Source organism: Lactuca serriola, chromosome 2 (genome assembly GCF_051521515.1).
Source record: "Lactuca serriola cultivar US96UC23 chromosome 2, Lser_US96UC23_V15, whole genome shotgun sequence".
In the NCBI taxonomy this organism is placed as follows: domain Eukaryota; kingdom Viridiplantae; phylum Streptophyta; class Magnoliopsida; order Asterales; family Asteraceae; genus Lactuca; species Lactuca serriola.
This window is the reverse complement of record NC_136409.1, coordinates 206,772,583-206,916,761: the sequence shown is the minus strand read 5'-3', so window position 1 is coordinate 206,916,761 and position 144,179 is coordinate 206,772,583. Positions and strand designations below refer to the sequence as shown.

General features: G+C 38.4%; 6 protein-coding genes, 2 long non-coding RNA genes and 1 pseudogene across 11 annotated transcripts; 5 read left to right on the top strand and 4 right to left on the bottom strand.

Moving 5' to 3' along the window:
• Positions 1-50,412: 50,412 nt before the first annotated feature.
• LOC145088268 (ankyrin repeat-containing protein At5g02620-like) lies at positions 50,413-54,247 on the top strand. Its single transcript, XM_079026530.1, has 4 exons — positions 50,413-50,666; positions 51,225-51,603; positions 52,578-52,987; positions 53,203-54,247. The coding sequence occupies exons 2-4, from the start codon at positions 51,270-51,272 to the stop codon at positions 54,076-54,078; spliced, it is 1,620 nt and encodes a 539-aa protein (XP_078882656.1). The 5' UTR covers positions 50,413-50,666; positions 51,225-51,269; the 3' UTR covers positions 54,079-54,247.
• Positions 54,248-57,590: 3,343 nt separating this feature from the next.
• LOC145088266 (putative membrane-associated kinase regulator 3) lies at positions 57,591-59,035 on the bottom strand. The gene has a single exon (XM_079026529.1). The coding sequence runs from the start codon at positions 58,580-58,582 to the stop codon at positions 57,608-57,610; it is 975 nt and encodes a 324-aa protein (XP_078882655.1). The 5' UTR covers positions 58,583-59,035; the 3' UTR covers positions 57,591-57,607.
• Positions 59,036-59,959: 924 nt separating this feature from the next.
• LOC145090002 (uncharacterized) lies at positions 59,960-65,581 on the bottom strand. Its single transcript, XM_079028362.1, has 19 exons — positions 65,312-65,581; positions 64,514-64,735; positions 64,327-64,334; positions 64,191-64,207; positions 63,932-64,007; positions 63,673-63,769; positions 63,513-63,586; positions 63,098-63,212; positions 62,912-63,022; positions 62,568-62,644; positions 62,196-62,262; positions 62,065-62,130; positions 61,835-61,942; positions 61,584-61,714; positions 61,429-61,495; positions 61,275-61,330; positions 61,080-61,173; positions 60,917-60,987; positions 59,960-60,846 (listed from the first exon to the last, which is right to left on the bottom strand). The coding sequence occupies exons 1-19, from the start codon at positions 65,579-65,581 to the stop codon at positions 60,279-60,281; spliced, it is 2,295 nt and encodes a 764-aa protein (XP_078884488.1). The 3' UTR covers positions 59,960-60,278.
• Positions 65,582-68,501: 2,920 nt separating this feature from the next.
• Positions 68,502-69,663, bottom strand: LOC145090756 (uncharacterized). The gene is made up of 3 exons (XR_013701747.1): positions 69,362-69,663; positions 69,069-69,204; positions 68,502-68,642 (listed from the first exon to the last, which is right to left on the bottom strand). It is a non-coding gene; the product is annotated as an uncharacterized LOC145090756 (long non-coding RNA).
• Positions 69,664-72,637: 2,974 nt separating this feature from the next.
• On the bottom strand, positions 72,638-73,729 carry LOC145090755 (uncharacterized). Its single transcript, XR_013701746.1, has 3 exons — positions 73,184-73,729; positions 73,006-73,058; positions 72,638-72,873 (listed from the first exon to the last, which is right to left on the bottom strand). It is a non-coding gene; the product is annotated as an uncharacterized LOC145090755 (long non-coding RNA).
• Positions 73,730-74,809: 1,080 nt separating this feature from the next.
• Positions 74,810-76,222, top strand: LOC145090753 (protein CANDIDATE G-PROTEIN COUPLED RECEPTOR 7 pseudogene; annotated as a pseudogene).
• A 9,409-nt stretch (positions 76,223-85,631) lies between these two features.
• LOC145090752 (uncharacterized) lies at positions 85,632-86,997 on the top strand. The gene is made up of 2 exons (XM_079028843.1): positions 85,632-86,082; positions 86,192-86,997. The coding sequence occupies exons 1-2, from the start codon at positions 86,019-86,021 to the stop codon at positions 86,995-86,997; spliced, it is 870 nt and encodes a 289-aa protein (XP_078884969.1). The 5' UTR covers positions 85,632-86,018.
• Positions 86,998-95,780: 8,783 nt separating this feature from the next.
• Positions 95,781-97,674, top strand: LOC145090001 (protein FAR1-RELATED SEQUENCE 12-like). Its single transcript, XM_079028361.1, has 3 exons — positions 95,781-96,445; positions 96,532-96,781; positions 96,887-97,674. The coding sequence occupies exons 1-3, from the start codon at positions 95,993-95,995 to the stop codon at positions 97,672-97,674; spliced, it is 1,491 nt and encodes a 496-aa protein (XP_078884487.1). The 5' UTR covers positions 95,781-95,992.
• Positions 97,675-98,873: 1,199 nt separating this feature from the next.
• LOC145088265 (zinc/iron-chelating domain protein) lies at positions 98,874-100,524 on the top strand. 4 transcript variants are annotated; one of them, XR_013701048.1, is made up of 5 exons: positions 98,876-99,178; positions 99,417-99,495; positions 99,583-99,670; positions 99,857-100,078; positions 100,204-100,524. XR_013701048.1 is itself a non-coding variant. In XM_079026528.1 (4 exons), the coding sequence occupies exons 1-4, from the start codon at positions 98,924-98,926 to the stop codon at positions 99,936-99,938; spliced, it is 501 nt and encodes a 166-aa protein (XP_078882654.1). In that variant the 5' UTR covers positions 98,874-98,923; the 3' UTR covers positions 99,939-100,202. The 4 variants fall into 4 exon arrangements, 2 of the variants coding, with proteins under 2 accessions (XP_078882654.1, XP_078882653.1); XR_013701049.1 differs by having other exon boundaries at positions 99,857-100,083; XM_079026528.1 differs by lacking the exon at positions 100,204-100,524 and having other exon boundaries at positions 98,874-99,178; positions 99,860-100,202.
• The last annotated feature ends 43,655 nt before the right edge of the window (positions 100,525-144,179 follow it).

Here is a 144,179-nt window from a genome sequence, read left to right as displayed (position 1 = left end):
ATCTAATCTCGTGAAGCCTATGGAAATATATTTGTTGAAAACGATGGACATAAACATATGGTAAACATGTCTCATCAAGCAATGGCATAAGGCTAACGGAATACTCACTTTTTACTATGTCAATTTCTCATGCCAAATCAACGACATGTCATTTCTCTCGTCATTTCATGCCGAATCGAATTTGATAGCTTGTGGGGTCTTCATGGAGTCCATCTTTGTGTCTGTCTTGCGAGATGCTCACAAAGATGGTGTAACATTTATTTACAGTTTGTACGGATTTCTCTAGCATTTTGTCCGGTTGTGGTAAATATTTGGGGTGAATATTCTCTCCACAACTTCTGTGGCTTCATTTATTATTATTTTTTTCAGGGCTATAGCCTTAGTGTTTTGATGTTGTTATTATCATTGCATTTTGTTTTTTTTTTGGAATTTTTCGTAATGCTTTTTTTTTTGGGGGGGTGAGACCTAAAAAATTGGTCATTTTTTACAATATGGTATATACATAATTTTTTTTAATAGGAGGAAAATTTGTAAGATAAATTGGAAAATTTTGGATTCAAAATCTCTCTAACATGTACTTTGTTTTTTTTTTTTTTTTTTTTGCTAGCATATCGCTAGTATGTGTTCATCTCTTCCGTTCTGTAAAAAAAAACTTTGCACCCTTTTATTTTACATTTCAACTATTTCAACCTTTCATCAATTGTTATTATTTTTTAATACAAATAATATTTATCACTTTTAAAACATTTAATTAAAAATATAGCATTAATAATGTTTACGTTTTTCATTAAACTAAAAAATTAAAAATTATATAAAAATAACTTAAAAATATAATTAAAACGATATAACGTTAACTAAAAATTACATCCTATTATTATTTGACGAAGAACATTTTATATATTATTATTTTAGTTGTTTTGTTTTATATGGTTTTGTGTGGCCATTACAAACTCCTGTATATTTTGGGCTTCGTATATTTCTTGTAGGCCATTGTTTATTTCCAGCCACTCAAATTTTATGTGAAGAACATCTCGCACCCGACATTTTCTTGATATTTGACCTTCGAATGGTAATGAAATTCATTTCAAGAAATCAATTAATGATGTGAAAAGAGGAAAACTCTCCTTTCCATTCCATAACAATTTTTCTTTTCCTTTTGTAAAAATTAAAAGATAGTTATTGATCATTTTTAAATAAATATCTCAATCTCTACAAACAAAATAAGTATAAGCAATGTCTTAAACATATAAATTAGTGTTTTTATACGGATTATTACTTTTGTACATACTTAATAATTTTTTTACATAAATTATCAATAAATTTAGCCGAGTTGTTTTAAAATCTACCATTGTGAATGGGTATTGCAGATTATGTATTTTTTTTCGTATACTATGTTCCAGTCATGTTATCCGCCCAACATTATCGACTCCCACCATCATCGTCCTCCTCCCACTGGCACCATTTCTCACCGACAACAAACATCGTCTTCCATCGCCACCGTTCGCCACCACAATCACCCATCTCTATAATTCACCACCACCGCCAATAAACTAATCTAAAATCATTTTCAACCTACAACATATTGATTCTAAGCATCCGATCGATTCAAACTCATTCAAACCTAAAAATCAATTTAAATCGCCAATAGACTCAAACTTATATTACAACAATAAAACTGCATCCTTGAATGAAGGTGGTTACCTGGTGACACATGATTCGAGAATAAAGGGGAGGGCGGGGGGATTTGGCGTTTTCACCAGAGAGAAAAAAAAGGAGATTGTGCGTTTTGTAATGTTTTAAAAATGAACACATAAAATGATGTTTTGACTATTTTGTTTCCTTTTTGGAATTGTTTGACCCGAAAAGATAACTAAAACTATGATGATGGGCAAAAAAAAATTAAGAAAATGACTAATTGTTTACAAAAGTTGTTTTAATAGTAAATAGAGTACAAAAATGTTTTTACTTTGTTTTTTTGTTTCTTGAACATGTATGAGTTTAATGATATTTCTTGAAAACTTGAACAGATTACAAAATCAACCGGCTAGATCTACAATAGTCGGTTAAAAAACTCAAAATGATATTTTTTGTACAAGAAACGTGAGTTCTATAGTCAATCTTATACGAAAAATAAAATGAATATATATGGCTATGTTATAATGTGGATGGACAACTTTTGTGCGTACGTGTGGACAATGCTATTCTATGAGAATTACTAAAAGAATAACTTGTTTAATAATGTGAATACGTTCAACCTCACACAATTATTATCATTTTCATTCATTCTCACTAATTCTTATTCATTTTTGTTCTCACGCATCGTTTTTCACTCATTTTCATTTTTACAGAATACGTCTCAATAAACATCAAGACAACATTCTGACAGAATGTGAATGATAAAAAAAAAAGTCGATAATAACTTTATAGACGATTTAATTGGTAAGAATACGTGATAATGACAATATTTATGTAAGATTAAACGTATTCACATTATCACACAACATATTTTCTTTGTCATTCTCACAGAATAACATTGTTCACACGTCTGCATAATAGATATCAATCCACATTTGAACCTATATATATATATATATATATATATATATATATATATATATATATATATATATATATATATATATATATATATATATATATATATATCCTACAAAGTCAGTAAACTGTAAAATTGATTCTAATCAATTGTCGACGTTACAATAGGAAGTGACGGCATTTTTATGTCCATAAAACTTTGTGTTGATAAACGAGTATTTAAATATTTAATAAACAACCCAATATTTCCTTTAGATTATATATAAAATGTATAATTTGTTCAATAAAACATTGGAAATGCATCAATTTTCGTGGGGTGAATCAAGATTTTCAAGTTTACATTGTGACTTGTTCTTGCATGATATTAATTATTAAATTATTATATAACCAAAGTACCCACCGGACATGGATCAAAGCCAAGTCTTGGATGATATTAAATACCCACAGTACCCATAGAACATGGATCAAAGCTAAGTCGTGGAGATATGAACTAACAAAATTAAATAAATTGAAAATGATCGTTGAAATTTGAAGTCCATTAAATGAGTTTATTAGGTATTGGCCCATTGTCAATTTGTCATTTATGGTGAAACACAATAGTTCAAGTCCAGTCAACCAAAACTAACAATGATAATGTCTTCATCACTTCATGCATATGCGTAGTTTGTCAAATTATATATTTTAAACATAAAATCTTTAAGTTAATTTAATTACATTTTAATCATTTGAATATATCAACCTAGATTGAAAACGTTTTAAAACTTTATAAAATGTTGAAACAGATAGAATAATATGACGCGTAAAGCCGTAAAAACTAAAAAAAGGTCGAATGAGATAATCAACCTTTAGGACATCATAACATACACACCCCTTAATGATTGATTTTTTTTAACTAATTAAATTGGTGTTTTATTATATTTCGTTTGCCTTTTTTGTACAATTAGAACTCGCATAAAAAGAATTTCCATATTAATATGTGAATGTAGCCATACAGGAGCTATTTTCTTGAACTCTATCTTATGTAATTTCAAGTTTTTGCTCGCGCGGGAAAACTTCATCCAGATGGTATGTTCACGGCGGAGGCGGTAAGAAGTCTAGTCGACTCAAAGATTACTCTTGAGGGAGGGGAAAAAATTGATTGGATTCAAAGAGTCCCATCGAAAGTGTTATGCTTTAACTGGAGAGCAAAGCTTGATGAAATATCATATGCAACAACTCTTTCTAAACGAGGTGTTTGTATTTCATCGACACGTTGGTGAACTAATGAATTTTGGAATGAGATGGGGAAACTGTCCAAAGAACGCATGAGATTAATGACAATTCTATATGGTCTTTTATGGCGAATCTAGAAAGCTAGAAACAATAAGATTTACAGCAATGTGATTACATCTCCAACTATAATTGTTGATGATGTGATATGGATGATGTATTCTTGGCACAAACATAGAAAATCTCATAATTCGTGTAAATGGTTTGAGTGGTTTTGATCACAATTCCATTGCTGGAATTTGTAAGTTGTAACGCTCCTTTATCCCTCGGTTAGTTTCTTGCTCGTCGGATGGTTTTTTACTATTATTTGTCATTTAAAAAAAAAAAAAAAACTTATTTTACATTAACAATAATTGTTATTTATATTAAATCAAATCCTTATGTAGTTGATATATATTTGATTTAATACGTCACATTTCTATTAGCCGTCTTGTTAATATATTCTTATAATTAATTTGTTATATATTAAACGCAATGCAATTTTAGATTTCTTGTGGGATTTCAAAAAGGGCAAACGTTACAAACGAATTAGTATTAATATAAAATGCACATATACGTATCGTGGTATGATTAGTTAAGGAAACACCACAAAGATAAAACGAACATATAATTGGCTTTTAGTTTATTACGGCAAACGACATTATATATTTATTTATTCATTTGATTTTAAATTTGTTATTGTTTTTCTTTTCTTTTTTGTAAATTGAACATTATATTATCCAATATTGATCAATGTTCAATGTTGACCACTTAACTGGTCAACGGGATGACAATACCCTTCGTGTCTCCCTTTTTCTTATTAAACCTTCCATTACATGGATGTTATTAGGGCTGTTAATCAGGTTAACCTGATCGAGTTTCGGGTTAAACGGGTCGGGTTAGTCGGGTTTTTCTAGAAAAACTATTCACTCGAAACTCAACCCTAATAAGGTACGGGTTAGTCGGGTTCGGGTTAATCGGGTTCGGGTTTGTAGGGTCGGGTTAGTCGGGTTGAAGTTGAAATGTAAGATGAATTTATGTTGTGCCATTTTAATACATAATTCACACGTATAGGGACTTAAAATGTAAAGTTGTTATTAGATATGAATTTTTGGAGTTTCTTTTATCATATTAGTAACGTAAACAGTGAATAAAATTCGTAAAATTGTTACAACACAACCGTACTGCATTAAGAAGAGAGGAAAGTTATGTCATTTTAAACATCTCTATACATAGTAATTTTTACTATCTGGTTTGTTTAATTAAGAAATATGTATTAGGTGTAAAATCTCATGGGATCTTGAATTCATGTCATTCAACGCAGTAAAAAAAATTTGGTAATAAATTCTTAATCGGGTTATTCGGGTTGACCCGAAACCCGAATTGTTTTGAAAAAATCAACCCTAAACCCGACCCTAATAATAATTCGGGTTAGTCGGGTTAACCTGAATAACCCGATTAAGAGTTCTGACCCTATTAAACCCGACCCTAATTACCTTATTCGGGTTCGGGTCGAATCGGGTTAATCAGGTTTGGGATTTTTTGACACCCCTAGATGTTATCAATGCTATATGGAACATGAGTACATGACACCAAAACGGAAGTACCACCTTAGTCAAGAGGCTAATTAATTAGGTTTTCTCTAAAGAAAAAAGCTTACGTGAAGTTGAACTACCTAACAATGTTAACGCTATGTGTGTACGGTAAAAATCACTCCTTTATGTACTTCCTCTGTTAAAATTGAAGATTTGTTACCTTGAATTGAACGGTTGAAAGTATTCCATACGCACGCATTAGATTTAGGAGGGGGGGATTAAACTTCAAAACAAAACAGTATAACCAAGTTTAATTTGATTTAAAATGATTACATATCAAGATCAAAACAATGCCATTAATATGAAATATCTTACATTGTTTAGCACTCCTTGTTTATATTTTTGAATCTTGTATAATTGCCTCTAAGCTAATATTTCTGACAATTTCTGTTTCGAAATTCAAAATCATAATGATAACATATAAAGTTTTGATTATTGAATTTTTTTTCTTCTTTTCTTAATTATCTTATTTTGGCCCAAAAGTTCAACTATTTGTACGTCTATAATCTACTAAGGATTTAAATCGTACATTAAAGTTAAGTTTGTATATCTTATAAAGTTTTAAAAAGCTACATATAACTTTTGATGTTGTTTAAAGTTTGGTAGGCTAATATATAATTTTGGGTTAAAAGAGTTTGTTTGCCAGTGAACTTAATATTAAGGATATTCACAAATAGATTTATCTTATGTATAATTAGATATTATCACGTGTAATTGTATAGTCAAATTACCTAGTCTAGCTGCTACTTATTCTCATGTAAATATGGAACAGTCAAACATTTGTATTCAGCCTATATAAGGCAATCGTATTAATGAATATATTCAAGATTTTCACAGCAATCAATTACTCTCCATATGGTATCAGAGACCATCTTGCTCCTCTGAGCTATTCTCGATCCAAAAATTCCCAATACCTTTATCAGTCGCTAATGGCTATTATCGAAGTCACAACTCAATCTCACTTTCCAATCAAATTAACAGCCACTAATTTTCCTGTATGGCGAAAGCAGGTTATATCTACCCTAATCGGCTTAGGCCTTGATCATTTCATTGATGGGTCACAAGAAGCCCCATCCAAGACTCTTTCTACTGACGCTACTAAACCTAATCCGGAATACCGCCCGTGGTATCGACAAGACCAGATCTTGTTAGGTGCTCTGCTCAGCAGTTGTTCTGAAACTATCCAGCCAATTGTTTCCTCTGCCGACACTTCAAGACAAGTCTTCAAGCGACTCAATGACAACTATGCAAGTGTCTCTCGATCAAGAATAATCTCCCTTAAGTCCAGGTTAGCCAACAATCCAAAGGGGTCTCGTCCAATTGTTGATTTCCTCACTGAGATGAAGAGCATTGCCGACGAATTAGCCCTAGCACAGAGTCCAATCGATGAGAAGGACCTCATTGTGCACATTCTGAGTCAATTAGGTGAAGACTACACTCACATAGTTGCTACCCTCAAAATCAGAGACACAACTATCACCTTCCCTGATCTCTTTGATAAGCTCGTAGACCATAAAAGAGCCCTCAAAGACAATCAATCGACACCGACAATTGTTACTGTGAACAACACTCAGAAACAATTCTCTAGTCATATTTTCAGGCAATCGACAGACAACAAAAGCTCCAACAAGTTTAATCGCTTCAGTAATTCTGGTCCTCGCCAAAATCGATTCTCTGGGTCAACAAATGCCAACAATTTCACTCAGAGTGGTAATCAATCCTCTGCCTTTTGTCAATTTTGTAATATTCCAGGTCACGACACTAAAGACTGCAGGAAACTTGCCCGATTCTTGAAAGACAGCAACATCTCCATCTCATTGACAGCACCATCGCCTTCGGTTAATACCACTGCAGCTGGACCCACATCGTCCAACCCACCATGGATGTTTGACACAGGAGCTTCTCATCATGTGGCTTCAAATCCGGCTTCATTCCACACCCTCTCGGAATATGGAGGACCCGATGAAATTGTGTTAGGAAATGGTATGAGTCTTCCAATCTCTCACACTGGTCATACTATACTCCCCACTTCCTCAAAATCGTTACATCTGCATAATGTTTTTTGTGTTCCAAAATTGCGTAATAATCTTGTTTCTGTTGCCAAACTGTGTAAATCTAACCGTGTCTCTGTTGAATTCTTTCCACATTATTTTGCTGTCAAGGATCTTCGCACGGGGGTGTGTCTAATGCAGGGGGTGAACATTAATGACATCTATTACGCAGCCATTCAGTCTCTTCGTCAACTACCTCAACTAAACACTCTCACCACTTCAACCAGTTCTCTTCATTCATGGCATCACAAGCTGGGTCACCCGTCTATCAAAGTTCTCAAGTCTCTTTTTAGGCAGTTAAATTTAGAGTCAAGTTCAATGTATTTCAATAACTTTCATTGTGATGCATTCTCCATTAATAAAAGTCATAACCTACCATTTGGTAGCAATTCATTTGTTGCCTCTAAACCTCTTGAACTTGTCTACTCTGATGTTTGGGGACCAGTCAAACAATCTAATGATGGCTTCCTTTACTATGTCATCTTTGTTGATTTTTTCTCCAAGTATACCTGGCTTTATCCAATGAAGAAAAAATCTGATGTCTTAATATTATTTCCTCAATTCAGAACCCTGGCTGAAAAATACCATAAAACCCCTCTTATCTCTCTGTTTACAGACAATGGTGGTGAGTATATTGCTCTCACTCGATACTTACAAGAAAATGGTATCTCCCACTTCACAACACCTCCACACACACCTGAGCAAAATGGAGTTGCAGAAAGACGACATCGACACATTGTTGAAACCGGTCTCTCTCTCCTCCACCATGCCCACCTTCCTCTCACTTTTTGGTGTCATGCCTTTCAAACGGTTGTTCACCTAATTAATCGATTACCCACATCCATTCTTGACAATATCTCTCCCTACCAAAAACTTTACAACTCCCCACCCGTATATAACAATCTTAAACCCTTTGGTTGTCTCTGTTTCCCTTGGCTTCGGCCCTAAGCAGTCACCAAACTCCACCCTCGTTCCGCCAAATGCATTTTTCTTGGATATTCAGTATCCAAATCAGCATACAAATGCTATGACCCTATATCCCACAAACTCTATCACTCAAGACATGTTCAATTCATTGAACACACCTTTCCCTATGATTCTATCTCTAATGATGACAGCCCACTTCCCACTACAAATGACTTCCTATCAACCGAGCCAACTACCACTGCTACTGCCTCATCCCCTTGTGTTGTACCAGTCCTCCCAAACATTATCCTTACTGTTCCGCAGCCCACTCCAACAGCTAATCCAGTTGCTGATCCAACTTCAGCACCCACTACTCCCACTTCACCGATAAATCACTCAACTACAACCCCTCTAACATCTCCTTTCAACAGCCCACATCACAATCCTCTTTCGTCCAGCTCACAAAATACTCTCATTCAGCCCAGCTCCACACACACACCTGATCCGCCCAGCCCCTCTATCATCCCAATTGATACTGACAATACTCGTTCCAGCCCATACCCTCCTCCCAGAAATCGCACCCGCAACCTAAAATATTAAAACGAAAACCTTGTCAACACCACCACTATTCATCCGATACCACCCATTATTGAACCCACTACCCACCTTCAAGCCAACAAGGACACCCAATGGCGTCATGCCATGGAAGCTGAGTTTAATGCACTCATACACAATCAAACTTGGGAACTAGTACCTCCGGCATCTCATAAACCCATTGGTTGTAAATGGGTCTTTCGAATCAAACGTAAACCTGATGGCACAATTGATAAATACAAAGCTCGCTTAGTTGCCAAAGGCTTTCATCAACAGTATGGGAAAGATTACTTTGATACTTTTAGCCTAGTCACAAAACCGGTTACTATTCGAACTGTTCTCTCTATTGCTCTTTCCAATAATTGGCCTCTTAGACAACTGGATGTCAATAATGACTTTCTCCAAGGTACCCTTCATGAAGAAGTTTACATGGTACAACCTCCGGGCTATACTCACCCACAATTCCCCAATCACCTTTGTAAACTCAAGAAATCTATTTACGGCCTCAAACAGGCTCCTCGGGCATGGTACACTGAACTCACCAATTTCCTCACTCACTGTGGCTTCAAGAAGTCTCTGGCAGATCCTTCTCTATTCATCTATAATACCAATCACATTATTAGCTATTTTCTAGTCTATGTAGATGATATAGTACTCACAGGAAACAATTCTTCCTTTCTCTCTCAATTCATTTCCGCTCTCAGCAACAAATTTTCCTTGAAAGATCTTGGAATGCTTCATCACTTTCTCGGTGTTGAAGTCATTCCCACGCCATCTGGTCTATTTTTGTCTCAACATCATCACATTCAAGATGTTCTCACTCAGTTTCATATGGACGGTGCAAAGGAAGTCTCCACCCCTCTAAGCACCTCTGAACCCCTATCAGCTATTGACTTTACTCCTACTATAGATGCCACACCCTATCGCAAACTTGTAGGCTCACTTCAATACCTAGCTTTCACTCGTCCGGATATCTCTTATGCCATCAATAAACTTTCTCAATTCATGCATGCTCCTCGTCAGTCTCATTGGCAAGCTCTAAAACGTCTTCTTCGTTATCTTAAGGGTACCATTCACTATGGTTTGTTTCTCAATCGTACCTCTCCTCTCACACTCACGACTTTTTCAGATTCCGATTGGGGGGGTGTTAATGATGCAGGTAGATCCACAACAGCTTATTTACTTTATCTTGGTTCTAACATTGTTTCTTGGAAGTCTACAAGGCAAAAGTCAGTCTCCAGATCCTCCACTGAAGCAGAATATAAGGCGTTGGCAAATGCTTCGGCTGAATTAGCATGGCTAAAGAACTTGCTACTAGAACTCGGCATATCTATCACACACCCTCCTACTCTCTTTTGTGACAATACAGGTGCCACTTATGTCTGTGCGAATCCTATCTATCACTCGCGTATGAAGCATGTAGCTCTAGACTACCATTTTGTTCGTGAACAAGTCTCCACGGGTCTTCTCAAAGTTCATCATGTTCACTCCCACGACCAGCTTGCAGATATGCTCACCAAACCTCTATCCCGAGCTCCATTTCTTCGCAATCGTTCCAAGATTGGAGTCTCCGATGGATCCTCCATCTTGCGGGGGCATATTAAGGATATTCACAAATAGATTTATCTTATGTATAATTAGATATTATCACGTGTAATTGTATAGTCAATTGTATAGTCAAATTACCTAGTCTAGCTGCTACTTATTCTCCTGTAAATATGGAACAGTCAAACATTTGTATTTAGCCTATATAAGGCAATTGTATTAATGAATATATTCAAGATTTTCACAGCAATCAATTACTCTCCATACTTAATACAACATATATTATAGATTTAGAAGACTTCTTATAACCTATTATTCATAGAAAAATAACACATTTCAGTTTTAATTTTATCAAGACAGTATATATATTTTTTAATTTAGAAAGACAAAAAGTATTTTGTTTAGACAATATATATTTTTTATTTAGAAAGACAAAAGGTTTTAACCTTTGTTATTATAAATAATATATTCATCTTATGTAGAAAACAACAGTTTATTTTAAATGTCATCATTTAAAAAAAAACAGTGCCATTTAAAATAAAAAAAAATGACCAAACACATGCTATTAATATAAACCGCTATAAAAATAAGTTATTATTCTATATGTTTTATGTAGCTTTCAATTATAGATATATAAGAAAGATAATAATTAAAATGAGTGTGAGAGAATTAGAGGCGGATGAGAGTATTGACACTTTTATTTCTGTCATTGCTTATAGTGGTGGAAAAATATAATAAAAGTGTAGCATCTGAGTTCTAATTATGTTTTTTCTTTCTTTGATTAGGGGTTTTATAGTCCAAAAGAAAATAGAAGGATAGAATGAAGCAGGAAACCATTAATTTCACTTGTTGAAAAACTAAAAAATCTGTTGAATTTTACTGAGGGCGCGGAGCACCTCTTAAGAGGCGTGATGGTGCCTTCGGCCCATGGGTTGAATGTGTTTTTAAGGTTTTGAGGCTATTTAAGGTGCATTAACTCCAAGAGTTTGTTATTTCTCAGCCTTCGTTAACCCTAAACTGACCTTGAAGAAACGCTAACCTCCCTTTCATAGTTTTGAGCTCCTCCTCTCTCCTTTCTCCTTTCATCCGTATGGTTGTGTTTTTATGGCTTTATAGTGAAGTGTTCTTGAATGATTTGGCATGGAAGCTTTAGAGTGAAGTGTTTTTGAACGATTTTTTTTTTATGTATTAATGTGTTATTATAACTTCAAATTAATATATAATTAGAAAAAATAAATTTGAATTTTGAAGTGATTTACCTAGTATATCTTCATGATATGTGACATAATATTAATGATGATTTGTATTAGAGTGATATATTGTATTAGAGTGATATATGTCAAAAAAAAAAAGTTATTCTTTTATTAGAATATAAATTTTTAGTAGAACAGACATTTATATTTGTTTTTCTTTATATTTATGCGTTATATGTGATATACTAGTATATATGTTTGGATGAAACAATTGTTATTTATCTCGATTCTCGCATACTTGTATTTTGGGATAAAGTTGTAATGATTTTTTATTTAATATGATAAAAAAAATACAAATCCCATTCACTACCTCACACGCTTTTCAGTCAAACTAACAAAATATAAGTCCACAAAATGGTAATCGCTTAATTAAAATATTTATTGTTTAATATCTTTTCTCTATCTTCATGTAAAATTATTCTTTTTCTTATTTGTCATATAGTGGAAAATTGTTCTTTATGTTTAAAATATTGCCAAGTGATTGTAACAGTATCTATGACGTATAATTAAATTTTATAATAAATTTGATAGAAAAATCATAAAATGAACATACTTGCATCAAATCACGTTAGCTTTCAGGTCTTAATGACAACCATCTAAATGGTTCCATCAGCTCCGAATCATTCAACATTCAAATCCTTCTTATTAAGTCAATTTTTACCTCCGAAAACGAATAAAGAAAATAGCGCACATACGTAAGAATTGTCATGAGTTAATGCATTTATCATGTCAAACATATATAATAATAAAAAATTACTACACCATTGGTTTCCAAAACAGGTGTAGAAACTAGAAAAGACAACTATTAAAGCTCCTATGCACTTAGTCCACGTGGTTTGTTTTACTTGTATGGCTGGTCATTTTGCCATGAAATAAAATCACCACCGCCACGAACGATTAACACCATCACCACTAAATCAAAATCAAATTTAAAAATCAAAACTCAAAACCAAACATGAAATCAAGAGCATTCAAAATTAGGTCTTAAAAGAATAAAAGATTTAGGTCTTCCGATAAAAATTATTACCTCTGAAAAATCATACGATCACAAGGAGATTTAGGTGCTGTTTGTTTTTTCTGAGACAAAATGTCTGCAGTCTGCGGACCACATTTGTAGACCTTTGCAGTAGAAGAGGTGGACCAAACGTTTGCAGTCTGAAAAAAAAGACTGTTTATTTTTTTAACATCTGCGAGCTACTAAAATAAAATGAAATCTAAATAAACTGATTTTTTTAAACTTCAAAGTGATTTTTTTAATATTTTTATGATTTTGTTATAAATAATTAACGAATCTATATCAAATTTTATGTATTATTGTATAAAAAATAAAAATAAAAATGATATGAATTAACGTATATATTTGACAAAAACCAACAACTTTGGTTGCAAAATTATAACTAAACATTATAATTAGTGATCAAAGAATTTAATACATAAATTGATGGAAATAAACTTCGATTTTTCAATTAAATCCATTAAAAACGTACCATAAATATTTTCTCGAGAAATTGACGATACTGTATTAAATAATGTTTTACAAAATTTGGCAAAAAAAATATAAGAATATATTATGATTTTTTTCATATTTATATAAACAAGTTCAACGACTATTATTGTAATAAATCTTTATTTATAAATTTGTCAAAAATATCATGTTTGTATCGTCAAAAGTTTTTTTTTTAAGTTTTGTAATTTTTTTTTCAAATTGTTATCATTAATAAAGTTAGAAAAAATATAAATTAAAAAAAACTTGAAAAAAATAAATATATATATATATATATATATATATATATATATATATATATATATATATATGTGTTTATTTAGGCTAGAAGATGTCTGAAAATGTTAGAAGACTCTAGTCCACATCTGCGCCAAGAAGAGGGCGCGCAGACATTTTTAGGTCTGCAGTCTTCAAAAAAACAAACAGTCTGCGAAGGGTAATGTCTGCGCGTGGTCTGCGCGGCGCAGACAGAAGAGGCCACGCAGATCTGCAGACAAAAAAACAAACACTACCTTAGTTACATGTTTGCAGACTTTTGGATCTAGTAGGGTCAGGAAATAGACAAATAGTGAACAAGAAGAACACTTAAAATCAATAACCGAACAGAGCTCATCAGTAGAGTATTTGTATCTTGACGCATAATAAGTTGATTGGAAGTGCACATGGTGGTGTCTTGGGTATTCTCTGGCGATCGTTGTCCTATGAGCTTCGCTTCAAGCCAAAGACTTAATGGTGTTCTAAAGTTGACAACAGTAATATGCTTGTTGGAATTTAGAGACCTAAGAACGAAATTGGAAGTGGGTGAAGTTGCAAAATAGTAGGACATTAAGTGTTAGTTGCACCCATTTTAAACAAAAAGTTAGTTGCAAAATAGTAGGACATTAAGTGTTAGAAGAAAAGATGGCAATGTATTTTTTTTACAATTATGGACATAATAAACATTTTGAACGGTTAAATAGAGATTTCAACACTCCACGTAGACAGTTCATAGATGTTTTAACGAGGTACGAATTGCAATGGTGAATTTAATGAGAGAAGTTATAGTGTCGACATCTTGTGATGCACCTCAAATAACTTTGAGTGACATAAAAAGCTAAACGAAATATCCCAAAAGCAATATGTGCGTTTCCATGGTACTTTTGTATATGCATTTGCGTCCATTGATCAAACTATAGGTGAAGACGATATCAAAATGTAGGAATTTGTGGTTTTATATGATATTCATGTTGAATAATCCCCTATGATGGGAGCCTAACGGTTGATATGTGGAATTCCATATTGGAGATCCAAGGTTTAAATCTTAGCATGCCCAAAATATCGTTAGTGTTCCATGATTGACCTCTTACGTGGTACTTAGAGCAGATTGACGTTCACTAAGATGGTGTGGTTTACCATTTTTATAACATCCTGTTTCGAGAAGTTTCTTATTTTGGGATTATGGACAATAAATCGACCAAAAAGGCATTGGGCTTCAATGGAAGAGGGTTTAGACCCTATTGGATGTTGATCATATTGTTTATGTGATCTAAGCCCTTGTTTTGTGTTTTGGAGTTAATGGGTCAAATGGGAAAAGTGATGTTTTGGATTTCTTTCATGAATTAAGGATTTTAGTTCGGTATTTTTTTAAAATTTAAAATTAACTAGATAGAAGTGTGGGGCATGTCAATAACTTTCTATAGATATAAAGATCGTTGAAAACGGGCTTGAAATGAAGAAGTTATGGTTGTTTGAAGTTAGAATGGATTTGGGTGATAAACGGTTGCCACAAAGCGGGGATCAGAGCCCACGACGTGGACGGCCACAAAGTAGACATCAGAGCACACTGTGTGTCAATCTGTCAGGCCTAAGCCCATGATTTTAGGGTTTTCAACATATTTAATCATAAGGCTCCACATTTTTGGGCATTTTACCAGCCTCTACCACCTCTAGGACCCCTTGAGAGAAACCCTAGCTTCCACCTTCAAGATTTGAGCTTCTCATCTCTTCTCTTTCTCCTCTTTTATATGTTTTTATGGTATTTTGACGAAGTTTTAAGATCAAGAAGGCTCTTTTGGTTGCAAGGAAAGTTGTTTCAAGTTTAGATCCATCAAAGACACTACATTTCTAGACTATTGTAAGTATAAAGTTTCAATCTTGTTATCTAGTTCTTTAGATATTGTCATTGGGTTTTTGGAACTTTTTGTCCATTTTATGGGTGATCTTGGAGTTGAGTGGAATCCAACATCTTTTGATCAGTTTAGAATGCTTCATGGACTAGGAAAGTTATGATCTTTTTCCTTTCCTTTTAGCCATGCAAGTTATCTTGGTGCTTTAGGCCATTTTAGTGTATTAAAGCTTAGATCTTGAAAAATTGTGACATTATTATGGATAAAGTTGAAAATTTTATCCATTTAGACATCTTGTTGATTCGGATATGAAAGAAGGAGACTTGGACTTAATGGATTTAGTTGAGAAATATGTATTTTTAGGTCCCTTTGAGACTTAAAGTCTAGATCTTGGTGGTTTGGCCCTTTCTAATGGATAAAGTTAGAAACTTTATCCATTAAGACCTTGGAAAGGATCAGATCTAAGCTTTGGAGCTCTTGAAATCGGAAGAACCAACTTGGTTGTGTGTGGGATATTCATATCCCCCTAAACTTCTTGTGGGAAAAGGTGGCATGTTGAGTGGATATGTCACACCCTTGGACATCGGCAGAATCGTCGAGCTGTGCGACAAAACAAGATGTAAAAAATTCCACTTCCATTATAAAATATTACATCAGAATATGTTTTATTAGAATCTCTAAGACAAAAGTTGCCCCTACAATTAGGCATACACGATACTAAGCTTCCAATAGCGCCATCGATCAATCGTTACTTTTAGGAGTGCAATCTTCTGTCTCATAGTTTCCTAGGAATACATGATGGTTTTAGAAGGTCTACATAATGTTTGTTAATTCATAGGTTTTATAGTTTGAGAATACTTTTTACTAAATTTAGTTATGAGAGTATCTTTGGCCTCTATGGGTTTAGGGTAAGGTTTTAATGTTTGCTTGGGATAGGTTAACAAGGCTTCGTCCTATTCAACCTATATAAGTATCTACTGGAGGTGGGTTAACAGGATACCGTACTATTCTATAACTGTTTTCCTAAAACGTTCCTCTTTTTCGAATATCCGTAGTATTATTACATATAAATGTATGTACTACCTATCAATTTAAGGTTGATGGATAATGTTACAATTAGTTCCTTATAATCAATTTTCGGATTCTAACTAATTCCCTACGCAATACTTTACTGTGAAGATACACGATTATAGGTCGGGATATAGCTAAAAACTAATTAGCTTTTTAAGAAGAGTGAAGTGTCTCATTTAACCGTTGTTTAGTTTAGCCTTAATGTGTTGTCGTCATATCATGTATCTTACATTCCGTTGTTATCTTTAGTTGTATTTAATATATATATATATATATATATATATATATATATATATATATATATATATATATATATATATATATATATATATATGAGTTAGTTTAGCTTATTCGATTTTCGTATAGTCGTATCGTGGCTATTTCTGTTTAGCCGTATCGTGGCTTTGATTTTATTGTTGCGTTTGTGTTGTACTTAATCTCTCTCTCTCTCTCTCTCTCTATATATATATATATATATATATATATATATATATATATATATATATATATCATCCTATATAATTAAGTTGGTATAGTTTATGTTATGCTTAATGTCTCTCTCTCTCTCTCTCTCTATATATATATATATATATATATACACACACACAGAGAGAGAGAGAAGGAGCTAGGTTTAAATGTGGATTGACATCTATTGTGCGGACGTGTGGACAATGTTATTTTGTGAGAATGAAAAAGAAAATATGTTGTTTGACAATGTGAATACGTTCAATCTTACATAACTATTTTCAATGTCACGCATTCTCACTAATGAAATCGTCTATAAGGTTATTATAGATTTATTGTTATTATTATTATTCACATTCTGTCAGATTGTTTATTGATTCGTATTCTGTAAGAATGAAAATGAGTGAAAAACGATGCGTGAGAACAAAAATGAATAAGAATTAACGAGAATCCATAGAAATGATAGTAGTTGTGTGAGGTTGAACGTATTCACATTAGCTAAGGATTGGGTGGGTTCGGGAACCTAGGAAAGCCTAGGATATGCTGCAGTGGGATAGTAGTATGGTTCAATGAGTATTGGCATAATGGTTTGAAGAAGTGACTTAGAGGATTAAGGAGGATCATTGAGGAAAGTATGGATAGGTGTGTAATGTAGTATTGGTCCTGTACTACTGAAAGCACAGGATCCATACTCGAATCGGTGAGAGCATTGGAGAACCTAAGGAGCTTATGAGAGGTGGATTCTTGAGTGAATTCTGATTGTTGGCTTGATTGTATTTCATTTTGGAGATGAACTCTCAGGGAGATGGTTCATGTTCGAGTTTTGTTACAGGTGCAGGTGTTAGGTCGATCAGCTTGCAAATGTGGGAGATCCTCTCGTCGGAGATTACCCGCGGTATGATGGAGCAGACTCCTATGATCTTGGGGTTAGTCAAGGAAGGGATTTTGAAAGTATTGGATAATTGTCTTAGGGCCTTTCGGGTTAAGACTATAGCATCTGGAACCCAAAACTTGTGGATCCCTAGGATCCTTCGGGGAGGAGGATCCTCTTGTTAGCTTTTGTCACACCCCAAAACCAAGAACAGCGGAAACGTTCTGGGGCGGAGGACGTCATGTATAATATCAACAACAATGTAAAGTAGTAAACAAGCAACAACATCATCCATTGCATTAATAATATAATTATTATACAAATATGTTCTGTCAAATTTTGATAAACACTAAAGCATAAATCAAAATGAAAGATAAGTCTTGAACAAGCTCCGTCTTCCTTTCTCCTTGCATCGGTACCTGTCTATGATGACCTGAGGATACAAGTAATTTTGAAAGCGAGTATCAGCTTTGAAGCTGGTGAGATCATAAGTATTTAGTGTCTTAATTTGTATGTAAGAATTTGTAAGTCTATGTATTGTAAGTATTGAAAGTGTATATGAACTGTAAGTGTTTGAAAAACCCTAGAATCCCTATGATTCCTTCTAGTATATGAAGGTGTCTTCTACCAAGACCTAACTGTTCTGAATGGTCGTTTCTTGTAAGAGTGTGTAATTTTCCCAAGTGTAACTATTATTAACAAAATATAGTTTGTACATTAATTTTTAAGTGAGGTTATCACTAAAAATATGTAATGGGGAAAATTAATGTAGTACTAAAACGTAGCTCTAAAAGGACTACTACCGTACTAACTACCTTAAACCGGATTTTAGGCTAAGGCATTATGTGATAAATTGTACCATACTATCGACTGGTAACAACGACATAAGAATGGTCGTAATAAGGAATGACGTTTGGCACCCACAGATCTGCAGATCCCATTGTAGCTAGCAGTAAGGTGTAGGATAGTCAATCCAGTATAGATCTATACACAAACTCATACTATAGACTGGTTACATCGACATAAGAATGGTCGAAATTAATGTATGACGTTTGGCACCCGCAGACCTGCAGGTCCCGCTGTAGCTAGCAGCAAGGTGTAGGATAGTCAATCCATTATAGAATCTATACGCAAACTCACGCTCTCCCTTCAAGAGACTCTGGCTACAACTCGGGCCATGTCATTTAAGTCATGCTCCGATTTAAATCACAGTAATTAACGCATTCTAGTATATGTAATGTAATGAACTGTTCTAGTTGTAATGTACGTGCTCTCTACCTAGCAAGTATAGTAATGTAATCGTTCTAGTATTGTTGTATATGATCTCGTCCTAGTATAGTTGTATATGTTCTCGTCCTAGTATAGTTGTATATGTAATGTACAGTAATGTTCTAGAAAGTATTGACTCCTGAATGAACTGACTCATTGTATGATATCGCGTTCTAGTAATGGTTCTAGTATCTTCCTAAACTACCCATTTGGTAGTTCACTAGTAATCTATCTGGTACGTATGGTCATGGATGTATACCCTTGCTACCCAAGGGCATGGGATGAACTGGAAAGACCTTTTATGACTATATATGTACATATGATATATAACTAATATTTAAACGACCTTCGGACGAGTACCCGATATCCCACCAGACCACATCTCAAGCGCGAAAAGGAAATAGGGTGGATAGCCTTCCTAAGTCTTTTAAACATTTCTTATATAACTATACATATAGAGGCATGCAATTTATAATAATATAAAAGCATAACTGAGTTTTGTAAGACATTTGTAACATAAATATTATTTTAAGAAAAGATCGACTTGATGTCAATCTACAAAACAATTTGAAGGCATAAGTATGATAAAACAGTTTTGAGTATAAGGAAACATTTGTTTGAAACACAGTTGTAAATAAGTTTGAAAGGTAATGTACAGAGTAAGAGGTACAGTGTAATAAGTAGTTTAAAACATATAAAATGTTTATAAAAATCATTTGAAGGAAACCGTTTGGTAAAACGGCTAATGAGTAGCCAAATCTTTTGAATGTTGTATATTAATCACATGTGATTGATATAATAACTAGCGTAATTCTACTTATTAATTGCATGTGATTGATATAATAACTAGCATGATTCTACTTGTATCCCCCCCTCCCATAAAACATTTAAAAGTAGTTTAAAACATTAGTTAAGGGGTATGAACTCACCTGTAGTAAGTGACTGGAATTGAACGGACTGTTATCGTAAGGAAGGATCGGGCAAGTGCTTGGTGTCAAGTGAAGACTTAGACACACACAATGATCCTAATTACATATGAATACATATGTATATAAATAATTAGAGATTAAATCACTAATTATACAAGTATAAACATTTAAACGCGAGGAAAACACTTTTGGTCAAGTGCTAGGAGGCTAATGGGTTGCAACAAAGGAGTGCAATGCCCCTAATGTGAGTTTAAGGTCTAATGACCATAATCATTGGAGTTTACGGCCCAGGGGAGTAAACTCCTGGCCGTAAACTCTCAACCAAGGCTTGAAATGGTGCTTAGAATTATTACAACTCTAGTGGGGAATTGTTTCAAGGCTATACAAGTGTTAAGGGTACCATATTGACTCCTTTGGGGAGTTTACGGCCCATAGACCATATTCCCTTGGAGTTTACGGCCGTAAACTCCCTTGGGAGGGTTCTTATGGTGTTTTCAAGTCTCAAACAATTCTAGGAACTAAACTAGGCTTTGGTACTTGTCTTTAGAAGAGTTTATGGCCCATTTGGCACCATTTTTATGGAGTTTACGGCCCTAGAACCTTTTGGGCCATAAAATCCCTCACTCATGGGGTTCTAAGTGTTTTGACTAGTCCATAACTTATTTAGGTACATGCCCAAATTTTTTCTTGGATCAAGGAAGGTGTTAGGGTGTCCTTTGACCCCTTTATATGAGTTTACGGCCCAAGAACCACTCTTGGCCGTAAACTCTTCAACGCTTGTGTTTTCCTTATGTTTTCTAGGTACTAAACACTTTAGGGTATTAGTCTAAAATAGTGTCCAATCCTTAGGTAGTGTTTCAAAGCAATTTGGCACCTAAAACATGGAGTTTACGGCCTAAGAAGCTCCTTGGACGTAAACTCCCTTCTAACCATGATTCCTAATTGTTTTGTGGTATTAAGCATGAATTGGAGGCTCCTAGTTCGAGTTCTAAAGCTTTGAGGGTCATTTGAACCCTTAAGGACCTTAAAATGGAGTTTACTCCCCAAGAACGTTCTTGGGTGGTAAACTCTCGGGTCTCTTATATTTAACTTACAATCTATGTTAATAGGCATAAAACAAGCATTAAAACACAACTAGAGAAGTGTACTCACGATTTGGGATAAAAACCCGAAGATCCGTGAGAGAGAAAACGACTTTTCTCTAGTTGGAATTGTGAATAATGAATGAATTTAGTTCAGAAATCTATTTATAGTCCTGAGATTTTTGGCAGAAAATATTTCTATTCTCGGAATGGATTCTAATGTCCTAAAGTATTGGAATTATAGTGTTGCACAAAACCCTAGTGCATCCACTCTCTTAATATCTCCTTAAGTGTTAAATCCTGAAAACTGCCAAACTTATACTCAAAATCTGAGTTTACATTGTAACTGATCTATATCTATTGGCTTGATATGGTTTGTTCAGAATAGAAATTTCGGGTTGTCACAGATTTAGTCATTCGGGATCAGAGGAGATTTGCTCGTCGTGCCTTCGGGAGATTCAACTTTAGATTTGGATTGCCATAGAGGTTTCGCGGGCCCTCCGCGAGGAGTTACCTGACATCATTGGGCATGTCACCGATAAAGTGGTCGTTAGGATCGAGAGGCGGGCCTCATCTATTCAGGCGGTTGATGAGGTGGTTGGGGTGACCCGGGAGCAGGAGATTAGTTTAGGTAGTCATCTGAGGAAGAGGAAGCGGATTTCCGGTCTGGCTCGACAATATGGGCAGTGGGACATTGTCGTAGCTGGTGTCAGAGACCTGAGGGGTCGAGATGGTTACACAAGGGATAAGGGGACACGGGAGGATGTGAGTAGCATGTCTAAGTGCGGTAGGTACAGATGGAAGGGTCACAAACGCCAAGAATGCACATTAGAAGTAGAGTTATGCTATCATTTTCATCAGCCTGGTCATATCAGGGTGAATTGCCCCCGTTTAGCAGTTGGGGCTGCTCCGGTTTCATCACAGGCTTCAGAAGGAAGGGGGATTTGAGGTTTCTTCAGATAAGGTTCCCGATATGTATCTGTTGCTCTTTTCGGTTCTATCTGTATTTTGTGGTTGTGATCTTGCATCAATTGGGTAAGTGTATCTCTGGTTTATTTCTATGATTATGTCTGGGTCATATCTTCAAATATTGTTTTATGTCATCTGCATACCATGAATCTTAGAGTAGTAGTGTAAGGTCGTCTCCTTAAAAGAGGGTTCCCAGGTTGCGGTAGCTATAGCAAGTGTGATTGGAACTCATGAAGTATTCTGTTAGTATTCAAGAGTTGTACTGCTTTAGTATTGGTTAGTTTTGGAACACTAACAGTGATAAGTGTTAGTTGCCAGTGGATTAATCATTGGATGCTAAGAAGGATTGGGAATCCTTCCAGTCTTGTGTGATGTAAGATGCTAGTTGAATCAAAGTGGGGGAGAATCGTTCAGGTATCTTGGAATAGAAGTAGATGCAAAACTAGAATGAGTTCGCATTCCCGTTGGGGAGGAAGACGACCCAAGTAGTTGACTGGATTGAGGAGAGTGTGAGTTGGGCGTTTGGGAAACTTCCCAAATGTTGGGTTCGTGTCTTCTTGGTATTTGATAGTCGGTATTTCGGAATCAGATTGGGAATTCCCATCAGAACGCGAGGATCAGTCAAGATGTTAGCTCATGTGTGTGCTCGATTTTGGATATGTTCGGAATTGTAATCATCGGTAAGATCATGGTCAACGGTTGAATTAGTGTGGGAAGTGTTTTAAGACTGTGGGATAGTCGTAGCATTCACCAGCAGCCAGATAGCATGGAAAGTATAATATGATTGTGGGGTAGCCATAGCATTCTTCATGTGGTCGGATAGTGTGAGGAAGTGTTGTTAGACTACGGAATAAGACGTAGTATTCACATATTCAGTTAGATAAACTAGGCCCGGGTGGGTCAGATCGTAGGGTCGTGAAAGGCCACAAGAGGATTGGAATCAGGAAATGATAGGTCGATGGGATTCGAGGTGGGGCTTGGCCTGTGTAGCCCTAGATGGTAGGGATCCATGGGCAAGGCCGCTCTGTAATATGGTTCGGGTGGGACCCGTGGGCGAGGCCCATGTGCTTCTAGCTATGTAGGTGAGACCCGGCAGAGACCGTTGGGTCAAGGTACGGGGTCGAGGATGCCATCATTTTTAGAGCCAAGAGTGGCGATGTGGATAAGGAAGTTTCGATAGCCGAAAGTTTTCTTCAAAAGTCAAAGGGAGTGAATAAGAGGGTGTTCATTGGCTCAACAATCAGGTGGGAATCCGGTATTCCAGATAGCTGACATATAAGTTGGGACCTGGGAGGTTATAGCTCATTCGAACAGTGGATAAGAAGAAGCAAGAATTTTGGGTAAAAGTAGTGATGAGAGGATTCTTGTATGTGGAGTAGCTTGATGATCGAAGGTGCAAAGTTACTTATTGTTGGATTAAATAATCTCATAGTAATTAATTTGACCCTGTTGTGCAGCTCTCGTCTAAGTTTAACCGTTGCAGGGATGAATCTTTTACTCGAAGGATTATATGAGCCTTCTGTCAAGTATAATTGTCCTTCAGATGGTTATGCATGGGCAGTCTGTCAGGGAGACAGACCAGTATGGGATTCAGACTCTAGGGAGGCAGAAGTGGGTTGCAGAAGCTCGAGTTTCGCTTTCTTTGGGGTGGAAGTTCGGTTTGGTTGCGGTTGTCTTGAGAAGATTGTTTTACGCGTAAATCATCGGTTGTGTTCCTCAAATCATTGTTGGGTATAGGTATTAGTAAGGAGAGATTTCGAGGACGAAATCTAATTTAAGTGGGGGAGAGTTATAACGCCCTGTTCTGAATCACTTTCCTAATTCGGAACTGTGGCCTGAAGATAGGTTATCATAAGGCTTAGGGCCTTTAGAAAAGAGAGATCTAGGCCCATTTAGGTACAGATAATGTAATTGAGGTGATCCAGGAGTTGGGTTGTATCTTGGAGCCAAAGGGTATATCAGTAAAGTGGCAGTTCAAGCTCTTTATGAATTTTAGGTTTTATTCGCGAGGCTTTATGTAACATCCCAAAAATCGAGACCAATTTTTTTTGCTTTTAATTATAATATTTGTAAAACTGTTTGAGTAAAATATTATTGATATCACTTTAAACCTCAAAACCGTAGTTACATGTTTCAAAACCATAATGTCAGATAGTATAATGTCGGAGTACAATCCTAGGGTTCTCATATGCTGAATCATGTGTGTGCGATGTGCTGCTACCCTGCCAGCTCCTTCCCCTTAGATGAAGAGGTACCTGTAACCAAAACTGAAAATTGTAAGCACAAAGCTTAGTGAGTTCCCCCAACATACCACATACCATACAATCATACATACTGTCGGGCAATTCTGGGGTGCCCGACCTCCCCATGTCAAGCCATTCTAGGGTGCAGACCTACCCATGTCAAGCCATTCTGGGGTGCTGGCCTACCTGTGTCTGGCCGTTCTGGGGTTCCTGCCTACCCTCCGGTCTATCTTACCCGGTCACGGGGACTATTTCACCCCTACCACTACCACATAATAACATATCATAATCATGATGTCAGACATATCTGGGGTGTCCAACCTACCCTTCGGTCCTAACGACCGAATCATGGGACTATTCCCCTCCTACTACCACTAACACTAATAGCATATCATACTGGCATATAGAACACATCATGTAGTAGCAAACTAGACAATTATCACAAATACAATCATCTCAACTATAATCAACTACTAGTGGGTGTGCCTTGGTGCCTTAGACCCACTTCTACTAGAAGGCAACTCACCTCGATGTCATGTAGTGTCTGCACCGTTTTCGCTATGAAACCAACTCTCCTCGACTCCTCAATCCCTACATGATAACTTTTCTAAGTTATCAATTTATACTCATAACCCTTACAAGGGTCACTCAAGTCCAAGTCAAAGTCAACGTCAAAACCCTGGTCAAAGTCAACATCTGGTTGACTCGACTCACCGAGCTGGTCCACCAACTCGTCGAGACCCCACTTCCACGAAATGCTTCAACCTCGTCCCTACTCGTCGAGTCTAGCAAGAGCTCGACGATTTCTCCTTCCACAAAACATCGGGACCTTCTTCAACTGACTCGTCGAGTTCTTCCTTGAACTCGTCGAGCCCATCTTCATCCGTATGAAGGTGTTTAGTCTATGACTCGCCGAGTGCATCCTTGAACTCATAGAGTCTGTCTTCATGTGGTTGGGACATTGCTTTGAACTCGTCGAGTTCCTCCTTGAACTCGTTGAGTCCTTCAATCTTCAAGTCCATAACAAACCCCTAACAGGATGAGTGTTCCTTCCACTCAACCAAAGACCATTACCAGAAGACATTCGGGGGAAAATGTGACCCGACTCGCCGAGTCACCCAAGTGATTCGCCGAGTCCCTCTTTGTCCAAAACTATTAAGTCGATTATAATGGGTCTTAATGCATCAAAACCATAGATATGACCTCCTAAGGTCCATTTTATACGTAAAGTTCCAATCTTGCGTCCATGCATGGGGTTTTTGGCTCAAAAAGCCATAAAAAGAGGTATATAAGAAGCATGGGTCTCCCATGACCATAAAGTTGGCACCTTTATGCCATGAGAGCCCTCAATGGTTCTAGATCTGAAGTGTAACTCCAAACACACTCACAAAATCCAATTATAACTTCACAAACTCATAAAAATGGTAGAAAATAGACCCAAAACAAGATCTAAGAGATAGATGGTCAAGGTTCAAGCTTTTTACCTTAAATGAACTGAGAATGAAGCAAAACCTCTGGATCTACTAGCTTCCACTTGAACTCCCAATCTTCCTTATTCTCTTCCAACTTCAAATGCACACAAAAGTCACCAAAAAGCTCAAGAACACTCAAAAGAGGCTTAGGGTTTGAGTTAGGGCTTTCTCTAGGTTGGGAGGAACAATGGAGGCTGGGTTGGGGCATTATAAGTTGTTTAAATAAGGTGAAAACTCTAAATATTAGGGTTTCATCCGGATAACTTCTACTTGGCGAGTCGGTCTCCCGACTCGTCGAGTAGATCATTAAACTCTTGGTCAACAATCGAGTCTACTCGTCGAGTCACAGATCAAAACATGAACTTACTTGAATTTAAATACATACCAGGAATCGGGTGTTACACTTTAATGCTTGGGTGTGTTATTAGGAGCGTAGGGCTTCTCTCCACCTTTTCATGGATATAAGGTTCATCAGGAACGAACCTCGGATGAGGAAGATATGACACTTTGAAGTTATTGGCAATATTGGTCTGTAATGGAGAAAAGTGGCAAGAAGATACCATGCATGCAAGGTGCCCAACGCAAAAGTACGTCCGTCATAAGCCGGGGGTACGCCCAGTGTAGAAGAGTAAATGGACGCGGGTGTTGGAGGCGTACGCCCAACATACGAGAAGTACGTTCAGAGTCCCTAAACCCTAATTTGTAGGGTTAAGAACTATATAAGGAACATAATGACACAAACTCTAGCCTCTTTATCAACCTCTCAAACTCAGAAACCCTAGATAGCCTCTCATCCTCCATTCTCGTGTGTTTTTGGCTTTGAGAAGTTCTTGGTGGTGTTTAGAAGCTTGAAATAAGAAAGGAGAAGTTGGAGAAGAAGAACTTGTGTATCTTGAGCTCAAGGATCCGAGATTACATCACCATTTGGTACTCATTGGAGGTATAAAGCTTTCAACTTACCTCATAAATGCTTAGGTTTTTGTTAATGGAGTTTTGGACCTCTTTACGTCCCAAGAATGGATTTTTATGGTTCAACTTTGTTTCTAGGCTTAGGGTTGCCACTCTTAGTGCTAAATGAGTCCCAATAACAGTAAAGTTTCAATCTTTAAGGTCCTTTTGTGGTCATTCATGAGTTCTAGCCATTTCCATGGAAGTTTGTTGTCATATTTCAAGTTTGGGGCCATTTGGTGGGTTGCAAGCCACCAAGTAATCGACTTTATGGATTAAGACATTGAAGAGGACTTGGATATGTGATTATAGCCTTTAGAATAAGAGTATTAAGTGCTTAATGGGAAAAGTGGCTTAACAGAGTAGTATGCTGAGCGTACATGCAATGTACGTGCAGCGTATAAGACATACACGTGTACACTTAGCGTACAAAGAAGTACGCCCCCGCGTACTCAACAGATGTGGGCTTTGTGTGTTTTGGGCATCGGTTTGGGCCATACGTTGGACTTTGTTTCTTTGGGCCTTATTGGGCCACCAGAAGTCATATATTTTGGGCCAAGAATTAGTTGGCTTTAGGGCAAGGCCCATTAGAAGGGTTAGTAGGCCACTGTTGGGCTTAGGAAGTCTACCTATTATTGGTCCTTTCATATTATGATTTTCGGCTTTAGGTTGAGGCTCATGTGAAGGGATTGGTCCAATTGGAAATTGGGCCATATATTGGGCCTTGTGGAAGTGTTAATCTTTTGGGCCAAGGTTAGGGTAGAGTTCAATTTGGGACAAGAGTATGAGAGGGGTATAATGGTGTTTTACCCCCAATGAGGATTTATGGTTAAGTAATGAGAATCTTAGACTTATCTAATTGGTATGATGATTAGTAACTTGGGGAGTCGAGAGAGATTAGCAGTTCGGGGATCTGTCGACTAGCAGCCATAGGTTTATCAATGGGATTCTGCAGTCAGCTTGTGAGGTGAGTTTTCTATTGTAGAAACGGGTCGAAGGCACCAATGTCAGCCTGTTTATGTATAATTTTTATGCTTATGGACTTCGGTCCGATGTCGGGGAAATCCCAATGAATGTTTATATGTTTCCGGACTTCGGTACGATGTTGGGGAAAGCCCGAGGAATGTTTGTATGTTTCCAGATTTCGGTCCGATGTCGAGCGGGGCCCGAGGAATGTTTATATCCAGGTTTTCGAACTACGGTTTGATGTCGGGTGATACCCGATGAAGGAATGCATGTTTAGTTATACTTGTTGTCTTTGTGATACTTTTATGTGCGTAGGGAGGTGAGTGTGGGCAGGGTCCCGTATCTTATCACTAGCTGAGAGTGAATGGGGTTCCATATCTCATCATTTTCAGAATAGGGGCGGGGCCCGTGATAGTCGAGGACTTAGGACTAGAATATCTATTATTGTGTATGATTCTTTATGTACTAGCATGATTATATGTTTTTGTTGTATGTGTATAGCGGGTGGGGCCCAGAGAGAGGCGAGGCTTGGTAGAACAGATTTGTATACCGAGTGGGTCTCGATGTCAGGCGAGGCCTGATGTCGGACTCTATCCGATGCCGGGCGGGGCCCGAGGAAGGGGCGGGGGCCCAGTTTATGTGATTATGTGTATGGTATGTGGTAGTTTGAGGAGACTCACTAAGCTTCGTGCTTACAGTTTTCAGTTTTGGTTTCAGGTACTTCCAATTGCAAAGAGAAGAGCTCGGGATGAATGGATTATACACACCATGATGTTTGGCCTGGGATGTTTACTCTGATGTTTTGATTTGGAAACTCTGATAATAATGTTTTGAAATACTTTGACTCATGTTTTGATAGAATGGTTTGACAATTATGGTTTTATTAATAATTAAATATGAAAATTTTGGTCATGATTTTGGGGATGTTACAACGTTTTTCCCTCATTTCCCCACATCTTCTCATCCAATTCTCTCCCAAACACCCCAAACCCTATATTTCTTTCCCTGTCACCTCCTATGTATTAGAAGCGAGTCCCAAAGTCCCAAAAGTCCCCGAGAAGAAGAGATTTCGGCTCAGAAGTTTTGCACGCGTAAAACCCGGTTTCTCGTTAAATCCCCTTGTAAGTGAGTTATGCTTACCACACTTTAAGTATAACTTATGTTTAAGTTCATTATCGTTATTATGAACCTATAAAAAAGATTTATAAGTGATTCCAAGTTGTTATACTGATTGATATGCTTACGGGGATGATGTCTAGGCTGTGATTTAGTGAGGTGTTTAAAGTGGGATTTCCAAAGAGTATACTTTGTATACCAAACGGACCCTACCTCCAATATGATCCTACATGGTTGTTCCTTACTTGATAGATCATGAAAGTAGATTTTGAGTTAATGATGAATCTAGACTAATAATTAGTCGCAATAAATATTAGATTAAAACTTAGTGATAATAATACTAGGTTTCGTTAAAGGAAAAGACAATTGTTAGAAGTGAAGCGTTGCCCGAATTTCAAGTCATCACTTTAACAAGTGAGTGCATAGTTAATTTCATATTACACATGGATATAATGTATTTAATATTAATACATGATATATGTGCTTATTATCCGTGTTCCTGATATCTATGTTAGATGAACGATTTATACATGTTTTACGTGATTTAAACTGTATATGTATTTTTATACCTATCAATATATTGGGTAAAGATGGGTATATGAATGATGAGAGATGAAAGATGATATAGATGATGATACGTGAAAGATAATGAGAAACCTTGACTTTAACGATGATCCGGTCAACTAGCAGAGTATAGATGACGACCACAAACTATTCTATACAGCCTAATGGAACGTTAGCAGGATCACAACCTGTAGGTGTTTATGAACGACGTGTTCACTAGATGTACTCTAAAAACCCTTGCAGCTATGGACTTAGTGCCTTACAAATGAACATTGTGTCACACCCCCATACAAGGACGACGGAAACATCCGGGGGCGGATGACTTCATTGTATTGTATCATCACAATTGAATATAATTGAAAACATAGCAACCAACATCATACATTAAAAGATACCAACATACATTGTTAACAGATTGTATTTGTTCACAAATTTACACAAAAGTGACATAAAATACGATGTTCCAAAATGTAGTAAATATCCAAAATCCATAGCCTAAATACCTGCTCACTGAGTCCCTGAGAATACAATTCGTTTTGAAAAGCGTCAACTAAAAAGTTGGTTAGTTCATAAGCATATTTGTATAAAATCTTTGTAACATCTTTGATTTGTAATAATTTGTAAAACTCCAGAAAATCCGATATTTTATGTGAAAAATGGTTTGTAAGCCTCGTACCAAAATTATGAATAATTGCATGTGTATTCTTTGTTTTCTTTTGTTCGTAATTTAAAAGAGTGTGCGTTCCCATAAAATCTCATATTTTCTGTTTTATGAAAAATTGTAGTCTTAAAACCCTAAGACCGGAATGATGATAGTAATGTACAAAATGATGTGTAGTTTTATATTTTATAAAATCAGTGAAGTGTATAATTTTGTAAATCCAAAATAACATTGTTAATCCCTATGTGAGTCGTTACAACCATGCTTAATGTGACTGATATGCCTGTCATGACGTTCTTCAGGCGTCAGTTTCGGTAAGATATTTTTCACTCTAGACTGGCCCCGTCTAACTATAGCGAACAGCTCAGGTGTGGGGATGTCAACCTCGTATAGATCTATACATAATTATCTCGCTCTCCCTCCAGGAGACTCTGGTTGCAACTACAGGACTTACGGTGTACGCTAGGTAGGTACGGCGAACGAAAGTCTCACAGGTGCCTTAACAGATTTACGCGAACTTTGACTCCCATTATTGAATAATGAAAACATCATTACTAGTGTAAACTCATGACTGCAGTTTTATGACACACGTTTTACAGCTTTATGACATACAACTTATAACTTGTTCTTTTAATAGCTTTTTGATGGACAAATTATGACACACAAGTTTTTCTGTCGTAATAATTCTGTTTTGTATACCGATGCAGTTAAATTATTTATAACACTTTTTATAAATAATCGTCAATGGACATATCTACTTGTAATATATGTTGTGTAAATAGCATAATCCTTTAAGTTTTTAAACCATTAAAATGATGACAACATATTACGACTATTTTACTAATAAAAATAGTTTTTAGTAAAATAATCAAGTTTGTATTTTGTTTAACACACCAAAATTTAGTTTAGGAGTTTTGTAACACAAAATATACTATTTTGTTATGACTCTAGCACGATTTTTACAAGATACACATAAAATCTTGAAACTTGTTACATCAAAATATTTGTGTGAGTAATAGTGTGAAAAGATATATGTCCCAAAAGTTAACATGTTTGAGTATAAACCCATATTCTTGTCATTTTTAATGTACAACCCATATCCACAAGGTTTCATACAACACACATGTTAACAAACACATTTCTCATGATTTTTAGAAAGATGCATAAGATAAACTTCATGTTCATGCAAATACCTAAAGGTTAAACACATTACACATTGGTCCATGCAATTATCCAATGGTTAAACTAGGTTTGAGTTGTATTCCCCCCCCCCCCCCCCCCCAAAAAAAAAAAAAAAAGAGTATGAAAAAACATGAAAAATAGTGGGGTATGAAGCTCACCTTGGAGATTTCGAGTGGTAGAAGAAGAAGTAGAAGGAAATTTCATGCCTAGCTTGCCTTGGAGAGGTCACTCTAAAATGGTGTTCTAAAGGTTTAACACACCACAAAATGAGTGTGTAAATGGAATGTTCTTAGTATAAACATGTAATAAAACACTTTGAGTTTAACATGGACTTACCAAGAAGCCTAGGATCAATCTTTGATGATGATGATGCTCGAAATTTTTTGAGAGAATAAGGAGGATGTTCTTGAGAGCTAAGTGGGGAAAAATAAGATTTGTGAAGTGTGTGTGTGTGTGTGTGTTCGGCCGCATAAGAGAGGGAGGGGGAGAGAAAGTTTGTTTGACTTTGTGATAGAAGATGGGATGTGCATGTTTTTATGGGGGTCAATAGCTTAGTTGCATGATAGATAAGAATGAGGTGGCACCCTTATCATCCATCCATTTTTTTACTTAACCGAACCCTAGGGTTCTTGGCCCAAAATGAGTGGTGTTTGGTTTTGACTTGGCCCAATAGGAGTTTTCGGCTCAATAGGAGGGTCCAATAGAGGTTTTCGGCCTAATAAGGCCCATTGAAGTGTTTTTGGCCCAATAGTGGTTTTCGGCTCACTAATGCTCAATAAAAGATGTTCAGCGTAATAAGGCCCAAATAAAGAGTTTTGGTCCAATAAGGGTTTTGGGCCAAGAATTCTTGGGCTAAGGCCCAAAATTGATTGGACTTAACTACTGGATTGAGTTTTGGACTTGCATGAGGCTATTTCAACTTGGTTCACAATGTATGTACGTATGAACTTAAATGGCATTGTAGTTTGAATTTCACAATCTTGATGAAATAGGGTTACGTAGAAGGAATGGTTTCATACAAGAAGTCTAAATCTTAACCCTAAGTTGTTGGTTGTGACACATTGGAAGTTGTGCCTAATAGATAACATCGGTAACCATGGACTTAGTGCATGTTAAATAAACCCTGGCAGCGATGAACTTCGTGCAAGAATAAATAAATGAAAAATATATAATTCTTAGGGTAGATCCTTAAGAAATAAGAAGATAATGAGGATGAGAAATTGGGTTAATTCTTTGATGATTAAACATAATAATATATTATTGTGGGTTGAAAACCCTATGTACTCACCAGGTTTCCTAACCCGACCCACTCAGTTTATTGTATCATAGGTGGCTATATGAAAGATACATTCTACTGAGAGATTCAAGGAGTATTAGGCCACTAGTTTAATTATTGTAAGGCTTGTAATATTTCGTTATGCTTATGTTATTTTATTAACGATCACATCCCAATTTTTTAATATAAATAAAAATACATTCCTTCGGAAATGCTTTGATAACATCTTTAACATGTTTTCTGGGAACAAACTCCGCAATACTATTTTTCAAAAAGGATACTCTGATTTTCAAAATAAGCATAAAAAAATTGGTCTTTTTCTCACCGTGAAATTGGGGATGTTATAATATTATCCACGAGACTACTGAAAAGATAATGCAGATATGAGAGCGCGTGAAGGCAACACGTGACCGCCAGAAGAGCTATACCGATGTAAGGCATAAACCCCTAGAGTTCAAAGTCGAAGATAGGGCGATTCTCAAAGTATCTCCTTGGAAAGGAGTTATAAGGTCCGAAAAGTGGGGTAAACTTAATCTGATATACATAGGACCATTTGAAATCCTTGACATGATAAGTCCAGTTGCCTATCAACTTAGGTTACCCTAAGAGCTTAATAACGTGCATAACGTCTTCCATGTGTCTAATATTAAAAAGTGCCTTTCTGACGATATGCTTGTCATTCCACTTGATAAAATTCAGTTAAACCCTGAAATGAAATTTATCAAAGAGCCAGTCGAAATCATGGACAAAGAGGTCAAATGAATCAAGCAGAGTCGGATTCCCATTGTTAAGGTACGATGGAACTCTAAGTGAGGAACAAAGTCCTACATGTGAATGAGAGGACCAAATGAAGGACAAGTACCCTCACTTGTTTGAAGGAAGCTCGGCGACAAGATGGCGGAAAATGTGCCAGACCCCCAAACTGGATGGCGGAAACGTTCGGGGGTTGAATGAGAACACAATATCACAATAATTGTATACATTGAAACACAAGTACATAAACAACCATCATATCATATGATTATATCAATTACCTGACGCAAATGTTACATAGTATCAAAATACATTACAAGGTTTGTATGTTATCAAATAAAGTAGTTTCCTTAATGATATTCGGTGTCTTGTCTTCAAAAGTAGATCCACTGATCCAAGCTTAATTGTTTCCTGATATTACATGCCGTTTTAAAAGTCAACATAAAGTTGGTGAGTTCATAAGAGTTTAGTTGTTAAAAAATACGATATATTTCCGTAGATGAAAATCATATCTTCGTCTTGTAAAAAGTTTTGTATTTGTACGCCTTCATCATAAAAGAAGAATGTATGTGTGTAGTATGTATGCAATAGCATTTATAAAATAAAAGTTCAAATAACTTCTAAACTTATAAAAAGTGTGACTTGTCAATTGATTTTTATTATCCAAAATTCGAATGTATAAGTAAATAACCATACTTATAAATGCATTATATAAGTAAATAACCATACATATAAATGTAGTGTATAAGTAGAACCATAATTATATATGTAGTGTATAAGTAAATAACCATACTTATAAATATAGTGTATAAGTACATAACCATACTTATAAATGTGTTTAGCACTAGAATTTCACTATTTGATGTTATAGTGAGCCCTTATAATCAAACAATTGACTGTAATGCTTCCCGCCGCGATGCTTCTTCGGACGTCATGAAAATGTTAAGACAATTGTTACCCTTGACCCGTCGATCGTGGTTGTAGCTAGAAACCATAGGTGGGGGCTGTCAATCCCATATAGATCTAAACACAATTCTCCCACTCACTTAAGATTTAACGATTATAAAGTTCAGGACTTAGCGTAATGGTTGAAGAAATGTCTCACATAACCCGTCGAAAGTATGTTATTATAGGTTGTAAATGAAATCGAAGCTTTCCCATGTTCAAAGTGTTGTTCTACATGTATGTTGGTTACCTAGTGTGTAATAGTATTACCCAGTGGAAATGGTATTATCAAGGGGTAATGGTTTTATCCAATTGTAAACACAAAGTTTTAATCATTCAAAACTAGACTTTTGGTAAAAATGTTAGTTTTTGTTTATCCAATGTGTAATAATATTATCCAATGGATAAAGATATTATCCACCATACAATAGATCCAATATTAGAAGCTTGTGCATATGAAAGAATGTGAGTTGTGTCTTTTCTTTGAAAACATGAACGTATGTATATATTTCGCAAATAGAACATAAACATGCATGTAATAGTATTGCCCAAAGGTTAAAAGTTTTATCCATCATATATTAAATCTAGGACCTTTGTGCAAAGTTATTGTTCAAAATGAGTTTTGTTTGCATGAATTATAACCTCCCCCCGAAAGTGTAAGATGAGTGAAAACTAGTAGAAATGGGGGTATGAACTCACCTTCTGTGCTTTCCCTAGAAGATGGAAAGAAATGATGAGAAAGATGAGGTAGAAATCAAGCTTTAGGAGACAACACCTCCTTGAACTTCAAGATCTTGCCTAGGGCTTTCGATTCAAGATTATGAGTAAAATAACCAAAAGATGGTGATGAAAGGTGGTAAATCTCGAAAATCAAGAGGAAATACTTACCAAAAGACTTGGAAACAACTTGGAACTCTTGGAAGCATTTAGAGAGAATTTGTGAAAGTTTGAAAATGGAAAGGGGGTTGGAGAAGCGCCATTCGGCCGTAATTTATAGAGGAAGAGAGGGGGGGTAGGGTGATGAGTGCTCTTGCATAAGGAAGGGGCAAGGTAAGCCCTTTCCATAAAAATAATAAGACATGGTGTTGTGAATATTTTAATGAGGGTAGGGTTCTTTGATTAAAATAATCAAGGTTTAACACTTTAAATTTTCAAATAAAATTTTCATTTTCAAATCCCAAGAAACATAGTTTAACATTTCTCAAACCCAAGTTTATAAGTTTTTTAAAACACAAAACAATCAATTGTTTGATAAAATCCCATAATCCTCAAAACATAGTCTCTAACTGGTGTGTACAATCAGGTCGGCGCCTTCCCACGATCGTGAGATGTACCTGAAACACATTTCACACAACACTATAAGCACAAAGCTTAGTGAGTTCTCCAAAATACCACATACAAATAATTAGCCTCTCATGGATATATCTCGATAAGTACCCTCCGGTTATGTGTCTCAGTGAAGACCCTCCGATCTCACAAATCGGGTTGGACCCTCCAGTTCGGTATCTCAGTGAGGACCCTCCGGTCTCACAACTCGGTTTGGACCCTTCCGTCCTAACTCAATAAGGCACAGAATAATATACATCATATATCACAAACACAAAATGCATGATATCACATAACTCAGTATAAGCACATAAGACCCTACAGTCGCTTTGTAATTACCACTCAGGTATGTATAGTGATAAGACTCACCTCGTAAGTAAAGTAAGTAGGTCTCGTACTCAAGGGTTGGTCCAGACTCTGCCTACACGTATCATAATCATCTTGAATTAACCATTCATAATAGCAACTTCAAATATGTTAAGCTAACTCCTTCACTAACTCTCGGAAATGGGTGAAAGACCATTTTACCTCTCCATGGTCTCCTAAGTCCATAACTTGAGCAAACCCTAAAAGTCAACAGTCTATGTTGATGCAACTCATCGAGTGTATCAATGTGACTCGTCGAGTTCCTTCGTTTCTCTGAAAAATCGGGAAAATCCAACTCAACTCGCTGAGTTGTCTCACCAACTCGCCGAGTTTGTAACACGTCTAGAATATCGGGGGAAACCCTAACGAACTCATTGAGTTGGCTCAACAACTCGTCGAGTTCCGTCAGACTAATCACCCATTCATACGCTTTTAGGCAAGACTAAGGCCCCAAACTCTAGATCTAGTCTCTTAGGGCCGAAATATCACGTAAAGCTACAAGCTTTACGTCCATGCATGGCATTTAGGGGCTATGTTTGCCAAAACAAAGCTTAACAAAGGGTTCAAGGCATGGAAGTTGGCCAAAGCTTGATAAAGCTTGAATCTTTAGGCCTAAGGGGCCAAATAACGTCCAGATCTGAAGTCTCATCTTCATAGCATGCTCAAAAAACTAAATGACTCATAAAGAAGGTATAAATGGCCATAAACTCTCTAATGGAGAGATCTAACAAACAAGTGGTCAAGGTAATGGCTTTTTACCTCCAAATGGCCGTTAACACTGAGTGAATGCCGGATCCAAGGACTCATTATTCCAAACCTTTTTCTCCTCAAGCTCCTTTAAAGAATGAATCAAAAAACACACTCTTAGCCTATCTCTCTCTCTCTCTCTCTCCCTCTCAAAGATGATAATAGCTCGATTAGGGTTTGTCTTAGGGTGATAAGGTGATGAGGGAGGTGGAATAGAGGGCTTAAGGTCCTTTAAATAGGGCGCAAACCCTGAAAATTAGGGTTTTCACACTCAACTCCTACTCTTCGAGTTGGGTCTTCCACCTCGTCGAGTTGCCTCTAAAATCCACACGACTATCGAAATTTCTACTCGACGAGTTTTAGCCTCCAACTCGTCGAGTTGCTCTGTTAAAATGAATCAAAACAATTTAAATTTATACTTGGAGTCGAGATGTTACTGTTCTCCCCCACTAGAATTAGATTTCTCCCTCGAAGTCATTCTCCGGAAACAACTCTGGGTACTGCTCATGCATCTCGGACTTCGGCTCCCAAGTCCACTCGGATCCTTTCCGATTTTGCCACTGAACCTTCAGCAAGGGTACCTCCTTATTCCTCAAGACCTTCAAATTTTTATCCAAAATCACCACTGGCTTCTCAATGTAGTTCAAGCTATCATCAATCTGAATGTCCTCTAACGGTACCATTGCCATCTCGTCGGCTACACACTTCCTCAGCTGGGATACGTGGAAGGTGTTATGAATCTGGCTTAATTCTACAGGTGGCTCTAACCGATAAGCTACCTTGCCTACTCGAGCAATCACTCTGAAAGGACTAATGTATCTAGGGTCCAGCTTGCCCCGCTTCCTGAATCGGATCACCCATTTCCATGGGGATACTTTCAGGAGGACAAAATCACCGACTTGAAACTCTAGCTCGGAACGTCTCCGGTCTGTGTAACTCTTCTGAAGACTTTGGGCCGTCAGCAACATCTGTTTGACCTGTAGGATTTGCTATGTCGTCTTGAGCACTATCTCAGTGCTCGCCGTCACTCTCTGCCCTACCTCTCCCCAACAGATGGGAGTCCGACACCTCATCTCGTATAAAAGATCAAAGGGAGGCATACTGATACTGGAGTGATGGTTGTTGTTGTATGAAAACTTAGCCAAGGTCAAGTAGGTGTCCTAACTCCTACTGAAGTCCATAACACATGCGCGTAGCATGTCCTCGAGCGTTTGAATCATCCACTCGCTCTGCCCATCTGTCTGTGGGTGGTAGGCGGTGCTGAAATGCAGTCGGGTACCCAACTCCTCATGAAATTTCTTCCAGAATCTGAAAGTAAAACGCACATCACAATCTGACAGTATCGATGTTGGCACCTCATGTCGTGCCACCACCTGACGAATGTAGACCTCGACCAATTTCTCCGCAAAAGAGCTCTCACTTATAGCCAAGAAGTGAGCACTCTTCGTCAACCAATCTACAATCACCCATATCACATCGACACCCCCTCGTAGTCCTCAGTAACTTGGTAATAAAATCCATGGAGATCTGCTCCTACTTCCACAGTGGAATCTCCAAAGGCTGCAGCTGGCCATGGGGACGTTGGTGCTCTGCCTTGACCTAACGACAGGTCAAGCATCTCTCGAATACCCATGTCACATCTCTCTTCATACAGGGCCACCAATAATATTTTTTCAAATCTAAATACATTTTGGTGGCCTCAGGATGGATCGAGAATCTCGACCTATGGGCCTCCTCCATCAAAATCCATCGAGCTCCATCCGAATATGGCACCAATATCCGCCCACGGAAGGTCATAAGCCCCCGACTATAAGTCTCAAACTCAGAAATCCGCCCAATCACCTGCTCTCTCTTACGATTATCTGGTCTCATGGACACCTCTTGGGCCTCTCTAATGGTATCTAAGACTGGAGTCATCATCGTCATCCTCATACACACATCTCGGATCGGAACACTTGCTGGCCTACAATCCAGGGCATCGACGACCACATTAGCCTTGTCAGGGTGATTTAAAATCTCACAGTCATAGTCTTTCACTACATCTAGTCGCCTCCTCTATCTCATATATTCAGGTTGGGCTGATCTATAAGGTATTTCAGGCTCTTATGGTCCGTGTATATGGTACATCGGACACCATAAAGATAGTGGCACCAAATCTTGAGGGCGAATACCACCGTCCCCAACTCCAAATCATGGGTGGGATACCTCGTATCGTGAGGCTTTAGCTACCTCGACACATATACTATCACATGCCCCCTCTGCATCAAAACGACACCCATCCGCGATATGAATGCATCATAGTAGACTATAAATCCTCTACTCCCTCTGGAAGACCTAACACTGGAGCTTCGCACAATCTCTGGTGAAGAGTCTCGAATGATGCATGTTGCTCAAAAGTAAAGACAACACCCTTCCTGGTCAATTTGGTGAGTGGAACAACAATCTTGGAGAAATCTATGATAAACTTCTAATAGTAGCCTGTCAGGCCCAAAAAACTCCTGATCTCGGATGGGGATCTCGGCACCTCCCATCGCATAACTGCCTCAATCTTGGCCGGGTCGACCAAAATCTCATTCTGGTTAACGAGGTGTCCCAAAAACTGGACTTCTCGTAACCATAAATCACACTTGGAGAATTTGGCATAAAGCCTCTCCAACCTCAATACTCTAAGAACCTCCCGAAGATGCTCCTGGTGTTGTTACCTCGACCTCGAGTACACCAAAATGTCATCAATGAACATGATCACCGATCGATCTAACATGGGCCTGCACACTCGCTTTATAAGGTCCATGAACACTATTGGTGCATTGGTGAGCCCAAAAGACATCACCACAAACTCGTACTGCCCATAACGAGTTCGAAAGACTGTCTTCTGGATATCCTCCTTGCAAACTCTCATTTGATGATACCGAAATCTAAAATATATCCTGGAAAACCAAGACGCCCCCGTAGCTAATCACACAAATTATCGATCCTTGGTAGTGGATAACGGTTCTTGATAGTCAGCTTATTTAACTCCCGGTAGTCGATGCACATCCGGTGTGAACCATCCTTTTTCTTGACAAAAAGGATCGGCTCTCCCCACGATGAGCTACTCGATCTAATGAAACCCTTCCCCAAAAGCTCTTAGAGCTGCGAGGATAACTCCTGCATCTCGGGCGGCGCAAGGCGATACAGTGCCTTGGCAATAGGCGCTGCCCCCATAATCAAATCAATCCGGAACTCCACCTGTGTCTCAGGAGGCACACTCGGCAATTCCTCAGGGATAACATCCGGGAACTCACATACTACTGGAACATCGGAAACAGAACCCGACCTCTCAGTGGAAACTCACGTATCCGACACATACGCTAAAAAGCCCATGCATCCCTGTTGTAGACTCTGCCTTGCCCTATCGGCAGAGTAGAAAGCTGATCTCGGTCTAGTTCCCTCATTATAAATAGTAAGTACTCTCCCACTAGGGTCTCGTATGGTCACCATCTGACGCTCACAGTCTATCACGGCTCCAAACTGGATCAACCAATCCATGCCCACTATGATACATACATCACCCATTGCTATCAGCACCAGATCTATCGGGAACTCAACACCAAAAATCTCTAGAACATATCCTCGGAATACATCAGTGGCAAAAACCGCATGCTCATCGTCTATAGAATGCCTCAACGGTCGACTCAACGCCTCACGTTTAACACTAATGTGATGACCAAAGTATAAAGACACGAAAGATCAACTTGCACCCGAGTTAAATAACACCAAGGGCATGCACACAATTCACAAGAAAAGTATCTATATGAAAACAATATAAGCATAAACAAATCTCAAAATAGCATGGATAAGGAGATACGTACCAACAACAACGTCAGGTGCTGTGCGAACCTCTTCCGCAGTCAGCTGGAAAGCCCTCCCACGAGCTCTCAGAGCCTTGGTTTTCCCCAGTAGGCCATCAGTAACACGCAATGCAGCAGGAGCAGAGGCCTGAGCTGGTCCCTGAGTGAGTTGGGGACACTCGGCCTTCCGGTGGCCAGTTTGGTTGCAATGAAAGCAAACCGAAAATCCCTTGGGGCAGTCCTTTGCCATATACCCCTCCTTGCCACATTTTTAGCAAATCCCTGCTCGACAAGATCCCTCATGACTCTTGTCGCACTTGCCATAAGTGTAGCCCTTCTGGCCTCCTTCTCTCGTATCAGCGGGCTTAGCCCGCTTCGTCGCCGGCTGCGACTGCACTGGTCTCCTGTCTCTCCCATGAGGCTCTCCCTCCTCTCTAGTCTGAATCTCTAGCTCAATCTCTCTCCTCTTGGCATTGGTCTGTAACTCAGCGAATGTCTGATATGATGAGTTTGCCACTAACTCCCGAATATCTCTCCTCAAAATGCTCAAGTACCGGCTCACACGTGCCTACTCCATAGACACGTGCTCAGGGCAGAACAACGCCCTCTCATGAAACATCCTCATAATCTTTGTCACTGTTTCTGTCTTCTTCTTGAGAGACAGAAACTCATGGGGCAATCGTTCCCTCTCTACATGGGGAACATACTCATCTATGAAAAACTTGGTAAACCTCTCCCAAGTCATTGCAACATGGTCTGCAGGAGAAAAATCAGTCGTCACAAACTTCCACCAGTCCTTCGCTCCCAAGTGAAGCTGGTTCAGTGCAAACCAAACTCTCAAGTGCTCCGGGCATGAAAACGTATAGAAACATCCCTCGATTTCAGAGATCCATCTCATAGAAGCAATTGGATCCTGGGTCCCATCAAACTTTGGTGGCTTCGTGTTGCTGAACTCATGAAACAACAACGAGTCACCCCTTTGTGGCCTTGCAGTTGCCAGGGTTGCGGTAGCTGTGGTAACAGCAGCCTCAGTGACGGTAGGATATCGCTCATCAAAAGTCTCAATCAGCGTGCTCTTAATAGACTCGAACATCTCTGGAATGACCTCCCTAATAGCTGCGGTCACCTCCTCAGCAATGATCCTACGGATCTCCTCGTCACCAGTATCACTACCCCCGGGGTTGTTGCGGGTAACCACCATAGTCTCTCTGAAACACAAACACAAAATCATCAGGGACTGGCTAAAGCGCACACTCGATTACCCACCCCTACATGCTCCTTAGCATCCTAAGGTTCTTACTTAGGTTGTAAGAAGAAGATAGTTAAAGTAAACCCGCCTGGGAAAGATTCGTTTATGGTGTATGGGGACAAACGCAGAGTAAATTCTGGAATCATTTCTCTAATGAAAGCCAGAAAGTGTTTGACCAAGGGATGTACATCATACTTAGCATTCGTGATTGATGCTAAGAAGGAAAAGAAGGTGATGTAGAGTATTCCAGTGGTGTGTGATTATCCGGAAGTATTTCCCGAAGATCTTCCTGGATTACCACCTTATAGATAAGTGGAGTTCAAAATAGACATGTTACCAGGGACCACGCTAATAGCAAAAGCAACTTATCGATTAGCACCGACGGAGATGAAGGAGCTGATGATGCAACTTCAGGAGTTTTTGGACAAAGGTTTCATTAGACCTAGTTCATCACCCTGTGGAGCTCCGGTGTTATTTGTGAAGAAGAAAGATGGAAGTATGAGAATGTGCATCGATTACAGAGAGCTAAACAAGGCAACAATAAAGAATAGATATCTGTTGCCGAGGATTGATGACCTATTTGATCAATTGCAAGGTTCGAGCTATTTCTCGAAGATCGATCTAAGGTCAGGATATCATCAGCTAAAGGTAAGAGAGCAAGATATCGAGAAGACTGCATTCATAACTAGATATGGACACTACGAGTTCTTGGTTATGTCATTTGGACTAACCAATGCTCCGGCAGCATTTATGGATTTAATGAATAGGGTTTGTAATCCTTTCCTTGATAAATCTGTGATAGTGTTCATAGACGACATTCTGATTTACTCGAAAAGCCAGGAGGAGCATGGCAGACACTTGCGAGAAGTGTTGGAAGTCTTGAAGAAGGAGAAGCTGTATGCAAAGTTCTCCAAATGTGATTTTTGGATTCGTGAAGTCCAATTCTTGGGTCACGTGGTCAACCAAGAAGGGATAATGGTTGATCCAAAAAAGATTGAAGCCGTGATGAAGTGGGAACAACCGAAAAGTCCCACGGAGATTCGAAGCTTTTTAGGATTAGCCGGATATTACTGAAGGTTTATCCAAGGCTTTTCTTCGATTGCTACTCCATTAACAGCTTTGACCCACAAAGGAGCTACTTATGTTTGGAGTGATAAGCATAAATAAGCATTCAAGAAGCTAAAGAAGAAGCTATGCGAGGCACCGATACTTTCTTTACCCGATGGAGTTGAAGACTTCGCTGTTTATAGCGATGCGTCTGGGTTGGATTGGGTTGTGTTTTGACCCAAAGAGAAAAGGTGATAGCATATGCGTCTCGACAGCTGAAGGAGCATGAAAAGAATTACCCGACTCATGATTTGGAGTTGGCAGCGGTAGTTTTCGCTCTGAAAATATGGAGGCATTACCTCTATGGCACGAAGTGCAAACTTTTCACTGATCATAAGAGTCTCCAATATCTCTTTAATCAGAAAGAATTGAATATGAGGCAACGACGCTGGCTAGAATTACTTAAAGACTACGACTGCGAGATACTTTACCACCCCGGTAAAGCTAATGTTGTTGCTGATGCTCTCAGTCGGAAAGTCAATCTTGAAAGGAAAAGGCCAAGAGCGTTGAGAATAGAAGTTGTCTCGACCATTGTGGAAAGTATGAAGAAAGCTCAAAGCGAAGCTTCTGAAAAGAATGACCGAAAGGAGGAATGTTTGGGTAAAACGTTAGTGTTCGGTATAAACAGTCATGGACTGAAGGTGTTCCAAGATCGGATTTGGATACCTAAGACAGGAGGAATCAGAGATCTTCTGATGGAAGAAGCTCACAAGACCATGTACTCGATTCATCCCGGTAGCACTAAAATGTATAGGGACCTGAAACCCTACTACTGGTGGCCGACGATGAAGCTTGATGTTGCAAAGTATGTGGCCGAGTGTGTGACTTGTGCGAGAGTCAAGACACAACATCAGAAACCGTACGGGAGTTTAGAACCATTGCCTGTGCCTATGGGTAAGTGGGAAGACGTTGCTATGGATTTTGTCACTAAACTGCCCCGAACAAAGAATGGTCACGACATGATTTGGGTGGTCGTTGATCGATTCACTAAGAGTGCGCATTTCATAGCAACCAAGGAGAAATGGTCTATGTAAAAGCTTGTGAATTCTTACGTGAAGGAAATTGTGAGGCTTCACGGTGTTCCGTTGACGATTGTATCGGATAGTGATAGCCGTTTCACCTCAAGGTTTTGGAAAAGTCTACAAGAGGAAATGGGTACCAAGTTATGTTTAAGCACAGCTTACCATCCGCAGACTGATGGTCAGAGTGAAAGAACGATACAAACACTTGAAGATATGCTAAGAGCATGTACCTTGGAATTCCTAGGTAATTGGGATGAACATTTACCATTGGTAGAATTTTCCTATAATAATAGTTTTCACTCGAGCATTAAGATGACACCTTATCAAGCTTTGTATGGACAGAAGTGACGTACGCCGTCTTGTTGGCTTGAGGCTGGGGAAAAGCAGTTTATGGGACCGGAGATGGTTCATCAAACTGCTGAAAATTTGAAAATAATTAGAGAAAGAATGTTAGCAGCTCAGGATCGTCAAAAGAGCTATGCTGACAAGAAGCGAAGACCGATGACTTTTGAAATTGGAGATTCGGTTTTGCTTAAAGTCTCGCCGTGGAATGGACTTGTAAGATTTGGTAAAAGGGGAAAGTTGAGTCCAAGGTTTATTGGACCGTTTAAAGTTCTTCAGAGAATTGGGAACCAAGCTTACAAGCTCGAACTACCAGAAGAACTGAATGGAATTCACAACACTTTTCATGTGTGTTATTTGAGGAAGTTCACGGGAGAAGTTCCCGACATAATTCCAATTTCTGAATTGAGAATTGATGAGAACAAAAGGTTGATTGAAGAACCAGAGGCAATTGTTGACCGAAAGACTAAGAAGTTGCAACGCAAAATGGTTGGGTTAGTGCTTGTCCGATGGAAACACACGAATGGGCTGAATCTCACCTGGGAGACGGAGAGTGACATGTTAAGTCGCTATCCGCATTTGTTTGTTGATGTGTGATTCCGGGGACAGAATCATTCTAAGGTGGAGAGAATTGTAACGCATGTGTTTCCGGGATTGCCATTTTTAGCGATGTAATAGTGTATGTTAACCTTTGTAACCCGTTTTGAAATAATAAGATTGTATTATTTGAGTATTATATGTTTTGTGCTTAATTGCTTAATTATGTGGTTTAATTAATTAAGAATAAAAATAAGCGTCAAAATTGAAGTGTAAAATAAACTTGATATCTTTGGTTAATGTTGTAGTAGTTGAAACGAGGTTTCCGAATATATAAAGAACGCCCAAATCTGACTTCGTATGAGGAAGTTATGATTTATCGAAGTTTCGGCTTAGCGGTGTGCAGCCCGAAATACTCGATTTGAGATCAAGCGGTTTTTAGTCGAATCGATCTAAACGAGAATCGAAGATCTCGTTGTTGGTATCGAAGCGATGAAGAGTTAGGCGAGAACGGACGTCAAACGAAGAAGTTATGAATTTATAACAAAGTTTTTCTGTTGCGGCCTATTAAAAATAAATAATAAAAATAAAGTTAAAATTATCCGAAGGAGTCACCGATCTGATCCGAAGTACGCCCCGCGTACAGCGAAGCATGACGCACCTCGCACTCGAGTTCTTCAGATGACGAACACCATGACGTTTCGGAGCAGTACGTCCCGCGTACTCCGAGGCTCCAGCCTCCTATAAATAGGATGCGAGGGCAGCCGAGTTCTTTTGCTATTTTCTCTCTTCTCTCTCCCGTTTTGCATCGATCTGCGTGCCAGAAATACCCCGAAGCCTCGGTAATATTCTCGAGCCCCGAGGCAAGTCCCGAGATCCCGAAGATCCCGAGAAGTGCGGTTCCCGAGCCGAAGCTCTGCCCGCGAGAAGTTCGATTTTTGTGAAGATCTTCCAGATCTGCTGAGGATTACTACTTCTGCAAGTCGTAGTGCTGTCCGATCATCTTCTGATCAAGTGAGTGTATACTACCTTTCATAAACACGATAATAATACAAATATGGTTTGAGTGTATTAAGTATATTGTTGTTTATATGTGTGAATGTGTATTCACTTTCTTCTATCTCATAGATATGATTTATTCTCTATGAAATACGTGTTATGTGTGTGTGTGCCTCATCTGTTATGTGAAATATGTATTGATTAAAGCATGCTATACAGGTTTTTAAACTATGTATAAAAATGTATATTTTTATCTACTAATATGTTGGGTAGAACATGGGTAGATAGTTGGTGTGTAATAAACAGATGAGAGGCCTCGTTGTTGTTTGATTTAGTCATCTAGCGGAGTTTAGATGACGACCACGGACTTTTCTAGACAGTCTTGTGGAAACATTAGCAGGTTCGCCACCTGTAGGTGTTAATGAACTTGGGTGTTCATTCGCTGTACTCCATCCCCCTCATGGTTGCCTTATTTGACTTATATTGCTGAGGAACCCCCGAAGCATGTGTTGTCACCCCGATGAAATATTCTTAGACTAGGTCCCTTATGTTAGTTGTTTTAGGGACATAAAGTGAGAATAACGGGAATGGGTAATTGGGTTATTGTTGGTTGGTGGAAATTAAATATGATTATTTATTGTGGGTTGAAAACCCTATATGCTCACCAGGCTCCCAAGCCTGACCCACTCAGTTTTAATTTGTATTACAGGAAGTGGCGCGAGGGCATAAGATGGATGAACCATCAAGTTGTTTTGTTTACAAGTCTGTATATGTATATATCTGTTGAATGACTTGTAATGTTATCGTTTATGCTTATTGGTATGTATCGGAACATGACACCTCGAGTTTTGATTATATAATGAAAAAATACATTTCTTTTTATGAAATGCTTTGGTAAACATTGTTTTATCATGTTTTGTTTCTGGGAACAAATTCCGCAACTCTTTCAAATCAAAAGGATTTACTCTAAAATTATTTTTAAAGCATAAATGAAAATCGGTCTTTTCTGGCCGAGATTTTGGGGATGTCACATGATTGTACATACTGGTTCATCTCGTTTCCTCTTAAAACTTTTACTCATTTAGAAAACCATTTCTTATTAGAAAACTCTCTAAAATCCTCAGTTTGAGTCCAGTCATACTCGAGGGTACACCAGAATTCCTCAAACCAAGGCTCTGATACCAACTTGTAACACTCTAAATATTCAAATAAATTTTTCATTTTAAAAACCACACAAAACATAGTTTAACATTTATCAAACCCAAGTTTATAAGTTGTTTAAAACACAAAACAATCAACTGTTTGATAATATCCCAGAATCCTCAAAACATAGTCTCTAATTGGTGTGTACAATCAGGTCGGTGCCTTCTCGCGATCCTGAGATGTACCTAAAACACATTTCACACAACACTGTAAGCACAAAGCTTAGTTAGTTCCCCAAAATACCACATACAAATAATTATCCTCTCATGGATATATCTCGATAAGTACCCTCCAGTTATGTGTCTCACAGCCCGGGTTGGACCCTCCAATCCAATATCTCAGTGAGGACCCTCCGGTCTTACAACTCGGTTTGGACCCTCCGGTCCTAACTCAATAAGGCACATAATAATATACAACATAAATCACAAAGACAAAATGCATGATATCACATAACTCAGTATAAGTACATAAGACCCTCCGTTCGCTCAGTAATTACCACTCAGTTATGTATAGTGAGAAGACTCACCTTGTAAGTAAAGTAAGTAGGTCTTGTACTTAACGGTTGGTCTAGACTCCGCCTACACATATCATAATCATCTCGAATTAACCATTTATAATAGCAACTTCAAATATGTTAAGCTAACTCCTTCACTAACTCTTGGAAAAAGTGAAAGACCATTTTACCCCTTCATGGTCTCCTAAGTCCATAACTTGACCAAACCCTAAAAGTCAACGGAAGTCAACCCTCAAGTCAACAATCCATGTTCACCCAACTCGTCGAGTGCATCTATGCGACTCGTCAAGTTCCTTCGTTTCTCTGAAAAATCAGGAAAATCCAACTTAACTCGCCGAGTTTGTAACGAGTCCAGACTATCAGGGAAAACCCTAACCAACTTGTCGAGTTGGCTCACCAAATCGTCGAGTTCCTTCAGACTAATCACCCATTTAGACGCTTTTTTGGCAAGAATAAGGCCCCAAACTCTAGATCTAGTATCCTAGGGTCGAAATACCATGTAAAGATGAAAGATTTACGTCCATACATGACATTTAAGGGTTAAGTTTTCCAAAACAAAGCTCAACAAAGGGTTCAAGGCATGGAAGTTGGCCAAAGCTTGATAAAGCTTGAATCTTTAGGCCTAAAGGGCCTAATAACGTCCAGATCTGAAGTTTCATATTCATAGCATGTTCAAACAACTAAATGACTTAAAAAGAAGGTAGAAATGGCCATAAACTCTCTAATGGAGAGATCTAACAAACAAGTGGTCAAGGTAATGGTTTTTTTACCTCCAAATGGTCATTAACACTGAATGAATGTCGGATCCAAGGACTCCTTGTTCCAATCCTTTTGATCCTTAAGCTCCTTCAAAGAATGCACCAAAACACACACACTCCTAGCCTCTCTCTCTCTCTCACACACACAGATGATAATAGCTCGATTAGGGTTTGTTTCAGGGTGATAAAGTGATGACAGAGGCGAAATATAGGGCTTAAGGTCCTTTAAATAGGGTGTAAACCCTGAAAATTAGGGTTTTCACACTCAACTCCTACTCGTCGAGTTGGGTCCTCCAACTCGTCAAGTTGCCTCTAAAATACATGCGGCTAATGTGGTCGCCGATGCCCTAAATCGTAGGGTAGCAAGTGCTCCGATCCGAGATGTGTGTATGAGGATGACGGTGATGACTCCAATCTTTGATTGCTTAAAATGATAAGATATTTTTAGATATTTAATCACTGAGTTTTTTTTGTCCAAATTTTCTCATTGAACTTGTTTGAAGTGTTCAAGAAAATATCCTTATGACCTGCTATCATAGGTTTTGCCGGTTTTCGGCGTATTTGGCCGCACCGATGAGACTTCAGTTATCTTCTCCGGTGAGTCTTCAAATATCATTCTTTTATGTAATTTGTTGAAAGAAAGCAAGAATAGGGAATGGGGGTAAAAACCTCCAAATTAGGGTTCCTTATTTTTCTTCCATAGAAAATCAAGAATAGGGAATTGGGGCAAAACCTCCAAATTAGGGTTCATATCTCGTTCCTCATTTGATTCGCCTTTCACTGACGCACACAAGAAATAAATAAGGACAACGGGGGTTATTTTTTGTAGAAGTTAGTGATCCATTTAAGAAACCTAGGGTTTAGCTTAGTACCTTCAATTTGGCAGAGGCTACTCGTTCTTATGATGCCGCAAAATCCCTTAACGATTGTGTCAACGACTCAACATCAACAAACCCTAATGATCTTCATCCCTTCTTTGACTCGCCAAAGCTCTAAATTATCATTCCTCGGAGGTCAACATGTAGTGGTGGTCGATGAAGAAGAAGAAGACGATGGTGATGACCTTCACTGCATAAAGTTTCATCTTTTAGGATGAACACCTATCTGATGTCTAAATTTTTTTTATATTTTTTGTTTAAAAATGTCTTCATCTCTTAAATTTGACATGATTAAGCCTTCATTAAGATATATAAGTAAGCCTTATATGATGATTGATATATGATTCTTAAGCAAGCTGTTCTTGATTTCATAAGTAAGCTTATAAATCTCTTGATGTCAAATGTTTCTTCTTGTCATTCTATTAATCTAAAAATGGAGGATTGATTTCTCAAAGCACTATGGATTGGTTTCCTTTAACTTTGATCCATACTTATATCTTCGCTGGAGACTCGTCGGAGAAGATGACCGGAGTCTTATCAGGGATACAAAGAACGTCGGGAACTGGCTAAACCCAAACCAACCGATCATAAAAATAAGATATGGACAAAAAAACAAGTTTAATGGGCAAATATGGACAAAAAAACACAATGACCAAATATATACAAATCGAAAAAGTATATTATCATTTTAAGTCATTATCCCTTATCAATATACCTTATAAAACATTTACCACTTTTAGGGCAAGCCATACATAATTCTAAATAGTACAAATCATGATATTTTAGGTACAATTATTCAATGCATAAATCAGATTAATTTTGGACATTATTTCGTATATGAAGGAAAATATAAGATTAAGAGATATGATTGAATTTTTAATTTTAAAGAAGAGATAATCCATAGTCTTACTTCTATCCCTTAAATATCTTATTTCAAACTCCTTAGAAAATGAATTTGTCAAAAAAATCGAATTGTCTATAGAAACTATTTGAAAGAAATCATTCGTATCCGTCGTTTAATACAGGTAAATACCTAATTTAAAATACATAGTAAATACTGCAAACGCATTAAATTTCAAATTCAGTACTGATTTGTTTGATTGTTCACCACACAAAAAGTATTTGTAAATATCCCCAAAAATTGATAAGGATAAAAAGTATTAGGTAATGTAAAATAATAAACTCTGAATATTTCATGTCGTGTATTAATTTGCAAATCATTACTCAAATAATGATATAAACAATAATGTGAATTAAAATACTTTGCCCTAGAAAAAAAATGCATAAATATAACGACGAATATTCAATTGAGTAAATATTAATTAAATATCTAAAAAATAATTATTGGAGGCTTGACCAAACAAAAACACATACATCATCCACCACCACTCAAGAAGCATATGATTTGCATTTGCTTCATGTGCTTTTTCAAGCAAACCATTTTTTCTTCCACTCTTTGAAATTAACAGACCCTACTACCCCTCTTCAATCCCCACTCATTTCTGAGCCCTGTTTTTTACTCTTCAATCAATGTCACCAAACTTATAGTTATCTCCTCTCCCTAAAAGTTCTTGAAAGCATTTTTCTTTACAATTTCCAAAATGGATTGAGTCATCCGGACATCAAGAATCTCTGTGTTCTTCATTACCCAGGTAAAAACAAAAAAAGTTTCGATTACTTTATCAATCAATTTCTTATATTTGGGGTGTATTGTGAATTGAAATTTTAAAAACACAATCAAATTACTCAAGATTCTGCTTCTTTTATTAGGTAATCATGTTTAGCGTCTTTGATATTTGTTAGCTTTGACTTTTTCTTTCCCTTTTTACCAATTTACAAACACTTCTTGCTGAAAAGTGAAAACGAAATGGCAGCAATAAGCTCTAAAGCTGCTCGTTGACCTAAAAATAGATCAACCTTAACCCCCCCCCCCCCCCCCCCCCCCCCCCTCCCTCTCGAACACCCATCATACATAACAGTCATCTAGTCATAGTGTGGAAAGAAAAGAATTTGGGTGTCCAACTGTCAATGGTCAAAAATTAAGTGTATTTAAGTAAAATAAAATATCTAAAGCCTCCAATTTTGCTTATGTGTTATTCCTACATCCACCTAAATTATATCTTGTAATCTTGCTAAGCTTCTAGAAATAAAGGTTTGATCTTTTAGTTTATGTAGACAATATCTAATCTGGGTGTTGTACTTTCTTATAGTAAACCATCATAGAAAAAGAGGGTTTTTATTAGAACCTCAATCCCATGGATTCTCCAGTCGCTACAGGAAAAACGAATGAAAGTTTAATCAGAAACAGGACTATGGAGAAAAAAGATGATACATCTTTGCATATTGCTGCAAGAACAGGAGATTTAGATGTGGCTTTTGAGATTTTAGGTAGTTATGAGGACGAAAAGTTGACGGAATTGCTAAAAAAGAAGAATCAATCGGGTGAAATCCCTCTTTATGTTGCGGCTGAATATGGTTGTGTCGATTTGGTGAAAGAGATGATAAAGTTTTATGACTCTGAATCTGCAAGTATTAAGGCTAAAAATGGTTTTGATGCTTTCCATATCGCTACAAAACAAGGAAATCTTGGTAAGGATTTGATTATTTCTTCTTGTTTTTTATGTGTTGATTGAATGATATTTGAGGTCAAATGGACCAAATTCGAACTTCATGATACGAAAAGATTTTGGGAATAATTTGATGACATAAAACCTTTTAGCTAATGTATAAATAGAAAGAGAGTAGATTTTGCACCATATAAATAGAGAGAGAAAGAGTTATGCATCATATATGGAAAGTATCAACATAAAAAAGGGATGAATTGCATAACTTGGTATTTCAACATTGTCTTTAATTGCTAATCACAAAAATGACCAAAAAACTTTTGAAAATATATCACAAAATAACCATCTATTTAACGAAATACCTGTTTTTTATGCAAACATGCTTTATCAGTGGTCTCGCTACAAACGGCATCCTTTTCCATGAGTTTTTAATTCTTTTTATACGCTAAAACATCATTTATTCGTGAAGAGATTATGTTATTTATGTTAAACTATAAAAAAAAATCGTGATTTCTCCTTAATGATTTTTCTAGTAGAGACCATTGATACAGCAATTTGGTAACAAAATGTTATTTTGATAAAAGTTTAAAAGTCTTTCATTATGTGATATGACTTTCCGTTTTGGTCATTTAATAGGCCTTTCTTTAATCACAATAAAGACCCATGATTAGCATGAGATTTCCTTCATTAATTAGGGTCAAAGCTTTCCAATAATCATGAATTTTTATCAAAACTTTTTTCTTGCAAAGTTTGTTGACAAGATTCTAGATATATACACCCATAAATCCCCCACAAATGTTAAGTTGTAACCTCGTTTATACAATCAAATGCACGGGACCCATAAAACAAGAGTATAAACCATTAAACTTATGAGTTACAACACTCTCTTTTTTAAGTTGTAACATTTGAAGTTTGAGGGCGATTTTTATTCAGAAAATTGTCATATGATATCGTATAATACAAAAGGGTTCTCAAGATATGATTCAATTTTGATTTCAGAGGTGTTAAAGATTCTAATGGAAATGAATTCAGAGCTTTGTATGACATTCGATCAACAAAACACCACAGCATTACACACAGCTTCAGAACAAGGGCATCTTGATGTGGTGAATTATCTGTTGGAGAAAAATAGCAGCATGGCTAATATTGCAAGAAGCAACCTCAAAACTGCCTTACATTCATGTGCAAGAAAAGGGCATTTAGAGGTAGTAAAGGCACTTACACAAAAAGTACCTGGAATTGTTGCTAGAGCTGACAAAAAGGGACAAACTGCCCTTCATATGGCTGTTAAGGGACAAAATGTTGAAGTTGTTGATGCACTTATTGAAGCTGATAATGGCCTCATAAATATAGTTGACAAAAAGGACAACACTGCATTGCATATAACTTCACGAAAAGGTCGCACACAGGTATTTAAACATGTTCATTACTTTATGTTGACTTTCAAGCTCAAAAGGATAACTTTCCTAATTCAAATGGAGTTTTGTTACACATCTAAAAAGTTATCTTTGATAAGTAATTGTTATTATAGTACCAACTTTTTGCTAATATATGTGTTTTATGTTTTATTGCATGTATACCTACTACCTAGTTTATGGTTTATTGATGGGTACTGAATTTGCAGATAGTTTGGGCATTGTTGAAACACAAGGAAGCAATCAATAAACAAGCCATTAACAAATATGGAGAAACAGCCCTTGACACTGCTGAGAAATTCGGGCGATCTGAAATAGCGATCATCTTGCGAGAACATGGAGTCCCAAAAGCCAAGTTCATCAAAAACACACAATCACCATTAACACCAAAATCCCGCGAATTAAAACAAACAGTAAGCGACATCAAACATGGAGTTCACGATCAACTGGAACACGCAATCAAAACTCAAAAAAGAGTAAAAGGAATTGGAAAACGTATCAACAAAATGCATCTTGAAGGTCTCAACAACGCAATCAATTCCACCACCGTTGTTGCTGTTCTAATCGCCACTGTTACTTTCGCTGCCATATTTCAATTGCCCGGTCAATACGTCGATACCAACAAAGACATTCCGGTTGACTTTTCTTTGGGGGAAGCGCACATAGCTTCGAATCCGGAGTTCATTGTGTTCTTGATCTTCGATTCTCTTGCCCTTTTTATCTCACTGGCGGTGGTGGTGGTTCAGACGTCGATTGTGGTGGTGGAGAAACGGGCGAAGAAGCAGGTGATGGCGGTGATTAATAAGCTGATGTGGTTGGCGTCTGTGTTTGTTGCAGTCGCGTTTCTTGCACTTTCGTTCATCGTTGTGGGGAATGAGAAATGGTTGGCGATTGGGGTTACGATTATTGGATCGGTGACATTGGCGTCGACGTTAGGGACGATGTGTTATTGGGTTATTATGCATCGAATTGAAGAGAATAGTATAAAAAGTCGGAGGCTTGAGAGGAGTATGAAGTCGCTATCGGGATCGGTGTCTGCATCGGATTCTGAAACCGATGAATTCAAGAAACTATATGCTATCTGATCATGATTCATGAATGAATTCATGGTATTGTTGTATGTTATGCTTCTTTTCGTCTTTTTTTTTTTTTCCAATTTCCCTTGGTATTAATTATGGCACGATAGATACCACTTCATATGTACATATATCCAAGATCTATATAAAAGTAGCAGAAAATGAGAAAATTGCTCTACATGCATGTTTGAATCTCCCAAACGACCTTAAATTCTTCCCTTTTTTACTCATATTGAAGGGTTTCAGTTGAGGCATAACCTAAGTAGATGATGTTGTGAAATCATGTTTTCTACTAGAACCCTAACATCTACAAAACATGCATGTATATGAATGATGTTCTTTCAATGTGTAAACGACCATTGAAAGAAAGGTTTTTAACTCTTCAATAATCGACAACTAGTTTAAATCATATATTTTTGACATTATTTATGTAATTTCACTATTGCACCGGGAGCATTACTATAATTTTGTGTTACACATTGACCATTTATGTAAAGTTATTACACATGGACCAATTCTGTAATTTTGCTATTACATCGGACCGTTTCTATAACTTTGCCTTACACATGGACCATTATGTAATTTTATTTCATGCATGGCCAATTTCTGTAATTTTACTATTAGATAGGAGCTATTTTGTAATTTTATCTTACATGGGAACCATTTCTATAATTTTGTCATACTTATGGAGTATATAATTTTTTCATAGGACCATTTCTGTAAATTTTTAAAACTTATGGACCATTATATTATTAGATAATGACCATTTTTATAACTGTGGCATTTTTAAGGACAGTTATATAATTTGTTTTTAAACAATGACCGTTTCTATAAAAGTACTGCATGGACAAAAGTTGTAAATCATACAAATTAAACCTAGAGAGATCAAAACTGTCAATTATTGGGCTTTTGTTACAAGAGCGATATATAATGAGCTTATTTTCTCCATTCATTTTCCAAAATGGGTGCAATAAGTATTTTTCAAATATCCGAGTTTGTAAGAAGTTGATTTCATTTGGTGTTTAGGTTTTGCACACTCACCCATCACCTCTCCAATATTTTTCTAAAAGAATACTCACTCTTTTGAGATAGAAAACTTAATAAAGAAGATACTTGAAAATATCATCTCTACTTACTTGATCTTGAGTTATACAATGTTGGTTGCACACCAAATAATCTTGTACCTAAGCAAGTGTTTGAATATAATAAGATTTATATCCACATTCCCCATTTATAAACAGTTTTGGTGTGAGTATGAATATGTACACACGGTTTTATTCATACATTTAAAGGATTATTTGTTTATCGGTGGATCGGATTTGGAAATGATTATCGATTTAGACAGAGTGATTCCATCGAAGTGGAGTTAATAACCACTTTATATCCTTGTGTTCTTTATGGTTGATTGTTTATTACTTGTGGTTGTTTAATTACTTATTGTATTGTAGTTGTATTTCCATGTTTGTAATTCCCGTTCCAAGCATAGTATTTAGTTTGTTGTATGAAAATATACACTTTGGTCTACTTCCTTCTTAAAGTTTTGTCAAGTGTGTTGCCTAGTATATTACATTTGAAATACTCATTTAGTTCTTCAAGTGTGTTCATGAGTACGCCTAGCATTTCATATACTTGTATAATAGTATTCGTAAGTGCACTTTGTGGGGAAAAAAAAAGAAAATTTAAGTTTTGCATTTGTGCTCAAAGCACCTCTCCTAGGTGCCATCTCTTACCCAACAAACATGGTTCATATTGGAATTAAATAAATCGAAGAGTGTGTTAGAAACTACAAAGGATAAACTGATCTCAACCCTTGAATTGAATGGATGGTGTGAATGCATAGACGTGATGTAAGCAAATATAAATGCTTAAAGCAACATTTGGTGCTTTAACAAAAGCTGTCATTGCTTAAAGCAAGAATAGCCACTTTAAAGATTGAAATCACATTCATGGGTCCTTTTATGCTTAAATCTACACTCATAATCTTTAGTTAAATTTTAACTTACAAGTAAAGGATAGTTAGTTGATGTAATGATGTTGACTGACTCTGCATAAAGAATTCTTCAAATCTGTCAAGTAGATAACTTTGACCTTTTTTAATCATGAAGAATACCCTGAATCATTAACTTGACATACAAAATCTTTTATAATCTTAACCTACCTAAACCAACACTTTATGATCTTCTTCTTGTAAATCTTGAAATGAACGTTGTACATTGCTATGGAATGGAGACCCATTTAAAAAGGGTAGGCTTATTTTAAGTAAAAGAAAAGTGAAAAGTTATAACAGATTCCTCACTTTCATGCACTGTTGAGGTCAAAAGAACGAAAAAGGGTTGATTATAAGTGTACTTAATGTAAAAGATGTACATAATGGTAAAAGTGACCAAGTACTTTTCTTCATGTAAAAGAAGCACATGGTGGTAAAAGTTTTTTTTCTTCTAAATATTAGTTCAAATTCAAGAAAAAACCCTGAATAATCACCTTTCGAAATATTAGTTAAAATTTAAAATGTTTTACAATCTTTAGTTAAAATTTAAAATGTTTTACAGCAGTTTTAGCATTTTCAGTGCTCATTTCCATTCCGATTTTTTAAAAAAAAAATTTTAGAAAAAACTTTAACAGTTTGGTATATTTTTATCTTTTTTTTTCTTTTAAAAAATAATATTCTGCAACTGTAATATATATGTGATGGTGACGAAGGGAAGTAGGTTTTGATGATTAGCAGCACCACATAGAAAGTGAGGTGGACCGGTGCTATTCTAACACATAAAGCTAAAAAGCTGAAAACTTTAAAAATCCAGAAAATAGTGGGTCCCTTTTTTTCTTTCTTACTATAGCAGATTTAAATTTCATACATGTGATCTTAAATTGGATTCATTATCTGCTTTGTGTAAAAGATGCCTTTTTATACTTTCCTCCTGTACCTGTAGTTACCTATTCAGAAAAAAGGCACAGATCTAATAATGTCAATTTGATGCTGCTCACTTTGTTTTACGAGTTTTTCTTTTTTCTTTTTTCTTTTTTCTTTTGTGGGAAAGAGTTTGCATTTGAGATTTTGAGCCCAAACCAATGTTTTCAGTTTTGGTGTGTGGGTGATAAAGGGTAAATTCGTAATTGTAACTTGAAAACTTATGTTTCTTGGACATTTTATAATGGAAACGTCATAGCCAAATATTTGAGTTTCTTTTTTTTTTTTTTTTTTTTTTTAATTTCCAGTAAGGTAGTGTACATTTTCATACTGCTATTAGTAATGAATTATATTCAACAAGTACACAAATTAAACATTTATATCATAATGTAAGATAATAAAAGCTTTGATTTGTTTTACATGTAAACAAAATAGTGCTCATGGAAGATTTGAAAATAAAATATCTTTGGAATTCGACTAAATAATGGTTTATTTTGATTTTGTACGGACAAAATTCGATATATCTCAAAAGCAAATAATGGGACACCATGACATTATCTTCATAAAATAATTATAAAAAAAAAAAAAAAAAAAAAAAGGAAAACAACATTGATTATTACAAAGTACATTTTATAAAACGGAACTTGGAAAAAACACAGATTGATTCAAAACCTGTTGGGATTTCTTACAGTGATCAATGGCTGCTTCAATGGAACCTTCAAGCTCTGAATCAGCAGTACTATTCCTCTTACACAACTCATAAATCCCATTAGAATAATTGAAAGAAGACGATGATGATGAAGAAGAAGAGGAACCAGAAGATGACGTGGAAGACGGCGAGCATTTTCTCTTAATTGCCCCTGAAAAAGACTTTCTATTGCTGCAACTACTGTCAAAACCATCTTCATTCCCTTCATCTTCAATACCCTTTAAAACATTTCCCAATGTCGGGTATTTGCCAAACCCGGTTTTCTTGTTGTTGACTTTTAGATATTTGGTCAAGAAATGTTTATCTTTATCAGAATCTTGTTGGATTACTGGTTGTTTAGCATCTGAACCACAAGCAGATTTGTTAAACAAAGATTTGAGATAGTTTCTGGAAGCTTTAAGCTTTTGAGTCAACCTTAGCTTCTTTGACCATGGGGGTGCGTAGTAGTTTCTGTTTGTGGGGTGAATGTGATGATGATGATGATGATGATCACCGATGAATCCTGTTAATTCCGTTGACCAGTCAAAGAAGTATTCATCTGGGGTTAATTCAGTGCTTACCCTACTAGATTCAGAAGGCGATATATTGCATGATTGCACCATTAATGGAGGAGTTGAAAATGTAATGAACTGATCTTCTTGTTGTTGATCTTGATCTTTAGCTTTAGCATTTTGAAGAAGAAGCGATTTCACCATTTGTACACGTGGCGGGAGGTGAAGCGGAAGGAGTTTGCCTTTGTAAAAAAGTTCATCTGCTGGTGAGGCATTGTTCATTGATCTTCCATCTTTTTGGAATTCAAACTCTCTGGTTTTTGATGGTGAAGACGATGAACTTACCTCCATGTCTATGAACTCTTCGTCTTCATAATTGCTTGATAGTAACAGATTTGAAGACATGTTTTTTGAAAGAATGTGTTAGAAAGGGTTGAGACTTGAGGCTCAAAACTCAAAAGAGCATCATTTAAAGTAGAGAAGGTGACAAGTTAGTAACTTATATAAGTAAGATATAATAAAATGGTGAAATGTCAGATTTTTTGTTATTTTCAAGTAAAGTTTTTCTTGAATGCTTCCAAACAAGAAAGTATGGTAAGAAACAAGGATGGTCCCTCTTCCTGCATTGACCACGCATTGAAAAGGTTGTACGACGTGGTAATCTTGTTGTACACTAACTACACAAAAGGTGGACAAAAGATATAAAATCATTATGAGAATGGTTATTGGTGTGGTGTTAATGTTATGATGATTCGTTACCTTCATAACCAAGAATGAAAACACATAATTTAGTCACCAAAGAGAGGGACACTTGTAAAGGCTTGAAATCATATATCAATATATCAAAATAATATCATCCCTTCTTGTTTAGACACAGCGTACAAGTTTCTTATGCATATGTACAACCAACTCTTGTTGGTAATTATTAAATTTGAACTGAGAGAGAGGTATGTAGTAATGTGTTGGGAATTTGTACGTAGCATTTAATAAGAAGTTGAATTTTAAAAGGCAATGCCCCATTTTCCCATACACCTTGGTTTTTAGCATTGTCATATTTTTATAGACAATGGAGAGATGGATAAAACACTTCATGGGTCTCCGCACTTGGTCAACACATGGGCTTATTATCTTTTTTACTTTCACTTATTCTCACAAGATTCTAAAATCATTTAAAAAAACAGTTGTTGATCTATTAAATTTTGGTTTATAAGACCCCTACGTCGCTATTAAATGATGTTTTAAATATTTAATTAATAATACTTTTAATTTGGCCCCCACTCTACATTGTGAATCTATGGTAATAATTATTGTTATTATTATAAGGTTGAGCGCAAGAGTCAATAGGCCATAATATAGTATATGTAATACTAAAACATAAAACGATGAATAATGCCTAGCTACCATTGTCTTTTTCAAAATAATGGTCCATGATTTCTGCATTTTTTTGTTTTGTTCATATGCATATGTAATCTATCTCCCCAATTTCCCTAATGTTTGTAACCGAGTTACCCGACTCACTCACTCAGTAAGACACACCATCTCTTTGAAAAAATATAGTAATAATTAATGGTTGTCGTTTATTGATTCAAATGTAATCTAAAGAAATATTAGGAAATGCGACTAGACTTAATAGGGGCTATTGGGTCTGACCTTGAGTCCATACCCTCGTGTCTACCTTCTGCTGCAAACACTGCCCACTTTCACAGATGCCCCACTCGACTCATCTGACAAACCTTTAATAACTTAACTGAATCACAATTTTTTATATTTATCTTTGTTGCTAAAAAAGGTAGTAACTAAATCAACTAGCCATTTACCAGATGTGCATAATCTATTTCAGAGACTGAGATCCAACTTATAACATGATGTTCTATGTTTCAGAAAACAATGTAACTATAAATCTAATCATCTATGAATATATGAAATGTACCATTTCTATGTGATTGATTTACAACTTACAAGCTTTGGCTTCTGTATTTAGTGTCAAAATCATCCCCACTTTACTTACCTGTTTGCATAAAATTCACATTCAGGTTACTCCTGTGTGGAATCTAAATGAAACAAAGATGTGGAATGTATATCATAAGATTTTCAACTTGGCCTATTCTGATGATGACTTGTTGCTCTCACTTGAGGAACTTTGAGACTTCTTCTTCTTCTTACGTTCTTTGGTTTTTGATTTCTCTTTATTTTCATCATTACTTGTAGAAAGTTCCAAGGCCAAGTTCCCTGATTCTTTACAAGGTTCTAGAAGCTTCTCATTTTCACTAGTACAAGGATGTTGTGACATATTGGTTTCTTCCTTATTTTCTTTATCAATTTCCAAGGCCGATTTTGATGCTTCTTTATTTGGGGTTGATGACTCCTCATCCTCCTCTTGATCATCATTTGGATTTGATGGGGAGTTTTCTGAACTGCCACCTAAGGGTATATATGCTTTCTTTTTTGGAGATCGTATAACCAGTTTTTGTGTAAGGATTGATTTTATATCTACTGTAAGCACACGTTTGGAAGATGGTGATACGCCTTTTTGTGGGCTTTCCTTTGACACTGTCTGTTCTACATGACTTGACTTATCTTTACTCACATATGGTCTGGCTAAAGATTCGAACTCAATTTTTATGTTTTCAATAGCTTCGCATAAATCATGAACTGGTTCAATAACTTTCCTGCTCAACATCAACCAACACATTGAAACAAAATCTTTATATTATTGAAAAAAAAATGAATTCGTCTTACCTAAAAACATTATCAATTGCTTGGTAAAACTGCTCTTTAACACTATCTGCTGCACCAAAGATAGTAATAACCTGCACCAAATGAAAACATTAAAAAAAAAGTGCATCAGTGTTTTTACTTTTTAGGCCAAAAAATAATCAGAATGTGTAAAATTAAAATACACCTTGGTTTCTGCAGCTAGATATGCATGTTCAAGGCTTTTTCTTTGTTCGATATCTTGTAAAAATTCTTCATCTGGGTCAATTGCTTTCTCATACCTACCACATTTCCAAAACTGTAAGCCCAAATTTTGATAAAAAAAAAGCACTTCTCTTTTCTATCCACATAAACTAATTTACAAACAAAAAGAAATTCTTACCTTTTCAAGTTCTTTGCATGTTCCCTCAAAATGGCGATAGCAGGTCCCAGTGCATCCTTATATGACCAAAATATACAAAACAAGTAAAGATGCAATGAGATTATAGATTACATGATAAGTTAAAATGGAGTTTAACAAGTTTATAATTAATTACCTTGTAAGCAGATAAAAGACTCCTAGCCACATTTATAAAGTATTCTTCATGAGTCTCCAATTCATCACTTGAGTATGTCGAAATAAAACAGAGTATTTTTCAGTAAGAGAATTTATATATACACTTGAATATGGACATAATTAGAAATTACATACTTGACCTTCTTTTCCTTTTCCTCCATAAAAGAATACTGGAAATCCCAAGCAGCTTCTAGAAACTCAACAAATGCATTACAAGTATCTGCTTCTACTCTATACGAAATAATTGCTTTCGAGAGTTCATCCTCCTATTATGCCATGATCATGAAAAATTCAGATTAGGGTTTATAACATGGAATTGTAAAATGTCATGAAATTATCCTAAGTTTTTTAAACCTTAAATTGTATTGGGACCAAGACATTCCAACCTTTGACTTGAAGTGTACAAGAAGCTGATTATTAGCATCATCAAACTGTTCCCTTTCTTCTGTGGCATTTTGAAGACGACAATTTGCAACAGCCAACAAGTTTTTGACCTAAACAGGGATTTACTTTCAGACAATCACACTAACATATATATATATATATATATATATATATATATATATATATATATATATATATATATGATGCTCATTAATAAGAAGGCTGAAGGCACCTTCTTTAATTCAGTTTCAAGTTTGTCTCTTTGCTTTTCAAGTTCATTAATTTCAGCTCCCAACTCCTGGAAATTGCAATGACATTTTCAGTCTTCTTGAAGTAAAAATAGGAGGATTTGAAAGGTCATACCTTCTCAATTTGGGTGACTTCACTAGTTTTGGCTACACGAAAATAAAGGGCTTCTTCTTTTTGTTGCCTGATAACAAAATAGAGGTAGATTAGTAGATATATTATAAGGTTTAAAGGAATTTAACATTGATAGAAATAAAAGAAAAGTTTTTCTGTATCATTTTCAGACAACAATAAGAGAGAGGTCAAAAAACTCTGTAAGTAACTTGAGTTTGCTGCACAATATAACCGAATCCAGGGTGTTTATATGTGAGAAAAACATAAAATCAAAAAAAATTATAAGTTGATGAAATTTCACAAGTTAACATCAGTAGTGTGTTGACTGTACAAATAAATAAATACAAAGAGAAAAGAAGTGAGATAACTAATTACCGATGATCAGATACGCGCTTTTCAGAATTGGATGCAGAGCTTAGAAGAGATTCCGAAAGAACTTTTAGTTTATCAATCTGCATAATCATTAATAAAAAAAAAATAACTTGATTATTTAATGTTGTAGAGAGTACTATAAATATCCAGGTTACACTAAATACCATCCCTACAGTAACTGATAACAAAAGCTCATTGTATGTCTTGATGGTTGTATCAAGGCTCTAATACCATGTGACCAGTTGTGAGAAATAAATTCTATCTACTTCTTGTGAAACCATTACCTCAATTTATATATAATATATATATGGTGCAAACTACAAAATGGAAATTAGGGAAAAGCTTACTTTACAAGCATGATCGTTTGGTGTATCCCCACTGTTCAACAATTTCTTTTTAAGTAGAAGTGACTCCAGCCTACAGCAAAGTCGAATGGGGGAAACAGATTCTTTTATAACCTGCAACAACAAAATGTCATGACTTCAACAAAACTGAAACCACCTTAATATTCTTAAAAGTTCTATTGAATTGACCTCCAATGTTACATCGTTTGTTGCATCCAAAGAAGTTGGATCACTCTCAATTGAAAGTTGGTGATGTTCAAACTTTTTCAAGTTTCGATGTATTTCTGAGACTTCAGAATCTATTCTGGGGGTGCATCATGAAACAGGAAAATCAAATTATGTAGTTATAATAAAAGAAATAGAGATTTGTACATCAATACTTCATTTAAAATAGATAAAACTCATCTAGCGATACATTTAGACTTCTGATACCTATATATATTTATGCACTCTGTCTGGACATGTTTCATATAATCAAAGATTATAATTCCATTCTCTATGATTCCCAGAGTATAATGTATGCACTAAAGCTTGTTCCTAAAGGTATGTGATGGAGTTTGAAACCAAATACATGTGAGAAACATGAAACTAATTCCATACCAACCTCAATATGTCAACATTTAATTTCAGCCCAGCAATTGCATCTTGAGCAAATTGAAGCAATTCTTTCCTCTTTGCCTGAGACAAGAAAGTCTTGGTGTATAAACATTGTTGCTCATATACTGTAGACAGCAACATATGAAGTGACTAAATAACAACCTTACCAGCACTTCATCATCATAAACTGAGAAAGCTTTTGACAAATCTAGGATCCTGTTCACAATTACATCATGGATTTCCTCCCCTCCTGTAAGACACAGCCTACATCCAGAAGAGGGGTAAAGATAACAGCTAAATTTGATTCATATACAGACCACATCATGTGTTCAGAAGAACTTGTATATTAGAAAATCCTTCTGAATAAGCATTTATTGAACACATAAAGGGTCAAAACAAATGAATCATAGAAGTAGGAAATATCACCCAAATAGCTCATGTAGTAGCAAGATTTCTTCCTTGTTTGGTGCTCCAACAATCTGAGTCAGACAAAAGAGTGAACCTGCGGTTAAACTCCATGAATCAGCAAAAATAATCAACTGATATAGTACTCAAAGAATGCATCATCAACTACAGACATACAAGAGGATAAAAATTCACATAAAATGATGAGAGGACTTTAGGTGCCTTACTATTCATAAACGAATATCAAGTACTAGAGAAGACTTTTCTGATGAACACTTACCATAGACATTGTTATGCCTTCAAGAGCTTGACTGTGCAGCAAAACATCACGGAAATTCACTGGTGATACACCAAGATTTGGGTCATAGTATAGCTCCTGTCAATATAAGTGATGGATAAATAAGCAATCAGATTACATGATGCACTGCTAAAAAAACTCACATAAAGCAACTGAGAAAATCCAACTAAATGCAGTCTTCTATGTCCCAGTAAGAATCTAAAGCCTATATATAAATTGCAAATGTTTAACTGGTGCACACTTAGCAATTGGAGCAACATGAAAATGGCAGAACAACAAAAATAGGGCAATATTTTCTCACTTACAACATCTGGATTTCCAGGAGAATGATTCTTATCATTTGGTGTACAAATTTCCTTGGAATTTTTCTCATCATTCTCAGTTGAAACTGCATTTTGTCTTTCAATTTCTCCTAGAGAAACTAACCATCTTCTTAGCAGTTGAACTCTTTCTTCCCCTTTAGAAGAGACAGAAACCTCTTCAAGCCTTCTAATTGCCTCCTTGTAGCTATTCATGTTCCGAGCTTTCTGCAATTTTGTAGCACAATAGGACTTCAAAAGCCATAGCATATATGAGAACATGGATTCAATAATGCTTATATGTACCTAAGATAGTCCTTCCCAATATAATCGGTATGAATAACCTTTTAACGTTTCTAAAAACATTATTAAGTTTGGCATCTGACATTAGTTTCACAGGATCTTAACAAAATTCTGCACTACGTAACACTTTTCTTTCATTATCACCAGTTTTTACTAATTTAAAAGGGCAAGTTCATAAGAATTTTCGTAAAATTTTCTACAATTTTTTTCAATTACAATATTCAGGATGCGTGCTCCTAAATTTGAGATATCTGATGATTACAGAAACTATATGAACAGCCATGATGAGTGACTTGCACCTAAACTTTTGGATTGAAGGGGGTATATTTAAGAAAGAGAGAGGCAATATCTATCGATAACATGCACGTGTATATGTGAGACGGAAGAAAAGGATGAGATAGGTTAACGCGGTCTACCAACTTCTTGTCGTCCTTGGAGTCTGCATTGCCAGGGAGGCTGATGTAACCGGTGTGAGAGCGAACCACATCTCTGAAAGCGGACCTGCCGCTTACTTCCGCAGCCCTGTTCATCGCCGATCTTAGCCATGCCATCGGTACCAAATTGTACGACCTTATTCAAAATGTGAAAGAGAAAAGCAATTGCGAAGAGCAACAAGAGCTGAATTTCTTCTATTTGTTTCTCCGGTGATCGAAACGGGAGGAGGAGGAGATTGGCGCGGGTAGCTGAATTGGTATCGGTAAATAATAGGTTTGTGAATTTGGTTGAACGCTTTGTTTCGTACGTGCCGTTTGCCTTTCGTTTCGCTTTCATTTTACTAAATTTACTGATTTGCCACTCAAAACCGCTTTCTAACTCGCTTGTCTACGGATTATGGAAGTTTGTTTATTAGTTCGGACTTCGGAGTTATATTTTCGACCAACAAAAAAATATTTTTCTTTCCCGACAAAATAAATGTATTTCAGAATTTCGGACTAGTATTCTGGATTTAAAAATAAAAAAAAAAATAGAATTTGAATAATGAGTTTGAAATCTGATAAACAATTTCGGAATTTCAAGAAAAAAATCATTTTTTATTTAAATCTAACAAAAAATTAAACAAACACACTAAATATGAACTATATACCATATAAATGCATAAAATCATATATTTTATTGAAAACAATGACATTAAACGCTTTGAAATAGACATTTCAGACATAAATAGAGATATTTCTTTAAAAATAATAATAAATAAATAACTCTGAAATTTAACGTTAATTCATCATGCCCCTTATGCCCTGGGCGACACACGTGCTATAATGGCGGGGACAAAAGGTCGTGATCCTGCGAGGGTGAGCTAACTCCAAAACCCGTCCTCAGTTCGGATTGCAGGTTGCAACTCGCCTACATGAAGCCGTAATCGCTAGTAATCATCGGTCGACCATATAACGGTGAATCCGTTCGCGGGCCTTGTACACACCGTCCGTCACACTGTGGGAGCTGACCATGCCCGAAGTCGTTACCGTAACCACAATGAGGGGGATGTCGAAGGTAGGGCTAGTTAATGTAGTGAAATCGTAACAAGGTAGCCGTACTGAAAGGTGCGGCCGGATCACCTCATTTTTAGGGAGAGCTAATGCTTGTTGGGTATTTTTGTTTGACACTGCTTCACACCCAAAAAGAAGAGAGTTACGTCTGAGTTAAACTTGGAGATGAGATCAAATTAGGAATGAAACATTTGAGAGTAAGGGTTCATTTAGACACCTCAAAATAAACATTTCGTATATAAATAAAGATATTTCTTTGAAAAAAAAAACTCTGAAATAGAAACAGTCTAGAATGAGGTATTTGTGAGATAATGACTATTTTTCAAACACTAGAAAAAAAAAAGTTTTTTTCTTTTAAAAACTAATTTATAATTGTTAGTTTACTTAATTTCATCCGTTTAATTTTTGACTACTTTTTTTATATAGATGGTTTTTGTGGTTTTAATTTCTTACAAGTTGGTCTTGTTGAATGATGTAATTTGTTTTATATTTAATATTTTTAACATTTTTTTAAAATTGGAAAATAAAATAACTTGTTTACTCTTTCTAATTTTTTTTTTTTATTTTTAACTTTTTTTTAATTATAAAATAAGATAAAAGAAGTCAGTGACTTCTCTCTCTCTCTCTCTCTCTCTCTCTCTCTCTCTCTCTCTCTCTCTCTCTCTCTCTCTCTCTCTCTCTCTCTCTCAAAGGCCTTCTAAAACTCTAAATCTTATGAGTTTTCTAATCTTCTGACAAAATCTGTTAACCTGCAAAAATTTATCAACAAGTGGGTTAGGTTATGAGAAGCCTAGTAAGTACAGTCTTAGGGTTTTACATTATACCGAGAATGTATGGTGAACACTCGTCTCATGAACAAATTTACAAACTCATACCTTCTCGAAACAATAAAACATCAATATTCAGATGGGGCAAAATATAACTTTTAACAAAGTACATTCCCATTATTGATAATGTCCATACAAACTCCACTATCAAATAACAACACCAAGTGGGTATACCTTGAGTACCACTGTAGCACCCTGTAGTTAAACGAATAAATACTCAGGTGATGTAACACCCTGTTTTCACTGTACAGTAGAATTTAATATAAAAGTTTGTTTATAAAATTCAAAGTAGAATATATTAACTTTTAGCCAAATAATTATCATAAACACGTAGTAGACGTCAATACAATTTCTGTAGATATAAAGAACACTTAAATCCGACTTCGTATGAAGAAGTTATGATTCTTCGAAGTTTCGCGTTCAGCCCTATACAACAAAGTGTGTCGTAAAAAGTGATTGGATATATGTTGATTATTAGCCCGAGTAATCTAAACAAAATTCATAGTAATCGTAAAATCGAAAACATGCATATAAAGAACGTCAAAATCTAACTTCATCTAAGGACTTGCGATGCATGAACCATCCAATAGCTGACACGTGGCATGGCTAGAGCGGCGAGAGACAAGGCAACACGGACAAACGGAGACCTGACACGTGGCACCAACCAGAACCATACACGCAGATCTCTTTACTTTGTTTATTTTTACATTTTTAGTATTAGATAAAATTGATTTTGCTGTGTGCAACCAATCAAATAAAATTGATATAAAAACAATATAAAAAAATATGGATTTTCTTTAATAAATGCAGAAATGGTCCAAAATACCCCTTAAAAGTGGAAATGCAACAAATCATTAAAACAACAAAGATAGTTTTGTAAGCTAATTATATAAAAATGACAGTTTTGCCCTGCCAAATTATACCCCTACGGATTATATTAAAATGTCCATTTTCCCCTTATACTATTGAATTACATAAACCAACACCAACAGATGCATTGTGTTCAATAACCGATCAGTATGTACTATAAATGGGCTTCCATCTCAACTATTCGTATTCCCCTTTTAACATAATCAAACACAATGTTAAGAACTTTAAAAAAAGGAAAAATGTTATAATAAACAAATCAAAGGAAGTATGTTGGTATAACGATGAATTTAATGATAAATGATGTTTCATGGGTATTTTAGAACATGATGTGACTCGAATAAATGGAAAATTTAGCAAATTTATTAAACGTTTGGACATAATGGAGAAAGTTCAAATTGTATAGACAAAGCATTTCAATAACATCACAATTAGGAATATTGGAATGCTAAAACCATCAATTTAAATTAGATATTGTAAAGAGGAAATATTATAGCTTAATAGCAAGGAAATTGTACATTGAGCCAGAAAGGGGGAAATGTGAACCGCAAAGGAGTCAAAGGAAAATTGGTAGCTTCATTAACCAATTAAAATTAGAGACTCAACCCTTTTATGTCGACTCATCGCTCTTCAAGGAGTAATTGATGAAGTCTACAAGTATTATAAATGGAAATGAGAATATATATATATATATATATATATATATATATATATATATATATATATATATATATATATATATGAAGAAATTGGAAAATAATGAAAATTATACAGTTTGAAATATCTATCAAATTAAGAACCAACTTAACATGTGACGGCAATTATGTAAAACAATTTTTTCTAATCACATAAAAACAAATATCAAGAATTGCAATTTTGAAATTAAGTTTTACCCGGAAAAATGTTTAAATATATAAACCGAACCAGAGGAAATATTTGTTAACAAAATATAAACGTTTATTCTCTCTAAAACAACACACAATTGAGTCATCAGTCCATTATTAAAACAACAATAATTAAAATGGATGAATTTTTTTTTAAAAAAGGAATATAATTAAAATTTAGCAACCAACTTACTTAATATAACCAACAGTGGTTACAGGAGCATGTATCGCATCTGCAAGGTGAGGAACAGTCCTTGGGCTTCAACCCGCCATGTTAATACGTCTACATGTTTTCCATTTGTAAGAAATAGCAATCTACTTTCTTTCATCTGTTTATTAATTATTATTATTGTAAGTTATAACATCCTACTTTTATTTCTTCCTATTTATAGTAAAAAAAATAAAATTATAATGTGATAATTGTGTAGAACATAATTATCAAAGTAGAATGTATTAGTAAGAAAAGAGATAATTGTTAGTTGTTACCCATCATATGTCATTTAGATGTGGAATTCTTTTGTCATAAAGGTGACTTGCTTAATGCTTTGTGTTAAGACATGTGAATGTAAACATCCCAATTTGCTTTATAATGTGGCTCCAGTCGCCAGGTGTCCTTGCCAACACACAACTCACAAAAATGAAAACATAAGAAAATGAAAAAACAAAATAAAGAAAGCTCCAAAACACAAACATAATTAATACCTCTAACAGATAAAGCATCAAAAAGTTGTTTGTGCATGGTAATGATACGATCGGCTATTACCTTCAATTCAAGGCTCCATTTATCATACAACTTTCTGCAAACGCAAATTCACCCTAACTTATTTGCACCCAATAAAAGATAGAGAACAATGTGTGCAAAAGATGTAAATGCCTTTTTACCTGTCCTTAAGAATAGTAGCTACAATTGAAGCACCATGGATAGGTGGACTTGAGTACAGGGCATTATAAACAAGTTTTAACTGACTCTCCACCTTACTTGCCATGTCTGCACTCCTACAAACCTATTAGGAATAACATATCAAATTAACAAAAAGGAAAATCCATCAAATCACCATATATATATATATATATATATATATATATATATATATATATATATATATATAGGTTCAAATGTTTTTGACAACTATTGTGTAACTGTATGCACCAATAACAATTCAAGAAATAATTAATTATTAAATAAATCATTTAAAGGTATTATAGTAATCTTGACATATTTAAATATGGTAGATAATTAATATATTCTTTATTATTCCTTTAAATATGGGATGTAGTCAAAATCTGTTGGAAGAAAACCCTAGCCGATCACGTATACAACGATTTATCCTCCCTCTCGTTTTCCCAACATTGGTCCCTGCTATTCAGCGGGGTTTCGGAGGTTTTGGGCTACCGTAGAAGGGGAGATGTGCTAGAGGTTCGATCAGAGGGCGGGAGGGGTTCCGATGGGGCAAAGAAATCAACGATGAAGTCGAATCTTCATAGGCCTTGATCGATGTGAACAGAAGAGAAAGAAAGCGAGGGGAGGAGGTATAGATCTCCGATGAGTGACTAGACCGAAGAACAAAGGGAGAAGCAACGGGGTGGGGCTGTTGCTCCGATCGAAGCAGGTCAGGAGGTGGAGAGGATGTGGTGGTGGTCGCTGATTCTTCTTCTCCGGTGAAATCTAGGTATTTTTTTATTCATGTCTTCCGATTATGTTTTTGGTTAATTATTTATATGTCAATTAGTTTATTTGTCAAGACAGGAAAAATAAAAAAACATTGCAAGATTGGATAAGTAAAATAACATGCTGTTAGAATATATTGATTTGAAGATTACATTCTGTTAGAGTAAATTACATTTTTTTTAATGTTTACTACATTCTATCGAAATTTATACTTTGAAGATTACATTCTATTAGAATAAGTTACAATTTTTTAATGTTTGCTATATTCTATCAGAATTACAAAACCCAGATTGCCAATTTAAAATATTGTATGCATTTTGTCAAAATTTAAAATGGCATATATATATATATATATATATATATATATATATATATATATATATATATATATATTCTGTCAAAATAGTGGTAGTGCAGTAATGGTAATTGCACTTTAAAGTTAATGATTCTTTTAGAATTTGTGTTTGCCTTTTTTGTAATAGATTTGCTATGATTTTTTTCCACAGAATGAACAGGTTCAGTAAAGTCATTCTTAAAGAATACGATATTTTTTTAACCATTCTTAGTTTTTGTTGCATTTTTTTATAGGAATTGATTGAAGAATGGTTTGAAGACATGATAGGAAATGATTGAAGAACGAATCAAAGATTGATCACACTCACATTTTAAGAATTTTGTTATGTTTTAAAGAATTACACTTGTTATTCTTTCAGAATTTTGTTATTATTCAAGAATGTTATTTGTATCACAATCATACAATGTAATTATTTGATATATTATTAATGCAAGAAGACATGTATTCTTTATAAAATGTTAGTGTTGATAATATGTTCTATAATTCTTTAAGAAGGTGGGACATGACTGGCTCTTAATGTCTAGGTATGTGCAAAAGACATTAATGCCCTCATTATCCTCATCATAGCAAACAAAAAACATATATGTGAAAAGGCGATGACTTACAATGCTCAAAGCATCAACTCTTTCCCCATAATGGCACTTATTTTTAGCATAACTTTGAGCTATAAAACATTTGCCACCATCACCAACAAACATGTGAATAGATTGAGCATCTTTATCCAGACTTCCACTTGCAAAGCCATAAAAAATTCAAGAGCCAAATCTTTAGCACTAAATATAAATAGTCTTTGTTAAACATAAAAGTTTAAAACTCACCTGATATGCACTATAAAAAAATGGTAAGATACTTTTGGATCTAATCAATTGTCTTATTTGCTCCCATTGTTCAAGTGTTGGCTCAACACCCGTGGGATTATGAACACAAGCATGTAATTGAGAAATCTTTCCAAACTGGGGAGACATTAGACCTCTATAAAAGCCCAAAACCCAGGGTATTATTAACCTAATTCTTAACATCAAAGAATATTTATTTAGGCTGCATAATTGAAGAAAATGGACAAATATGTTATGAACAATAACCGAAGGGCAGTTCAAGTAAAATCAAAGAAAGTAAAGTTACTAGTGCAGACTTGGCATCTTCTTTCAGCTCCATTCCTGCACCATTGAATGAAATTTTGCAAAAACAAAGTAAAATATAAATATCAGATATATTTGTAAGTTAGAAACTGACTTTTGTACCATTCATAAGCTACTTACCAAAAGATGAGAAGAAAAATATGTAAGTGGGTCATTTACCAAACAACCATTGAAGATTTATTTCAATTCACAAAAATTATATAATTGACATCATAAACACATAAAAATAGTAACCACATTATACTAAAATTCAAAAACTTTGAAACATTGATTCACAAAAATACATAACATCTATGTGAATATACCAGACATGGGATTTACCCCATTGTATATAGTAGTATAGGACCCACAGGTAGCTTGGGAGGCACTTGGTACTTCATAAGGGGATATTGATGCTCAAGTAACTTTATGAAAATACTCTTTTGAACTTAAACTATATGTGTACCCCTTATCTAATTTTTGGCTCCTTTGAATAAAATTAGCACAAATAAGTAGAAATACACATAACAAAATACATACCTATCATATAAAGACACTATGCTTCATAATAATTATGAAGGCACAAATTTGATGACATTGGTCCATTAAAATTAACACACACACACACCTATTATTTACAGATAGAAAAACAAAAGCAAGAAACAGTTATGTGTTTTAGTAAAATCAATAAAAATCTTCATCAAACAAAGAAAGTGTTCAAGATCTAACATTGTCGTAACTCATGAAAAAAGTGTAAAAAAAGCTTCATATCTTGTCACTCTAAAGACAGGTTATGATGTAATCATTTCCTTTATTATATTTGAAGCCCATCTCCTGTACCAAGCTATCCCTAAACCTGAAAAATTAAAAGAAGGAAGTAAATAGTACTTGTTATAGGGTTGTGTAAGAATACATTCAAAGAGTTATACTTAGGGCACACGAGAATTGTGCTAGATGGTAGGAGGAAGTTGTTCATGATTTAGTTAACCTTAGCTCACGATTCAAGCTCTTCTTCGCCATTTAAGACCTGCTTCATCAATGCTTTTGGCACAAAAAATGCCAATCGCAAAAATAGAAGTGATTTCTCTCTAAGCAAATGTATGAACAATTTTAAAGAAGGAAGCAATGTCGGGAGAAAGAAAAAGTGGAGAGAGTTGAAGACTAACCCAACATGTACTTTTTCGGTGGGATCATAGGCAGTTTCTTGTTCATCGGAAGCGAGTAAGGGTTGATGTTGGTCGGAAAGCATATTCTTTAATCTTCAATTTGATCCTCTTGTCGACTGGTAGTGATCGCCCGAGTATAAGTTATGCATGCGAGAGAATGGAATAAAATGAAATTGAACTCTTATAGAGTACTAACTTGACACCACTAAGCAAAACCCACAATAATAATTTGGGGAAGAAGGCAACGTCAATAGAAACATGCAACAATAAATGAAATCAATTTAGGAGTAGGAGATCGCGAAGGGAAAGAAAAAAGGTATACTCGGGATCCAAAGGGTCACTCTTATATTCATTATCAAATAAACCCCGACACACAATTGAGTCGTGACGTATGCAGTTAATCACCGGTTGTGGAGGCTGAAGACGTATCGGGGAGGTTAAAGACGTACTGGGGAGGGGAAGTTGTTGGTTCCAACGCGGGAAGAACTGCCCTATAGCAACTGTAAGTGGCTGAGATTGAAAGTTAAGGGAGTTTGAATGGCTGAGATGTGTTGGGCGGTTACAAACTCGCCGTCAATGGTAGTATAAAGAATATTAAGGGATTTGACGTTTGAAAGGCAAATAAAAGGATTGATTGTTACCGAAACTAAAGCCTTGTAATTTAAAATGGAATTTCACATGATATTAATTAGGAAGTGTATTATAGTGACACATGACAAAACAAAACAATTTTTTTATTACTATAGAGAGATTTTATCTCTAAATAATAAAAAAAAACAACTAGTATCTAATAATTATAACTCATGGTTTGTAACAAATATAAAAGGAATATTATGAAAATTAAAATTAATTACTCAACACTATATTGTCATTTGCAGGGTCTCAGAATCATTCACAAAGATTTTGATTCTCTTCATTTTGTTTCTCCATGTTTTTTACTTACATTTTCCTTGTCTTGTCTTGTTCTCGTACTTAGGATCATGCACTTTGTTGGCACTAAAAATGTTATTCAATCCACTAGTGCAACATAATGAATTACATCTTTTGAACCGGAATAAAAATGAGCTCATAACCATTACTTATGAACAATTCTCCTCAACTGAAGACGTACCTACTGTTACTAGAAGTCTAGTCTCTTTCAGACACAGTTTCGATCTCAAACTACACATACACAGGAAAATAGATATTCGAAAATATTTTCTCTTATGTTTGTAACCTTTGTGATGCGGTCGTTCTATCAATTGAAAGCAACAATGAAAGACATGACTGCTGACATCTACCTTCTATCTCATCTCAATAAGATTATCGGGTCTGTTACCGTTGTTTTATATTATCATCTCTACACTATGTGATCATCTTTTAAAATATTGTCAATAATTGACTATAGGTTGGTTTGGGTTGTTCTAATTTTACCTAATGGATTATGGTTCCGTTTATCGTTTTATATATGTCCCAAGTTTGCAAATAAATATTGATTTTGCAGACGATCAAACAAATAGAGTCCATTAATATAAAAAAACTAATCAAATTTTCTTATTTTTATTTTACGGTCGAAATGTAAATGGCCTCATAAATGAAAATGGAACAAAAGGAAAATAGTCGAATAAACGAAGGGCTGTTTGGGGAAGGAGTTTCAAAGGCTGTTCTTAAGAAATTCCCGCGTCTCCGAACTCCCACCGCCGGTGAATCTCAAAATGACGAGGTCGATTGTTTTTTGCCTCCTCATCTCCGCCTTCTCCCTCCTCGCACCACCGGTCACGGCGGAGATCAAATCCTTAAAAGTCGAATCAGACAATCGCCCCATGATCCTTTTTGAGAAGTTCGGATTCACGCACAGAGGATTCGCCTCCGTCGCCATCTCCTCCGTCTCCGTCACCTCTGACCTGTCACAAGCTGATCCCTCCCGCCTTGGTTTCTTCCTTCTCTCCGAAGGTTCGTTAAACCAAGTTCTTACCGAATTTAAGCGAAAACCTAATTTCTGTGTAGTCGATTCCAAATATATCTCCCTTCTTTTCACCTTCCAGGATCTATCTCCTCCGCCTCATTCCTCGCTCAATAAATCCTACCCAATTAACTACCCCGACGAGTACTCTCTCTTCTTCGCTAATTGCAACCGTGAATCCCTTGTTTCAATGAACGTCCGCACAGAGCTTTACAATACCGACGATGGCAACCACAGAGATTACTTATCCGCCGGCCAAACACAGCTCCCATCCTTTTACTTCCTTTTCTCCATCATTTACCTGTGTTTCCTAGTTCTCTGGATACTCGAATGCTTTAACAACAAAGGATCCGTTCACCGGATCCATTTCCTGATGGCCGTGTTGCTGATCCTGAAATCACTCAACTTACTATGTGCGGCGGAGGAGAAACATAAGGTAAAAGTTACAGGTACAGCCCATGGATGGGATGTGTTGTTCTACACGTTTCAGTTCTTGAAGGCGGTGCTTTTGTTCACCGTGATCGTGTTGATCGGTACTGGATGGTCGTTTCTGAAACCATTCTTGCAAGAAAAGGAGAAGAACGTGCTAATGATTGTGATCCCACTTCAGGTTTTAGCAAACATAGCTTCCACAGTAATTGGGGAAACTGGGCCATTCATTCAGAATTGGGTAACATGGAACCAATTGTTCTTGTTGGTAGATCTCATCTGTTGTTGCGCCATTCTTCTTCCTATCTTCTGGTCGATTAGTTTATTGAGGGAGACCTCGAAGACAGATGGAAAAGCTGCTACGAATTTGGCGAAGCTGACTCTTTTTAAGCAGTTTTATGTGTTGGTGATTGGATACTTGTATTTCACAAGACTGGTTGTTTATTCCCTGAAAACGATATCTTCTTATAAGTTCGAGTGGGTGGCTAATGGGGCGGAGGAAGTTGCTAGTGTTGCGTTTTATATAATCATGTTCTTCATGTTCAGGCCGATCGATAAGAACAAATACTTTCTTATTGATGGTGAAGAAGAGAAGGATGCCGAGAGGACCCTGCGGGAGGATGGGGACTTCCAGCTTGCTGTAGATAATTTGTAAATATTTACCTTCATTTGTTTTTTTTTTTTTTTTTTTTTTTTTTTTGTAAATTTATCTCTCGCATAATTTGTAAATCATAGAAGAAAGCTACTTGTTCAACCTTACTTTTATTTATATATTTTTTAACTTAGAGTTAATTTATTCCAAATTATATTAAAATGGTTTGTGCTGACACATGTATAACATCAGGGCAAGATAAAATTTTTATGCCCTTTTTTATTTACTGTAAAATAGAGAATATATATATATATATATATATATATATATATATATATATATATATATATATATATATATATATATATATATATATATATATTAGGTTACAACCCGTGGAAACCACGGAGCAAAAGATTTGTAAAATTTTATTAAAGTAATAAGATATAAATTTTGTTTAGATTTTTATTAAAATAATTTCACGCTAACAACCATCAAAATAATATTAAAAAATCTAAAACGTTATAAAAAAGGAAAACCAATTAACGAACAAAAAGAAAGTAAAAACCAAAACAAAATAAAAAGTCATAATAAACTAATATCATATCAGTGATATTAATTATCTGAAATCAACGATTAGGTGAGTAGTTTCACCCCTAGTCTTCTTCAATTTTGCCAAAAGATATAGAATTCACGTTTTCACTTGATTCATTTCCCTATGAATTTTTATCTTCCCATTTCAATAATCTGTATCCTATAATTTGATTAATTTCTAATTAACTACTTAAACTTTTAGTCCTTTTTTTTAGGGCAATTGTTTCTTGATTCATCTTCTTTATAAGATTGTTTCTACAAAAAATAAAGTTATGTGTCATAAAAAATTCATACTACTTCCTCCTCCTCTGTAGTTCAAATGTAATCCATATGAAGTCACCAAATAGTATTTTAAAAGAAACCATCACAAATGTCTAAAATACAAACTAATAATTACAGAAAATAGATTAACTTGACAAAGTTTAGATCTTGTAAAATTGAAAGAGTTTAGAACCTGTAAACTGATTTTAAAACTTGCATACACAATCAACAACAAAAAAAAACAAACTCAAAATCATACTACAAGCAAGGTTTTGAAAATCAGACCAGGAAAGTTCCTGGTTGAACTGGTCGAACCAACCCGTCCAGTTTTCCTAAAAATAGCTATATTTTGATCTCATATCATTTGCTTCACTTTTCAAAACTGAGAAAGTTATGTTGTCAAGACGGAGGAGCACATCAAGAAAAGTTATAAAATGTAGAAAATTGGTCAAACGTCATCCTGCAATAAAAAAAAACTCATGAAATATTAAACACCACAACTTATCAGAAGAGGCAGTCGACAACTCCAACCAAGGTGATTTATCAGTACCAAGGAGAATATCCAGAAATAGCAACGAACTTTGTTCAACCCCAGTAAAATCCATAATACAGCTTACACTTCAATTTTAATATTCAAATTTTCTAATAAAGCCACTTTGATGAAGCCGTATGACATAAAAAATCTTATCATTTTCCTGCAATAAAGAAACAAATAGATATAAGGGTCTAATGCTAAAATCATTTATCTTGAAAAGCTACCTTACCATTTATTGGTGTTGCACCCCAATAACACATATTACAAATTTCTTGGACCTATGATGCATATCAAACTACATGTCAGAATATTTATGAGAGCCTTTTTTATCATTAGAAAGGTAAATTACCTTTGGAGCTTTCTTTACATGACCAAACTTTATCTGAGAAACCAAACTAACAATGTTTGCTAGAATATTCAAGATCTTTTAGGTTAATTCAATTGTATTGTAAAAAATTGTAAGTGCCTTTTTGCAAAATATCTTAATAATCGAATAAGATTAGATTTCCCAAATATCTGACATCATAATGTAAGCCAGAAAAATTAACGCTTGATGCTAAATTTCCCAAAAACACATGAATCAAATATCTAAAAGCAATAATTCTCAAATTCTTATCAGAAAAACACATTAAATTCAAAACTTGTTATATTTGATAAAACCTGGTGATTTGGAACTCAAACTATCAGGGCTAGATTTAATATTAGTAAAAGAGAGAAAAAGAACCTTGAGAGGTGAGCAATATGCGAGTTCTTTTACTCTTGGTGTTTGTTTCTGATGACTATTCCCATTTCCATTCCATACTACATTTTCTTTTTCCGTATATACTGTCACAACTGGAAATTTTGTGTCATGTAATCTATACACTCAAGCTAATGTGAATCAAAAGCTTAAGAACATGTGTAACACCTATGATTATGACTTCAAAAACTTCAAGTAAATACATCATACAAGTACTACAAATAGACTATCATGGGCTTAGAACCCTCATTGGGCTCTAATTGGGCCCACACTAAATTATTTCAACATTTTGGGCCACATTGGGCCTAGAATGAAATAAATTAATGACTATGAACCATAATTAACCTAATTTGACCCTAACAAGTCATAAAAATCACCTTTATATTTATTTGGACCAAAAATCACTCAATTTAACCATGAAAATTGGGCTTAAGCATTTATGGCCCAAACATCCTCTTTTCCCCCACCATTCTCGGCCCAAGCCCAAATAAAAGGGAGGAGTTGACTTCTTGCATGACACATCATCTTTGTATGGAGGATATCTAAGCATTACCCTTCAAGCATCCATGCATTCTCATTCTTCCATGCAAACATCACCTCAAGGTCTTTTCTTCTCTCCCTCCCTCTTCCTTCTTGATTCGGCCGAGAGTAACCCAAACACACACACTTCACAAACTCTCTCCAAATTACTCAAGAAATCATCCTCCCACTCCATTCAAAAGTCTCGAAAATTTGGCTTGAAGCATAAGAATCATCCTAAAGAAATTCACCATCTAAGGTAAGTTAATGTTTAACTTATGATCTAACTCCCTCTACTTCATTAAAATCTCTTCTAAATTCATTCATTTTTGTGATCTTGCATCCTAGAGGTCGAAATCTTCACCAAAGGGTGCTTAGGCCAAAAATCACTTCATTTTCCTTCCATTTTCTTTGCAAAACCGAGCCCCCACACCCAAGGTGAGCTTCATACCCCCTATTTTCTGTTTTTATGAGTTTTGTGGGGGGGGGGGGGGGGAATACAAGTGAAGGTGTAGATCTATATGTGTTTTGTATGCCTTGTATGATTTCCATGCTTACATGTATGCTTTTGTGTGCTAAAATGTTGGATCTAGCCATAAAACCCCTCAAAACCGAGATATATCTTATGTTAAATGATTTTTGCATCAAATATGTTTCTACATACAAAGTGTTTCAAGAAAAATGGCTAAGTAGTTTAGTAACAATCTTCTTTGGGCTAAAAACACAAATTTTGGGCCTAAAATGTGAAAAATACAAAATCAAGGGTCCAAATTGACATATCACGAATTCTGATGGATGAGGTGTGCCAAAACAGTTTCAATAAAACAAATTCTGGAAATTTACTCATTTAGAGGATTAAAAACATAAATTTCAAGCTTAATGGGCTAAAAATGACATTTTCGGCCCAATGAGGCCCATTATGCGAATTTTTCTGTTTTGGAGGGCCAAAACTGTGATTTTCTGTAAAACAGTGGACCATAAGTGATCCAAGTCCTTTTCAAAGGTTTAAAATGCTTTTTAAATTTAAAAAGGACCAAAGTTGCAAAAATTTCACAATTTGGGCCAAAATTGTCAAAATTGCGAAAAGAAGGGGTTATAACCGAGAAAACTGAAATTCCAGGGACTTAAGCTGTTTTCTATGAAAAATATGCTGAAAAATATTTATTTCAATAATTTTTGGTGTTAAAATGTCAAGAAAATTGATTTAAGGACCAAACCGGAAAGTATTTAAATTAAAGGGTTGAAAAAGTAAATTTTACAAACAAGGAGGGGCTGAAAACAGAAAATTTTCAAGACTAATTCAATGCATGCAATTTGACCAAATAATGGTACCGCGACTATCGACGAAATACAATACACTACAATACCAAAATCGTTGTAAAACGAATTGGTTCGGTCTCGAACCAATGAAAATCCGAAACTACTAACATGGCGACACTACGATACATACAAATAACGTTTGGGAACTTAACTTACATACGAGTGTGCACAGACGTCTACGCACCATCTTTGGGCCCTAAAAGTGTAAAATCTTGTTTGTTGGGCCTAGCTAGCCCAATGACCTGATCTTAAGGCCCGGAGACATATTTTTTCTATGAAGTGTTGGGTTTCACCGACTTGGCACAACGTAGAGGGACTTTCAATGGCTCGTATACCATTGGTCCCCAAGGGTCCTTTGGTATTTCTAGTAAAGTCTACATATTTTTGCGAGGCGGGTCGGGGACCCCTCGTACACATTTTATCCCCAACCGGCTAATAGAGTCATCGAGGCCTTCGTGTCCTCTTTCTCTTCGGATGTGGGACGACACGTAGTCAGGGCGGCTGGATAACGTGATTAGTACGGACGACGCCTTCGGGATCGTTAGTATTGCTATAAACTGGGCGTTTGTGTAATGCGGGTTTGTAGTAATTAATCATGCTCAAAAATAATCCAACGTCGCCTGGGAATGAGACTACTATTTTTGTAATGGTTTCAACGCAACTTAATGGATTTCAAAGGATTAGGAAAACATCGGGTTTTCCTAGGTTTTTCAATACATATCGGATTCGAAATGCATACAATTTTAGTGAACAATTGTTACAAGTATAGAAACAAACAAGCATACTTATGGATCTTCACAACCGTTTTCAAAAGCTTCTCTTTTCAGAAAATATCGGATTTTCTGGTGGTTTTCAAACGATACGAAACATTGTTTCTCAAATACAACTTATGAACTCACCAACATACCATATGTTGACGTTTTTCAAAATACTTGTATTCTCAGGGAACCCTTGAATCAAAGGAAATCATATTCAGTGATGGCTTGCAGTTTGTTTATGTACGAGTCGAACAATTTATTTTTGGGAATGTAATATTTAAACAGTGTATGTCATGTAAACGCTACTGGTTGTACTATATTAATGAATGGTGACGAATGTTGTTATGTTTCATATATATTCAATGTTATGGTATACAATTGAGTCACAACAGCCCCCGGACGTTTCCGCCGTCTGGTTCGGGGGTGTGACATATACACAAGGTAAACATATTGTGAGTAGGGAAACTTTAACCTGATGGGCATGATGGAGAGGAGGACGTCATTAAAACTAGATTCAAGAATCGAGAGCATAGATTAGGGATTTTCGAGGTATATCTCCATATGCGAGAGAGACAGAGAGAAAGAAATAGCATTGGATAAATTGAAGAATATAAACACTAATTTGTAGAAGAAGAGCGTGAAGATAAGGGGGTGATAACTGAATTTTTCAAATTACTAATCTAATCTCCTCAAATCACGCACGAAATTGTAGATAAAACAAATTTAAAAAAAAATCAAAAGATGTTTTAAGATCAAAATTGAGCAAGCCCGTATTTCGTTCCCTCGAATCCCTCAATTCACGGCTCCAATCAATTTGTTGCAAGTTTAACGGGATTGATTACGAAACTTTATGAAGATTATAAGGCTGACCGATTTGAAGGTGTAAAAGGGTAGTTTAGTAATTGCACTTGAAGGGAAATGAGCGGGAAAATAAGCTTAAAGGAGGCTAAGCAAATGACACGTAGCGAAAATGGTACTCTTTTATTAGATTAGGGGATATATATATATATATATATATATATATATATATATATATATATATATATATATATATATATATAAAGTTTATAATCAAACAAATAATATAAACAAAAATCTACAAAAATCATCTAAAACAATGTCTTCGTGTATTTTTTGAATCGAACATCTCTTATTTTACAATAATCCATATTTTGTAACAAAATCACTTTCCATACTTAAAACTGTTAATTCATTCAATATTTTTGAGTCATGGTACTTCAGAGATATGTTTTGAACGGATGACCAAGAACTTTCACAATTGTGTGCTTCATCACACAACATTTCTGCAAAATTTGTAAAAGAAAACAGAACTAAAACTCGAAGTTCAACAAATAATTAAATGTCTTTATGCCTCCGATTCACATAAAAAAACAAGAACACAAAAGTTTAAAAGATAAAAATAAAAAAATCTACCTAAATCAATGAAAAGAAGTCATAAATCATAAACAAATAAGAAAAAAACTAAGTATTATAACAACAATGAAATAAACTTATAATTTCTGCCTCTAAAAGTCCATATAATAAAACAAACAGGAAAATAACTCATAAATTAAATAAATAATTAAATGTCTTAATGCCTCCTATTCACATAAAAAAATAAGAATACAAAAGTTTAGAACACAAATTAAAAAAAAAAAAAGACAAGGAGAAGGCAATAGCCTTGGATTCAAACAGAGAAGAAATCAAAACCTTATTAGTCATCGGAGATAGTAAACTTTTATATCAAGCAAATCAGTATACCACATATACAAAACAACAACAAATTTTGACTTAGAAGTTGAAGCTCAAACAGAAGAGAAATCTTTGAAAATTTTAACTCTTTTAACTGTACTCAAATCCAATAGGTAAAGATAAAAGAAATCCACCCAAATCAATGAAAAGAAATCATAAATCACAAAAAATAATGACTGAAAAAAAAAAAAAAAAAAAAAAAACTCACCCAAATTCGTTGTCCTCTTACTTTAGGAGAAGGCAACATATTTCCTTGTTGATTGTCTTCTTACTTAGAACTCGGAAGTCCGAACTCAGCTATTGTGAGAGTAAAACTTGAAAAAAAAATTGAACTCTAAACATCAGGTTTAGATCGATTGAATGCGAAACAGGTTTTGAGATATTGAGAAAATAGAAATCAGATATTTAGTTGATTTTTGAAATTGAAACTCTAAAAAAATAGAACGTGACATAATGTTTAGATGATCGATTGAATACCGATTTGCTAGTTAAGAAGACGACTCCTCTCGGTCTTCGCATAACACTCGATTTTCAATTTTCAATTTTCAATTTTCAAGGATATCAGGCTGCACGGTGTGGTGCAGTTTGAGACCGCACCTGGGTGCCACCTCAGCAGGGAACACCGCCCCAGGGTGCGGTTTCCTGCCATTGAGACCGCAGTGCGGCCTTTGAAGACCGCGAAATGTGATTGGTTGGTCAAAAATCTGACCGTTAAATGCAATTTTATTTTTTATTTTTTATTTTATTTTATTTTTTTTTCCTTTTGCTTTTTCTTTCCTTCCTATATATATACACATATCAAATTTAATTTTTTTTCACAACATAATCTTCTCTCTCAATTTTTTTTTTTTTTTTTTTAAATCACCACTCTCCAAAAAATGTCATCTTCTGAAGAATTTCAGACTATTTTTGATACCGCTATTGCGTGTGTTCAAATGGCGGAACAAACATACAACGTTGTATGTAACAACGCAGCTGCAAGTTCTTAATGTTTCCTTTAATTATTTTATTTATTTATGTTTTTTAAGTTTCTAGGGTTTTTTAAATGTCATGTGTGTGGTTTTTTTTTGGTAACGCAATGTACTGTTTTTTTTTTTTATTTTTTATTTTTTTATTTTCAAGTAATGAAGAATTATGTTTTTTTTTATTAAAATAGAAGGTATATTAAATTAAATTAGTTAAAAAAAAAAGAAGTTTTATTAAATTAAAATACTTAAAAAAAAACAAAAAAATAAAAGAAATGAAAAGTGTGGCACCACACCCTTGGTGTGGCAAGAAACCACACTTGAGTGGTAAAAAGTGACATGGCGCTGATGTGGCGGGGGAGGGAGTGCGGTTTCGGTGGCACCACTCCCTCCAGCCTCAGCGAATACCGATTTGATCGATTGCAATTCTCAAGAGTTCACGCTTCAGTTATATGGCGAAAGCTTCTCCGACTTTGTTGATTTCTTCTTGCACTGGGCTTAATGTTGGGCCAACATAACATATCTAGTTTATACATATTCAACAAAAATTATGCCCTCGTTTTTTTGATGCTCTGGCCTTGGCCCAACTCGCCCATGTATAGGGCCCGACCTGTATAACATTAACATCTCCCATGCAACTCACTTGATAAAAAATCATAATCATGGTGGTGAAAAACATGTTTAACTTGTACAAACATGGAACGGTGATCTTTTGTAAACATGTTCAATTCATGAAATTATGTTTTTTATTTTATTTTATTTTATTTTATTTTATAAAGACGTATGTATGTTCTAACAAAATAAGAGTTTGATGCTATAGTTAAAAAAAACTTGGTATTTTTTTGCAACATTCCTTATATATTACATGTGTCTATTTTATATCAACAATAAAATAAAATATGTTGATTTTTATTATGTCATCAAAATTCAAATTCTCAATTTCTCATTTTAACCATTGCCTAATGTTGTTACGTGTGTACGCTCGATGTTAACATGAGATTCTGGCTATGTTTGACAAACTAGCTGATGGTTGAAAAGCTAGTTGTTAAATAAAAAGCTAGTTGATAAAAAATAGTTTGATAAAACTAGCTGGAATATATAAAATTACATAAAATGACATGTAACAGTATGTGTTTCTATAATTAGTTAAGGGGTGTATTTGGAAAATTTTAAAAAAACTAACAGAAAGCTAGTCTAAGTAGCTTTTCAAAAAGCTAGCTTATAAGTTAGCTTATAAGCTACTTTTTGGCTTACCAAACACGACAACATAATAAAATTCGAAATATAACCTAGCTTATCAGCTAGCTGTGACGCACCAAACATAGCCTCTATGCATGATGTTTTAATAAAACTAGTATTGTGTCGCCACCATCCCCATCTAGGGGTAGCAAATCGTGCTATCGTTTTGTGTTTCTGTCTAATACGACACGACAACACAATGTTTTATGTAACACAAACACGACACGACACGATGTCGTGTTTTTTTTAACTGACACGAAAACGAACAAATTAAAAAACAACAAACACGACATGACACAAAAAATATAACATATACTAATGCTAGTTTATTTAATGAATACTTTATCAAATATAACACGACAAACACGAAAAACATAATAAAGAACTGCTAAATCTTATCAAGTTCGTGTCGAATTTTAAACACGAACGAACGCGACACGACATCATGTTTTTTTACAGTTAACACGAACACGAATTCAAATTTCAGTTTCGTTCAAATTTCGTGTCGTTACATAAATTGTCATCCCTACCCCCATCCACACTATCCTATGATTGGATCAAGACAATTCAATATTAAATTAAACGCGGAAGTTTTTTTGGAAAAAAAAAACTTATTGACAAACGGATAGATGAATCAAACAAAAAATTGATTATTGATTTCATTTACAAATCATAAAAGTTTAATACATATCGATCGAAGACAATCAGACAACAAGCTGATCAAAATATTAAAGTTTTTACATTGTTAATACTGTAATAAAAAATAAAATGTTATGATAAAAAATTAAAAATCAAAAATTAAAGACAAAATTGCAAAAATGGTCCCTGTGGTATGCAAAATTTTGGGGTTTTAGTCCAAACCACGAGTTTTTTGGAACCATAGTCCTTTTGGAGTGGTTTCTATGTGGTTTTGGTCCCTGGACTTAACTCCCGTTAAGTTGGAACTGTTAAGCCCCCTCACGTGCCTCACACGTGAGGGTAATTTCGTCATTTCATGTCAGGGACCATTTTTGCATAAACGGTTTTTTGGATTAATTGACATTTACCCCTCATTTACTTTCCCCAACACTCGTCAACTCCCCAACTCCCTCCTTCTTGCTTCTGCTCCATTGAACCTGCAAAAAACCCTCGTTGCTTATCTAAACAAGATAATCGACACTACACATATAAGGGCATACGTTTAATAGAAAATGGTGTTCGTAATGTGGCATATCAGACCAAAACACGAAGTTGTTGATGTATCAACTGTATATGGTAAGTTGCTCTGTTTTCTTTAACTTTTATACTTTGCATTTTCTTATTGATTTAGAACAAAAAAATGCAAAATTTTAACTTTGTTAATATGTATAATTTTGATTTTTAGCTGGTGCACCCACATGGTTTAGTATTAAGCTTCATCACGGTGGGAAATTTACTAAATTACCTGATATAAAGTACATTGGAGGTGAAGTGCGTTATGTTGATTATGTGGACATTGATGAGTTTTCTGTGCATGAACTTGATGCCATAATGCTTGACCTAGGTTACCCAGACCCACGGAATTCTGAATTCGCTGATGAATCCCCAGTTATATACTACCATTTTAGGATACCCAATGGTGACTTTCAATTTGGTCTTAGAGCTTTAGGGAATGATCAGGATGTGATCAACCTTTCTAAATATATTGCACATAACAAGCTGATTGAGGTGTACACAGAGCATGGAAAGACAAATTTATTGACTTACTTCATGTCACCAAATGCAAAGGGTAAAGTTGTCATTGAGGAATTACCAGAAAATGATGATCAAGGGGCTGAAGTTGAGGGTCAAGTTCATGCAGATTCTCCAATGAAAAATGTGAACCATGGTAATGGTGAGCCTATTGGTGAGTTCATGTCTCTGATTCTTTTTGGGAGTAAGAATGATAGTTTCTCACCAGAGTATAGAAGGGGTAGGGTTGGGAATTCCAAAATAGGTGAAAGTTCTTGTAGCAATAGGCTTAATTTAGATTATATTGATGAGGTTGTTCACATTTCAAAGGAAAAGAATGATGATCTGGATGGTTCAACTAATGTTCAGGAGGCAGCAACTTGTGTTCATATTGATGAGATGGATGGTGTTAGGGAGGCTGCAAATGTTGTTCAAGAGGCATCAACTTTTGATGAAGAAGGCTACAACACCCCCTGTTAATAATGCTGATGAACAATTGAATGAGTTATTTGATAACCTTATGGAAAATTTGATTGGGAGTGATGATGATAATGCAGAGTATGAAGGGGATGGAGAATCTGAAGAGGGTAATCAAGAGTATGAAGAGGATGATGAATCTCAAGAAAGTGATCCAAATTTTGAAGAGTATGATGAATCTGAAAATAGTGATCCAGAGTATGAAGAAGATGAGAGACAAATAGAAGATGAAGATCATATGGATGACATAATGGATGTTGACAACAATATACAGGATGTGGATGTGGACATGGGAGATTTCACTCTCAATGTTGAAAGTGATGTGGAAGGTGGGCATGAACCTGAAGATATGGAAGTGATTAACAATGAGGAATTTGAATCTTTGGATGAAGGATCCGACCAAGACAGAGAGAGAAGAGCTCTTATCAAGAATTTGAGAAAAGAAAAAAGGTGCAGTCTTGGGGTAGTACATAAATAATCTTTTTCAGTTGGAGATAAATTTAATAGTAAAAAAGAATTAAAGGAGGCAATTGATATGCATGCACTAGAATCAAGAAGGAATCTTTTCTTTAAAAAAATGACAATGTAAGGCTTAGGGCACAGTGTAGAGGTGTTGTACCTATCACCAATAAAGGCCAAGTGGGTAGTCAAGCTACCACTTCAAAAAGAAAGGGTAAAGAATTAAAGACACAAAAAGTAACATGTAACAACTCAAATTTCAAAACAAAATTTTCTTTTTATAAATAGAGTAATTTCATTCAAAACAAGGCATAAATAGTTTAAGTATTCCGTCAAATACAAATAGTCAAAAACCCAAGATCATAAAAGCATTCTTCAGTGTGTATCGATCACGCCGGCGCCTTCCCACGGTCCTCGCTAGTACCTGAAACACATACATAACCACTGTAAGCATAAATGCTTAGTGAGTCCCCCAATATACACTTACGCACATACGCCTTTCCAGGCCCTGACCTTCCGGTCCTCAACACAACACCTTCCGGCCCATAACGTAATCGCCTTCCGGCCCATAACATATTGCCTTCCGGCCCACATAACATACATAGCACACATATAACAAATAACTTACCACATATAGCATACATATCACATATCATATCTGACCTTCCGGGTACAGTGTAGTGAGAAGACTCACCTCGTAAATGCTGAAAGCTAGCAATTCCTGAAATCACTCGTGCACAATCCGACGAGCTACAACCTCCCTATAACATCACATATCTCTCATTAACACTTATATCTTCTAAGTGTGACTATCCCTAAGAAGTCAGACTTAGGTCAACTCTGGTCAACGGTCAACTCGACCGGACTCGGCGAGTGCCATGGCGACTCGGCGAGTCTAGACATTCTCCAACTCTCTGAGAGTCCCTATCTACTCGTCGAGTATCCTCCTTGACCCGACGAGTTACTCCTGGAAGAATCGCGGGGCCACCCCGACTCCACTCGCCGAGTCTGAAGAACAGCTCGACGAGTTCCAGTAAATCTCCAAGCTACTCGCCGAGTCTGTTCATCGGACTCGGCGAGTCCATGCCATGCAGTCGATCAAACTGCTTCCTGAGATAAGTTTCGTCCCGAAATACACAAGCATGGGACCTTCTGGACCTCTAAAGGTCCTAATACAGGGTTATAGTCGTTGGGTAACAAGGTACTAATTCATCTAATCACCAAATGGGTTCCATAAACCCTAAATCCATGCACACATCAACATAACAGAAAGAATCCAAAATATTACCTGAAATATGCACTCTCTGTGTCCCCAAACCGCAGAACTCGAATCCCTTGCTGTTCCTTTAGCCAAAGCTCTTCTCCTCCTTGCACAACAATTTCTTCAAAGCCCTAATATCCTTCAATCTTGCTCTAGATGCCCACAGCCGTTTAGGGTTCTTTTCAGTCGACTAAAGACGGACAATGACGGCCTATAAGTGCATTATATACGACCCAAACCTGAACGGTTAGGGTTTTCGCTAAACAGTGTAGACTCACCGAGTCCATATCGGACTCGTCGAGTCCAGTCGCGAACCCGCGACCAAGTCTGCGATCCTACTCGGCGAGTCTAGGCTCCAACTCGCCGAGTCCCCTCTTAACTCACCCCAAAAACATAATTTAACAATACCTGAGATTCTGGGCTGTTACAACTCTCCCCCACTTGGATTAGACTTCGCCCTCGAAGTCTCACTCTGAAAATAGTTCCGGATGCTGCTCCCGCATCTCACGTTCCGGCTCCCAAGTCATTTCCGACCCCTTACGGTGTTGCCACTGGACCAACACCAGAGGTACTTCCTTGTTCCTCAGAACATTGCTCTTCCGATCCCTGATGGCCACTGGTCTCTCTGCATAATTCAGGCTCGCATCCACCTGAATATCCTCCAATGGAACCACTGCCGACTCATCGGCTATGCACTTCCTCAATTGCGACACATGAAAAGTGTCGTGGATCTGTCCCAACTCCGCTGGCAACTCCAACCGATAGGCTACCCGGCCTATCCTTGCAATCACACGAAATGGCCCAATATACCAGGGCCCCAACTTGCCCCTCTTCCTGAATCGAATCACTCCTTTCCAAGGAGAAACCTTCAGGAGAACGAAGTCGCCGACTTGAAACTCAAGCTCGGATCGGCGCCTGTCTGCATAACTCTTCTGTCGGCTCTGGGCGGTCAATAACCTCTGTCTAACTTGCTGAATCTGCTCTGTCGTCTGAAGCACGATCTCTGTGCTGCCCATCACTCTCTGTCCCACCTCTCCCCAGCAAATGGGGGTCCGACATCTCCTACCATACAACAGCTCAAAAGGTGGCATACCAATGCTCGAATGATGGCTGTTGTTGTAGGAAAACTCTGCCAATGGTAAATACGCATCCCAACTACCCCCGAAGTCTAACACACACGCTCGGAGCATGTCCTCCAGCGTCTGAATCGTCCGCTCGCTCTGACCGTCTGTCTGGGGATGGTATGCGGTACTAAAATGCAATTTAGTACCCAACTCCTCATGGAACTTCTTCCAGAATCTGGAAGTGAAGCGCACATCACGGTCTGAAACAATCGAGATCGGTACTCCATGCCGAGATACCACTTCTCTCACATATATCTCTGCCAACTTCTCCGCTGAAGAACTCTCGCTGATGGCAAGGAAGTGTGCACTCTTCGTCAACCTATCCACAATCACCCAAATTGCATCAACTCCCCTGGCAGTCCTCGGCAATTTGGTGATGAAATCCATAGTGATTTGTTCCCACTTCCACTCGGGGATCTCCAATGGCTGTAACTTGCCATGCGGTCTCTGGTGCTCGGCCTTGACCCTACGGCAGGTCAAGCACCTCTCAACGAACCATGCGACGTCCCTCTTCATACAGGGCCACCAATACTCTTTCCTCAAGTCCAAATACATCTTCGTAGCACCGGGATGGATCGAAAATTTCGATCTATGAGCCTCTTCCATCAAAGTAATACGCGTACCGCCCACAAACGGTACCCAAATCCGACCCTGAAACGTCATAAGCCCTCGCCCATCCTTAACGAACTCTGAAATTAACCCCACAACCCGCTCTTTCTTCTGCATTTCTGGTCGCACAGCTTCGGTCTGCGCCCCACGAATAGCATCCAATACTGGAGTCATCACAGTCAGTCTCAAGCATACATCTCGCAATGGAGTGCTCTCCGCCCTGCGGCTCAACGCGTCGGCTACCACATTAGCCTTACCTGGGTGGTACAGGATCTCACAATCATAATCCTTGACCACATCCAACCACCTCCTCTGACGCATATTTAGGTTGGGCTGATCCATCAAATACTTCAAGCTCTTATGGTCCGTATATATTGTACATCGAACCCGATACAGGTAGTGACGCCAAATCTTGAGAGCGAACACTACTGCTCCCAACTCTAAATCATGCGTGGGGTATCTCGCCTCATGAGGCTTCAGCTGCCTCGACGCGTAAGCTATCACATGACCCCTCTGCATCAACACTGCACCCAGTCCCGAAATCGATGCGTCGCAATATACCACAAAATCCTCCATCCCTTCTGGGAGAGCTAATACCGGGGCTTCGCACAACCTCTGGCGAAGTGTCTCAAAGGAGGTCTGCTGCTCGGGCCCCCATGAGAATGCAACACCCTTCCGGGTCAATCTGGTGAGCGGCACTGCGATCTTGGAGAAATCCTTAATGAATCTCCGATAATACCCTGCCAACCCAAGGAAGCTCCTGATCTCAGAGGGTGACTTCGGCACCTCCCAACTCATCACCGCCTCAACCTTGGCCGGATCGACCAATATCCCTTTCTGATTAACAACGTGTCCTAGAAATTGGACCTCCCGCAACCAGAAGTCACATTTGGAGAACTTTGCATAAAGCTTCTTCGACCTCAATACCTCAAGGACCTCCCTCAAATGTTCCTCATGCCGCTCTCTAGATCTCGAATACACCAGAATGTCGTCGATAAATACAATCACTGACCGATCCAACATCGGTCTGCATACCCTGTTCATGAGATCCATGAACACAGCCGGGGCATTGGTGAGTCCGAAAGGCATCACCACAAACTCATAATGCCCATATCGCGTCCTAAACGCTGTCTTCTGGACATCCTCATCCCGCACTCTCACCTGATGGTACCCTGACCTCAGATCGATCTTGGAAAACCAAGATGCTCCCTGCAACTGATCGAATAAATCATCGATCCTCGGCAACGGGTAACGGTTCTTGACCGTCAACTTGTTCAACTCCCGGTAATCAATGCACATCCGGTGTGAACCATCCTTCTTCTTGACAAACAGAATAGGTGCTCCCCATGGCGAGCTGCTCGGCCGAATGAATCCCTTCCCCAACAACTCCTGGAGCTGCGAGGACAACTCTTGCATCTCTGGAGGTGCAAGACGATAAGGCACTTTAGCAATAGGCGCGGCCCCCGGAACCAGATCGATACCAAACTCTACTTGCCTCACAGGAGGTACTCCCGGCAGCTCCTCGGGGAAAACATCTGGAAACTCACGCACCACAGGGACCTCCTCAACTGACTTCGGTCTCTCGGAAACCACCCGCGTATCCATCACATACGCTACAAAACCCTTACAGCCCTGCTGTAGACACTGCCTCGCCCTAGTGGCCGAACAAAAAGCTGATCCCGAACGGGTACCCTCGCCGTACACCGAAAGAACTCCCCCACTATGGTCTCGTATGGTCACCAACTGACGCTCGCAGTCGATGACAGCGCTGAATCGGCTCAACCAGTCCATGCCTACGATGACACAGACATCACCCATCGCAATAGGAATCAGGTCAATCGGAAATTCGACCCCGAAAATCTCTAGCACGCATCCCCGAAGAACCTCCGTGGCACAAATCACTTTCTCGTCAGCTATAGAAACTCTCAAAGGTCGACTCAACGACTCACGACTAGCGCTGATATGCTGACTAAAGGCTAAGGACACAAAGGACCTACTCGCACCCGAGTCAAATAACACTAAGGCAGGCACAGAGTTCACAAGGAAAGTACCTACGCATATAATAACATAAGCATAACATCTCGACATTAAAATAAATACATGAATTACAACATACCTGCCACGACATCGGGCGCAGCGCGGACCTCCTCCGCAGTCAGCTGAAAGGCTCTCCCACGAGCCCTCGGGGCCTCGACCTTCACCGGTCGAGCCTCAGTAGTCCTGGCAATAGGTGCAGATCCCTGACGAAGCTGCGGACACTCGGCCTTCCGATGGCCGGTCTGGTTGCAATGAAAGCAAACCATAAACCCCTTGGGGCACTCCCTAGCAATGTGCCCCTCCTTGCCGCACTTGTAGCAAGCACCGGCTTGACACGCCCCCTCGTGACCCTTGCCGCACTTTCCGTAAGTGCGGATCTTCGAACCTGCCGTCCTCGAATCGGCGGACTTGATCCGCTTGGCTGCCGGCTGAGACTGAGCCGGCCGCCGGTCTGCCTGCTGAGACTCGGCCTCCTCCCTGGCCTGAGTCTCCAACTCGATCTCACGCTTCCTGGCATTCGCCTGAAGCTCAGTAAAAGTATGATAGGTGGAGTTCGACACAAACTCCCGGATATCCCTCCTCAAGACACCCAAGTACCGGCTCATCCGAGCCTGCTCCGTGGACACCAGCTCGGGGCAAAACATCGCCCTCTCATGAAACTTCCGCGTGATCGCCGCCACCGAATCAGTACCCTGCTTGAGGGTTAAGAACTCCTGAACCAATCGTTCCCGCTCCACCGGGGGAACGTACTCATCCCTGAACATGGCAGTAAACCCCTCCCATGTCACCGCTGTAGTCTCTGCCAAAGTGAAGTTCGCTGTCACGAACTTCCACCAGTCCTTCGCTCCCAGACGGAGCTGGTTCAAAGCGAACCGTACCCTCAGGTGCTCCGGGCATGAACAAGTGTAGAAGCACCCCTCTATGTCCGCGATCCACCTCATCGCAGCAATCGGATCCTGCGTCCCATCGAACTCCAGTGGCTTCGTGTTGCTGAACTCTCGGAACAGCAACGAGTCACCCCCCTGTGGCCTAGCAGCGGCCACAGCTGCGGTAGCTGCAGCGGTTGCAGCCTCAGTCAATGCGGCGTACCGATCATCGAATGTCTCCATCAGGGTGGTCTTAATAGACCCAAACATCTCCGGGATCTCATCCCGGATCGCCGCCGCCACCTCCTCGTGGATCATCTGACGAATCTCCTCGTCACTCACACCGCTCGAACTCGCTCCGTGGCGTGGTCTAACCATGATGTCTCTGAAATACAACATAAAACTATCAGAGACTCCATCGAGTGTAATCGCACTCGATAACGCAACCCTACTCAGTCTCCAATATCCAGGGATTCGTACTTGGGTCTCCCACTGACCCGGTGTCTTCGGTAGTACGGGCCCAATACTACCGACCACACCGCATCAGCATTCATCCCAAGTCTTCCTCCCCAAACCCCGGATAGTGAGTACTCTACTTCTGATATGCACTATCTACCCGCATACTAGCAAAGCATCTCATATCGGCAAACTTCCCTAGACTAAGGCATCACAAATCAGGCCACTCTAGTCCTATCATGAATACCTAGTCTTCTAGCATGCATAACAATTTATATCATATAACATTGTAAGGTATTTTGGGGATCTTTACCGTTCGGGCGCTGACTGATCGTACACACTGCTTCTTTCTTGCTTACCACAAAACCATTTACAAAAGTTTATGCCTTTATTTAAAAAGTTTTCCTCAAATCCTCGGTTTGAGTTCAGTTACTCCCGAAGGTGCACCCGAATCCCTCAAACCAAGGCTCTGATACCAATTGTAACAACTCAAATTTCAAAACAAATTTTTCTTTTTATAAATAGAGTAATTTCATTTAAAACAAGGCATAAATAGTTTAAGTATTCCGTCAAATACAAATAGTCAAAAACCCAAGATCATAAAAGCATTCTTCAGTGTGTATCGATCACGCCGGCGCCTTCCCACGGTCCTCGCTAGTACCTGAAACACATACATAACCACTGTAAGCATAAATGCTTAGTGAGTCCCCCAATATACACTTACGCACATACGCCTTTCCAGGCCCTGACCTTCCGGTCCTCAACACAACACCTTCCGGCCCATAACGTAATCGCCTTCCGGCCCATAACATATTGCCTTCCGGCCCACATAACATACATAGCACACATATAACAAATAACTTACCACATATAACATACATATCACATATCATATCTGACCTTCCGGTCACAAGTCAAACCCTTCCGGGTACAGTGTAGTGAGAAGACTCACCTCGTAAATGCTGAAAGCTAGCAATTCCTGAAATCACTCGTGCACAATCCGACGAGCTACAACCTCCCTATAACATCACATATCTCTCATTAACACTTATATCTTCTAAGTGTGACTATCCCTAAGAAGTCAGACTTAGGTCAACTCTGGTCAACGGTCAACGGTCAACGGTCAACTCGACCGGACTCGGCGAGTGCCATGGCGACTCGGCGAGTCTAGACATTCTCCAACTCTCTGAGAGTCCCTATCTACTCGTCGAGTATCCTCCTTGACCCGACGAGTTACTCCTGGAAGAATCGCGGGGCCACCCCAACTCCACTCGCCGAGTCTGAAGAACAGCTCGACGAGTTCCAGTAAATCTCCAAGCTACTCGCCGAGTCTGTTCATCGGACTCGGCGAGTCCATGCCATGCAGTCGATCAAACTGCTTCCTGAGATAAGTTTCGTCCCGAAATACACAAGCATGGGACCTTCTGGACCTCTAAAGGTCCTAATACAGGGTTATAGTCGTTGGGTAACAAGGTACTAATTCATCTAATCACCAAATGGGTTCCATAAACCCTAAATCCATGCACACATCAACATAACAGAAAGAATCCGAAATATTACCTGAAATATGCACTCTCCGTGTCCCCAAACCGCAAAACTCGAATCCCTTGCTGTTCCTTTAGCCAAAGCTCTTCTCCTCCTTGCACAACAATTTCTTCAAAGCCCTAATATCCTTCAATCTTGCTCTAGATGCCCACAGCCGTTTAGGGTTCTTCTCAGTCGACTAAAGACGGACAATGACGGCCTATAAGTGCATTATATACGACCCAAACCTGAACGGTTAGGGTTTTCGCTAAACAGCGTAGACTCGCCGAGTCCATATCGGACTCGTCGAGTCCAGTCGCGAACCCGCGACCAAGTCTGCGATCCTACTCGGTGAGTCTAGGCTCCAACTCGCCGAGTCCCCTCTTAACTCACCCCAAAAACATAATTTAACAATACCTGAGATTCCGGGCTGTTACATAACATGTGGTTGGTACATTCATGCATCTAGGTCAAATCCTGAATCCGACTGGTTTATAAGGACCTTAAACCAAACTCACACATGTTTGCAAACAAGGAAACTCAGGGCTTGTACTGCTTCTTTAATCAGCAAGAAAATCTTTGATCAAGTTGAGGCGAATCCAGATATACCTTTGAGAGCCATACAAGATCACTTTCAAAAGACCTACCAAGTGGGTGTTAGTATGGACAAGGTGTTCAGGGCAAAGGATAAGGCAAGAAAGCATATAACTGGTGACTACACAAAGCAATATGAACTGTTGAGGGACTATGTTCTCGAACTTCAAGCCACCAACCCAGACACCACAGTGAAAATAGATGTATGTTCTGAGCCTAACCCTGATTCCCCAACTAGGCAGTTTAGAAGAATTTATGTGTGCTTGGTTCCACTGAAAAAAGGGTTCAAGGCATGCCTTAGGGACTTATTAGGTTTTGATGGTGCCTTCATGAAAGGACCATTCCCTGGGCAAGTCCTTTCAGCAGTTGGTCTTGATCCCAATAATGGAATTTACCCATTAGCATATGGGATTGTTGAGTCTGAAAACACAGAAAGCTGGAAATGGTTTTTAGATAACCTTGGGGATGACTTGGACCTTGGAAGAAACTCAAATTTTACTTTCATAAGTGACAGGCAAAAGGTAAAGTTGGAAGTAGTTTTTATACATTTGGTCATTTTAAGTGTGGTTGTAAGTTAATTCTAATGATTGACAATTAATTTTTGCAGGGTTTACATACTGCAGTTGAGCAAATTTTTCCCAATGCTGAGCATAGATATTGTATCAGACATATTCATGACAATATGAGGAAAAGATGGAGGCAAACAGAGTACAGGGACCACTTATGGAGGTGTGCATCAGCTACCACCATTCCTGAGTTTGAACATTTGATGAAGGAGTTTAGTCAGTATGATAAGGAGGCATGTGAATGGTTGAAGCAAATTCCTCCTAAACATTGGGCAAGGAGTCATTTTTCAGGTAAATCTATATATTCCAATTTGATCCTTATGTCTTTCACTTAGTGAACTGTTTTACTTGTATGTGAATTGTATTAAATGTTTTTTAATGGTAATTTACACACAGGAAGAGCAGTTTCTGATGTGTTGATATCAAACATGTGTGAAGTGTTTAATGGGAAGATAGAGAAAGGAAGGGATAAACCTGTCATTGGATGTTTAGAATTCATAAGGGAGTATCTAATGAAGAGGATATGCAATGTCATGAAGGAAATGAAAAAGGCTAAAGGTCCACTAACACCCACAGCAACAGACATCCTAACTGCAAGAAAAACAATTGCTTCACAATACATTGCTAGGTGGAATGGGGGAGACAAGTATCAAGTCACAGGAGCTTTGCAGGATCAACATGTGGTTGATGTTAGGAACAAAACATGCACTTGCAGAAAATGGGAATTAATTGGAATTCCATGCAGACATGCAATTGCAACTCTGAATGAGATGAGTAAAGACCCAGAGGCTGAGCTTGACATTTACAAATGGGTTCACAAGGTGTATTTTCTAGAGACATGGAAAAAGGCTTATTCTTTTAAGGTGGAGCCAATTAAGGGTAGATCCATGTGGCCCAAAAGTGAATGTCCCGCAAAGCTAATCCCTCCTCCACATCGCACTCAGGTGGGAAGGCCTAAGAAAAAGAGAAGACAAAGTGAGGGTGAAAGGTTAAGCAAAAAGCAGAAGGCAAGTCAAGGTGATGGAGTGAATGCTGCACAAGAAGGAGGTTCCCAAAAACCAACAAATGATGGAGTGCAGAAGCTATCAAGGAAGCATATCAGTGTTACTTGTAGCAAATGCAAGAACAAGGGACACAACTCTAGGACCTGTAAAGGGCAAGGTGGGAATCAATCCAAGAAGTAATGTGTCATGCATGCATGGAGTTTTTTGTGATTTTGGTTGGTTATGAAAACTTGGTTGTTATATTTACAATATTTTGTTGAAAATTTTTGGTTGGTTGTTATGAAAACTTGGTTGTTATCTTAGGTATGGTAATGTGTCCCTTTTGGTAATGTTTAGAATCTTTGGTTGTTATGTTTAGAAACTTTGGTTGTTATATTACAAATTTGAATGAAATATGCATTTTGGTTATGTATAATTGGTTCTAAATATATATATTTTGGTAACACATTCATACCATTTCTATTCATATGTTAATTCTTATACATTCATACCATTTGGGTAAAACATTCATTACACTTGCATCATAAAATTGTACATATATCATTATCATCATAAGTCACTACAAACTTGATCACATAAAATTACAAAAAAAATGACCAAAACACCCTTCAGAGTATACCCCTACACAAACCAAATATAAAAGAATACAATCACAAAGAAAAACCAACTTCCAAACATGTACATTTTCAGCTTCAAGTTATCATCCTTCAATGCTCTGACATTTGCCACCAAAATGTTGTTCTTGCATATCAGTCCATTGCATTGATCTTGTAGCATGTTCATACCTCTAACCAACTCATTGCACCGTTCCTGCACTGAATTCAAATTTCTTAGCAGACCAGGTATGATGGCTTTAGACCTAGCACACATTGGGGGATCAAGCCACCCAATAAACCCACAAACGGAATCATTCATAGGGCATGCAAAAAATCTCCTTCCTGGATTCAGAGGGGTCCAAGACGTTTTCACCACAACTTTTCCGCAAAAACATAGCACCATTTTTGTTGTAGCAGAGCTCAAGAAGAAGAAGGGTAGAAGAAAAGAGACGTTGGGGAAGAAGATCGCAGGAAGTGGGGGTATTTAAAAGAAATTAATCCAAAAAACCGTTTATGCAAAAATGGTCCCTGACATGAAATGACGAAATTACCCTCACGTGTGAGGCACGTGAGGGGGCTTAACAGTTCCAACTTAACGGGAGTTAAGTCCAGGGACCAAAACCACATAGAAACCACTCCAAAAGGACTATGGTTCCAAAAAACTTGTGGTTTGGACTAAAACCCTAAAATTTTGCATACCACAGGGACCATTTTTGCAATTTTGTCAAAATTAAATGGCAAATTTTGGATTAGTTGCAAAAAATTTCGCGGCCGAGTACATTGAAATGTGGAATGGATGAAGTCCCAAGATAAGAAGATACAGTTTTTTTGCAATGTCGAGGGCGATGTTGGCGGTTGTTCCCTACTCTTTCGCCGCCGTCAAACCGGCACCGGAACAACCACATCGGAGTCAAGTCTCAATAAAAACCCAGAAAAAGGCTTCCCGTAGCAGCACCGCCGGTTTCGGAGCCAAGAAAAGGGAACCTCTTTGGCAGTGCGTAAAGAATTGCGGTGCCTGCTGTAAGTTGGACAAGGGTCCCGCTTTCCCCTCCCCTGAAGAAATCTTCGACGATCCTTCTGATATTCAAGTACTTTCATTACCGTTTTCGTATCCATTTCTTAACTTCAACAGCTATTTGTGTGGGAAAAAAATGGTGCCCTAATCATGCTCTGTTTCTTTTCTCAAACGTAATTGTTTATGTTATTTCAATTTCGATGAAAGTGTTTTAGGGCAAATTGAACTAAAGAAGTTAATGACGTTGAATTCAATCTTCAAATCACACTTATTCTCCATTTTGAGAATTACTGTTTTTGTTTTATGTTCAGCTATATAAAAGCTTGGTAGGCATGGATGGGTGGTGCATCCATTTCGAGAAAAGCACAAGAACATGCTCCATATATGCTGGTATGCATTTTCTGTAAGATCTTATATTATGCTATTAGGTTCCACTCGACATTCATACATGTTATGATATAAGTTTGATAATTTCAGATCGACCATACTTTTGTCGAGTTGAACCAGATGTTTTTGAAACTTTATACGGAATTGACAAGAAAAAATTCAACAAAGAAGCTTGCAGGTTAGATTATAGATTATATTATGGTTGATGTGTGTTTGTGTTCAAGTCAAGTGTTTTTCTCTCAACCAAAATTCTTGAATACCTTCAAAGATGACATATAGGAAAATCTTGTGAACAAAATCCATATTATGATTTATATGGAATGGAATGCAGAATGCTTATGATCTTGTTTGCTTTTCCCTGCAGTAGCTGCATAGATACAATTAAAGCTGTTTATGGCTCTCAATCAGAGGAATTGGACAAATTCAAAAATGCAATTAGGAGCTAACTTACAACATGATAAATTATCTTGTTACTCTTTGAAATCACTCATTGACTTTTGTGGTCAAATGTGTGGTTTTGCATGTAGAGGGAGACAAGGAGAGCCTGATGACTACCAAAACCATTGTTTTTTAGCCTTTAAAAATGGTATAGTAAGTAGTATTACAATTTTTATTAAATGGTGAAATGTGTGATTTTGTAGGATTTGGTTTTTGGCCCTTCATTATATAGTGTTGATAAATCTCATGTGATAATTTGTTCTTGGCTTTCAGATTCACTTTCTACTAAAATGGTTGCAGACAACATAATGGGGGGACGTAGTTGATAATTTCAATCACAACACAAAACCATCAAACTTGTGATTTTTAACATCAATTTTTATTTCCAGATGGAATCCAACATTTAAAATCACATCAAAAACATAGTTGATAGTTGATAATTTAGTAATAAGATAACACATTATAAATATAAACAAAATGCAACTCTATGCTTTGTGAGTGAAATTCACTGTAGCTAAATGTATGTATTGATATGCATAATGTACAAGTATATTAATGCGTGAATTTCAAGTTTAATCCCTCGACTTTTTATAATCTGTTACTTACAATCCTTCTATTTTGTAAATGATATTTTTCACTATTTTACTTGTTAAAATATCACTTTTACCCCTTTCACCTTCAATTTTGTAAAATATTATTTTCACCCATTCAATTTCTAAACTTTCATGTTTATCTTCTATCATTGTTGTGTGTGTGTGTCTATATATATATATATATATATATATATATATATATATATATATATTAGTTTATATATATATTAGTTTATAACCCGTGGGAACCACGGTTATAAAATTAATCAAACTTTTATAGTAAAAACTCAAAATTATTAATAACTAATTTTAAATAAATTATTAATTTAAGATATATTTTTATTAGTTATGTGAAATTATAATCATTGATTCAAATAAATATATAAAATTAATTTTTAATATATATTACATATTTTTTATTTGTGAATTAATGAAAACAATAATTTAAAATTTAAAATTTAAAATAGAATCACATTAATGAGGAGGTCTAATAAATTTAAAATGGAAAAAACTAATAGATTGACAAGTGGCAACACATTAATTAAAATGTCTAATATAATGACACATTGCAAAAGAGCTACTCTTTTATTAGTATATATATATATATATATATATATATATATATATATATATATATATATATATATATATATATATATATATATATATATATATATGATGGGATCTGATTAATATAATGTCGAGAATAGAGAAGAGAAGATGACAAGTAGATTATATTTATTTAATCGAGTCTTTTCTTTATATATATTTATAGTATTTACTTACATAAATTACAAGTTTTAGAGTCCCTAATAGGTTTACGTTTTTAGTCTATATATAAACTAAACAAGTCATGTCTTATGTAATTTTATGTTTTGATTGACTAATAAGAAAAGAGTCGAAAAAGGTTTTCTTCAATCTGAGCATCACACATCTGACACACAAAAGTGTCCCTAGGTTTCCATTTTGTTTGGCAATACACAACCCAAATTGTCTATTAATTGTAGTTTAGGCTACATCAGGTGATATTAGAGCTCTTGATGATGGGAGAATAAGTTGATCCTGATAAGATCGATCGGGTGGAACAAACCCTAAAGGGTTCCAACTTACCTTTCAAGAAATCACAGAAACCCTAGTTGTTCTTGTGACCCAGGTGCATGCTCCCCAAGGTTAACCGACTATGCAAGTTAATGACCAAATTCTTGCTCGCAACAATCAACCACCTAATCAGCAAATTCAACCTCCAAACCAACGAAATCAACGAAGGAATTAAGCAGAGGAACTACTCAGACAACAGGAGCAGGGTCGAATTGGTGAGGATTCCGACTTTGATGATGATAACGGAGATGAAGAAACAAGAGGTGGAAGGTTTGGTTGGCGAAGAGACAATTGTGATTTCAATTACAAGCAACGAGCTAAGGATGTCCCGTCGTTCAATGGCTCCATGAACATTGAAGATTTCTTGGATTGGAAGAGTGAGCTAGAAAACTTCTTTCAATTTTATGAAATTCCGATGGATAAGAGGGTCACACTAGTGGCATATAAGCTTAAAGGAAGAGCCCAATCTTGGTGGAAAAACTTGCAGACCATTGTGAACGCCAAGGTAAGTTGCCAATTTCTAATTAAATAGAAGATTTTCCACCTAATCATGATTAAATGTTGTTTAATATGGTGCAACAATGCACACAAGGAGAACGTATCATAGAAACCTATACAATCGAGTTTCATAGGTTATTTTCACGAAACAATCTGTCCGAAATAGAATCTCAACAGGTGTCTTATTGGTTTACGATCTAATATTCAAGATCGTATTTCACTTGTCCCTGTTTATACTTTGGATGATGCATATAATCTAGCCATTTGTGCTGAAACTCAAGTAATCGAAAAACAAACAATCATGGGTGAAAAATCGATCTCAAGCAATCACCGGTCCTTTGTCATCAACTCCACAAACCACAGAGGCTAATCAAAACACTATTAAGACGACTACTCTAGACAATCGCTACTCCATTAACACAAGTCACAAAATCAACTAACCTTTTTACTTGACTCGATAATGGGAAGTGTTTTGAATGTGGTGTTCAAGTACACCGCTCTAGTGATTGTAAGGGCTTAGACAAAGTAAATTTGACCACAAAGGAGGATGAGTTCGAGGAAGAAGATGAAAACAACAAAAGTGAAGAATAGGAGGCAAAAGTGTGTTACCTGGCGAATGAGACTTCATGGGATGATCATACAACCCAAAACTATGTGGTGCGTCGTATCATGTTGACTTCTAAAGAGCCCGTAAATCCATCACAACGACATACCCTGTTCCGTACCCATTGTCTCGTTCACCAACAAATCCTTTGATGTTATAATTGACAGAGGCAACACAAAGAATATCGTGTTGCGAGATATTGTTCATCGTTTAAAATTACACACAACAAAACATCCTAACCCTTATAAAATTAGGTGGATTAAGTTGGTTGGGGACATTCGAGTCACTGAACAGTGCAAGATTCCTTTTTATATTGGTAAATATAAGGATGAGGTGACATTTGATATTGTGGACATGGATGATTGTCACATCCTACTCGGGTGGTTTTGGTAGTTTTATCTAAATGCAGTGTAACACCTCAAATTTTAGACCAAAATTTTCATTTTTAAAACTTAAAAAAAAAAATAGTTTCACAACCAGATCAATTACAAGTCATCTCAAAACACAAATGTCATAGTTATGAGAGTACATAAAAGATCATGTCCCAATAGTAAGTTCCTAGTGCGTGTGTACAATCAGACCTTCGCCTTTCCGTGGTCCTACGAAGTACCTGCCACATACAAATTACAACTGTAAGCACAAAGCTTAGTGAGTTCCCCAAGATACCACATATAACACAACATAAGTAAGCAACTATGGGTTATCGATAACCCTGGGACTATCAACAGTCCCAATGAGCTAACAGCATGCTCGTGAGGTTATCCGCAACCCCCAGCTGGCTATCAACAACCCTAGTCACAGACAAATATCATATCGGCACATAACATAACATAATAGCTAGACCCAGCTGGTCATAATATTACAACTATCCTACCATACAGGTAAGAGTAAGTGAGGAGACTTACCTGATACTGATGACACAAAAACCTAGCACCCGAACTGCCGGATCTAGACTCCACCTAGTTAACAAAATAATTAACCTTAATTAGATTAAGGTCCAAACCACTAATGAGTCCAAAGTCCACAATTAAACCTATTAAGGGCAAAAAGGACCATTTTGACCCTCCATAGGTCCAAAACCCTAAACGTTGACCAAAACTCAACACCCAACGAGTACATTGGGTGTAGTACCCCTAACGCTGGGTGAACAACCTGACTAAGCATGCGACGGGGAATCATCGAGCTACGCTGCGCGTAACTGGGAGTACGCACGATATACTCCATGAATTCCCATTTCCTTACTTTTTGGTCTTAATCCGCTAAGACAACCACTCCATCCATAAATCTGACTAATTTAAGACCTCTTAATCCATAAATTCGTGGGCTTTAAGCATTTGCATGGCTAGGAGAGGCTAAAACATCATTTCATCTATCCCAAGGTACTTTACTCATGCATGGGGGCAAAGGAAAGATCAAACAAACATTTTTATCAACCTAGAAGCCCAAATATGCATAAAAGGGCGGCTTAAACTCTCTGGAGAGTCTCAAACTCAAAAAGGTCCAAACTTTGGGGACTTAAGCTCATAAAACTTACACTAAAGAGATATAGAAGAACACTAGCCAAGGTATAAGATTTATACCTGAAAATGATGCACAAAGGTGGGAGGTTTCTAGATCTCTAAGCTTGATGGCACCTTCTTCTTCTTCTCTAATCTTCTTCTTCAACTAAAAGGGCCAAGAATCACTCAAAAGCTGCAAAATCACACTCACAAGCCACACACACAAAATTAGGGTTTTAGAGAGAGTTGGAGGCTGATAAGGGTGGCTAGAAATGAGACCATCATGTTCTATTTAAAAGGGACAAAAGTATATTAGGGTTTGCATCTGAGCCTAGTACGCCCAGCGTACGAAGGGGTACGCCCAACGTACTAGGTGACCTCTGTGATCCTGCATGGTGCATGAGTACGCTATGCGTACTAGGGATGAAAGTGGGTCCAAACCCGGACCGGATGGACCCAGACTCGGAAAACCCAAAACCGGTTAACGGGATTTTATAGAACCGGAAACCGGACCGATATATAGGAACCGGTTCCGGTTCGGTTCTGGGTAGAACCGGAAAACCTGGAAAAATCAAAGTGGGTAGGTTGGAACCGGATAAAGTGGGTTTAGAACCGGAAAACCCGGAAAAACCAGAATTTTTTGGTAATTACTTAGTACTTAGTGGGTTGAACTTTGAAAATTTTCATATTGATATCCGACTTTGGGGGACTGTAACTCATTGAATACGAAACCAAAATTAACAAAAATATAGTCTAAAATCATGTACAAACTCTATAATACACTATAGAAAAACCCGCATGTCAATCCGACTTTAAACGAATAAGATATGCTTGTGTTAATATTTTCACATAATACAAAGTACAAAAACAAATAGCTGAAAAGTTGAAAATTTTCAGTTTTGATATCCCGACTTCGGAGGACTGTAAACCATTGAATGTTAAACCAAAAATGACAAAATTATAGTCTAAACTCATGTAAAAACTGAAAATAAGAAGTTGGAAAAAACCACATGTCAATCCGACTTCAAACGAATTAGATATGCATGTTTTAAAACTTTCACTGAATACAAAAAAACTGAAAAACTAAAAACTTCCAACTTTGATATCTCGACTTTGGAGGACTGTAAGTCAATGAATATAAAACTACAAATGACAAATTTATAGTCTAAAATCATGTACAAACTCTAAACTACATGTTGGAAAAAATCGTATGTCAATTGGAGTTGAAACGAATAAGATATGCATCTTTTAAACGTTTCACAAAAACCGGTTCCGGCCCTAAAAGTTGTTCCGGTTCCAAAAATCGGTTCCGGTTTTTAGACCCGGTTTACCTGGACCCGATGGACCCAAACCCGGATAAAGCCAATTTTTAAACCCAGAACCGGACCCGGTTCTACATATTCCGGTTCTAACGGTTTCGGTTCTGGTCCAATTCCGATTCCGGTCCGGTTTTTCGGTTCTAAATCTCATCCCTAGTGCGTACTCATGCGTACGCCCCGTGTATTGACTTGCCAACCTTTCACATATAGGGACTAATTTTTACATATCAAAGAAACATTAAAGAATGATAATTGTACCTTATTCGGTATGTTACAATTCCCCCCCTCCCCCCCACCTACTAAAATCAGACTTCGCCCTCGAAGTCATCCTCCATAAATAGCTCAGGATACTGCTCACACATGTCGGACTCCGGTTCCCATGTCCACTCCGAACCTCTACGATGTTGCCACTGAACTTTAACCAAGTTCACGACCTTGTTCCTCAAGGTTTTCACATTATGATCCAAGATGGCTACATGCTTCTCCACATAATTCAGGTGATCTTCGACTTGAATGTCCTCCAAGGGGACCGTAGCCGCCTCATCAGCTATACACTTCCTCAGTTGGGATACATGGAATGTATCATGGATCTGACTCAACTCCTCCGGTAGCTCCAACTGGTAAGCCACCTTGCCCATACGGGCCAACACTCGAAAAGGACCAATGAATCTGGCCCCAGCTTGCCCCGCTTCCTGAAGCGGATAACAGCCTTCCAGGGTGGCACCTTCAAAAGAACAAAATCCCCCACCTGAAACTCCAACTCAGAGCGTCTCATATCCACATAACTTTTTTGACGACTTTGCACGGTCAAAAATCTTTGCCGAACCTATTGTATAAGCTCAGTCGTCTTGAGCATGACTTTCGTGCTCCCCATGACCCTTTACCCCACTTCGCCCCAACAAATAGGAGCTCGACACCTCCGACCATAAAGGAGCTCGAACGGGGGCATACCAATACTGTCATGATGGCTGTTATTATAAGAGAACTCATCCAAAGGAAGATAGGAGTCCCAAGTCCCACCAAAATCAATAACACATGCACATAACATATCCTCGAGCATCTAAATCGTCCGTGTAATGCCGAAATTTCCAAAACAATTTTTCTTTCATTTTCAACACAATAAACACATGTCACATTTCCCAAAAATCTCAAGTTTCAACATTAACACATTTTATATCAAAAGTTGTTTATTCCAAAATCCAGGATCCTCCAAAACATGTCTCCAATGCGCGTGTGTGTACAATCAAGCCGGGGTCTTCCCGCGATCATCGGAAGTACCTGAAACACATAACACGGTAAGAACGAAGCTTAGTGAGCTCCCAAAATACCACACACATCTCATTAGCCACTCTTGGCTATAACTCAATAAGACCCTCCGGTCTATGTATCTCAGTGGGACCCTCCGGTCCCAACTCAGTAAGCTCATAATAACGATACTAACCATAATCACAAAGACATAAGGCAGAATATCAAGATACACAGATAAGCACAATAAACATCTCAATCACACAAAGGTACCACTCATGGTAAGTATAGTGAGAAGACTCACTTTGCAAGAAATCAACAAATCTCAAACTCAAATCACCGATCTGGCCTCCACCTAACATACATGACAATTATCCCTAATTAATGACGGCTCTCAAGAGGCTACACTAACTCACAGAAGGGCAAAAAACCAATTTACCCCTCAATGGCCATAAATGTCCACAAATTGACCAAACCCTAAAAGTCAACCAAAAGTCAACGACAGGGAGTACGTTACGCATACCAGCTCTCTACGCCGGGCATACTCGGCTTCCATGCAGGCATCGGGGATGCCGACCCCTACATTGTGCGTACTGGAATTACGCCCGACGTACACTCCAGTTTCACCCTTCTCACTCGTTTGGTCTTAACCAGTTAAGACCTTGGCTCATATTATAGATCTAGACTCCCTAATAGCTCTTAACTCATAAAGTCAGTGACTTTAAGCCTTTGCATGGCTGATATGGTCATAAACACACAAAATATTCACTCTTTTATCTCAAGAAGCTCATAACTCATGCATGGCTTGATTCCAAAGACCAAGATTGGATTTTTATGACATTACACCACTAATACTCTAAAAGGGGGTTGGTTCTAGTCTCTGGAGCTCAATATCTCACAAAGTCTCTACCTTTTTGGGACAAAACCCTAAAATACTCTACTATGATGCTCATAACAAAAGAGTGGTAAAGTTTGAAGCTTTATACCTCTATATGAAGCTCCCAACTCAGATATGCTCAGATCCAAGAGCTTGGACTCCCACTCCTTCTTCTCCAAAGCTTTCTCTTCTCTTCAAGAACACACAAGAACTCTCAAAGGCTCACAAATTCACTCACAAGCTCTAAAACGAGGGTTAGGGCACACTTAGGGTTTGTTGTCTGAGAATGGTGGCCAGAAATGAGGCCATCATATCCTTTATATAGGGGACTCACCCTAAATTAGGGTTTTCACTCTGGGCCTAGTACGCCCAACGTATCCTCTGGTACGCCCATCGTACTAGGTGGCCTCCACGTCAAATGCACGCTTATGCTCTCTTGTACGCCCCGCGTACTCATTCACCACCTTTTCTCAATAAAGGGCTAAAATGGAGTGGTGCTCAACGATCAAGGGTTACAAGATATACTTGGACCTGGGATGTTACAATTATCCCCCACCAGGTTAAGACTTCGCCCTCGAAGTCTGCTCAACAAATAACTCTAGATGCTGCTCCCGCATCTCAGACTCCGGCTCCTAAGTCGTCTCGGACCCTCTCCGATGTTGTCACTGAAGTCGAACTAGGGGTACCTCTTTGTTTCTCAGAACCTTCAACTTTCGATCTAAAATCACGATCGGCCTCTCAATGTAATTCAGGCTCGCATCCACCTGAATATCCTCTAGGGGTACCACTGCCGTCTCATCGGTTACACACTTCCTTAACCGGGACACATGGAAAGTGTTATGAATCTGACTCAACTCCACAGGCAGCTCCAACCTATATGCCACCCTGCCCACTCTGGTGGTCACTCTGAAAGGGACGATGTATCGGGGCCCTAGCTTGCCCCGCTTTCTAAAGCGGATCACCCCTTTCTAAGGGGATACCTTCAAGAGGATAAAATCTCCAACCCGAAACTCTAGCTCGGATCGTCGCCTGTCTGCATAACTCTTTTGGCGACTCTGGGCCGTCTGTAGCCTCTTTCTGACTTGCTGAATCTGCTCAGTCGTCTTCAACACTATCTCTGTGCCACTTATCACTCTCTGCCCCACCTCTCCCCAAAAAATAGGAGTCCGATACTTCCTCCCATACAGAAGCTCAAAGGGGGCATACCGATGCTAAATGGTGGCTATTGTTGTAAGAAAACTCAGCCAAGGGCAAATAAGTGTCCCAACTCCCCCAAAGTCCATCACACATGCTTGCAGCATGTCCTCAAGCGTTTGAATCGTTCTCTCGCTCTGCCCGTCTTTTTGTGGATGGTATGTGGTACTGTAGTGCAACCGGCTACCCAACTCCTCATGAAATTTCTTCCAGAACCTGGAAGTAAAGTGCACGTCTCGATTAGACACTATCGAGGTCGGCACTCCATGCCGAGCTACCACATTTTTCACATAAATCTCGACCAATCTCTCCGCAGAAAAACTCTCACTAATAGCAAGGAAGTGAGCACTCTTTGTCAGCTGATCCACAATCACCATATCGCGTCAACCCCCACGTAGTCCTCGGTAACTTGGTGATAAAGTCCATAGAAATCTGTTCCCATTTCCATTGGGGAATCTCTAGAGGCTGTAAAGGACCATGTGGACGCTGGTGCTCCGCTTTAACCTGGCGACATGTCAAGCATCTCTCTACAACCCATGTCACGTCTCTCTTCATACAGGTGGCCACCAATAATCACTTTTTCGGTCCAAATACATCTTTGTGGCCCCTGGGTGGATCGAGAATCTCGATCTATGCGCCTCCTCCATCAATATACGATGAGCTCCACCTGCATAGGGTACCCAAATCCGCCCATGGAAGGTCATAAGCCCACGACTGTCCGTCACTAACTCGAACACCTGCCCAATCACTCGCTCTCTCTTGCGGTTTTTCCGGCCTCATAGCCTCCACCTGAGCCTCTCAGATGGTATCCAAAACTGGAGTCATCACTGTCATTCTCATACATACATCCCGGATTGGAGCGCTCTCGGCTCTGCGACTCAAGGCATCGGCTACCACATTATCCTTGCCTTGGTGATATAAGATCTCACAGTCGTAGTCTTTCACTACATCCAACCATCTCCTCTGTCTCATATTTAGATTTGGCTGATCCATCAGATACTTCAGGCTCTTATGGTCCATGTAAATGGTACACTGAACACCATAAAGATAGTGGCGCCAAATCTTGAGGGATAACACTACCGCCCTTAACTCCAAATCATGGGTAAGATACCTAGTCTCATGAGGCTTCAACTGCCTCGACGCGTATGCTATCACATGACCTCTCTGCATCAGCACTGCACCCATCCCCGAAATGGACGCATCACTATAGACTATGATGTCCTCCACTCCCCCCCGGGAGTGCTAACACTGGAGCTTCACACAATCTTTGGCGAAGAGTCTCTAATGATCTCTGCTGCTCAAGCCCCCAAACAAAAGTAACGCCCTTCCGGGTCAATCTGGTAAGAGGAACCACAATCTTGGAAAAATCCCTGATAAATCTCCAATAGTAGCCGACCAATCCCAGAAAACTCCTGATCTCGGATAGGGACCTCGGCACCTCCGATCGCATAACCGCCTCAATCTTGGCTGGATCAACTAATATCTCATTTTGGTTAACGAGATGCCCCAGGAACTAGACCTCTCGTAACCAGAAATCACACTTGGAGAATTTGGCATACAACCTCTCCGACCTCAATACCCCAAGAACCTCTCGCAGATGCTCCTCATGCTGTTCTCTGGACCTTGAATACACCAAGATGTCATCGATGAACACGATCACCGAACGATCCAACATAGGCCTGCACACCCGGTTCATGAGATCCATGAACGTTGCCGGTGCGTTGGTGAGCCCGAAAGGCATCACCACAAACTTGTAATGCCCATAACGAGTTCTAAAGGACATCTTTTGAATATCCTCCTCGATACTCGCATCTGGTGATATACATATCTCAAATGAATCTTGGAAAACCAAGATGCCCCTGCAGCTGATCGAATAAATCATCGATCCTCGGAAGTGGATAACGGTTCTTGACCGTTAGCTTGTTCAACTGCCGGTAATCAATGCACATCTCGGTCGAATTAATCCCTTCCTCAGCTGCTCCTGAAGCTGTGAGGATAACTCCTGCATATTTGGTGGCGCAAGGCGTTAAGGTGCCTTGGCGATAGGCGCCGCTCCCGTAACCAAATCAATCCGAATCTCCACTTGCCTCTCGGGAGGCACACCCAACAACTTCTCGGGAAAAACATCAGGAAACTTCCACACTATTGAAACCTCAGAGATAGAATTATGCCTCTTTGAAACAATCCGTGTATCCATAACGTACGCTAAGAAACCCATACAACCCTGCTGCAAACTCTGCCTCGCCCTGACAGCAGAGTAGAAGGTTGACCCAGATCTGGAACCCTTGCCATACACTGTAAGCACTCCCCCACTATGGTCTCGTATAGTCACCAACTGCCGCTCCCAGTTGATCAATGCTCCAAAACGGCTCAACCAATCCACGCCCACCATGACATAGACATCGCCCATCGCGATCGGTACCAGGTCTATCGGAAACTCGACACCAAAAATCTCCAACACACATCCTCAAAATACATCAGTAGTAAAAATCGCATGCTCATCAGCTATAGAAACTCTTAGAGGTCGACTCAACGCCTCACGTCGGATACTGATGTGACGACTAAAAGCTAAAGACACGAAGGATCGACTCGCACCCGAATCAAATAAAACCAAAGAAGGTATAGAACTCACAAGAAATGTACCTACATATAGAATAGAATAAGCACAACAAATCCAAAAATAAACAATAAAGAAATACGTACCATCCACAACATCCGGCGCTGCACGGTCCTCCTCCGCTGCCAGCTGAAAAGCTCTCCCACGAGCCCTCGGAGCCTTGGCCTTCACCGCCCGAACATCAGTGGTACGCAAAGCAGCAGGAGTGGAACCCTGGGATGATCTCTGAACAAGCTGAGGGTACTCGAACTTTTGATGGCCGGTCTGGCTGCAGTGAAAGCAGACGACAAATCCCTTGGGGAAATCCTTCGCCATATCCCCCTCCTTGCCACACTTGTAGAAAATCCCTGACTCGCTTGGGTACGCCCAGGGTTACGCTGGGCGAAATGGGTCCAGACGCAAACCCTAATATTGGACTTGTGCACTATATAATGGATGCTAAGGCTCATTTCTCAGCCTCCATATCAGTGAGTAAGACCCTCCCAATCGTCCTTAGCTTGAGAGTGAGTGTTTTGGAGCTAAAAGTGCCTTGTTGTGTTAGTGAAGAAGAAGGAGAGGAGCTTGTGGAGGCTAGAGCTTGAAGTGCAAGTTTCGATCTGAGATCTACAGAGGAAGGAGCTACATTTGGAGGTATAAAGTTCAAAACTTTCCTCCTTATTTGGTTAGATAATTGCATGGACCATTTTAGGGTTAAAAGTCCTAAATGTGGAGACTTTATGGGTGTAATGTGCTCCATGGACCTAGATATGTCCCATTTCAGTGTTATTTGTGTTATAAATCCATAAAGTTTCCATCTTGGTCATGGATATGAGGTCATGCTTGAGTATTGAGCTTTCTAGTGTTAGGAAGTGGAGTATTATGGGTGTTAGTGACTTGTCCAGCCATGCAAAGGCTTAAAGTCACCAAATTTATGGATTAAGAGGGTTATAAATGGCCAGATCTAGAAGTTGGATGTGGGTCTTAACTGGTTAAGACTCCAAAATGCTTAGAGTCTGAAACTGGGAGTTACACTGGGCGTAATCCCAGTATGCGCGGCGTAAGGGGTCGTGCACCCCGTTTTCTATGAAGACACCGGGTACGCCCAGCATACATGTGTGGTACGCGCAACGTAACCTAGGAGTTGACTTTTGTTGAATTTTAGGGTTTGGTCAACTTTAGGGTCTTTGAGCCATGAGAGGGGTAAAATGGTATTTTACCCTTCTGAGAGTACTAAGAGAGGGAATAGCCTAGCCTTAAGGTATGTATTGATTTAGAGTGTTTAATTCATATGATTAGGCAAAGGCTAGATCGGATTTTATAGAGTTCGAGATTTTACCGAGTTACCTGAGGTGAGTCTTCTCACTATACTTTATCTAGAGTGGTAATTAGAGTTATGTGACAGAGTATTTAGTATGCTTTTTCATGATGTGATTTTTATGTGATTTATGCCATGTATGTACCAGAGTTTTTAGAGTTAGGAACAGAAGGTCCACAGGGCCCATAGAGTTATGGGACTGGAGGGTCCCACTGAGACACATTGACCAGAGGATCAAGCAGAGTTATAGCCTCGAGTGGCTAATATGTGTTGTGTGTGGTATTTTGGGGAACTCACTAAGCATTTATGCTTATAATGTTGTGTTATGTGTTTCAGGTACCAGTGAGGATCACGGGAAGGTGCCGGCTTGATCAGTACACACACTAGGAGTTTTTATATTTTGATCTTGGGATGTGATGTTATGATTTGACTATGTGATACAGTGATGTTTTATAAAAATTATGAATGAAAAGGTGTTTTTAAAATGTGAAAATTTATTTGAAAATTTGGATGTTACAAGTTGGTATCAGAGCCTTGGTTTGAGGGATTCGGGTGCACATTCGGGCGTATCTGAACTCAAACTGAGGATTTGAGGGATTTTCAAAATAAAATTTACAAAATTTTTCTCAAGAGTAAAAAGGTTTTGAAAGAGCAGAGCAAAGCAGTGTGTACGATCAGCTAGCGCCCGAACGGTGATTTCCCAAAATACCCTTATGTTATGAGTTATGAGATATGTTATGATATGATATGCATGCTAGAGTAGGCTAGGTATTCTTATTAGGACTAGAGTGGCCTGATTTTTGATGCCTTAGCCTAGGGATTTTGCTGCTAGGAGATGCTTGAGAGTGAATAGATAGCAACGAGGAGCTTATGAGAGATCTGCTTGAGAGTAGACTATGCATACAGAGAGAGTAGAGTACTTGGGATTTGGGATCCTAGGAGGAGGACTTGGGGTGAATATTGATGCGGTGTGGGCGGTAGTATTGGGCCCGTATTACCTAAGGCACCGGATCAGTGCGCATCCCAAGTAAGAATCCTTAGGGTACCAGGGATCAAGTAGGATTGGGATATCGAGTGTATGTACAATCAAGCGAGTCTCTGATATCTTGTGTTGTATTTAAGAGAGACATCATGGTGGGGAAACGCCACATGCTAGGGACTAGTGAGGGGGGTGTGAGTGATGAGGAGCTCCGCTAGATGATTCATGATGAGGTGGCTGTTGCCATCCGTGCTGAGATTCCATAGATGTTCGGGTCTATCAAGACCACCCTGATCGGGACTTTTGATGAGCGTTATGCTGCTCTTATTGATGCTGCTGCCAGGCCGTAGGGGGGGGGGGTGACACGTTGTTGTACCGGAAGTTCAGCAACACGAAGCCACTAGAGTTTGATGGGACTCAGGATCCGATAGCTGCGATGAGGTGGATCTCTGATATTAAGGGGTGCTTCTACACATGTTCATGTTCGGAGCATCTGAGGGTTCGGTTCGCGCTGAACCAGCTTCGCTTGGGGGCGAAGGATTGGTGGAAGTTTGTAACAGGGCACTATTCTTCTGCCGAGCTTGCTGCGGTGACCTAAGAGAGGTTCACCGCTATGTTTCGTGATGAGTACGTTCCCCCGGTGGAAAGGGAGCATTTGTCCCAGGAGTTCTTGACCCTCAAGCAGGGTACAAAGTCTGTTACTGTGATCACCAGGATGTTTCATGAGAGGGCGATGTTCTGCCCTGAGCACGTGTCTTCTAAGCAGGCACATATGAGTCGGTATTTGAGCATTTTGAGGAGAGACATCCGTGAGTTCATGGCGAACTCGACGTACTGGACAATTTCTGAGCTTCAGGCAAATGACCAGAAGAGGGAGATTGAGCTAGAGACTTAGGCCAGGGAGGACGCGAAGTCTCAGGGGAGGGATCGACGACCGGCACAGTCCCAACCGACTACCAAGCGGGCTAAGCCCGCCGATTCGAGATCTGGGAACCAGAAGGGCCGCACTTGTGGCAAGTGCGACAAGAGTCATGAGGGGGTGTGCAGAGCATGGTCTTGCTACAAGTGTGGCAAGGAGGGGCATATGGCCAAGGGTTGCCCCAAGGGGTTTGCAGTTTGTTTTCACTGCAACCAGACTGGACATCAGAATGCCGAGTGTCCGCAGTTACGATGGTTAGCTCAGGGAGCTTCTCAGGGGACTGTCCTTGCTGCTATTCGAGCTACAGAGAGTCGGCCGATAAAAGCTGAGGCGCCGAAGGCTCGCGGGAGAGCCTTCCAGTTGATAGCGGAGGAGGTCCGCGCAGCAACCTCTCGTAAGAAAAACTCACACTTTGAGAACTTACCGTAAAGCTGTTCTCGCCTCAAAATCCCTAGATGCTCACAAAGATGCTCTTAATGCTGGTCTCTAGTCTTGGAATATACCAAGATATCATCAATAAACACAATAACTGAACGATCGAGCGTCGGCCTGCATACTCGATTCATCAAATCCAAAAATAGTGTAGGCACATTAGTGATCCCAAATGGCCTCACCACGAACTCGTAATTCCCATAACGAGTCCGAAAGGCGGTATTCTCCACGTCCTCTTCTCTCACCTTGACTTGATGATACCCAGACCTCAGATCTATCTTGGAGAACCAAGATGTACCCTGTAACTGATCAAAGAGGTCACCAATATGCGGTCTGATGAATTGCTTGCCTAGCAGCTCCTGCAAATAAGATGACAACTCCTGCATCTCAGGCGGTGCCAAGCGATACGACGCCTTGACAATCAGGGCCGCACCTGGCACGAGGTCAGTTCTGAACTCGACTTGCCTCTCAGGAGGCACACCAGGTAACTCCTCCGGAAACACATCGGCAAACTCCCTGACAACTGAGACCTCTAAAACCGAAACCTGACCGCCAACATGCGTATCCACCACATAAGCTAGATAACCCGCACACCCGTGCTAAATATACTGTCGAGCTCTGGCTGCAGAACAAAACCCTGAACCCATTCTGGTGCCCTCTCCGTAGATAACCAGTTCTCCCCCACTTGGGGTTCGAACTACCACACACTGGCCCTTACAATCAATCTTAGCACCGAAACGGCTCAACCAGTCCATACCAACAATCACGCAAACATCTCCAATGGGAATAGGGATCAAATCGATCGGATAAGGCACCCCGAAGATCTCTAGAACACAAACCTGATATACCGATGATGCAAAAACATCATGTTCGTTGGCGATAGAAACTCGCAATGGACACTCTAACTCCCCATTGGGCATATCACAAAATACTGACTCGCACCCAAGTCAAAAAACACTAGAGCGGACAAAGAGTTCACTAGGAAAGTACCTAACAGAGGCACATAGATAAGCATAACATAAAACATAATCTACAGAATAATAGATAGAAACATACCAGTCAATACATTTGGAGCTGCTCTGGCCTCCTCGGTAGTGAGATGGAAAGCACGACCTCGAGGTCAGTTCTGAACTCGACTTGCCTCTCAGGAGGCACTCCGGGTAACTCCTCCGGAAACACATCGGCAAACTCCCTGACAACCGGGACCTCTAAAACCGAAACCTGACCGCCAACATGTGTATCCACCACATAAGCTAGATAATCCGCACACCCGTGCTAAATATACTGTCGAGCTCTGGCTGCAGAACAGAACTCTGAACCCATTCTGGTGCCCTCTCCGTAGATAACCAGTTCTCCCACGCTGGCCCTTACAATCAATCTTAGCATCGAAACGGCTCAACCAGTCCTTACCAACAATCACGCAAACATCCCCTATGGGAATATGGATCAAATCGATCGGATAAGGCACCCCGAAGATCTCTAGAACACAACCCTGATATACTGATGATGCAGAAACATCGTGTTTGTTGGCGATAGAAACTTGCAATGGACACTCTAACTCCCCATTGGGCATATCACAAAATACCGACTCACACCGAGTCAAAAAACACTAGAGCAGACAAAGAGTTCACTAGGAACGTACCTAACAGAGGCACATAGATAAGCATAACATAAAACATAATCTACAAAATAATAGATAGAAACATACCAGTCAATACATTTGGAGCTGTTCTGGCCTCCTCGGTAGTGAGATGGAAAGCACGACTTTGAGCCCTTGGGGGCTCCGCCCTGCCCTGACTCCCATCAGTGATCCTTAAAGTAGGCGACGCTGAAACCTGCGCCGGCCTAGCAGCAATCAATGGGCAATTGGCCTTCACATGGCCAACCTGGTCGCAATGTTAAAAAATCGTGGAACCGAGTTTTGGGGCCTGCTAGCAGAAATCCCTCGCCATATGGCCCTGTCGGCCACAATTGTGGCACCCATAAGACGATCAAAAAGTACCCTTATACGCCTCGTTGCACTTCCCACAAGTGCGCCCCTTTCGCCCCCCAGATGTGACATCAACGGTTTTAAACCGCTTTGTCGTATGGTGCGACTACGTCGGGGTTGACCTCTACTCCCTTGTCTGCAAATCAATCTCAATCTCACGCCGTCTGGAGGCCTCCTGCATCTCTAACAATGAACCATAGTGCTGAGTGGAAACAAACTATCTGATCTCCGTCTTGAGCATGCTCAAGTAACGAGTCATCTAAGCCTGATTAGATGTAGAAAAATCAAGGAAAAACACAGCCCTCTTCGTGAACATATTGGTGATCTTAGTCACTATATCAGAACCCTGCCTCAAATCCAGGTACTCCTGAGCCAACCTCTCACGCTCCATCAATGGCACATATCGGGAGAGGAACATCTCAGAGAACTGCTCCCAAGACATAGCAGCTCCCTGCTCAGCAAAATATGAACTAGTAGCAAGCCTACACCAATCCTTCTCTCCGATCCTCAAAAGGTTCAGAGCTTACCTTACCTTCTGGTCAGCTAGACAAGAACAAGTGAAGAAACACCCCTATACATCAAATATCCACCTCATGGATATAATCAGGCTCTGAACCCCATCGAAATTTGGGGGCTTCATATTGCCGAACTCCTGATACTGAAAAACCCGAACCGATCTAAACCCTACAACCGTAACGGTTGTAGTGGCTGCAACAACAACAGTCTCAGACAAAGCAGCATATCACTCATCAAATTACTCAATCAAGGAGGTCTTGATAGACCCAAAAATCTTTGGCAATGACCTCCTCCTGCAGGATCTCCCTGATCCTATCATCCAACACAACTGACTCACCCTGACGGCCAACTCCTGATCCCGAACCAGACCCAACCTCAACTCGACGCATAGTCACCATACTAAAAACGAACCAGGAGGATATCAGATAACACACATAACATAACAGGGGAACTAACTCCCAACAAATCCCTAGGGTTTGTGACTTCCTTGTTACGCATATGGGTCCTGTGCTTTCAGTAGTACGGGCCCATAATACCTTCCACACATACTTGTATTTGTCTCAGAGGAGCATCACAACACCCTAACAAAACTTACCAGCATAAACAAACATTCAATCTCCACTACCTAAAGGAAAGGCTACACATCTCGCAACTGGCTGGCTGACCCCACACAACTCACCCATGAAACTTCCACCAACCCTGCAGCACTCGTGTATGCTAGCCATACATAACATTGGACCCTATAGACAATTGAATATCTGATCCTACCCTAAGCCCTTCATCAAACAAGAATAGGAAATAATGCCAGACCAAACATTATCAGGCTATAAAATCTTAGTTATGCATGACGATGATGCATACACTAAGCAACTACAGTAATGATCCCAATTCTATTAGAGAAGAACCATAGGCTATGAGCCATCATATAATCACACAATTCTATCATGCAAAATCCTGAAGATCCCTAGCCTATCGCCAGCATGCTATTCTAACATATCACAATATCAAATAACAATATGGTATTTTGGAGTCTACTTACTGGCTCTGGCTGATCATACACATCGCATCCTCCTTGATTATTTTGAAAACCATTTGAAAAATCATTTTAAAAATCGTTTTCCTTAGTTTGAGACTAGATTCACATGAGTGTTCCTCCAATTCACTTAAACCAAGGATCTGATACCAACTTGTAACATCCATAAAGTTCATGAAAATTTTAAACTTTTAAAACAACCCATAAATAGTCATTGTTTACAAATAGTTTTCAAAACTTGTTTAATATCAGAGTTTTCCCAAAATCATAACATCAAAACTCGAGGAGGTGCACGATCACGCCTTCGCCTTCCCGCAATCATTGAGGTACCTGAAACATAATCCAAAACTGTAAGCCCAAATCTTAGTGAGTTCCCCCAAAATACCAATACACATACAAATAACACGTATACAATAACAACATGCAATGGGTCCACAACTAACGAACTGGATTACACCTGAGCCCACAACATAAGTCTAGCTTGCCTTTGGCCTACAACTTATGTATGGCTTGCTCCCTAAGCCCAAAGTATAAGTTTGGCTTGCCCCTCGACTCTTCGAGCCCACAACTTATGTCTGGATTGCTCCCCGGCCCGATCAGTCATTGAATTGAATACTACTAAGCCCTCAGTACGATTCTAGCATGCCCTTCCCGACCCTCAACTCGTATCTGGAATGCTCATGAGCCCTCAATATGAGTTTGGCATGCCCTCCCTGACCCTCAACTCATTTCTGGTTTACTCTAGGGTTTCTTGAAAACAACATGGAGCGGTACAACCCCAACCTAACCCACACAATATGTCGACATATAATAGATAATATCATATACAGACAAACAGACAATATCTAAAATATCCCAAAAATATAGTCTACAATTTCATTTTTAAATCATTAAACAAACCATGATTATCAAATCATTTCTTTCATAAACATAAGTTGTTTTCTTAAAATAGAGTATTAATTCAAAACATGCTTATTTTATCAGAGTAAAACATCCCATGCTAAACTTCTTGGTGTGTGCGATGCAGTCATCCCGGACTCTTCCCTCCGCTACCGAATGTACCTGAAACCAAAACTAAAAATCGGAAGCACGAAGCTTTGTGAGTTCCCCAATCTACCACATACCACATACATAATCATGTACTGGGCCCCCGCCCGCTGCATCGGGACTTACCCGACATCGGACTTGCTCCGGCATCGGGCCCTGCCAGGCATCAGGCCCCGCCTGGCATCGAACCCCGCTCGGTATACAAATCTGTCTCTCTTAGGCCCCACCTATCTCTGGGCCTCACCCACTATACACATACAATCATATAAACATGCTAATACTTAAAGAAACATACTCTAATTTACTCCTGATCTAAGGCCTTGCCTAACTTGGGCCCCGCCCCTGGTCTGCTACTGATGAGTTATAGAATCGCATCCACAATCCTGCTGATAGTGAGATACGAGCCCCCGCCCACACTCACTTCTCTCCTATCACGGGCCTCGCCCCTAATCTGCTAATATTTAGATATGGAACCCCATCCATACTCAACTAGTGATGAGATACGGGACCTCGCCCACACTCACCTCCCTACCAGGTACATACAAGTATCACAAAGACAACAAGTATAATCTAACATGCATATATAAATCTTCCTCGGGCTTACCCCGACATCAGACCCCAGTCCTGAATATACTACCATACAAACATACTTCGAGCTTTCCTCTACATCAAACCTTGGTCCGGAACCTATCGTACCGACACATGCAAGAATCACAAAGACCTCTAGCATACTAACATTCCTCAGGCCTCGCCCGGCATCGGATCGTGATCCGGAACATATAACATACAATGCCTAGGGCTAACCCCCGTGTAATATCTGAAATTCCAGGTATCATAATTCAAGTATTTTTCTTTTGAGTTCAAAGTAAGGACTCGACGAGTTGACGCCTAAAATCGTCGAGTAGGATCGTGACTGATGACTCAGATTAATGAATGGACTCAACGAGTCGGTGAGGCGACTCGACGAGTCCACACTGTTGGCAGAAACCCTAAATTTTTGGGCCTGATCCCTAATTAAAGGCACTTATGGCCTTCAATTACGACTACCTTTCCCAGAAGAGAGAACCCCAATGAGCTTGAGTATGTAGAGCGAGAGGAAGATGTCACACCCCCAAACCAGAATGGCGAAAACATTCGGGGGTGGATGACTTCACGTAGTATCATAACCATTGAATATTGTAAAGAAAGTAACACAACCATCACATATATAATGAAACCGTATGTTGTTGCGTTATACATAATAGCAAAAGAATATTACAATGAGATGATAAATGTTCAATAATAAAACATCTTTAGTGTTTCCTTCTCCAAAAGCTGGTGGTTACCTGTATTACTGATTCCCTGAGAAATACAAGTGGTTTCGAAAAAATGTCAACAATTAAGTTGGTGAGTTCATAAGTGTTTTGCATTGAAAAGTATGTCCTTTTTGATAGTAAATCGATGAACGAGGTTTTCAGAAAATCCAATATTTTCTATAAATGATTTGAAAAGTTTCCCGTGTTGGAGTGCATTAGTGTTTTCCATGCTTGAATAATAGTGATAAAATTTGTATTAACAATAAAATGGAAAACTGAAATGCATGTATGAGTCTCGTAAATCTAACTTGTTTTTATACTTTTATGTGAGTTTTATAACCATGCTATTGACAATGATGGCCTGTAACAACGTTCTTCAGGCGTTGGAACTGTTATGACATTTGTCACCCCAGGCCTGCCGGCCTAGCTGTAGCTAACAACTTAGGTATGGGATTGTCAATCCCGTATAGATCTATACACAAGTATCACGCTCCCCCTACAAGGGATTATGGTATATAATACAGGACTTAATAATGCATACTCGAACGTACGTGAAGCTGTCTCACATTACTAGGTATAAACAGATTTACGATGATAAAAGACTTTACTTCATTTGAAAGTATTTCATTTGTCAGGATGTATACGTAAAGTGTATGAATAACTTGTTAGCTATGTTCGTTATAGCTTCTCAAAAGTATGTTTTTATTTAGTAAGAATAACTTGGTGATATAATAGCGTTCTAAGCATAAAGATGTTTATAAAAACGATACTTCGACTCATAATGTACTTGTATTTCCCCCCTAAAACATGAAAAGAATTGAAAAGTAGGGGTATGAACTCACTCGTTAAGTTTGAAGAGAGAGGCTAGGTTTGAGCAGAACTTTGATCGCGGATGGTTGCGTCGTCGGGCTCTTCGGGGGTCTCTGCAACGTAAATCTTTCGTCGGGGGCTCGAGTGCGGAAACCAAGGTAAGAAAAGGGTCTCTGGAGCTGGGAGAATGGCTGAGAAATGGTGAAGGTGTGCCTAAACTCGAAGCTTATGCCTTCTATTTATAGGGCTGGAAAACCCCGTACGCGGCGCGTACTTCCGGAGTACGCGGGGCGTAAAGTGGTGTCATGGCTTACGACTCGGGTCTAGCTAGCGTAGCTTGGGTGGGTCAATGGGACTACTGGGTCTAGCCGAGCGTAGCTTGGGCGGGTCGATGAGACTCGACTCTGGGTCTAGTACGCGGGGCGTACTCCCAGAGTACGCGGGGCGTAATCCCTGCTTCCGACTTCTAAATTTCGTAACTTTCGCGTACGAGCTCTGTTTTTCGCGTTCTTTATATCCACGCGTAGGTGAGATTATGCTCTACAACTTTCCTTTAGACTCCGTCGGCTAGTTTTGACTTTATTTTTAATGATATATTTTTAATAGGCCGGGCCTCCTAAAGTTCGTTAAAAATTCATAGGTTCTTTATTCGACGTCGATTTTCGTTTGTCTTTTTATTGTTTTATTACCACTGAGGAGATCTTCAACTTCCGTTTAGGTGGCGATAGCTAAATAACACTCGATCTTCAATCTGAGTCTTTAACCCTCTACTATTGTTACGAAACTTTGAAAATTCGTAACTTCTTTATACGAGGTCCAATTTGGGCGATCTTTTTATGTACGCTCACCTTTCAACGAGATCTACGACTTTGGTTTAGATACTTAAGGCTAAAATGTATTTTATTGAGATTCTACTTTTTATGTCAAATAATGTTTTAACGTCGTGTCGTAAATATACGAGTGGTTATAATTTCTTCAATATAACCCGGTTTTGAGCATTCTTTATGTTCTTGGAAACCTTGGCATGATATCTAATATTTGATGTATCCCAACTTAGATACTTGAACACTTTATTTTCAAGGTTAATTTCGTTGCTTTTTAGCTTTCGAGTGTTTACAATGCTTTTTGGGAAAAATAGGGTTGTCACATCATCCCCCTGTTAAGAGAATTTCGTCCCGAAATTTAATCTAAGATAGAGTTTACAGTTTTAGGAAAAAGATGCGGGTACTTTTGTTTCATCTGATCCTCGCGTTCCCAGGTGTATTCAGGTCCTCGCTTGGCGTTCCAGCGGACCTTTACAATGGGTATGCGGCTTTGTTTAGTCCTTTTGATTTCCCGATCCATGATCTCTACTGGTTCCTCCACAAATTGAAGGTTTTCATTTATTGCAATTTCGTCTAGAGGGACGACAAGGGTCTCGTCGGATAAGCACTTCTTCAGATTCGATATGTGAAAGGTAGGGTGTACGTTGTGGAGCTCCTGAGGTAGTCTAAGTTTGTAGGCCACTGAACCGATCCTGGAAAGGATCTCGAATGGTCCGATGTATCTAGGGTTCAGTTTCCCACGTTTTCCGAAGCGTATTAAACCTTTCCAAGGTGAGACTTTGAGTAGGACATGGTCTCCAACTTGGAATTCCAAGGGTTTGCGTCTCTTATCTGCGTAACTCTTTTGTCTATCCCTTGATGCTTTTAGATGTTCTTGAATTTGAACAATCTTCTCCGTAGTCTCCCTTATGATTTCTGGTCCAGTGAGCGTGTTGTCAGTTGCTTGTCCTTTTTCTAGTTGCATGTCCCCCACTTCGGCCCAGCACAAAGGTGACCTGCATTTGCGGCCATAGAGGGCTTCGAACGGGGCAGCCTTGATACTGGTGTGGTAGCTATTGTTGTACGAGAACTTGACCAATGGTAGATGTGTGTCCCATGCTTTGCCAAAATCGATTACGCAAGCTCTCAGCATGTCTTCTAGGGTTTGTATAGTTCTCTCGCTCTGGCCGTCGGTTTGTGGGTGATAAGCGGTACTCATGTCTAGTCTTGTCCCCAAAGCTTTTTGTAGCGACTGCCAGAACCTTGAGGTGAATCTACTATCTCGGTCTGAGATAATGGATATGGGCACACCATGCAGTCGTACAATTTCTCTGAGGTATGTCCTTGTTAACTTCTCCAATTTATCCGTCTCTTTGATCGGTAGGAAATGTGCTGACTTAGTTAACCTGTCGACAATTACCCAAATGGTGTTGAGTCCGCTTGTTGTCTTGGGTAACTTTGTTATGAAATCCATGGTTATCCGCTCCCACTTCCATTCGGGTATTTCTAGTTGTTGTAATAAACCCGAGGGCTTCTGATATTCCACCTTGACTTTGGCACATGTCAGGCATTTGCTTACGTAGGTAGCAATTTCGGCTTTCATGTTTTGCCACCAGTACAACTTCTTGAGATCGAGATACATCTTATCGGAGCCGGGATGTATGGAGTATCGTGTTTTATGGGCTTCGTCCATAACGATTTCTCTGAATCCACCAAACTTCGGTATCCAAATTCGATCCATGAAATAACGAATTCCGTTGTTCTTGGTCTCAAGGTTCTTATCCATTCCTCTTAGGGCTTCTCCTGTCACATTTTCGGATTTCAAGGCTTCTATTTGGGCTTCCTTGATTTGCGTGAACAGGTGTGAATGGATTGTCATAGTTAGGGATTTCACTCGGCGACCTGAGTACTCCTTCCGACTGAGTGCATCAGCCACTACATTAGCCTTTCCGGGGTGATATCGGATTTCGCACTCGTAATCACTTAGTAGTTCTACCCATCGCCTCTGTCTCATGTTGAGTTCCTTCTGGTTGAGGATATGTTGGAGGCTTTTATGATCAGTGAAGATGGTACATTTTGTGCCGTAGAGATAGTGTCTCCATATCTTCAGAGCGAAGACGACTGCCCCTAGTTCAAGATCGTGCGTTGTGTAGTTCACTTCGTGTGTCTTTAGTTGCCTTGAGGCGTAGGCGATGACCTTCCCTCTTTGCATTAAGACACACCCAAGTCCTTGGTTCGAAGCATCACAATAGACCACGAAGTCCTCCGTTCCTTCTGGCAAGGTTAGGATGGGCGCACTACATAAGGTTCGTTTTAGTGTCTGAAATGCGCTGTCTTGTTTTTCTCCCCAGTCGAAGGTCGCATTTTTCTGGGTTAGGGTGGTAAGTGGCTTGGCAATCCTTGAAAAGTTCGGTATGAACCTTCGGTAATATCCGGCGAGTCCCAAAAATTGCCGGATTTCTGTAGGGGTTCTTGGAGTAGTCCAACTATCTATTGCCTTTATCTTGGAGGGGTCCACGTGTATTCCTTCTTTGCTGACAACATGTCCTAGGAAATCCACTTCCCGAATCCAAAATTCACATTTGGAAAATTTTGCGTAAAGTTTCTCTGCCCTTAATGTTTCCAGTACTTGGCGGAGATGTTTGCTGTGTTCTTCCTGGCTTCTTGAATATATGAGTATATCATCTATGAATACGATCACGAATTTATCCAGGAAGGGACGACATACTCGGTTCATTAAGTCCATGAACACTGCTGGAGCATTCGTCAATCCGAAGGGCATTACTACAAATTCGTAGTGACCATAACGTGTTCGGAAAGCCGTTTTGGGGATGTCTCCTTCCAGTACTCGCAGTTGGTGATAACCAGATCTTAGATCGATCTTAGAGAAGTAGCTTGCTCCCTGAAGTTGGTCGAATAGATCGTCTATGCGCGGTAAGGGATATCGGTTCTTGATCGTGAGTTTGTTTAGCTCCCGATAATCGATGCACATGCGAAAGGATCCGTCCTTCTTCTTCACAAATAGGACTGGCGCTCCCCATGGTGAGAAGCTTGGTCTGATGAATCCCTTGCTCAGCAGCTCGTTTAATTGACTGGATAGTTCCTGCATCTCGGCTGGGGCTAAACGGTACGGCGACTTTGCTACAGGGGTAGCCCCGGGGATTAAGTCGATTCTGAACTCGACTTGACGTTCCGGTGGGATCCTGGAAGATCTTCTGGGAAAATATCCGGGAAGTTGCAGACTTCTGGAATATCTTTAATGTTTTTCGATTCTCGTTTCTTGTCTACTACGTGGGCTAGAAAGGCATGATATTCCTTACGAAGATATTTTTGTGCTTTAATACAGGAAATGATTTGTAAACTTGAACTAGGTTTGTCGCCATAAATGACAAGAGATTCACCGTTTGGCAGATTTAGGCGAACAACCCTTTCGTGGCAAAGGATATCGGCATGGTGAAGGCTCAACCAGTCCATACCGATGATGACATCGAAACTTCTTATGGAAATGGGCATAAGATCGACTCGAAACAAGCGCTCGTTTAAACTTAGTGTGCACCCTACGTACAAATCGTTTGCGTGTTCTGTTTTACCGTTTGCCATTTCTACAGTGAATATTTTATTGAGTGGTTGGGGTTTTTGATTAAGTAGGTGTTTGAATTTATGACTCACAAAACTTCTCTCCGCACCGCAGTCAAAAAGTATGCATGCATAAGTGTTATTGAGTAGAAACGTACCCGTAACCACCGTGGGGTCTGCTATTGCTTCTCTCTGTCCTACTGCCAGCACTCTCCCCACACCGCCAATATTTCTTTCCTTGGGACAATCCCTCCTGAAGTGTCCAGTCTCTCCGCACCCATAACACGCCCGACTTACTCCAGTGCCAGAAACTTGAGTGATTGGTCGTGTCGGTGCTTTACAGAAACGGGCTGTGTGCCCTTTCCTGTCACAGTTCTTGCAGTACATCTCGCGACAAATACCATGGTGATGGTAGTTGCACTTGCTGCACTTGGGCAGAATCCCCGCATATGGTTTTGTTGGCGCAGAGGTAGCAGGAGTTGTGGTGGGGGTAGTATCAGCATGAACCGCAACCATTTGCTTCTTTGAAGGTTCTTGCGAAGTTTGTCCCTTCCTTTTGTTCCAAAATTTCTTCTTCTTGTTGTTGTTGGCATTGATTTCATTGTTGCTGTTCCCTTTGGTTGGTTCAGCCACAATAGCCGCGGCTCCTTGACATACACCATGATCAACAAGAGATTGCGCTAGTTCCTTGGCGCTGGCGAAAGTCAAGGGTCTGGAAGCTAGCACACTTCCTCGAAGTTGGGGTGATAGTCCCTAGATGTATCTTTCGACCTTCTGGCTCTCCAGGGTTAACATTCCTGGGCAAAGTGTTATTAAGTCACTGAACCTATTGGTGTAACCTGCTATATCCGAACCTGTCATCGAGAGGTTCCACAGTTCCTGTTCAAGCTTCTGAATTTCGCCTCTTGGGCAGTATTCTCGAAGGAGCATTCTTTTCAGGTTTTCCCAACCCATGGAGTTTGCCACCACCAGGGTTAGTGTTTGGACGTGGCCGTTCCACCATGTCAGGGCGCGTTCGGAGAAAGTAAAAGCGGCAAACTTTACTTTGCTTTCTTCAGGACATGCACAGATTTCGAATACAGCTTCTGTTTTCTCTATCCATTGAGATAGAGCCAATACTCCCCCAGTCCCGTAAAAGGGAATAGGTTTTCCGTTGGTGAAGTCTTTGTAAGTGCATACCCCTGAACGGCCTTGACCTTGGCCATTTGTAAAACTGTTTATTCCTCCCCCCGATCCGTTGTTGCTCATTTGTGCCATTGCTGCAATTACAGCAACGGTTACAGCAGTCTGGAACATAACGGTGTCCATAATTGGAGGAGGTGGTGGAGGTGGTGTTGAAGCTGAGTTTCTGCGTGTTGATCTACGAGGAGGCATGTTCTGGTAGAGAAAAATAAGAATGAATACTATAAGTTTCTAATGTTTTGACAATCGTGTGTTAGTTGCATCTTGTAATTTGTTTTGACTTTAGTTTATGGTTTCAAGGTAGGCATAGAAATTTAAAACTCGAAATTTCTGAGAGGTATGTAATAAGAAATACTTCATATTTATACATATAGGTCACACCTGAGGTGTGTTACATTGCATATCTTGTTCGGGAAAATTTGATCCTCCTAGAGATCTCCGATTACGGATACAACAGGGAAAACAAGGGAAATAAAGGAAAAACTTTTATCCGAAATCCTAATCTATAACAAAATTGTTGGGCATCGAACAAGCTCTACTTGCGGCGTTTGGAGCTAGACTCGGCATCCGACCGTTTGACCCCCATCAGTCGCCTCTCAAGATCTGCTTGTTGTTCCTTCATCTCTCTTATTTCTGCCAGAGCCGTTATCATTTGATTCTGAAGCGTCCCCGTGTAGATTTGGGTATTCTCATGTAGTCCTTCCAAACGGCGGATGTCAGCGGCGTTACCTTGGGTAGCAGCATTGACCTCGCGAACTCTGGTTGCTTGCCTGTCCGTCTCGTAATTCTGGGTAGCTATAGCGTTCACAGGAACAGGAAGTGCTCGATCAGCTGAGCTTCCCCCACTGACATTGTAAAAATCTCGGCACATGCCGAAAGGAGGGCGTACACCTTGTTGGCGGCTCCAGTAGTAGAGGTGACTTCCCCACATGGGAATGGGTCCCGGTTGATATGGTCTGATTTCGGGAGGATGAGGGATGGGAGGGTCGTACACTTCTGGCTCGGAGTCTGTCCCGCTAGAAACTTCCACGATCTCCTCGTCGACTTCGAATTCCTCTCCGACTTCGACTTCGAATTCTTCCTCAATCACCCCTTCGGGTTCTTCCTCGACCTCTTCTTCGATTTCCTCTGGGTCTTCCTCCGGGTCTTCTTCTATCCAACCGCCGTTGCCTTGGTTTGGGTAGTAGGGATCTCCTGGTAAATGGAATCCGGCCATTTGTCTGTACTAGGATGGATGTATGAGAACTTTATAAGAAAAGAAAATTCTATTTAACAACTTACTATTTTTAACTATAATTTGTACAACTATTTTTAATAATACTCCTATAATATTTCAATTTGGCGAAACTAAATTAATTTGTATTTGGTAAGTTCTTGGCTTGTTGTCCACTATGACCATTCCTCGACGTACATTGGTCAAGTCCAGGATAAATATAGTTGATCAGGCTATATTTATTGTCGACCTGATTACATACCCCGAGGCTCAATCGTAGTGTCGTAACTTGCCTTAATACTTTTTAGTAAAACTTGTTATGATACGAGATTAATGCATGCTTTTAAAAATGTATATCTTTAAAAGAAAGTATTTTGTTCATGAAAATGTTTCATCAGAGGGTTTTTGGTCCCCTTTGTATTTATAGTTTGTATATCGTATGTGGTTTGATATACTTAGTTCACTATAAACAATGCTCTGATACCAATCTGTCACACCCCCAAACCAGAATGGCGGAAACATTCGGGGGTGGATGACTTCACGTAGTATCATAACCATTGAATATTGTAAAGAAAGTAACACAACCATCACATATATAATGAAAACGTATGTTGTTGCGTTATACATAATAGCAAAAGAATATTACAATGAGATGATAAATGTTCAATAATAAAACATCTTTAGTGTTTCCTTCTCCAAAAGCTGGTGGTTACCTGTATTACTGATTCTCTGAGAAATACAAGTGGTTTCGAAAAAATGTCAACAATTAAGTTGGTGAGTTCATAAGTGTTTTGCATTGAAAAGTATGTCCTTTTTGATAGTAAATCGATGAACGAGGTTTTCAGAAAATCCAATATTTTCTATAAATGATTTGAAAAGTTTCCTGTGTTGGAGTGCATTAGTGTTTTCCATGCTTGAATAATAGTGATAAAATTTGTATTAACAATAAAATGGAAAACTGAAATGCATGTATGAGTCTCGTAAATCTAACTTGTTTTTATACTTTTATGTGAGTTTTATAACCATGCTATTGACAATGATGGCCTGTAACAACGTTCTTCAGGCGTTGGAACTGTTATGACATTTGTCACCCCAGGCCTGCCGGCCTAGCTGTAGCTAACAACTTAGGTGTGGGATTGTCAATCCCGTATAGATCTATACACAAGTATCACGCTCCCCCTACAAGGGATTATGGTATATAATACAGGACTTAATAATGCATACTCGAACGTACGTGAAGCTGTCTCACATTACTAGGTATAAACAGATTTACGATGATAAAAGACTTTACTTCATTTGAAAGTATTTCATTTGTCAGGATGTATACGTAAAGTGTATGAATAACTTGTTAGCTATGTTCGTTATAGCTTCTCAAAAGTATGTTTTTATTTAGTAAGATTAACTTGGTGATATAATAGCCTTCTAAGCATAAAGATGTTTATAAAAACGATACTTCGACTCATAATGTACTTGTATTTCCCCCCTAAAACATGAAAAGAATTGAAAAGTAGGGGTATGAACTCACTCGTTAAGTTTGAAGAGAGAGGCTAGGTTTGAGCAGAACTTCGATCGCGGATTGTTGCGTCGTCGGGCTCTTCGGGGGTCTCTGCAGCGTAAATCTTTCGTCGGGGGCTCGAGTGCGGAAACCAAGGTAAGAAAAGGGTCTCTGGAGCTGGGAGAATGGCTGAGAAATGGTGAAGGTGTGCCTAAACTCGAAGCTTATGCCTTCTATTTATAGGGCTGGAAAACCCCGTACGCGGCGCGTACTTCCGGAGTACACGGGGCGTAAAGTGGCGTCATGGCTTACGACTCGGGTCTAGCTAGCGTAGCTTGGGCGGGTCGATGGGACTACTGGGTCTAGCCGAGCGTAGCTTGGGCGGGTCGATGAGACTCGACTCTGGGTCTAGTACGCGGGGCGTACTCCCAGCGTACGCGGGGCGTAATCCCTGCTTCCGACTTCTAAATTCCGTAACTTTCGCGTACGAGCTCCGTTTTTCGCGTTCTTTATATCCACGCATAGGTGAGATTATGCTCTACAACTTTCCTTTAGACTCCGTCGGCTAGTTTTGACTTTATTTTAAATGATATATTTTTAATAGGCCGGGCCTCCTAAAGTTCGTTAAAAATTCATAGGTTCTTTATTCGACGTCGGTTTTCGTTTGTCTTTTTATTGTTTTATTACCACTGAGGAGATCTTCAACTTCCGTTTAGGTGGCGATAGCTAAATAACACTCGATCTTCAATCTGAGTCTTTAACCCTCTACTACTGTTACGAAACTTTGAAAATTCGTAACTTCTTCATACGAGGTCCAATTTGGGCGATCTTTTTATGTACGCTCACCTTTCAACGAGATCTACGACTTTGGTTTAGATACTTAAGGCTAAAATGTATTTTATTGAGATTCTACTTTTTATGTCAAATAATGTTTTAACGTCGTGTCGTAAATATACGAGTGGTTATAATTTCTTCAATATAACCCGGTTTTGAGCGTTCTTTATGTTCTTGGAAACCTTGGCATGATATCTAATATTTGATGTATCCCAACTTAGATACTTGAACACTTTATTTTCGAGGTTAATTTCGTTGCTTTTTAGCTTTTGAGTGTTTACAATGCTTTTTGGGAAAAATAGGGTTGTCACAGAAGAGTTATCTTGAGCTTTTTGGTGTGATTTTTGCAAGGAAGGAGAAGAGTCCAACAAAAGGGACCAAGGAAGGTTATTGTTCCGAGTTATTCAAGCAAGGAGCTTCATTCTGAGGTACAAAACTGAACCAATTTCTTTCTCTATTGTGTAGATTTCATTTTGGGGGTTAGGGCTTGAATCACTTAATCCTTAGGGTTTTGAATGCCTCAAACCCCTCTTGCAAGTTTGTGTTGTAGATATGGACCCTTCTAGGTCCAGAGAGCCGATAATATGAAGCTTTAGTAGAGTAAACCTTGGGGTTTGAAGCTAGGAAGAATTTATGGGGTTTTTTATGGTATATAATGCAAGATACACCATGCATGAACGCCAAGTTCAGACCTTTACGTGATTTTTGGGTGTTAGAAGTCCAGATCTATAAGTTAGAGAAACAGATCTGACCTCAGAAGGTCAAACGAGTAATACCATGGAGGAAACTCGTCGAGTCCATAAGAGAACTCAACGAGTCGGACCGGGTTGTCCACGATTCGTGACCAGTGGTCACCCGTTGAGTTGTGAGGTTAACTCAACGAGTCGAGTGAGGCCTTAGGAGGAGTCAGAGGACACGTATGGACTCGCCGAGTCACTCGAGTGCACTCGGCGAGTCTGGTCAAAGTTGGACCATTAACTGAGTTGATTTCAGTTGACCTTAGGGTGGGTTAAACTGATTTATGAAAGGTCAAGGAGGGGTAGAATAGCCTTCTACCCATTCTTAGATAGGAAGGAGGTGAGGAGTGTATTGATTAGAGATGTTATCGTTTTGTTAGGTGGAGGCTAGACCGGGGATTTGAGCACGAGAGTTTTCTAGACATCTTACGAGGTGAGTCTTCTCACTATACATTACCTTGAAGGGTATCTATGTGCAGACCGAAGGGTCTTATGTGTATGTTGGAATTTATGTGCATTGCGTTATATGTATGTTATGTGTTATATGGACCGGACCATAGGGTCCAACGACTTATGGGGCTAGAGGGCCCTCGATCAGTCCGGACTGAAGGGTCCAACGAGCTAGACCGGACTGGAAGGTCCAACGAACTACAGGACTGGAGGGTCCCGCCGAGACACATTGACTAGAGGGTCATACCGAGTTATAGCCTCGAGTGGATTATGTGCTATATGTGTATTTTGGGGAACTCACTAAGCATTTATGCTTACCGTGTTGTGCGATATGTGTTTCAAGTACTGGCGAGGATCGCGGGAAGGCGCCGACATGATTTGTACACACTGATAGAGGATTGTATTTGAGATTATGGGATATGTTTTATGTTGACATTTGATATACTCTGGTTTTGAAATGATTTGAATGAGACATGTTTTATTTTAAAAATGAAAAATTGTTGTAATATTTCACGTTGTTACACCCCGGTTCTTCCTACTATACACAAACGTAATGGGTCAGCATTGTTGCCTTAGACCCATGCACACAGTGAGGCGACTCACCTTGCACTGTTGAAGTCCTACTGATACTTCTCTGGCTGCTAACTACCAATTCCTCGAACTACTACTCCTTCGGCTCCCTGAACTATCAGTAACAACATGACACTTAGTCCCAGAATGTCCTCAAAGTCAAACTAGGTCAACCTTGGTCAAATTCAAAGTCAACGCTCAGATTTGAATCAACTTGCCGAGTTGCTCCATCAACTCGCTGAGTTCCAGTAATCAGAATCCCGAAATCGTGATTTATCGAATCAACTCGTTGAGTCAGTCCTCAGACTCGCCAAGTTCTAGCTTGAACAAAACGGGACAACTCGCTTCAACTCATCGAGTCCCTTCCTGGACTTGCCAATCCCTTATTCTGTTTGGGCCATCTTAACAGATTAAGCCCTGCACTTTAGATCTAGACCCCAAACTTCATCTACATGCTGGAAATGACCACTTAAGGGATAAAGTTTCCAACTTTACCCACTCCTAATCCATCTTAATGGGTTTAGCCAAAACCCTAGCCCCCTTTAAGGCATAAATCTGTGACCAAAACCCATATTACTCCAATCCACAACAGGGGAACCAAGATCTAGGCCCTAGTCACCCAATAAACACGTAAAGTCCTGAACTGTACTTCCATGCATGGCCCTTTGGGGCTTAAAAGGCCATACCAGCATCCTTAGGGTTTGCATGGGGCTCTAATGGCATAAAGTTTGCACCTTTATGCCTTCACAACCCTCAATGACTTCAAATCTGAAAGTATCATCAACTTGGGACATCCTTAACCCATGAATCATACTTCTTGGACAACCCCCCCTTAAAAGGGACTGTAAAGAGATCTAAGAAACTACAAGGCAAGTTAGGAGCTTAATTACCAGAAAGTGATGAGATTAGAAAAAAATCCCTGGATCCACAACCTTCTCCTTGAACCTTCAAGCTTCCTCTTCTTCTTCTAGCCTTCAAGAACACACAGAACACTCAAGGATGGCTCACACACTCAAGAGGCTCTAGGGTTTCATGGGTTAAGTTCTAGACAATGGGGGCTGGGAATGGAACCAAGAGGAGGAGAATAAGATGTTTAAATAGGGCACGAAGTCTCGGATTTAGGGTTTCCCAAACCCTGAACAACTCGTCGAGTTGGTCCTCCAACTCACTGAGTAGGTCACTTAACCCGTGACCCAAAATATGCTCCTACTCATCGAGTCCTCCCACCTACTCAATGAGTTGCCTTCTGATCTTGAGGTTTTTCCTTTCCTTTTAGGTCTTCTAAATTTTGGGTGTTACAACTCTCCCCCAATTAAACTAGACTTCATCCTCGAAGTCCGCTTAGGCTAACTACCCTGCAATCTCTCACGACATTCCTAATCGTCACATACTTTGTCTGCTCGGTCCTCTCTTGAAGGTATCCTCATGAGAACAATCCAATCACTACAACCCTCGAGTACAATGCGCTTACTCCACCGGTAATCCTTCCGGTACTTCCTAGGTACTTACACCTGACATCCAAGGGGTTTACTCATTTACCCTACGCTGTCACTGGCCTTCCCAAGGCAACTTTCATAAGCAACAAACCTTCCTACCCTTGTGCAGAACAAACCCTTTGTTGTAACTAAATCCCCAACCACTCCCAGTGCTGGTTCCTTCAATTCCACCTACTGAATGCTTCCTCTTATCATGTCCTAGTGCCGAACACCCAACCCAACGAATGGATTAGATAATCCTTCGAGTGAAAGATTTATCCCTGCAACAGTTAGACTCAGACGAGAGCTGCGCAACAGAATCAAATCCTTCCCTCTGAGATTATTTGACCCTGCTGTGAGTGGTGTAGCACCTCTCGGTAAACTGGTTGCTTCGCACAAGAATTTCCTCATTACTGCATGTCCGTAGACCCTGCTGCCTCTGATCCACTTCCCGAATGATCCAATACCACCCTGGTCCAAACTGCTCTATCACTATCTGGGTTACTCGACCAAAGCTCGATCTTTCAGTCGCTCCCAGCCACTCCCGAAGAAAGCTTAGCTACCTGGAACTGCTCTATCTACATATCCACTATAGCTCTAGGAATCTTGGGATCCTCGATCCCCTACCTTGACCTAAGGGTCTCTACCAGGTCCCACCTGCATTGCTGTAAGCACATGGGCCTCGCCCACGAGTCTCACCCAAACTATATCTCAGAGCGGTCTCTCCCGAAGGTCTCACCTAACTGGGGCTACACGAGACCAACTCCATCCTAAATCTCATCGAACAATCCTCTCCATATCCCTATCATGCTAACTAGGAGATTCGGGCCTCACCCACACTCCGCTACTAGGAGATATGGGTCCCCGCTCACACTCCACTAACTAGGAGATACGGGCCCCCGCCCACACTCCTCTAACTAAACTGCTAATGAATGCTACGACTATCCCGCAATCTTACAACACCTTCCCACACTGTCTAATTGATGGCTACCAGCCTGAGAACATGCAACAACATGCGCTCCACCATCTAACATCCTAACTAACTCGCGAGCTACCAGGAGAAACCCTAACCTGATTTCCAAAACCAATCATCAACTACTGTGAATACGTGAATCTAGCGTTGGGAAGTTTTCCATACTCCCGACTTCCACGCTGCTCTATCCAGACAGCCGCCTAAGTTGCTTTCCTTCTCAACAAAGATGCGAACACATCCTAGTTGCACACTCACTTAAGCTCCTGACTACTAGGTGATTCTCCCCGACTTCGATTCAACTAGCTCCTTTTAGCTCACAACTTGAAAAGAAATCCTAATTCTTCTCACCATCCTCTGACTATTCGGTTGTCAGCCCACGCTTACTACTGCTAGCGATCTCACTAACCAATACCTTCCTTGAAAAACTAGCGAAATAATTACGAGTCCTAAATATACATGCTACAGTTACGACATCCTGAGTAACATACTCTAAAGAGGAATGACTTCTAACTACTACTCTAAAATTTGTGGTATGCAAATGGCATATAACTCAATCACAAGCGGGCCACAAAATTCTGAAATAATCTTGCTAATATCGACGCAGTACCATAACAATAAAATCATAAATAGAAGATGATAGAAAAAGTGAAAGATATGCATCTGCCACATCAGGGGCTACTCGCGTCTGCTCTGAAACCAACTAGAACGCCGTGCTCCTCGCCGTAGGTGCCTTTGTCCAGCCCTGACGGCCGTCGGTGATCCTCAACGTCGCTGGGGCAGGTGCTATCACTTGTCCTGCTAAAAGCAAACTCGGATACTGGGCCTTCTTGTGGCCCCACTGACTGCAATGGAAGCATATGACGTCTAATCCCTAGGTGGTGGTAGCAGTACAATCTCTGCTAAAGTGACAGATCCGGCCGCACTTGAAACAACCCGAATCACCACCATTGCCGCTCCTACACGCACCCTCGTGCATATTGCCGTACTTTCCATAGTGGCTACGGTCCTGATGACCTCTCGATCTAGCATATGATGTCTTGGGTTTCTTGCCCGAACCCATAAATACCTGAATCTTATCTGGCTTCCTCTTCCTTTCTGAATCCAAGTCAATCTCTCTCTGGCTCGAGTGATCATGTCTTCTAGCGTCTTACAGTTGGAACGGCTCACAAACTGTCTGATATCGCTCCTCAACATCTTGTGGCACCGAGCCTTCTTCATCTCCTCGTCCGCCACATACTGCGGAACCAGAAGGGCTCTCTCTCTGAAGTAGGCGGTGATCTCTGCCACTGTCTCTGTAGTCTGTCGGAGGTCCTAGAACTCCCGTGCTAACTGTTGCACCTCAATCATTGGTGCAAACTCGGCCTTGAATCTGGCCGAGAAGTTACTCCATGTCATCGCGTCCAATGCGACATCATCCCTAATAGTATGTCCAACCTCCTCCCACCAATCATGCGCTCTGTCCTTCAGGAGACAGGAGGCGAGTCAGACCGTTTCCCCCTCGGGACACCGGCTAGTGCAAAAAGCGTTGGTGACATTTGCCAACCATCCGCTGCTAGCAATGGGGTCCCTAGCCCCATGATAATCCGGAGCCCAACAAGCTCTGAACTCTCGAAATGTCAATGTACGCGATCCTATCATGGCCACCATCTCAGTACGGAAGGCTCCCATAATCTTATCCAAAATCTCCAAAATGCCTTCCTTGACCGTACCAAAGACCAGAGGAGTCTGGTCCAATATATTGCGCATAATCTCTGTTGATATAAACTCTCTCATTTGCTCCCCAAGCTGCTTGGCTGCTGAACCCGAGCCTGATCCCTCTCCGGCACCTGAACTGCCCACTGGTCTACCCCGTAGTGTCAACATACTGCAATATAACATGACGTCGATCAGAATACTCATCACTATTGAGGGATCACACACGCATTACAAGTTCCCTGGTTTTATCTCAGCCCTCCTTGACTCGAGTACGGATCCTCTGCTTTCAGTAGTACGGGCCCATACTACCTTCCACATCTATCTGTACTTTTCTCAAGGATTGCCTCGAGTCCACCAATTCCCTTACTACTACTGTTGGATTAATGTCTAAGTCCATAACTATATTTGGTATGTACTTGACCCGACTCGACATGGTCCATTTAGGCTGCACTTCATCGACACAATTTATATGGAGTCTTTTGAGAATAGTATGTTTATGATTTATATTAATATATTATAAGTTCTAATATATTAATATGGAATTATATTATTTAATTAGTATTGATCAATAATTAATTTAGAATTAATTAAGTGATCAAAAGGAACTAATTAAATATGGACTCTTATATATATATATATATATATATATATATATATATATATATATATATATATATGGAATGGGCCAAGTTCATTTAGGTTGGGCTAAGCTATCATGGATAGTCCATGGAGTTTTAACCCATGGATCCTATGAAATGAAAGGTCATGGGTATTAGGGTTTACATGGATGTAACCCTAATCCTCCATACTATATAAAGAGGCATTTGGCACAAGAAATGGCACTAGTGTGTGAGGACATGAGAGTGGGACAATTTTAGTGTGCATACATATTCTCTCAAGTTCTTCCAAGGTGTTTTGGTGATTTGTGATTCCACTTGAGACTTCCACACTATTGGGGCTATGCTCTTGAAGCTTGAAGGCGTCAAGCTACATCAAAAGGTATGTCATCTAACTAGAACTTTGTAGTATAGGTGCTTCATAATATGCTAGTTAGGATGAAACCTTGGAATATTTAATATTTTCATGTATAATAGAGAAAACATAGATCCAAGGTTTATAGGGTTGCATGTACACCATAGGAGTGTTAGAATGCTCAAAACCCAACAGTGGTATCAGAGCCATGGGTTGTTTTCTTTTATATTGATGCAAATGTTTTATTTTCAAAGTTGAAAAAAGGGAAAAAAAACATGACGTTTGTCAAATTTTAAGATAATTACTTGTTTTTGTGAAAAACTATTATTTGTAAAATGTGAATCATTTGCTATATGAGTTGAATTAGGTCAAATTTAGTAAAAGATAAAATGATATGATTATTTTATTAGTTTTAAAAGTTTGATCTAAAGAGTTTTTTTTAAACCTCCATAAGTTATGGACATGAAAAGGTTTTAAAAAAAATTGATTCAATGTTTTTATGAAGTTACAAAATTTGGTGTTAATGTTTTAAAGAATCCCATAACTTACTCTTAAGTTATGGAACATGAAAAATTTCCTCATAAAAAAGCATTTAACTCCATAAGTTATGGATTAGCAAAAGTTTTATGTTTCCTTGATTTATGAGTTAGTTTAGATTAATGAAAAAAATTGTGTTTTAGTTGTTTTCAATCCTAATTAATTTAGAGGTAGTTCATAAAATGTGTTTTTCTAACTTGTCCGCAAGTTACATAAAAGGTCACATTTATGAATCTTAAAACTCATAAAAGTGTCATAGGTTACATAAAAAATGAAGAGTCTTTTCCTTAAATAGTATTATGACTCCATAACTTGTCCTCAAGTTATGGATGTTTAAGAGTCACTTCTTTAAAAGTCTTATTAAAGAATAAGAGGTTACATAAAAAATGAAGAGTCTTCATTTTAATGAACCATTAAACTCATAAGTTATGAAATGAAAAGTTTTGAATAGTTTCAAAAACTTGCCCTCAAGTTTTGGAATTTATAAAGTTTTCCCATGAATACTTTAATTCCAAGTTAAGCCCTAACAATTTTAAAAGTTAAAATTCAACCCTTATACTTTATAATATTATAAGTTAATAATATATATATATATATATATATATATATATGTATGTATGTATAAGAGCAAGTCGTCTTACCATTAGTAGGCCTCATTCACGAAGCCGGTTTATAAGGGGGTATAAGGTTACTGCCTATAAAATGGCAGTTTAATGGGTGTCCACTCTCACCCATCGCTTCCTTGACTGGTGGAGGGTCGTTAACCAAACGGGTAGGACAAGGACTATAATTCTCCCTTCATTAAAAATATTAATGATAAATATAAAGTAACTAAATGTTTTTTTTTTATAATTCCCAATCTTAGTTACTTTAGGAAAATGTGAATAAGGTGCTAATCCATGAAATTACACTTTGCACTTTGTTTAAGTCAGTTAGTGGAGCGTGTGTGGTTAACCAACACACTAAATTGTATTTAACAAGGTAGGCAAAGGGTAACTTAATATTTATCATAGTATCGATGGAGCGTGTGTGGTTAACCGACACATCGATTGAGGGGTAAATATTAAGGGTACCAAGTATATTTGCATGGTTATTTACACCTTGTTTTGTGATCCTCGGCATCCCAGTCACAAAACCAGAAGGGCACACTCAAGATTGAAACATGCCATTGAAAAGTTCAATGAATCTCAAAAGAATCTAGGAGTTTCAAAACCAATTAAAACCTAATAATACATTTCGTTTATCTTGGTGGAAATTGGTGAATCGTCATTCACCTACCTTCAAATATTTTATAGCTTGGATTACGACATCCCTCTTCCAAGTTATAAAATAGTTTGTTGGGTCATAGCCTTAATATTTCATATTGGGTGTTATATTAGGTGCTTTAGATCAACTATCTCGAATATCTCCCAAAAGATGTCTAGTTCAGACATCTATGATCCTCCCAAATCTCTTGGAACTTCACTTCCTCCACCTCCTCTAATTATTCTCCCTAACCCACAAGTTCAAGGTCACTCAAGCCCTATTGGCAAGGCAAGGTCTAGTTGTGATCACATCTTGGAGATGAAGTCACATATTGACAAACTGGGAGAGCTGGGTGTCAAAGTCTTGAGAAAGTTGGTGGTTCAATCACTTTCTAAGTTACATAGGGAGTTCCTTTGGGACTCCTATGAAACAGACTATGACAAGACCCTTAATGATCTTATCTATTTTCTTGGTGCTGCTGAATCAACAATGAAGGTTAGTAAAGAAAATTTCATTAGAAGATTGACTTCCCAAAATTTTATGGACATTGACAATGGTGACACTGGAAATCCAGAAAAAGCATTCCCTTCCCAATGGAAAGGGATCGGTCATAGTCAACTTGGTTGACCAAATGGTAAAGAGAAAAGCTAAGTCTGTGATAGTCCCATGTACCATCACTAAAGGGTCCATATGTTAAATTGACAAAGGAAGGGGCATTGATTGCGAAGCTGCCAAATTTACCTAAGGATTTTAAAGTCAAAAAGTTTGACTCTACTTCAGGTAAAGTCCATTGTCTAACTCTGTTAAGCTCCTATTTGGAGATTCTTATTACATAATGTGACTGAGTCACACAGTGATGTTATAAGAATCAAAGAAAAGAGAGAAAGCTTAAAGGAAGTATATGTTGATTCTGATCGCGAAGATGGGTTTCGATCGCATCAGAATTTTTGAGCTGTTACTTAGGAGTTATGACGCATTGCTTAGGAATAGATAACAACAAGGCGTTCATATGGATTGTAAGGATGAGTTTTTCTGCAAAGTTTTTTAAATAAAAGGAAAATTTTGATTTTATTTATTTTAAGTATCCTTACAATGGCATTTGTGAAAAATTGTTGTTTATATGATTCCATTGCTAGTAATATAGGAAAATGGTTTTGATTCTTTCATTTGTGGTAGTGTCTAAATTTACCAAATAAGGTAAGTTTCTCATCACCCAAGTTTAAATTGGACCGAAAGTTGGAATCATGCAAGTTGTATAGTATGATGAATGAGAACTTTCAAGCATTGGAAAATTAAGACTAATTACTTGTTTACATGGATGTGTGAGTCAAGTAAAGGACTAAGGGATCGGGTACACATTCTTGTCCACTGTTCAGAGTCCACCACAAAAGATCGATAAGACTATTCGTCATAATTTACTAAGGTTTAGTAAATATTGTTATACTTACAAGCTTTAGTATAGTTCAGAAACATTGGAAAAGATCCAATGTATGGTAGAGCGAATAAGAAGAATCAAATTAGGCAGAAGGATAAAATTTTCTCGAATCTAAAAAGATGGGAGAGTACTTTAGTATCATGATATATGATCATCTTAATGATTAAGAGACCTTATCACAATTCATCCTCTAAGTGCATTCTGATAGCTAAGAAGAGGAGTGATGAATCGTTGAAGTGGTTAAATCAAGAAGATGATTCATACTTCGTTCCAAAAAACAATTCTTAGAGTCATACTCCAAGATTGTAACTTGAGTGACACATCTTAAAGAAGGTTTATTAACACTAGTTAAATGTAAGAGTAAAAGGTTTTCTACTCTTGTACATTTGAAATAGGAAAGTTGTGATGTTTTGGATAAAACAGAGACAACTTAGGCCAATTGTGTGAAGTGTTAGTCTTGATAAAAAAAATCTGCACTATCTCTTGAATATTTGACAAGAGAGTCTTATATGTCAAGAGGACAGTGGGAGTCTTAAAGGTCTTGAAAGTCTCAAGAACTAATCAAGAAGAAAACCTGAAGGTCTTCACTAGCACATGACTTGAGGTTTATAACCTATCGTGTTGACATATTCTGTTCCCATTCCAGTTGAAGTTGGCTATACATTTGAAGTTCTGCATGTTCTCAATTGTTTGCATAACTAATTGGAAGCAATGGCAGGCCCTTGTGCTGTCAGGTGGCAAGAATTTAAGATTGCACAACTTCAGTCCATATGAATTTGGAATTGTCACTAATCTTGTCTTGTGATTATGGTTTTGACAAAAATTCACATGGAAAGGAACACATATACCATAAAATCTAAGTGTCATAAGGTTTCTCTCTGATTCATGAAAATGATGGTGAGGAAACACTTCCACCAAGTAGATTTTAAGTAGATAGAAATCTTTGCATTCTCAAAGTCGTTAGTGTAGCTTGCATGGTTAACCGGCACACTAACATTGACTTATGAGAAATGGAAAAAAGTCTAAACAATTGAGACTAAGATTACGGTGTCACACCCCCAAACCAAGGATGGCGGAAACGTCCAGGGTGGAGGACTTCATGTATGGTATCACAACAACGAGTATAATAGTGCTGAAAGTAAATACAACCATCATAAATATAATTGAAAAAGTAACATCATAGTAAGTTTACATGTTTCAAAATCAATTACATTATGATGACAAAATGAACTGTTTGACGATTTAGTGTCCCATCCTCAAAATGTTGTTGTTTTCCTGTTTCACTGATTTCCTGAGAATACAAGTAGTTTTGAAAAAGTGTCAACAATTAAGTTGGTGAGTTCATAAGAGTTTTGTTTGAGAAAGAAACCATTTTCCTTGTAAAAGCGACAAAGTATGTTTCCAGAAAATCCAATATTTTCTTTATTAAGTGTGAAATGAATGCTTCTATGTTATGCGATAATGAACCTTAGAAAGACCCATAGATTCCTTCTATAATCACCCAGTGTATATAAGTTATATAAAATTTAAATTAAATAAACCGTCGAATATAGTGGGTCTGCCCTAGGTCCACAACCAAACAAGGAACAAGAAGAAAGGCGGGCCACCAATTCTAAGTCGATTATGAATAGATCCTTATATAACTCTAACATATACACTTAACAATTATAGCCGAAGCCTAACATTTCTAGATGAATGTGGTTTTAACAGAAATATGTTTCCAAAGAAAATCCAATATTTTCCTTATAAGAGTTAGGTAGTCCTAAATCCCAGGACCGAAAATAAACCAATATTTTTCCATACTTAAAGATATAGAAGTGATTTTAAATCGGCATAAAACCTTTTTTATATGAAAGTGTACAAGTGTTTTTCCATACTTAAAGTAATTCCTGTGAGTTAAATCGACATAACTCGCTAATTTAAAAGTAGAATCCGTAAATCTTATGATTTGTTAATACCACATGTGAGCTATTATAACCATGCTAAGAATCAGACGGCCTCGTAATACGACGTTCTTCAGGCGTTGCACGTTAAATGACACTTGTCACCTCAGACCTGCCGGTGTAGCTGTTGCAAGCAGTTCAGGTGCTAGCTTGTCAGACCCGATATAGATCTATACACAACTATCACGCTCTCCCTACAAGAGACTCTGGTTACAATTTACAGGACTTTTCACTTTGTTACCATGAAGATAACACGAAGGGAATGACTCACAAATTTATTCATTAACATATTTACGTGAACTGAACTGAAAACCTTTGGTAGATAAGTTTGAAATGTAAATGATACATAAACTATACCTATTATAGTTTATCCAAAACGTTTGTACTGTAAAAGAACTCCTTTTATGAAAATACATTAATGCTATAAGTCCATAAACTATTACTATTATGTAGTATATGAAAAAACCCATTCGTTTTGAGAGTAAAACCTTTCTCATGTTGTAAAAATCCATATCATATGCTTATTATAGCTTATTAATGTGTTTTAATTTAATGAAGAATCCCTATCATGAATGACTAAATTTCAGTTTATGATGATAAACTAACAAGAAAACACATTCAATACTTAGAACTTATCGTTGTACACTAGTTTTTAACCTTTCTGCACTATTTTAGAAAAATCATAGAAAAATCATACGAAGTCAAAAACTGAATCCCTAAATTCAGAGAGTTCATAAAATGTGTCTAGTTTATTTATAATTTTTATTATGATTTTTGGAAGTCTTTAACTTATGTTAAAATGTTCATATTCACAGACTGGTCCGAATTCGTTTCTGAAATGATGGGTAGTTTTGTAAAAATCACCATAAATCGTAGAAAATCGTATGGAGATGTGCAAGTAGTCATTTTAAAGGTATGAACCTGAACTATTTGCATAATAAACAGTTTTGAAAGTTATTAATTTTAAGATAGTCAAAATAGTACGTGAATAAGACTCAACTTTTCTGATGAAAGCTGTTGTTTGAGTTTAGTTGTGTTCTTGGTGTTTTAACTTGTATTCCCCTCCCCCCCTTAAAACTAAAGAAAAAAATGAAAAGATAGGGGTATGAACTCACCTTATATGATTTCAGTGGGTGAATATTGAAGAAGAGAAGTGTTCAACTCAAGAACACTTGGAGGATTGCTTGAAGATTCGAGAATCTAACACTAATGTGATGGAATTTGTGTAAGCAATCTATGATTTTGAGCAGGAGGA

Excerpts from the sequence above, each read along its gene's own strand:
- LOC145088268 (XM_079026530.1), top strand. The coding sequence starts at position 51,270 with ATGGATTCTCCAGTCGCTACAGGAAAAACGAATGAAAGTTTAATCAGA. Across the intron at positions 51,604-52,577 it reads TACAAAACAAGGAAATCTTG|AGGTGTTAAAGATTCTAATG; the intron begins GTAAGGATTTGA and ends TTTTGATTTCAG. Across the intron at positions 52,988-53,202 it reads CACGAAAAGGTCGCACACAG|ATAGTTTGGGCATTGTTGAA; the intron begins GTATTTAAACAT and ends CTGAATTTGCAG.
- LOC145088265 (XM_079026527.1), top strand. The coding sequence starts at position 98,924 with ATGTCGAGGGCGATGTTGGCGGTTGTTCCCTACTCTTTCGCCGCCGTC. Across the intron at positions 99,179-99,416 it reads ACGATCCTTCTGATATTCAA|CTATATAAAAGCTTGGTAGG; the intron begins GTACTTTCATTA and ends TTTTATGTTCAG. Across the intron at positions 99,671-99,856 it reads TTCAACAAAGAAGCTTGCAG|TAGCTGCATAGATACAATTA; the intron begins GTTAGATTATAG and ends TTTTCCCTGCAG.
- LOC145088266 (XM_079026529.1), bottom strand. The coding sequence starts at position 58,582 with ATGTCTTCAAATCTGTTACTATCAAGCAATTATGAAGACGAAGAGTTC.
- LOC145090001 (XM_079028361.1), top strand. The coding sequence starts at position 95,993 with ATGGACAAGGTGTTCAGGGCAAAGGATAAGGCAAGAAAGCATATAACT. Across the intron at positions 96,446-96,531 it reads TCATAAGTGACAGGCAAAAG|GGTTTACATACTGCAGTTGA; the intron begins GTAAAGTTGGAA and ends TAATTTTTGCAG. Across the intron at positions 96,782-96,886 it reads GGCAAGGAGTCATTTTTCAG|GAAGAGCAGTTTCTGATGTG; the intron begins GTAAATCTATAT and ends ATTTACACACAG.
- LOC145090002 (XM_079028362.1), bottom strand. The coding sequence starts at position 65,581 with ATGAAAGCGAAACGAAAGGCAAACGGCACGTACGAAACAAAGCGTTCA. Across the intron at positions 63,587-63,672 it reads TTTATGATGATGAAGTGCTG|GCAAAGAGGAAAGAATTGCT; the intron begins GTAAGGTTGTTA and ends TTCTTGTCTCAG. Across the intron at positions 60,847-60,916 it reads GCAATTGATAATGTTTTTAG|GAAAGTTATTGAACCAGTTC; the intron begins GTAAGACGAATT and ends GATGTTGAGCAG.
- LOC145090752 (XM_079028843.1), top strand. The coding sequence starts at position 86,019 with ATGGTGTTCGTAATGTGGCATATCAGACCAAAACACGAAGTTGTTGAT. Across the intron at positions 86,083-86,191 it reads TGATGTATCAACTGTATATG|CTGGTGCACCCACATGGTTT; the intron begins GTAAGTTGCTCT and ends TTTGATTTTTAG.